The sequence below is a fragment of the Bombina bombina genome, chromosome 7 (genome assembly GCF_027579735.1).
Source record: "Bombina bombina isolate aBomBom1 chromosome 7, aBomBom1.pri, whole genome shotgun sequence".
Taxonomy (NCBI): Eukaryota; Metazoa; Chordata; class Amphibia; order Anura; family Bombinatoridae; genus Bombina; species Bombina bombina.
This window is the reverse complement of record NC_069505.1, coordinates 93,942,287-94,086,465: the sequence shown is the minus strand read 5'-3', so window position 1 is coordinate 94,086,465 and position 144,179 is coordinate 93,942,287. Positions and strand designations below refer to the sequence as shown.

General features: G+C 39.2%; 1 protein-coding gene across 1 annotated transcript; it reads right to left on the bottom strand.

Annotated features, from left to right (window-relative positions):
• Positions 1-49,995: 49,995 nt before the first annotated feature.
• LRRC56 (leucine rich repeat containing 56) lies at positions 49,996-143,766 on the bottom strand. The gene is made up of 12 exons (XM_053689289.1): positions 143,623-143,766; positions 142,872-142,959; positions 124,543-124,603; positions 106,860-106,956; positions 100,599-100,796; positions 78,328-78,505; positions 69,155-69,358; positions 67,050-67,114; positions 66,358-66,488; positions 66,014-66,204; positions 54,929-55,250; positions 49,996-50,809 (listed from the first exon to the last, which is right to left on the bottom strand). The coding sequence occupies exons 1-12, from the start codon at positions 143,764-143,766 to the stop codon at positions 50,623-50,625; spliced, it is 1,866 nt and encodes a 621-aa protein (XP_053545264.1). The 3' UTR covers positions 49,996-50,622.
• Positions 143,767-144,179: the final 413 nt, after the last annotated feature.

Here is a 144,179-nt window from a genome sequence, read left to right as displayed (position 1 = left end):
CAGACATCACTGGCTGTGGCAGTACTAGCTATGCACAGTATATTGTGTAAATAAGACATCACTGGCTGTGGCAGTACTAGCTGTGCACAGTATATTGTGTACATTAGACATCACTGGCTGTGGCAGTACTAGCTGTGCACAGTATATTGTGTACACCAGGCATCACTGGCTGTGACAGTACTAGCTGTGCACAGTATATTGTGTACATCAGACATCACTGGCTGTGGCAGTACTAGCTGTGCACAGTATATTGTGTACACCAGACATCACTGGCTGTGGCAGTACTAGCTGTGCACAATATATTGTGTACATCAGACATCACTGGCTGTGACATTACTAGCTGTGCACAGTATATTGTGTACATCAGACATCACTGGCTGTGACAGTACTAGCTGTGCACAGAATATTGTGTACACCAGACATCACTGACTGTGACAGTACTAGCTGTGCACAGTATATTGTGTACACCAGACATCACTGGCTGTGACAGTACTAGCTGTGCACAGTATATTGTGTACATCAGACATCACTGGCTATGGCAGTACTAGCTGTGCACAATATATTGTGTACATCAGACATCACTGGCTGTGGCAGTACTAGCTGTGCACAGTATATTGTGTACATCAGACATCACTGGCTGTGGCAGTACTAGCTGTGCACAGTATATTGTGTACATCAGACATCACTGGCTGTGGCAGTACTAGCTGTGCACAGTATATTGTGTACATCAGACATCACTGGCTATGGCAGTACTAGCTGTGCACAGTATATTGTATACATCAGACATCACTGGCTGTGGCAGTACTAGCTGTGCACAGTATATTGCGTACATCAGACATCACTGGCTGTGGCAGTACTAGCTATGCACAGTATATTGTGTACACCAGACATCACTGGCTGTAGCAGTACTAGCTGTATACAGTATACTGTGTACATCAGACATCACTAGCTGTGGCAGTACTAGCTGTGCACAGTATATTGTGTACATCAGACATCACTGGCTGTAGCATTACTAGCTGTATACAGTATACTGTGTACATCAGACATCACTAGCTGTGGCAGTACTAGCTGTGCACAGTATATTGTGTACACCAGACATCACTGGCTGTGACAGTACTAGCTGTGCACAGTATATTGTGTAAATAAGACATCACTGGCTGTGGCAGTACTAGCTGTGCACAGTATATTGTGTACATCAGACATCATTGGCTGTAGCAGTACTAGCTGTGCACAGTATATTGTGTACACCAGACATCACTGTATGTGACAGTACTAGTTGTGCACAGTATATTGTGTACATCAGACATCACTGGCTGTGACTTTACTAGCTGTGCACAGTATATTGTGTACATCAGACATCACTTGCTGTGACAGTACTAGCTGTGCACAGTATATTGTGTACATCAGACATCACTGGCTGTAGCAGTACTAGCTGTGCACAGTATATTGTGTACATCAGACATCACTTGCTGTGACAGTACTAGCTGTGCACAGTATATTGTATACATCAGACATCACTGGATGTGACATTACTAGCTGTGCACAGTATATTGTGTACATCAGACATCACTGGCTGTAGCATTACTAGCTGTGCACAGTATATTGTGTACATCAGACATCACTTGCTGTGACAGTACTTGCTGTGCACAGTATATTGTGTACATCAGACATCACTTGCTGTGACAGTACTTGCTGTGCACAGTATATTGTGTACATCAGACATCACTGGCTGTGGCAGTACTAGCTGTGCACAGTATATTGTATACATCAGACATCACTGGCTGGGGCAGTACTAGCTGTGCACAGTATATTGTGTACATCAGACATCACTGGCTGTAGCATTACTAGCTGTGCACAGTATATTATGTACATCAGACATCACTGGCTGTGGCAGTACTAGCTGTGCACAGTATATTATGTACATCAGACATCACTGGCTGTGGCAGTACTAGCTGTGCACAGTATATTGTGTACACCAGACATCACTGGCTGTGGCAGTACTAGCTGTGCACAGTATATTGTGTACATCAGACATCACTGGCTGTGGCAGTACTAGCTGTGCACAGTATATTGTGTACATCAGATATCACTGGCTGTGGCAGTACTAGCTGTGCACAGTATATTGTGTACATCAGACATCACTGGCTGTAGCAATACTATCTCTGCACAGTATATTGTGTACATCAGACATCACTGGCTGTGACAGTACTAGCTGTGCACTGTACTTTGTGTACATCAGACATCACTGGCTGTGGCAGTACTAGCTGTGCACAGTATATTGTGTATATCAGACATCACTGGCTGTGACAGTACTAGCTGTGCACAGTATATTGTGTACATCAGACATCACTGGCTGTGACAGTACTAGCTGTGCACAGTATATTGTGTACATCAGACATCACTGGCTGTGGCAGTACTAGCTGTGCACTGTATATTATGTACATCAGACATCACTGGCTGTGGCAGTACTAGCTGTGCACAGTATATTGTGTACATCAGACATCACTGGCTGTGGCAGTACTAGCTGTGCACAGTATATTGTGTACATCAGACATCACTGGCTGTGGCAGTACTAGCTGTGCACTGTATATTATGTACATCAGACATCACTGGCTGTGGCAGTACTAGCTGTGCACAGTATATTGTGTATTGTACAATATAGAAAGCAGCAGTTTTCTGTCTTGCTTTAGCAGAAATAAGGCAATCTGTCAGTTAGTTTAGGCAGCTTAGATAACTTGTCAGTCAGCAGTGTAAATAATGTAAGATTCATCTGCCCTCCCCTGCAGACTAGATTGTTGCCAAGGTAACCCAGGCTGTGCAGGAAGTGTAATCAACTACAGAGTACATCTATCAGGGCAGGGAGGAAGCGTCTTCATTTTTTGTGCCCTTACACTTTATTTCTGCTAATTTAAACAGAAGAAAAGTGTAGGACCTATTTAGGGACGAAACAAATTAAGGGGGAATTTATGCTGAAGGAAGGAAAGAGTGGAAAGGGTTAAATGGGAAGTGTAGTTTGCTGACAGTGAGGGAATAAGGGGAGGAGATTCAGAAGTGATAAAAGGAAAGTAAAACAGAAAGTAAATCACTAACCTGTTTTTTGTCTTGCAGGTGACACCAGGGAGAGATCCAAAAGGTCTGCTAAGGCTCCAAGGAGGTTTGATGAAGAGGAGGATTCATCTGGAAAGAAGAAGAGGACAGCAGTTACATCAGCTGGTGATGCTGTGGTCGTCTGTGACCCCCCCTATTGTTTCTATGCTGTCTTCTGTACCTATTTCTATTTCTTCCCCTGCAGTATTTTCTGCTGCTGGGGCCTTTCCTGTTACTACAGCTTTTCTCCCTATCTATTATATCCCTGTTTCTAGTCCTTCTTCTGGGACTAATTTTCCTGCCCCTGTCTCCCTTCCTAGCCTTGTTTCCTCCTCTGCTATCTCTTTACCTACTCATACCCTAACCCTGGGGCCTCTGGACTTTCCCACTCATTGTGCTGTCCCTGACTTGGCCGGCCTGTCCCTCTCTGCCCCTAGTATTCCCCCTCCTCGGTCACTAGTGGCATCATTTGCCTCTGACCTGGAGAGGGGGGCAGCAGATGAGCTGCTGCTACATTCACTGGAGCTCCGCTTTTCTCAGCGGAGCCCAGTGTGATCCCCCTTGCCGGCATTTGTTTCCGGACTGCAGGGCATGGAGGGTAGGCAGGGTGCTCTGTTTTTGGAGCCACATGGCCGGTCGGGTCTCTCTGATCCTTCCTCCGGTCCCGCGCGCGCGCCTGACTTGTCTCCACCCTCCTTTGTCCCGGCCGCCATCTTGGATCCTGGGACATCGTGTTTGCGGCTAGGAGTGGTGGCGGCTATGTCGGGCGTGTGCGCTGTTCCGGTGGCAGAAGGATCTGGTCCGGTGGAGGTAAGGGGTGCTCCTCGGGCAGGCAGGGGGTCCCGCGGGTCTCTTACCCGCACAGTTAGAGGAGGTGTTGTTGGTACTGGGGGGGGCGGGGGCGGAGCATTAGGAGGGGGACCGGGAGGGGTGTCGCAGGACAAAAAGCTGCTACTTCAGGCGTTGATAAGCCTGGTGCCCCTATGCAACAAGCATTTCATGGGACCGGGTTGGTGACAAGTGGCGTACATGCTGGTGCAGGCGTAGATAAGCCTGTTTTCCCTAGGCAACGAGCAGCTCAAGGGAAAGAAAGAACAGATTTGGGTGATGTGAAGGGGTTAGGGTGTAAAGCGGTAGGTAATATGAGAGCTGTGGCAGGTGTAGATAAGCCTGTTTCCACTAGATAAAAAACAGTGAAAGGACCAGTAGGGAATTTTGTAACGCCTAGGAGAAGTTTGGCAAGTATGAGAGTGGGGCACATGGATTTAATGTCTAGCCTTCAAAAAAGGCTGCTAGCCAAGAATAGGGTTAGGAGATGTAATGTGGGGACTGGTTTTCTGAGGAGGTGGCTGGGGGGTCCGCTGGGCTGTCTGCTTCTGCCTGTGGTGCTCCCTCTGTTTCTTCTGTTTCGCAGGTGGGAAACAATAGCAAGCCCATGGAGGATGTGAATAGTGGCGTGCAGGAGAGGGCTATGTCAGCGCACGGTGAGGCAGCTTCTGGAAGCAGGGCGCCAGTGACAACAGAAGGAGCGACAGCTGCAGCAGCGGTGTCAGGAACTGGTTGAAAATAATAGGAGTGCAATGGGGGCGTCGGAAGGCAGTCCAGCAGCCGGTGAGCTGGTTATGGTGGGTGCATTTGAATCCTCGCAGACCGGGATGGCGGCAGCCGGAGTGGTATCGGGAGCTGGAAACGGTGAGCTTGCACTTTCACAGCACACTAGCAGGGTTTTGCGGAAAAGGGCTCACACACCAATGAAACTTGGGGCAATTTTCGGAGCGCTTAGGGATTACCCGGATAGGGAGATGGCGGAATTTTTACAGGCAGGTTTAGCTTATGGTTTTAGAATACCAGTTAGGAAATTAGTTTGCCCCCCATTTGCGGTTCGCAATTTAAAATCAGCGTACCAGTTTCCGGAAGTCTTGCAAGAAAAGATAGATAAGGAGGTTAAATTAGGTAGAATGGCGGGACCTTTTTTGCCCCTCCGCTGTAAAATTTGGTGGTGTCCCCATTGGGCATTTGCCCAAGAAGGAACCGGGGAAGTTTAGACTAATTCAGCATCTGTCACATCCGAAAGGGAATTCGGTGAATGATGCGCTGGATGAGGCTGACACGTCAGTGGCCTATCAATCCTTTGAATCGGCATTAGCTATTGTAAGGAGTTTAGGGGGGGAGGCAGAGATGGCTAAAGTGGACATCGAATCTGCATTTCGGTTTTTACCGATACATCCAGATAGTTTTCATTTGATGGGTTGCAGGGCGGGGGGACGGTACTATGTGGACCGCTGCCTGCCGATGGGATGTGCCATCTCTTGTGCATATTTTGAACGCTTTAGTTCATTTCTTCATTGGGCAGTAGTACGCAGGTCTGGCCTAGGTCAGGTGGCTCATTACCTGGACGACTTTCTGTTCTCAGGGTCTGCCGGGTCTGGCGAATGCGCTTACATCTTAGGGACAATGCAATCTCGGATGGCAGAGTTTGGGGTTCCTTTAGCTAGTGAAAAAACGGAGGGTCCATCTACATGCCTGGTTTTCCTGGGCATTGAGGTGGATACTGTGGCTAAGGAGTGTAGACTTCCGCTGGAGAAGATCCGGACTGCCAATGCGTGCATTTCGGTTTTCCTGGAGACAGGTCATGCTACCTTAAGAGAGTTTCAATCATTGTTGGGTACGCTAAATTTTGCTACTAGAGTCATGCCTATGGGTAAGGTATTTAACCGTAGGATGGAGGCTGCTACAAGGGGTTTAACCAACCCGAGGGCACGTATCAGGTTATCTAAGGCAATCATGGCTGATTTGCGTGTATGGTTGTGCTTTTTGAAAGACTTTAATGGGGTTAGGATCTGGAGGGCTCCTCCGGTTTCCAGTAGAGGGTTACATCTGTACACGGACGCTGCGGGTAGTGCAGGTTTTGGGGCATATTTTGATGGCATGTGGTGTTCTTCACCTTGGCCGCAGGATTGGCGCAGCGCAGGTTTAGTTAGGAATTTGACCCTCTTGGAGTTATTCCCTATCTTAGTTGCTGTTGAGTTAGGGTGGGAAAAGTTACAGAATAGAGCGGTAGTTTTTTGGTGCGACAATCAAAGCGTGGTTTATGCTATTAATGGGCTTTCCGCTAGTTCTCCACCCGTGGTGAATGTTCTAAGGCAGTTAGTGCTTAGATGTTTGAGGCATAACATTGTGTTTAGCGCTAGGCATGTCCCAGGGGTTCAGAATGAGATTGCTGATGCTCTTTCTCGGTTTAAGTGGGAGAAGTTTTGGGAACTAGCACCAGAGGCAGAGGTCAGGGGTAATGAGTGTCCAACATATCTCTGGCAGGTGGTGAGTGCGGGGGAGCTGTGCTAAGGCTGTTGAAGGGTGTGCTAGTACCTAGGTCTGGGTGGACATACAGTGTAGCTTGGCGTGAGTGGGGTACCTTTTAAAAGCTCTTTGAAGTGATTGGGTAGGGTAATACTAAACTTCTCTGGGAACAGGTTTAGTGAGGGGACACGTTAGATTAGTTGAACAGGCAGTTCCAGTGTTTGTGGATAGATCTAAAACAGAGCAGGTGAGGAGGGTAGATGGTCCAATTTGCAATCGCAGGCGGGGCCATCAATATGCGCAGTTTTGTTTAAAGAAAAAAAAAAAAAAAAGAGAGGCATTCAGGCAGGGGGTAGATGGGTGGTTCTAGTGCAAGGGGATGGGTTCCTTTTATCATCAGTTTCAGGTTAAAAAACGGAGGGGGAGATCAAGGCTATGGGGCGTTGGTCTGAGGGGCAGTTGAAGAAATATATCAGGCCTTTGAAGCAGTGGTAATTTGGAGGGAGCGCTAGTGGTTTATCAAAGGTTAGCGGTGTGATGCTTTAGAATTTGGGGTAGCCTGGACCCTATTGGTGGTTGGTGGTTTTGCAGGTCAGAAGATGGGATGCAGAAGAATTTGGATGGTGGGCCACTCATATAAGTTGGGAGGCCATTCGGGCAGCATTCCTGACAGTGGTCAGCAGTTGGGTTTATTGGCTGAAGAAGTGTCAATTAGGTGGTTGGTTTGGAGGGGCGTGTTGTAGTAACATCTGCCCGAGTTGGTTTCTGAAGCCAGAAGGTGATGGGGCAGGCATCATGTTAGGCTCCTAAAGGGTTTCCGATTGAGGAGGAAACTACATGGGGTGGTCAGTAAGAAGGTGCTGACCTCAAGGGGGAAGGTGGTTATGCATGACAATAGTCGTATTGATCATGGTGGATTGTTAGAGGAATTAATTGGTTCCTGGAAAATATTGGGCAGATCCTGGCTTCAGGTGAGGATTGGTGGGGCAAGAGTACCGTGTCCTCTTTTGGGGTGGCGGAAAGGGGTGTGGCAACAAGGATATTTCTTAGGACAATGATAGAGGGAAGGGACAGTGAGCGTTGAGGACCCTAGTCGCTGAGGGGCTAGGGATTGGTCGGCTCGCTGGGCGATCTTCCTTGAGCGAACAAGTAGGCGGAATGAGGGCGTCCTCATTCCCAGGGCGGCCACACCCCTTAGTGGGTTGTTAGGACAGGGTATCTTGCCAGCTAGTAGCAGTTGTTATTTATTCAATTAGTTATTCTGTTAATAAAGCAACCCCTCCCCCCGTTGGGGGAGGTTGGGTTTTTCTTCCCAACCCTGAGTGTTGTGTCTTTATTTAGGGGTATGGGTTATTAAGTTGTTGGCTTGTATATTATTCTTGTATGGATTCAGGTAAGAAATTTATCCCCTTAGAAAAGTGTAGGACCTATTTAGGGACGAAACAAATTAAGGGGGAATTTATGCTGAAGGAAGGAAAGAGTGGAAAGGGTTAAATGGGAAGTGTAGTTTGCTGACAGTGAGGGAATAAGGGGAGGAGATTCAGAAGTGATAAAAGGAAAGTAAAACAGAAAGTAAATCACTAACCTGTTTTTTGTCTTCCCTCCCAGCCCTCCCTGTGGTTTATGTCATTCCTTTTTACAGGCGGTGAAGCTGATGGATGGCGGTTCGTGATTTAAGCTGGCTTAGTTTCCCTTGGCAGGGGGCTGCATAGTCATGTGGACCTTGGTAAGCCCAAGGGCAGTAATAGTAGTATGGGGTCTCCCGTCGGGACTAACAGTCTTTTGGCTGGGGGACCGATGTCTATCCAGTTTGGAGACTCCGCAACCCGGTAGGTAGTTGGGAGTTGGCATGGCGTCATGCTTTCTCAGGGCGGAAAGGGGTGTGGCAACAAGGATATTTCTTAGGACAATGATAGAGGGAAGGGACAGTGAGCGTTGAGGACCCTAGTCGCTGAGGGGCTAGGGATTGGTCGGCTCGCTGGGCGATCTTCCTTGAGCGAACAAGTAGGCGGAATGAGGGCGTCCTCATTCCCAGGGCGGCCACACCCCTTAGTGGGTTGTTAGGACAGGGTATCTTGCCAGCTAGTAGCAGTTGTTATTTATTCAATTAGTTATTCTGTTAATAAAGCAACCCCTCCCCCCGTTGGGGGAGGTTGGGTTTTTCTTCCCAACCCTGAGTGTTGTGTCTTTATTTAGGGGTATGGGTTATTAAGTTGTTGGCTTGTATATTATTCTTGTATGGATTCAGGTAAGAAATTTATCCCCTTAAACTGTTTCCTTCTTTGCTGTGTGCTGTAAACTCTGCACAGCTAGTACTATTACAGCCAGTGGTTGCTCTATACATGTTACAGCTGACAGGGAGCGTAGGAAATATCTGTATGAGGAAGGAACAATACTATATTATCATGCAGCTCATAACAGGAAATGATAACACAGACAAGTCCACTCTTAATTTCAACAATTTTATATGCAACATTTTTAATACATATGTATTGCAAAAAATGCTAATAAAGTATTTTTTTTCCAATATTGTACTTTGTTTTTTTGACTACAATGTCCCTTTAAGAACACAGTAGCCTATATACAATAAAAACCTGTTCGTAAAACGAATATCTAGCGGAAAAAATGATGCAAAATCTTACAACTCAAAAATTGCGGAATTAAAGATTTGTACATGCCCCTTGTCGAATCCGTTAGTTGTGAGTCACACTCTATAAATAATGCAGCCGCGTCTATTCTGTGAGCATAGGAAGAGTTTCACTGAGAAGGATACCAGCATCACAAAACCTTACAGAACAAACATTGAAACAATTCCCTGTATAAAACAGTCCACGCTAAAATATACACACAAAAAAAACCTTAAAAATGGTTTGGGAAGTAAAATAAAAATGAGACAACCTTGTCAGCTTTGAAATAATTAGACAATTTCGCTATGTGAGACCCTTCACAAGGGCAACAGAGTCTTTATGAATTCTGCATAGGGTTCCAGTATTTAAACCGGACAGTCCAGTATTTTAGCTGACTGTCCAGTATAATCTACACAAAAATACTGGACACTTAAATGTCCAGTATTTTTTTTTCAATCCCCTAAATATCAGGTAAATGTAAAGAGCCTCCTATGCCTCTATACATTACAAATATGGAACAAAAAAAAGGAACAATTTATATTTTCTATTATATGTATTACAGGCATTTTTTTATTATTTTGATTTATTATTGGGGGTGTTAAATCATTGCTGTGTGTGTGTGCACCTGACAGTAAAGGGGTTAAATTACTACTACATACATATGTTACTGGCAACCAAAGGGATAAAATGACTGCTGTATGGTGGGATCAAGGGAAGGGCTTAAGGTTGAGCTTTTGGGGTTCCATTGTATGACCCCTCACCTATCAACCGTGCTCAGTCACCTATAGTTCATCTAGTATTTTTATGAAGCACAGCTGTCAACCCTAATTCCGCATGCTAGGCCTAATTGTAGGTGTAAATTCCCAACCATGTTCAAGGACGCCTAGGAACGAACATGACCATCCCCTGAAGACACCTTTCATTCTATCCACCAAGACTACTTTACCATAGCAAAAATAGACGTTCAAATATTTTACGACAAACAAGTGTTGCATTTATTGTTTTTCTAAATTGGTGACAGTTCCTGTTTGATGTAAAAGATCATACATTGGGCACCTTACGCAACCATAGATGTAGATGGCAGAAACGTCTACTGAAGAAATGCTAGAAATTTTGAGGCCATTGTCCTTATATATATAGGCATACCAGAGGTCCCGGTTTGACCAGGATTGTCCCTGTTTGGAGGCGCTGTCCCGGAGTCCCACCCTATTGTTCATTCTGTCCCGGTGCTCCTCTTAGCGCTAGTAACAACTGCTTGCTCCCAGCGTTCATATTCAGATCTTCCTCCCTCCGCGGCTTCGCTGGGTGGAACTAACCTTAAAGGGACATGAAACCCAAAACTTTTCTTTCAAGATTCCGATAGAGAATACAATTTTAAACAACTTTCTAATTTACTTCTATTATCTAATCTGTTTCATTCTCTTGGTATCATTTGTTGAAAGAGCAGCAATGCACTAATGGGTTCTAACTGAACACATCGGTGAGCCAATCATAATCAATATATATATGCAGCCACCAATCAACAGCTAGAACCTATGGTACCAGCACCATATTTTAAGACAGCCTGTGGCATGCAGAAAAATGTTAAAGGGACACTGAACCCAATCTTTTTCTTTTGGGATTCAGATAGAGCATGCAATTTTAAGCAACTTTCTAATTTACTCCTATTATCAAATTGTCTTCATTCTCTTTGTATCTTTATTTGAAATGCAAGAATGTAAGTTTAGATGCCGGCCCATTTTTGGTGAACAACCAGGGTTGTTCTTGCTGATTGGTGGATAAATGCATCCACCAATAAACAAGTGTTTTCCATGGTTCTGAACCAAAAAAATAGCTTAGATGCCTTCTTTTTCAAATAAAAAAGCAAGAGAACGAAGAAAAATTGATAATAGGAGTAAATTAGAAAGTTGCTTAAAATTGCATGCTCTATCTGAATCATGAAAGAAAAAATTTGGCTTCAGTGTCCCTTTAACACACAGATTTTATCTTTTTACAACCTAAACAAGTTAGTAGATGACTTATATTAAATATATTGTTGGATGGATACTCTGACGTCTTAATAAAACTTAGATTAAAAAAAAACCTGTAGAATGGTGTGAACTGACTCATGATGAACAGATTTGCACTACTATGGTATCTGGCCTGGGAAAAGTAACTCTTCAAAATCAAAGTGGCTTCCATTTTGATGAAACTTTCTCTCTCCTCTTACTTTACTCAGGAAATGGTGTGTGTGTGTGTATATATATATATATATATATATATATATATATATATATATATATATATATATATATATATATATATATATACAGGGAGTGCAGAATTATTAGGCAAGTTGTATTTTTGAGGATTAATTTTATTATTGAACAACAACCATGTTCTCAATGAACCCAAAAAACTCATTAATATCAAAGCTGAATATTTTTGGAAGTAGTTTTTAGTTTGTTTTTAGTTTTAGCTATTTTAGGGGGATATCTGTGTGTGCAGGTGACTATTACTGTGCATAATTATTAGGCAACTTAACAAAAAACAAATATATACCCATTTCAATTATTTATTTTTACCAGTGAAACCAATATAACATCTCAACATTCACAAATATACATTTCTGACATTCAAAAACAAAACAAAAACAAATTAGTGACCAATATAGCCACCTTTCTTTGCAAGGACACTCAAAAGCCTGCCATCCATGGATTCTGTCAGTGTTTTGATCTGTTCACCATCAACATTGCGTGCAGCAGCAACCACAGCCTCCCAGACACTGTTCAGAGAGGTGTACTGTTTTCCCTCCTTGTAAATCTCACATTTGATGATGGACCACAGGTTCTCAATGGGGTTCAGATCAGGTGAACAAGGAGGCCATGTCATTAGATTTTCTTCTTTTATACCCTTTCTTGCCAGCCACGCTGTGGAGTACTTGGACGCGTGTGATGGAGCATTGTCCTGCATGAAAATCATGTTTTTCTTGAATGATGCAGACTTCTTCCTGTACCACTGCTTGAAGAAGGTGTCTTCCAGAAACTGGCAGTAGGACTGGGAGTTGAGCTTGACTCCATCCTCAACCCGAAAAGGCCCCACAAGCTCATCTTTGATGATACCAGCCCAAACCAGTACTCCACCTCCAACTTGCTGGTGTCTGAGTCGGACTGGAGCTCTCTGCCCTTTACCAATCCAGCCACGGGCCCATCCAGACTCACTCTCATTTCATCAGTCCATAAAACCTTAGAAAAATCAGTCTTGAGATATTTCTTGGCCCAGTCTTGACGTTTCAGCTTGTGTGTCTTGTTCAGTGGTGGTCGTCTTTCAGCCTTTCTTACCTTGGCCATGTCTCTGAGTATTGCACACCTTGTGCTTTTGGGCACTCCAGTGAAGTTGCAGCTCTGAAATATGGCCAAACTGGTGGCAAGTGGCATCTTGGCAGCTGCACGCTTGACTTTTCTCAGTTCATGGGCAGTTATTTTGCGCCTTGGTTTTTCCACACGCTTCTTGCGACCCTGTTGACTATTTTGAATGAAACGCTTGATTGTTCGATGATCACGCTTCAGAAGCTTTGCAATTTTAAGAGTGCTGCATCCCTCTGCAAGATATCTCACTATTTTTGACTTTTCTGAGCCTGTCAAGTCCTTCTTTTGACCCATTTTGCCAAAGGAAAGGAAGTTGCCTAATAATTATGCACACCTGATATAGGGTGTTGATGTCATTAGACCACACCCCTTCTCATTACAGAGATGCACATCACCTAATATGCTTAATTGGTAGTAGGCTTTCGAGCCTATACAGCTTGGAGTAAGACAACATGCATAAAGAGGATGATGTGGTCAAAATACTCATTTGCCTAATAATTCTGCACTCCCTGTATATATATATATATATATATATTTATTTATGTTTAAAAGATTCCTTTAAATCATTCATATTTGCATTTTCAAAATTAGAGGTCTTGATTGGAGTGCACCATATAAGTTTTTTTGTTTTTGTTTTTCAGACTGGGAACATACAAACCCACCTGCTATTGTTGTGACCTCTTTCCCAGTAAGTGATAACAATTCCTACTCGAGTCTTTATAACAAATACAACTAAGTGGCATCAACAAATACATTCTCCCTCACTATATATAAGTACGCAACCTCAGTTTTCTAATTCAACCATCTGAAGACCACACTCTACTACTCTCTGCATGAAGATGGAATAGAGCAACTATTCACAGGTTTGAAAAGTTGGTAGCAAACATACCAAGGTTATTTTACCTTGCCAGGACTGAGGAGAGGTGGAGATGAAAGGAATAGTCTAGTCAAAATTAAACTTTCATGATTCTCTAAATGTAGCCACCAATCAGCAAGCGCTACCCATGTTCTCAACCAAAAATGGTCCGGCTCCTAAGCTTACATTCAAATAAAGATAACAAAAGAATGAAGAAAAATTGATAATAGGAGTAAATTAGAAAGTTGTTTAAAATTGCATGCTCTATCTGAATCATGGAAGCTTAATTTTGACTAGACTATCCCTTTAACCCCTTAAGGACCACAGCACTTTTCCATTTTCTGACCATTTGGGACCAGGGCTATTTTTACATTTTTGCAGGTGTTTGTGTTTAGCTGTAATTTTCCTCTTACTCATTTACTGTACCCACACATATTATATACCGTTTTTCTCGTCATTAAATGGACTTTCTAAAGATACCATTATTTTCATCATATCTTATCATTTGCTATAAAAAAAAATATATAAAATATGATGAAAAAATGGAAAAAACACGCTTTTTCTAACTTTAACCCCCAAAATCTGTTACACATCTACAACCACCAAAAACAACCAAAATAAATAGTTTCTAACTTTTGTCCTGAGTTTAGAAATACCCAATGTTAACATGTTCTTTGCTTTTTTTGCAAGTTATAGGGCAATAAATACAAGTAGCACTGCTATTTCCAAACCTTTTTTTTTTTTTCAAAATTAGCGATAGTTACATTGAAACACTGATATCTGTCAGGGATCCTTGAATATCCCTTGATATGTATATATATATATATTTTTTATTAGACAACCCAAAGTATTAATTTTGGTATATAAACCAAAAATTTGGTATATACCATGATTAAAAAAATTGTTCACTTTTTCACAAACTTTAGGTTTCTCACTGAAATTATTTACAAACAGCTTGTGTAATTATGTCACACAAGGTTGTAAATGCTTCTCTGGGATCCCCTCTGTTCAGAAGTAGCAGAGTTATATGCCTTTGGCGTTGCTTTTTGGTAATTAGAAGTCAGCTAAATGCTGCTGCGTACCACAACACGTGTATTATGCCAAGCAGTGAAGGGGTTAATTAGGGAACTTGTAGGGAGCTTGTAGGGTTAATTTTAGCTTTGGTGTAGTGTAGTAGACAACCCAAAGTATTTATCTAGGCCCATTTTGGTATATTTCATGCCACCATTTCCCCGCCAAATGCGATCAAATAAAAAAAATCGTAACATTTTTCACAATTTTAGGTTTCTCACTGAAATTATTTACAAACAGCTTGTGCAATTATGGCACACATGGTTGTAAAAGCTTCTTTGTGATCCCCTTTGTTCAGAAATAGCAGACATATATGGCTTTGGCGTTGCTTTTTGGTAGTTAGAAGGCCGCTAATTGCCACTGTGCACCACACTTATATTATGCCCAGCATTGAAGGGGTTAATTAGGTAGCTTGCAGGGTTAATTTTAGCTTTAGTGTAGAGATCAGCCTCCCACCTGACACATCCCACCCCCTGAACCCTCCCTGACCCCCCTTAAACAGCTCTCTTTCCTCCCCAACCTCACAATTGTCACCACCATCTTAAGTACTGGCAGAAAGTCTGCCAGTACTAAAAAAAAAACATTTTTAATTATTTCTTCTTTCTTTTTTTTTCTTTCCCCAATTGAGTCTGCAGTGTTGGATCCCCTCTTAGCCCCCAACCTCCCTGATCCCCCCCATACAGCTCTCTAACCCTCCCCCCTCTACCTATTTGCCACTATCTTGGGTACTGGCAGCTGTCTGCCGTTACCCAGTCTGCCCAAAAAAATGTGTAATTTTTTTTTTTATTCCAAAAACATTTTCTGTAGTGTAGCTGCCCTCCCCTCAATATCCTCTCCCCCTCCCAGATCCCTTGCCCTATGTCCATGATATCCCCACCATCATTGTCAGCACAAATGTTTTATGCAAAAAAAATCGAGATTTGGCGCATTTGCGCATGCAGGCGCTCGCACCCGCCCCCGCCTGTCCCCCCCGGCCACTTCCGCCGACTGTGGCGCAACTGTGGAGTACCGGATCGTGAAAGATTTATATCGATGGGCCACCCATCCGCCTCCCAGCTGCTGCTCCCACCCACCAATGATCGGCACCATCAATGCCCGATGCAGAGAGAGCCACATAGTGTCTCTCTCTGCATGAGTGTATAAAAAAAGGTATTACAGGGATGCCTCAATACCGAGGCATCACTGTAACACCTTAAAAGCGGTTGGAAGCAATCACAATTGAAACCCCTGAGGACATACAGGGTACGCCCTTGGTCACTAACTGACATTTTTTGTACCCTATACGTCCTTGGTCCTTAAGGGGTTAAGCAATACATATCCTTTTATTCTGGCTGGATGGTGGAAATTCTGAGAACAGGTCTGATCACCTTTGGATTAGACTTCTTTCACTTTCAGGCCTTTGTTCTGCTACACAACTCCAAATATGTTATCTCCCCACAGCTCCTCACGTCTAAATTAAGAAGTGATCCTCTGCCTTAAAGGGACATTATACACTAGCTGTTTCTTTACATAAATGTTTTGTAGATGATCCAATTATATAGCCCATAAAGCTTTTTTTTTTAAGTATAGTTTTGCTTATTTTTAAATAACATTGCACTGATTTTCAGACTCCTAACCCGGGCCGTCTTTAATATTGACTGGACCCTGGGGAAACATTTTCTTGGGCCCCCCACGCCATGCAATTATGCTCTTCACCCCAACATCCCAAAAAACAACTTAATCAATTTATTTTATCATTTTTTTTTTTAAATGATTAGCCCAGCAGTGGATGATCCACTGCTGGGCTAATCATTTAAAAAAGAAAATGAAATAAATTGCAATATGTGAAACTGGACCTAATCAGTACTAATAAGTAAATAAATATATAAATCCCTCCACTGTGGATTAATTTAATATATTTACTAATTAATTAAATGTTGGTTTTTAATTTATTTATATATTTTTTTTAAGTACATAAATATTTAATGCAATGCACGGCATCGCATAGTAAAAATCAGTTGCGGACCTTATGTCTACAGGGCCCAGGTTCAAGAATTTATTTTGGGCCCCCCTAAAAGCATCTCACCAGTTTTGGGATATTCACTACGTATTTATTGTTTAGACAGCCACTGTACAGCAAAATTACCACTTTTATGAATATCAAGGGAATGCCTAACATAACAAACTCCCCTAACCGATATACACACACATTCTCCAGAGCATACACATATGCACACAAACACACACTCTCCAGAGCATACACATACACAAGCACACACAAATACACACTCTCCAAAGCATACACATATGCACACAAACACACACTCTCCAGAGCATACACATATACATGTACACACAAACACACACTCTCCAAAGCATACACATATACAACTACACACACTCTCCAAAGAATACACATACACAAGTACACACAAACACACACTCTCCAAAGAATACACATACACAAGTACACTCAAACACACACTCTCCAGAGCATACACATACACAAGTTCACACTTTCCAGAGCATACACATGTACGCACAAACACACAGTTTCCAAAGCATACACATGTACACACACACTACAGAGCACACACAAATGTATGTACACACTCTATATAATCCTATACATGTGTATATATATAAATACTACATACACACACATTCCCTCTTACACACACATACCATAATTGCCAACAGTCCCTGATTTCCAGGATTTTTTTTGTCCCTGGAAATGTCCCTGAAAATCTCTTTTGCACAACATTTGTTGTTTATATATATATATATATATATATATATATATATATATATATATATATATATATATATATATATATATGATAAATAGATATAGTGTATTATTTAAATATAATTCATTCCTAATGGAATATTGTTATTATTATCGAATGGGTTCACATATTATTTGTCTTTCTAATTTTGATGCTGTGTTGTAAAAATAACCATATGCCCAGAATGTGTTCCAGAGACTGGGTAGGTGTAAGAGCCTGGTGCTGTAATCTGTATAATAAACTATGGATAAATCTAAATTATACTATTACTTTCAAATGGCTGTGTTTTGATTGCAGAACTGAGTGGGCGGAGCAGTTGAACAGTAGGTCGTCAATACTCCAGTAACCCGCTTGCTTGCTCTGCTGCAAAGTGTCCCTGGAAATTTTTTTGAAATGTTGGCAACTATGACATACTTTACAGCATTCATAATAATATAACCACACTTGGCATAATAAACAGCACACGTTAAATAAACGACAACTAAATGGCATCTCACAGAATTCATTTAGATGGGGTGTTTTTTATTTCCAACTAGTCCTAAAGCCCGTTCACACGGGCCGTGTTGTGTTATTCTCTCTCTCTCTCTCTCTCTCTCTCTCTCTCTCTCTCTCTCTCTCTCTCTCTCTCTCTCTCTCTCTCTCTCTCTCTCTCTCGTGCGCCTTCACTTGCCGGTCCTCGCGCTGCTTTTGTCTCCCCTGCGCGTGCGATCAGCTGCAAGAGTTTGTCTGAACTGCGCATGACGGCTTCAGACAAACTCTTGTCTTTTATAATATAGGATAAAAGTGGAAAAGGCTCTAGTAATCTGTACTGGGACCAATATTAAAAATACAAAGTATGTGTGCACTGTACAGTATACTGAGGTGTGTCTGACCTGTAAGGGGGAATCCTGACATTTGGGGAGAACAAGATCAGCTATGGATCATCTAATCAATCAAGCTGATGCTTTTGAATGTGATTCTGGTGTGAGGTTAGCTGGTTAAATTGATTTAGGGCTGGTAAAAGAGATTTAGGGCAGCCAACAGGAGCAAAGCAAGGTAAAGACTGAGGAGGAAGCATGGAGGTGCAGACCAGTGACGTGCAGTGACATCAGAGGCTGGTGAGGCAGTGGCTAGGATACGCCTTCATTCTTTAGATATCCTTTGTTGAAGAAATAGCAATGCACATGGGTGAGCCAATCACATGAGGTATCTATGTGCAGCCACCAATTAGCAGCTACTGAGCATATTTAGATATGATTTTCAACAAAGGATATGAAAAGAATGAAGACAATTAGATATTAGATGTAAATTGGAAAGTTATTTAAAATTGCATGCTCTTTCTAAATCATGAAAGAAAACATATGGGTTTCATGTCCCTTTAAATGGTTTCTTGGAAAACTGGTCAACTTAGTAAACATCTGATTTTAGTCTAAAGGATTGTTACCTTTCCAACAATGGGTCTTGGGGGTCTGTAGCTGCTTAGATGCCTGACATACAGGCTTCTAAGCAGCATGCCCCCTCCTCCTATACTTAACATTGTTAAGTATAAATAAAGTTGCGCGGTGACGTCATCACATAATTGTGCGTGATGTCACCGCGCATCACATGAAGCCCCGTCGATGCCTGTCACTCTACAGGCACGATCGCTGGGGTAGGATCAGTAAGGAGCCCCCAGATCTCCCTCAAGGTGGGAGAGTGCTCATGACGGCTCTGAGCCATCATTAGCACCAGAGTGAGAAACTCTGTGACGGCTCAGAGCCGTCATTAGCACTCAAAGGGTTAAAATATGTTTAAAACATACTTTTTACTTTAATGCTGCAAATTATGCTTATAGATTCTTTCGTTATTCAGTAAATATAAAAATGTCTTGATCCAGTGGCGGCTGGTGAAATTTAAAGATGGTGGGGCGCTTGACCCCACCCCTTTAAATAAAGCCACACTATCAGATGGCACTACCAATTCATTAATTAAATAAATAAAAGGTAGAAAGAAACACAGAAAAGCACTCGGGGGAGAGGGAGAGAGAGATGGGGGGAGAGACACACAGAGGGTGTGAGAGAAAGAGAGAGAGACACAATCACACACAGAGGGTGTGAGAGAGAGACACAATCGCACACAGAGAGTTAGAGAGAGAGAAAGAGAGAGAGACACAGACAATCAAACACAGAGGGTTAGAGAGACACATAAGGGAATAGAGAGTCAGAGGGGGAGGAAGAGAGACAGAGAGAGAAAGAGACCATGGGGGAGAAAAACACATAAGAGAGATGGATAGATAGATAGATAGATAGATAGAGAGACACACAGACACACACACACAAGGGTGGGGGGGGGAGAGGGACCATTGCATTTTTAAGTAATAAAACAGCAGAGCTACAGAGTTCAGAAAGTAAGACTATAAATTAGTACAGAGGCAAGCTGCTAAGTTAGTGGGTGTAAAGTTTGAGGAAACAAAATACAAAAACGATCCTTTAACTGTTGTAAAACAGTAAAAAAAAAAAAAAAAACCACTAAACCACATTCATTAAATTATAATTTTCACTAACAGAATCCCTTTCAGTAAAATCTAAGGTTGCAGAACTTACTAAGATGTGGCTAAAACACTGCTCATTGACTGCATCTCTCTTCCTGATCTGCCTCTGTTAAGGAAGTGACAGTGGAACATTCCACTGCACTTAGAGGGGAAATACAGAACTCTCTTTTTCACTTTAGCAAAAGCTGGCAGCTTCACAGGACAGCAACAAAATAAATGAAAGTTGTTTTTTTCCATTTTTGTTTTGTTTTATATGATTTAACATCCAGCCCCAACCTAAGTTCCACTTACTAATGCCTCTCACTGAATTGGGTCAGCCCAAATAGGACTGCCTCAAATAAGCAGTTAATGGGCCATGCAATGATCTTAACCACTTTCATCCAGTAGGTGGCGCAGCATGTTGTGTAATGGTGGGCAGACCTGCTTGTGCCTCTCCATTGCACAACATCTAGCTGTGAAAAAAAAATGCTGGGGGAAAAAAATTGCAATTTTTATTTTTTTTATTTTTTAAAGCCAATAAAAAAATATATATTTCTCTTGTTAAGTGTATCCAGTCCACGGATCATCCATTACTTATGGGATATATTCTCCTTCCCAACAGGAAGCTGCAAGAGTCCACCCACAGCAAAGCTGCTATATAGCTCCTCCCCTAACTGCCATTACCAGTCATTCTCTTGCAAGTCTCAACATAGATAGGAGGTCGTGAGAGTCTGTGGTTTTTTATACTTAGTTTATTTCTTCAATCAAAAGTTTGTTATTTTTAAATGGCACCGGAGTGTGCTGTTTATCTCAGGCAGTATTTGGAAGAAGAATCTGCCTGCGTTTTTTCTATGATCTTAGCAGACGTAACTAAGATCCAGTTGCTGTTCTCACACATTCTGAGGAGTAAGGTACTTCAGAGGGGGAATGGCGTGCAGGTTTTCCTGCAAATAAGGTATGTGCAGTAAAATATTTTTCTAAGGAATGGAATTGACTAAGAAAATACTGCTGATACCGAAGTAATGTAAGTACAGCCTTTAAATGCAGTGAAAGCGACTGGTACCAGGCTGATTGATAGAGATATATGCTAAGGTATGTGCAGTAATATATTTTTCTAAGGAATGGAATTGACTAAGAAAATACTGCTGATACCGAAGTAATGTAAGTAAAGCCTTAAATGCAGTGATAGCGACTGGATCAGGCTTATTATTAGACATACATACTCTTATAAGAATGTGTTTTAAAACGTTTGCTGGCATGTTTAATCGTTTTTTAACATATGTTTGGTGATAAAACTTATTGGGGCCTAATTTTTCCACATGGCTGGCTTAAATTTTGCATAGAAACAGTTATAGGGAAGGTAATCCACAGCTCAGCTGTGGCAGTTTTGTTGTGTCTGTTTAAAAAAATTTCGTTTTTTTTTTTTTTTAAAATCTGTTTTTTGCATTAAGGGGTTAATCATCCATTTGCAAGTGGGTGCAATGCTCTGTTAACTTATTACATGTACTGTAAAAATTTCGTTTGATTTACTGCCTTTTTTCACTGTTTTTCAAATTTTGACAAAATTTGTTTCTCTTAAAGGCACAGTAACGTTTGTTATATTTGCTTGTTAACTTGATTTAAAGTGTTTTCCAAGCTTACTAGTCTCTTTATTAGTTCTAACATGTCTAACATAGAGGAGGCTCTGTGTTTATTATGTTTAAAGCCATGGTAGAACCCCATTTTAGAATGTGTACCAGATGTACTGATTTCATGTTAAACAATAAAGATCATTTTTTGTATTTAAAAACATTATCACCAGAGGATTCTGTCGAGGGGGAAGTTATGCCGACTAACTCTCCCCACGTGTCAGACCCTTTGACTCCCGCTTTAGGGACTCACGCTCAAATGGCGCCAAGTACATCAAGGGCACCCATAGCGTTTATTTTACCAGAGGATTCTGTCGAGGGGGAAGTTATGCCGACTAACTCTCCCCACGTGTCAGACCCTTTGACTCCCGCTCCAGGGACTCACGCTCAAATGGCGCCAAGTATATCAATGGCGCCCATAGCGTTTATTTTACAAGACATGGCAAAGGTTGTGTATAATACACTGGCAGCAGTATTAGTCAGACTACCTGAAATTAAAGGAAAGCAAAACAGCTCTGGGGGTAGATACAGAGCATACAGACGCTTTAAGAACCATGTCTGATACTACCTCACAATATGCTTAGTCTGTGGGTGATATTTGTGACTCAGGGAAGATGATTTAACCTGATTCTGATATTTCTACATTTAAAATTTATGCTTGAGAACCTCCACTTGTTGCTCAGGGAGGCTTTAGCTGCTCTGAATGAATGTGTACAATCGCAGTGCCAGAGAAATTGTGTAGACTGGATAAATAATATGCAGTGCCGGTGTGTACTTATGTTTTTCCAATACCTAAAGAGGTTTACTAAAATTTTTCATAAGGAATGGGATAGACCAGGTGTGCCGTTCTCTTCCCCTCCTATTTTTTAGAAGAATGTTTTCTAATAGTTGCCACCACACGGGACTTATGGCAGACAGTTCCTAAGGTGGAGAGAAGAGTTTCTACTCTAGCTAAGCGTACCACTACCTCTGGCGAGGACTGTTGTGCTTTTTTAGATCCAATGGATAAAAAATGTTTATTCAACAAGGTTTTATCCTGCAGCCCCTTGCACGCATTGCTCCTGTCACTGCTGCTGCGGCGTTCTGGTTTGAGTCTCTTGATGAGGCTTTACAGGCTCCATTGGATGAATATATTTGACAAGCTTAGAGCACTTAAGCTAGCCAATTCCTTTGTTTTCTGATGCCTTTGTTCCTTTGACTAGACTAACGGCTAAGAATTCTGTTTTTTACTATACTGGCGCGCAGAGCGCTATGGCTTATATCATGGTCAGCTGTAGTGACTTTAATAAATAAGCTACTTAACTTCCCTTCAAGGGGCAGACCCTATTCAGGCCTAGTTTGAAGGAGATTATTACTTATATCACTGCAGGAAAAGATCATGCCCTTCCTCAGGACAGGTCCAAATCAAGGGACAAAAAAGGCCTAATTTTCATGCCTTTCGAAAATTCAAGGCAGGTGTGGCATCAACTTCCTCTAAGGCAAAATAAGAGGGAACTTTTGCTCAGTCCAAGGCGGTCTGGAGACAACCGGACCTGGAACAAAGATAAGCAGGTCAAGGAGCCTGCTGCTGCCTCTAAAACAGCATGAGGAACGGACCCCTATCTGGTAACGGATCCTATAGGGGGCAGACTTCATTCTTCGCCCAGGCGTGGGCAAGAGATGCCCAGGATCCCTGGGCATTGGAAATTATACCCCAGAGATATCTTCTGGATTTCAAAGCTTTCCCCCCCAAAAAAGGGGAGTTTTTGCCTTTCACATTTATCTGCAAACCAGATAAAGAAAGAGACATTCTTGCATTGTGTACGTGACCCATTCAGTTCCAATAGAGGAACAAGGACACAGTTTTTCTTCAAATCGGTTTGTGGTTCCCAAGGAAAGGAAACCTTCAGACCTATTTTGGATCTAAAAGATCTTAAACAAATTCTTTAGAATTCTATCATTTAAGATGGAAACTATTCGTACCATCTTAACTATGATCCAGGAGAGTCAATAGAGGACTACAATGGATTTGAAGGATGCTTATCCTCACATTACGATGCATAAAGATCACCATCGGTTTTTCAGGTTTGCCTTTCTAGACAGGCATTACCAGTTTGTAGCTCTTTCCTTTGGGTTAACTACAGCCCCTAGAATCTTTATGGAGGTTCTGGGGTCACTTTGGCGGTCCTTAGGCCGCGGGGCATAGAAGTGGCCCCTTATTTAGACGACATCCTGATACAGGCGTCAAACATCCAAGTTGCCAAGTCTCATACGGACGTAGTACTGGCATTTCTGAGATCGCATGGGTGGAAAGTGAACAAGGAAAGAGTTCTCTATCCCCAATATCAAGGGTTTCCCTCCTAGGGATTCTGATAGATTTTGTAGAAATTAAAATTTACCTGACGGAGTCCAGGTTGTCAAAGTTTCTAAATTTCTGCCGTGTTCTTCATTCCATCCGCGCCCTTTGGTGGCTCAGTACATGAATGTAATCGGCTTAATGGTAGCGGCAAGGGACATAGTACCGTTTGCACGCCTACATTTCAGACCACTGCAACTATGCATGCTCAGCCAGAGGAACGGGGATTACACAGATTTGTTCTCCTGTTAAATCCGGACCAAGAAACCAGAGATTCTCTTCTCTGGTGACTATCTCGGGTCCATCTGTCCAAGGGTATGACCTTCCGCAGGTCAGATGGGACAATTGTTACAACAGATGCCAGCCTTTTAGGTTGGGATACAGTCTGGAACTCCCTGAAGGCTCAGGGATAGTGGACTCAGGAGGAGACCCTCCTTCTAATGAATATTCTGGAACTGGGAGCGATATTCCATGCTCTTCAGACTTGGCCTCAGTTAGCAACTCTGAGGTACATCATATTTCAGTCGGACAATATCACGACTGTGGCTTACATCAACCATCAAGGGGGAACAGAAGTTCCCTAGCAATGTTAGAAGTCTTAAAATAATTCACTGGACAGAGACTCACTCTTGTCTAAAAGCTATCCCTATCCCAGGTGTTGAGAACTGGGAGGCAGATTTTCTAAGTCGTCAGACTTTTCATCCGGGGGAGTGGGAATTCCCTCCGGAGGGGTTTGCACAAGATCAAGCAGGAGAGTGCTTTGGTGCTTTTGACAGATCTGGTGGACATGTCATCCTTTCCACCACGGTCTCTGCTTCTGAGACAGGACCCTCTACCTCAGGGTCTTTTCAACCATCTAAATATAACTAATCTGAGATGGACTGCCTGGAGACAGAACGCTTGATGTTATCAAAGCATGGCTTCTCCGAGTCAGTAATTGATACCTTAATACAGGCATAAAAGCCTGTCTCTAGGAAAATTTAACATAAGATATGGTGTAAATATCTTATTGTTATGAATCCAAGGGTTACTCATGGAGTAAAGTCTGGATTCCCAGGATATTATCTTTTCTCCAAGATGATTTTGAGAAAAGGGTTGTCAGCTAGTTCTTTAAAAGGACAGATTTCTACTCTGTCTATTCTTTTGCACAAGCGTCTGGCAGGTATTCTAGACGTTCAGGCATTTGGTCAGGCTTTGGTTAGAACCAAGCCTGTGGTTAAAAATGTTGCTCCGCCATGGAGCTTAAAGCTGGTTCTTAAGGTTCTTCAAGGAGTTCCATTTGAACCTTTTCATTCCATAGATATCAAACTTCTATCTTGGAAAGTTCCTTTTTGGTAGCTATTTCCTCGGCTCATAGAGTCTCCGAGTTATCTGCGTTGCAATGTGATTCTCCTTATCTGGTTCTCCGTACGGATAAGGTAGTCCTGTGTACCAACCTGGGTTTTTACCTAAGGTGGTATCTAACAAGAATATCACTCAAGAGATTGTTGTTCCATTCTTGTATCCTAATCCTTCTTCAAAGAAGGAACGTCTATTACACAATTTGGACGTGGTTCGTGTTTTAAAGTTTTACTTACAAGCTACTACAGATTTTCATCAAACATTCACCTTGTTTGTTGTCTATTCTGGACAGAGGAGAGGTCAAAGGACTTCAGCAACCTCTCTGTCTTTTTGGTTAAAAAGCATAATTCATTTAGCTTATGAGACTGCTGGACAGCAGCCTCCTGAAGGGATTACAGCTCATTCTACTAGAGCTGTGGTTTTCACTTGGGCCTTTTTTAAATGTGGCTTCTGTTGAACAGATTACAAGACGGAGTCTTGGTCTGCGTTTCATACTTTTTCAAATTTAACAAATTTGATACCTTGCTTCTTCGGAGGCTATTTTTGGGAGAAAGGGTTTTTTACAGGCAGTGGTAACTTCCGTTTAAGTACCTGCCTTGTCCCTCCCATCATCCGTGTACTTTAGCTTTGGTATTGGTATCCCATAAGTAATGGATGATCCGTGGACTGGATACACTTAACAAGAGAAAACATAATTTATGCTTACCTGATAAATTTATTTCTCTTGTAGTGTATCCAGTCCACGGCCCGCCCTGTCACTTTAAGGCAGGTAATTTTTCCATTAAACTACAGTCACCACTGCACCCTATGGTTTTCCTTTCTCTGCATGTTTTCGGTCGAATGACTGGTAATGGCAGTTAGGGGAGGAGCTATATAGCAGCTTTGCTGTGGGTGGACTCTTGCAGCTTCCTGTTGGGAAGGAGAATATATCCCATAAGTAATGGATGATCCGTGGACTGGATACACTACAAGAGAAATACATTTATCAGGTAAGCATAAATTATGTTTTTTGCCCATATGAGAGGTGAAGCACTGCCTCACCTGCCTCTAGTGACTACACATCACTGGTGCAGACAAATATAAGTTTACTGACTGGAACAGCAGATCTACTGCGGGAAGCTGTAAAATCTGAGACAGAGAGATAAAATCTATAAAAATAAACCTTAGCTTAATATGTATCAGCATGACACTATGGCCTCTGCAGACTCGCGGCCAATCGGCCGCCAGCAGGGGGTGTCAGTCAACCCGATCATACTCGATCGGGTTGATTTCCGGTGATGTCTGTCCGCCTGCTCAGAGCAGGCAGACAGGTTATGGAGCAGCGGTCTTTGTGACCGCTGCTTCATAACTGCTGTTTCTGGCGAGTCTGAAGACTCGCCAGAAACAGGGGCCATCAAGCTCCTTATGGAGCTTGATAACTAGAGGCCTATACATCAGCCACAGCAGCACATGTCACTTCTCTGCTAGGTACAATGCTGCATGGGGAAGGGACGTGTGTGCACTCACTTATTCTTCCCACTGACACCTTTCTACAAAGCACTGTTCCCCTAACAAACTTCAGTTAGTTGATTTGAGAGCCACAGCAGAAAAAGCAGGGCTAAGGGGACTGGCAGACTGGATGCTGTCTGTCCAAGGCTGCAGGGATACAGTGTGAGACGAGTCACACAGCCTCAAGATTGAAGAGAGCAGTGTCTGCAGCTGGAGATGTTCAACTCCTCACGTGCCTGATGCTCCAGCTTTCTGCTGCATGCGCCTACAGTCAACCCTACACTGTACAATCCCCACCACCAGAGCAGTTACCTGGTAACAGTGGCAACCCCAGCAGGACCTTTTCTGATGCAGTGGGATTGGCTGGATGCCGAGTTAGGGCTTAGCATTCAGTGCTGCACAGGGCACATCTAAAACAGCACATGGCACTAGCTTGGCATGTCACATGATACCGGCACGGTCTGGCACAGTTTCTCACAAATAAATATAAGCAGAGAACTTTTGACTGTGACAATATTAGGACTGACTGTGTCTGGCATGAACCAAAAAAAAAAAAAAAAAAAATTAGGACTCTTGGGCCCCACAACAAAGACTGGTCCCTGTGCAGCTGCCCCTTTTGCCCTGTGTTAAAGACGGCCCTGCTAACCAAGCCCCAAAGTTTTAGGAGAATACTGATGTATACCTACTCCACCTTGCTCCTGTTTGTGTAAAGAGTCTTTCCATATCCAGGGGAAGGGGGAGAGGGGAGTGTCATTTTTTTTTTTGCAATAGAACCACTTGTAATGGGTGTTCCAGTAACCTTTTCAAAAGAGCTAAACTGTGAGCTTCTAAGTAAGTTTTAAAACTGTTTTATACTGGATTTTTATATCAGTATCTGCATATTATTCTTTATAGTACTGTCTATTACATGCACTTAAATGAAAATTGTTGTATACTGTCCCTTTAAATGTGTTTATATTATTGGTAATATTCAGTGAGGTAAATACTGTGATCTGTTCATTTAAGACTGTGTTTGGATATGCATGTGCAATGATCTTTCCCTTTAATTTAAATGTGTCCCTTTAAGGCTGTGTGCACTGTGTGTATTGATACATGTATTTAAGAGTGTGTATGAGTGTGCTTTAAGGCTGTGTGTGTTGAGAGAATGAGGCATATTTAAGAAAGGTCTCGTGGACCTGATCTGACAGTGCGGATCAGGTCCGCAAGACCTCGCTAAATGCGGAGAGCAATACGCTCTCCGCATTTAACATTGCACCAGCAGCTCACAAGAGCAGCTGGTGCAACGCCACCCCCTGCTGACTTGCGGCCAGGGAGGTGTCAATCAAACCGATCGTACTCAATCGGGTTGAATTGTTGCGATTCCTGTCCGCCTGCTCAGAGCAGGGCGGACAGGGTTATGGAGCAGCCGTCTTTGTGACCGCTGCTTCATAACTGCTGTTTCTGGCGAGTCTGAAGACTCACCAGAAACCCTGGCCGCCAAGCTCCTTTAGGAGCTTGATAGATAGGCCCCAATGAGTGTACACAGGGTGTTAACCATCCTTTAAGACTGTGTGCACTGTGTGTGAGAGATTGATAGATAGATCAGAGATAGAGTATGTGTGTTTCTATGTATTATGTCATATAGTCCAAATAATGCTTCCTAATGACTCTGTTTTTGCAATAAAGGTTTGTCTTGATTAACACTTTTAGAACACCACAAAAATATTCTCCAGCGCACAACCTGACATAATGTTTTGTCTTCTTTTTTCTAGTCGAGGCTGAATAAGAACAGTCCTCATGTGAGACTCCTGACTCAGAAATCAGCTCGCTCCAAGCATGGATTTAAGTTCCTCAGTTACATTCCCTTTACCTGTGATCTTCTGCGGCGATAGACACACCTTGGCATCCGTCAGCATTCTGTTTGCCCCGTCCTCTGTATATTCAGCTCACGGGACCAGTATATTCAAAATTAAACTTTCATGATTCACATAGGGTATACAATTTTAAACAACTTTCCAATTTACTTTTATCATCAAATTTGCTTTGTTCTCGTAGTATTCTTTGATGAAAGCTAAACCTAGGTAGGCTCATATGCTAATTTATAAGCCCTTGAAGACTGCCTCTTATCTCAGTGCGTTTAAACAGTTTTTTTTAGACATCACTAGTTCATTTGTGCCATATAGAAAACATTGTGCTCACTTCTGTGAAGTTACCTAGGACTCAGCACTGATTGGCTAAAATGCATGTCTGTCAAAAGAACTGAAATAAAGGTTCATTCTGCATAGGCTTTGATACAAGGTAATTACAGAGGTAAAAAGTATATTAATATAACTGTGCTTTTTATGTAAAACTGGGGAATAGGTAATAAAAGGATTATCTTTTTAAATAATAAAAATTCTGGAGTAGACTGTCCCTTTAATCTCTCTTATATCTATAAACACAGCCAGAACATATATTCCTATTGTCACAAGCTGATCTGTCACATACTAATTTAGCCACAGGCTGACATCACTCACTCTCTCATTCATGGACCTCTCCCATAAAGCTGTAAGCACAGCACAAGCCCTCCCACTGCCCTGTAGATACAGTTTGCCCTTTCTCATACTTTTGTACACACATTCTGACCTTTCATACTCTTGCCCCCTGACTTCCTCTCATGCCCCTGTAGGTGCACCCTGACCTTTCTCATACTTATCTAAACAGATCCTGAAGAGACAATAAACACTGTGAGATGGTAATATAAAATGCTAAATTGCATATACCGGTATATAACGAAAACTTTGCAAAATACCTTAATTATTTATTTTGTCTCCTTTTCCCACAATTTCTGACAATTGTCACATTTTCCGTTTCTGTCAGAAGTGGACATGCAGAACATTGTTATATTCCACACAGCCATTGGCTGCACACTCTAGTGACCTATTTATAACTGTCCTTAATTGGCCACAGCAGAGAAGGTAACCTAAGTTACAATATGGCAGCTCCACTTATTTTGTCAATATTTAAACAGATAATAAAACATACATCTAGATGTTATTGTCAGACTAATCTTTTCTTTGAATGCACTATTCTATCTAGCATTTATTTATTGTTGAATGTCCCTTTAAGGTGGCTTAAACGGATAGTATACTATAAAATAGTTTTTCCCTTAATGTGTTTCCAATTACTTTTTTTACCAGCTACAGAGTATAAAATGTATGAGATTTGCTTTTTTTTTAAAGTTTATTTGTGTATATGAATTAGCTGATTTTGTGTTTTGAAGCCACAACCTAATAAAATGGGTTGAGCTTGTAGGTATAATCAGATCTCACTACTTTATCACATTGTGTACATATACATGCTTCTTTATCTTATTCCTGTCCATAAACCAATCACCAATACTTGAAGAGAACAATGGAAAATTAAAATTTTATTACCTTATCTATTCTATAACCCACTGGGAGTGTAATTTCTTCTACTGGCTATGTTAACACAGCTTGGCCTTGAGGCCAAAAACTTTCAAGATGGGTGGGGATACCACAGGCTACATAAACTATTTCAAATGCCAAAATAAGGTTAATGTAAACAATTTAATACACGCCAGCAGGTAAAGTGGATCATTGGGAAGAAATTAAAGGGGAGAAAATGTTTGAGTAAACTGTCCCTTTAAGGCACATCTGGACTTCTCTCACTCATCATTATGTGCACTTTATTTTGTTGTTGCATTTGTGTCTTTTTAAAATAACTAATTAATAATAACTAATAATAACTAAATAATAATGTTCAAACTGTATAATATATAAATCCTTCTTACAATTCACAACATATTCATTAGAATATTGCAATATGTGTGCAATAAAAGAGATATTACAATAAAACATGGGAGCAGCAAAAGGTTGAAAATATTTTTTTGTATTAAAAAATGTTCAAGGATCATTATAGTAAAAAAAGTCATGTGATTTTATCTCTATTGACCCTTCAAAACTATGTGTTTAAAGGGACACTCTACCCAAACATTTTCTTTCGTGATTCAGATTGAGCATGAAATTTTAAGCAACTTTCTAATTTACTCCTATTATCAAATTTTCTTCATTCTCTTGGTATCTTTATTTGAAATGCAAGAATGTAAGTTTAGATGCCGGGCCATTTTTGGTGAACAACCTGGGTTGTCCTTGCTGATTGGTGGATAAATTCATCCACCAATAAAAAAGTGCTGTCCAGAGTACTGAAACAAAAAAAACTTAGATGCCTTCTTTTTCAAATAATAACAGCAAGGGAATAAAGAAAAATTGATAATAGGAGTAAATTATAAAGTTGCTTAAAATTGCATGCTCTTTCTGAATTACAAAAGAAAAAATTTGGGTTCAGTGTCCCTTTAACTCTTGCAATCGGGTTAACACATAGGTAAAGTACTATTCAGGAGCCACAGAGAACTGCTGGTCCAGAGCAGAAACTGCAGCTCATCCAATAAGCAGTGCTAGTCCCACGACTCAGCTGAAGTTATCTGCAGCTTCCGAGTGGTATTTTATATATCTGTTTAATCCACTTGTGGGGTTTAAACACATATATTTCTTGACCCGCTGCAATCTGGATTTCGTCCCTATCACTCCACAGAGACAGCTATTGTTAAGGTCACCAACGACCTACTTACAGCTAAATCAAAAGGCCACTTCTCTCTGCTTATCCTCCTTGATCTGTCCGCAGCCTTTGACACTGTCGACCACCCTCTTTTGCTCCAAACCCTCCAATCCTTCGGCATCTGTGACACAGCCCTTTCGTGGCTCTCTTCCTACCTGTCAAACCGTACCTTCAGTGTAGCCTTCTCTGGGGCCTCCTCTGCCCCGTCACCACTTTCTGTCGGAGTACCGCAAGGCTCTGTCCTCGGTCTTCTCTTCTCAATTTATACGTCATCTCTAGGTTCCCTAATTAAGTCCCACGGTTTCCAATATCATTTGTATGCCGATGACACCCAAATCTACTTCTCTGCACCAGAACTATCTCCTTCCTTGCTAACCCGTGTCACTAACTGTCTTTCTCACATCTCTTCCTGGATGTCCTCTCACTACCTCAAGCTAAATCTCTCCAAAACTGAGCTCCTCATTTTCCCCCCTTCTTCCAAAATCTCCACCCCCAATATCTCTATAACTGTCGACAACTCCATCATTACCCCTACCCCGCATGCCCGATGTCTCGGGGTCACATTTGACTCAGATCTTTCCTTCACTCCTCACATTCAGTCCTTGGCTACAGCCTGCCGCTTCCACCTTAAAAACATCTCTAAAATTAGACACTTCCTTACACAAGACACAACTAAGATTTTAATCCACTCTCTCATTCTTTCCCGCCTTGATTACTGCAACTCTGTCCTCTCTGGTCTCCCCACCTGCCGCCTAGCTCCTTTACAATCCATAATGAATGCCTCTGCCAGACTCATCTTCCTTACACGTCGCTCTTCATCTGCTGCGCCTCTCTGCCAATCCCTTCACTGGCTTCCTCTTGCCTCTAGGATCAAACACAAAACTCTCACTCTTACATACAAAGCCCTCAACTGCACTGCTCCCCCCCTACATCTCAGACCTTGTCTCCAGATACTCTCCCTCCCGTCCCCTTCTCTCTGCTCATGACCTCCTACTCTCCTCCTCTCTTGTCACCTCATCACACTCCCGTTTACAGGACTTCTCCAGACTGGCTCCCATCTTGTGGAACTCTCTGCCTCGCTCCACAAGACTCTCTTCTAGTTTTAAAAGCTTCAAGTGCTCCCTAAAGACTCTACTGTTCAGGGACGCATACAACCTACGCTAACCTTTCCTAATACCAGTTCCTCTCCTCCACTGCAATCCCCTGAACCCTCTTAGCATGTAAGCCTAAAAGTCCAGCTGTTTGTAGATTACCTTCTTAAGAGCTGACTACAACAGTGCAACTCTTGGCAGGGCCCTCTACCCTATAATTGTTTTGTTGTACTCCCCCTTTGTTTATAGCGCTGCAGAATCTGTTGGCGCTCTACAAATAACCGATAATAATAATAATATATTTGCGGGGTTGGTAGTTGTGAACTAATGAGAGTATGACACTTTTTTCACTATAAAAGCTCTTTCACTAAAAGTTGTTTGTCCTAAAACAAATACTTTATTATCTTATTACGTATGCTCGTTGGTACTCTATTGGTTAAGAGGGATTTGTCTCTGCAAACCTGACAAGAAAAAGGATTAATTTAAGAGAGGGACATTTGAAATGATGTCCTCTTAATGAGGGAACTGTACTCCCAGCTGGTGTGACAGGTGATTGGATTAGGCCTATGACTAAGCGCTAGTGCAGCAAGAAACGTGTCAGGGAAGTTTGTCCTTGATGTCCTGCATGACTGACATGTTTTTAAGCCTTTTCTAATAAAGATTAAAGAAAATTTACCTGGCTTTTGAAATGACCTCTTATACATGAAAAGTTAATAAAGTTAAAAAGAAACACAATAAGATTGTAATATAAATTTGAATTATACATAATAAACTTTTGCAGTATACTTTCCTTATTTATTATATGTAAGTCAAATGTAAACTTTCATAATTAAAGGGACAGTACACTGTAAAATTGTTTTTATATAAATGTATTTTCAATGACAGAGTATATGGCAGAGTATAAAATTTATGAGAAATTGCATTTTCCATCTAAAGGGGAGGAGAGTCCACAACTTCATTAATTTTGTGGGAATTAAGAACCTGGCCACCAGGAGGAGGCAAAGACACCCCAGCCAAAGGCTTAAATACCTCCCCCACTTCCCTCATCCCCCAGTCATTCTTTGCCTTTCGTCACAGGAGGATGGCAGAGGAGTGCCAGAGTTTTGGAGTAGTCTCTTATGGAGGGTAGTACTCTTTGCAGTGGGACTGGAGTTTTAAGTAGTCCTGTCAGCCTCTCAGTGAGAGCCTGGGCAAAGTTAGAGTCCGGAGATGCAGGGAGAGTCTTCCTGCAAAACCATCCATATTAACAGCTCCATAAGCAATCAGCGCTGACGAGTTTCGTTGCTTGCTTTCTTCACTCAAGTCCATGTCAGGAGCGAGGCTACTAACCTGTCACACTTGAAGGACTGTGTTCCTGTTCCATGGCTTAGATTCTGGTAAGATCGTTTCATTTTTTATTAATAATGATAACATAGAAGACAGGGTCACAGTGTGGCCCTTTTTAGCGTTACAGAATCAAGGGTTAATATTCCTGGAAGGGGGATTATTGAACATGGGGGTTTATACATGATATTGTTTATTGTGTCATTGCTGCGTTATGTGCGAGATGAGGCTCTGGCAATGTGTGGAACTTTCAGGTTACTTGCGGGAACTTTGCACAGCCATTTTTTGTCGCGTTTTTCGTTAGTGCAGGGGCAGGCCTGCCAGGCATTCCATGTGCCTAGGTGTGGCTATCTATCCTACCTTTTGATCTGTGGCGCAGGAGACGTAGCGGTTTCTGTAGTCCGGGTCCTAGGAGGTGGTGAGTGCCCCGGCCATTGGTGGTATAAAGGTGACTTTTTAATAAATAAAGTTAGTCTAACCAAACGTGCAAGTGATGGAGGACTCTAACGCGTTGGAGCCTAGGGCTCTCCTTCCTTAATAAAGTCTCATTCCTGTGTTTACTGTGAGGAGGTTCTGGTAGATCAGCCTGCTCAACTATGTTTCACATGCCTCGATAAAGTTACAACATCTAAATGTAAAAGGATGTCTAGTACTACTGAGCCGTCCACCTCTGAGGGTTCTTTGTCCCGGGAGGTGCATTCCCTACATTCATCTCCCATTGCACATGCAGTGCCCCGGGGTCTGACCGTTACTCCTTCGGGAAAGATTAGTTGGCCGTCAGACTTTGTGGACCAACTGGAATCCGCGGTTTCGAAAGTGATCCATTGCTTACCACATTCGGCTAAGCGCAAGCGTAGCATTTATCATAGAGGCCCAGGGTTTATCCTCGCCGATGGAAGATCCAGAGACTCTATACGATGACAAGGCCCACTCCGACTCTTCAGAGGAGGCCTCTTCTGGGTTGGAGTCCGTGTCATCTAAAACCTCCGGCGGCGGAGGAGCCTGGTTATAGGTTTAGGATGAAAAATGTGCGCTGCTACGGCAGGTGCTTGCTACTCTTGAGGTTCCGGAACCTAAGATACCGGATGAACCTACGATTGCTAAGCTTGACACGGTATATGAGGACAGGGTAGTACCTCAGTCTTTCCCGGTTACCATTAAGATGGCTAATATTATTAAGAACGAACGAGAGCAATTAGGTTCTTCCTTTTCCCCTTTTTCTTCTTTTAAAAAACTGTTCCCCATTCCAGACTCTCAGCTTGAGCTGTGGGGGACCATCCCTAAGGTGGATGGGGCTATCTCTGCACTCGCGAAGTGGACAACTATTTCCCTCAAGGATAGTTTGTCATTTAAAGAGCCCATGGATAAAAAGCTGGAAAACATGTTGAGAAAGATGTTTCAGCACACAGGGTTTGTTTTTCAGCCAGCGGTCGCTGGAGCTGCAACATATCGGTGTGAATCCCTGTGTGAAATGGTTGAGGGGGAGACATCCATCGATGAGATACAGGAGAAGAATAAGGCGCTGAAGATCGCCAATTCTTTCATCTGTGATGCCAATATGCAAATTATGCCTGAATGAGAAGGTGTCAGGGATTTCTGATTTAGCTCACAGGGCTCTGTGGCTAAAATCTTGGTCTGTGGACATGACCTCTAAGGCGAGGCTGTTGTTCCTGCCTTTTCAAGGAAAGAGAGGCTTTTCAGAAAGTGTGATTGATACTCTAATTCAGGCAAGGAAGCCAGTCACTCGTCGCATCTACCATAAGGTGTGGAGGACTTACTTGTCCTGGTGTGAGGAACATGGATATCCTTGGAACAAGGTGAAGGTATCCAGGATTCTGTCCTTTCTCCAAGATGGTTTGGCGAAGGGTCTTGCCGCTAGTTCCTTAAAGGGACAGATTTCGGCGTTATCAGTTTTGTTGCATAGGAGACTCGCTGAGCTCCCTGATATTCAATCTTTTGTTCAAGCTCTGTCTAGAATCAGGTCTGTCTTTAGACAGTCGGCTCCCCCTTGAAACTTAAACTTAGTCCTTAAGTTTTTGCAGAGGGTTTCGTTTGAACCTATGCATTCCATAAACATTAAGATTCTGTCCTGGAAGGTTCTCTTCCTGTTGGCTATTGCATCGGCACAGAGTATCTGAACTAGCTGCCTTGCAATGTGATCCTCCTTATCTGGTGTTTCATGCGGATAAAGCTGTACTTCGCACTGGGTTGGGGTTTCTCCCCAAGGTGGTGTCCAACCATAACATCAATTGGGAAATAGTTGTTCCTTCTTTGTGTCCTAACCCTTCTTCTTCAATGGAGAGGTTACTTCATAACCTGGATGTAGTTCGGGCCTTGAAGTTCTATCTTCAGGCTACAAAGTATTTCAGGCAATCTACATCTCTTTTTGTGGTGTATTCTGAGAAGCACAAAAGGCAGAAAGCCTCTGCTACTTCTTTGTCTTTTTGGTTGAGGAGCTTGATTTGCTTGGCTTATGAGACAGCGGGACATAAGCCTCCTCAGAGGATTATGGCTCATTCAACTAGAGCTGTGGCTTCGTCTTGGGCCTTCAAGAATGAGGCCTCTATGGAGCAAATTTGTAAGGCGGCTACCTGGTCCTCCTTACACACTTTTACAAAGTTTTACAAATTTGACGTTTTTGTTTCTGTGGAAGCTGTTTTTGGGAGAAAGGTTTTACAGGCTGTGGTGCCCTCAGAATAGGGTCCGCCTTTTGCCCTCCCGGTTTCATTCAGTGTCCTCTAGAGCTTGGGTATATGTTCACACAAGTAATGAATGAACCCGTGGACTCTCCTCCCCTTTAGATGGAAAATATAAATTATGCTTACCTGATAATTTAATTTCCATCGAGGGGAGGAGAGTCCACAACTCCCGCCCGTATCACCGTTGTGCAGCCCTAAATGTATTCATCTTCTGGCACCTTTTTTACCCTATTTTTCCTACTGTTCCTGGTTCCCTCGGCAGAATGACTGGGGGATGAGGGAAGTGGGGGAGGTATTTAAGCCTTTAGCTGGGGTTTCTTTGCCTCCTCCTGGTGGCCAGCTTCTTAATTCCCACAAGTAATGAATGAAGTCGTGGACTCTCCTCCCCTCGATGGAAATGAAATTATCAGGTAAGCATAATTTATATTTTTCGGTTTATTTGTGTATATGAATTAGCTGGTTTTGTGCTTTTAAACCACAGCCTATTACAATGGGTTGAGCTTCAGGTAATATCAGATCTCATTATGTTATCACTTTTATGTACACAGACTTGCTTCCTTATCTTATATTTGTCTAGAAAACCAAAGCTCAATACTTAGAGAGAACAATGCAAAATGATCATTTTATTACTTAACTATCATGCCCCCCACTGGGAGTGTAATCTCTTCTGCTGACTGTGTTTACTTATGCTATTCAATAGAATATACTCTAGTATAGAAACTTTTAGTATAGGTTGGGATACCACAGGCTAAATCAGCTATTTCAAATGCCAAAATAGGGGTAAAGGAGCTACTTGTAAACAATTTAAAACACTCCAGCAGGTAAAATGAATCATTGGGAACAATTTAAAGGGGAGAACATTTTTGAGTGAACTGACCCTTTAAGATAGGGCATGCAATTTTAAACAACTTTCCAATTTACTTTTATCATCAAAATTGCTTTGTTCTCTTGGTATTCTTTGTGGAAAGCTAAACCTAGGTAGGCTCATATGCTAATTTCTAAGCCGTTGAACTGCCTCTTATCTCAGTGAATTTTGACAGGTTTATTTTTACAGCTAGACAGCGCTAGTTCATATGTGCCATATAAATAACATTGTGCTCACCCCATGGTGTTATTTAAGAGTCAGCATTGATTGGCTAAAATGCATGTCTGTCAAAAGAACTGAGATTGAGGAGCAGTCTGCAGAGGCTTATTTACAAGGTAATCACAGTGGTAAAAAGTGTTCCTATATAACAGTGTTGGTTATGCAGAACTGGTGAATGAGTAATAAAGGGATTAGCTATCTTTTTAAACAATAAAAATTCTGGAGTAGACTGTCCCTTTAATTCTGAAAATTGTGGGTTTCCATTCCCACAACAATGGGATGTTTATATTCCAGACTTCACAAGCCTAACCCAGTTACATTGTACAAATAAGTTGTTCATTTACATCTATCCCTGATGGGCTACAACAGCACAAATTCTGCTAAAAAATGTATTTTAAAGATACATAAAACAAGTTGGGATAGAGACAAAATATAATAATATGTACATTAAAGTGAAGGTCAATTTTCACGTGAAAGTGCCCGGTTTTTACATTTTTTTATTAAAAACAGGGGCACTTTCATTCATGAAAATTGACATAGCACCGTATTTTAAGAATGCTTACCTTGTTCTTCTGAAATGCCGGATCGCCGTTCTGAAACGATGCCCCGCCTGCTTCTTCTACCCAGCAGTGACGAAACCGGCTTCCTCCAATTACGGCGTTGCCTCAGGAAATGATTACCCCGGGGGGAAGCCGTGATTGGAGGATGCCGGAATCGTCATTGCTGGCGTATGAAGAGGCTTGCGACGGGCTGGTGAAGCACTGGAGCGGCTTCATGAAGAAAAGTTAAGTATATTTTAAGAAAACGGCTGAAATGTTAATTTTCATGAATGAAAGTGCCCTTGTTTTTAATAGTTTTTTTTTAAAAACCGGGCACTTTCACATGAAAATTGACCTTCACTTTAATTACTTTACCTGCAAATTTATACTGCAGTGCCACACCATTAACCCCTTCTTTTAAGTTTCTGAATTGTAGACCTCTAACTCCCCCCCCCCACAATTCCTTATATGGCTGTATCTATCTCCACCTTTTCTTTAGTACAATGCAGACTTTAACATTCATTATCTGCTGGAGCATGCATAAAAGCAAATAAGCTGCTGTGAACTCAGTTGAAATACAATGCCTGTGTTTCTGATGCTAAATACTGATAAGGGGGGTGGATCAGACTTCTCCAGACAGCTTAGCTATGTAACTCTTTTTGCTTATTTTTGAAAATTATTGTAAAATTCTTGCCAGCAATTTTCAAACAATTCTTTTATGCAAACTATTTTTACTTAATTAACCCTTTTAGGATATGCACAGATCTCAACATGCTTTATGGCACTTTAAAGTGACATTAAACACTTTGAGATGGTAATATTAGATATTTATATAAATATGTATTTATGAAAAAATAAAACATTGTGCTATGTGAAGAACATTGCTATGTTAAATATTTATATTTTCATGTCGGGTTAGCGCACTTGTTTTTTTCCTACTTTTTTGCTCCATTGACCTTTATGGGAGGAATAGGTTATTGCGCACACAATATTCTAAGTTGGGCTTTTTACGTGTGTTGGGTTTGCGTGCGAGCAAAAACATTATACTTTAAAGGTAAAATACGAGCGCAATCCGGTGTGCGCAAAAAGCTTACTTTTAGCGTTAAACAGAGCTCCACTTGTAATCTGACCCTCAATCAGCAGAGCTAGTTACAGGAATCAGCTGTATGACTAGCACTACTGACTGAACCAGCGGTGGTATTTCTACTCTGAGTTTAACCCAGCAGTACAGGTAAATAGTAGTACAGGTTCACTAATCCTAAAATGACATGCTTGAATGAGTTAGAACATATCATTTTCCTACTATTATGGCCCTTTAAACTCTCACAATTCTTCTAGAGCTTGTAATTTTGAACAGCATTCTAATTTATTTCTATAATCAAATTTACTTTGTTTTCTTAGTATCCTTAATTGAAGAGCATACCTAGATAGGCTTGGTAACAGCAGTGCAGTAGTGGGAGCTAGATAATGATTGGTGTCTGCACACATCTATTTGCTGATCTGGAGGTGATATGAACTACTATATTTTTTGCTCTCTTATGTCCTGTTAACGAGCTTTCTGCAATATACAGTAATAATGATTCTATATTCTTTGATCTCCTGCTAATGAACACACTGTACTGGATAAGTGTTTCTGGATATATGTTGGAAAAAAAAACCCCACACAATCCAAAGTATGAAAAATATTTTTTATTTGTACTGTAAAATAATATGTATAAATAAAATGAATTCAATCAAAATAAGATTTTTTTTCCCCCAGAGATAATAAATTACAAAATATTAACTGTTTCAAACAAATTCATTTTTTAAAGTAAAAACATTATGATTGTCATATAGAAAAATCTGCGTTTGAAACAATTCTATTCTGCCAAAAAGAAAGGTTAATACAAAATATATACATTATTTACATGGTTATTTCAATTAAGGAGAAAACCGAGCAAAAATATTCATCTGCATTTAAAAAAATTACTAAAATAAAACTATTTCAAATACGGATATATGCAAATATGAAACATTTTATGCTGCAATTTTAATAAAAGTGTCTAAAACAGGAACCAAATCACCAAATCTTAATTTTTTTAATGGTTTTAGAGTCAATCCCACAATTAGTTAATAGACGAGCATTTGTTTTAGATAAGTGAAAAAAAAGGGTTTTACACTATTCAATAGTGATCCAGCAATGTCTTTGTCAGTTTTCTTCTTAACAATCCTGAGCCCACTAAAAATATAAAAATATATCCTAAAAAAACAAACAAAAAAACCCAATCTTTTTTTGGTGCTGCTGCTAGCTCGTAGAAGTATTATTAGCTTAGCTACTATTTTGACTTTATATACATTTAAAGGGTCATTGTACTGTAAATTTCCCCCTCCAATTAATGTGTTCACAAAAAATAATTTTACCTAAATCGTATGTATTAAATTGTTTACAAATAACTATTTTACCTTTATATTATTATCTGAAATAACTGCTTTTGCTGATTAAAACCGCCACATATACTGAAAATATGAATAGGTTTCTATGCTCTGTAGAAAATCTATGGCCTAGATTTGGAGTTTGGCGGTAGCCGTGAAAACCAGCGTTAGAGGCTCCTAACGCTGGTTTTAGGCTACCTCCGGTATTTGGAGTCACTCAAAAAAGGGTCTAATGCTCACTTTTCAGCCGCGACTTTTCCATACCGCAGATCCCCTTACGTCAATTGCGTATCCTATCTTTTCAATGGGATTTTTCTAACTCCGGTATTTAGAGTCGTGTCTGAAGTGAGCGTTAGAAATCTAACGACAAAACTCCAGCCGCAGAAAAAAATCAGTAGTTAAGAGCTTTCTGGGCTAACGCTGATCATAAAGCTCTTAACTACTGTACTCTAAAGTACACTAACGCCCATAAACTACCTATGTACCGCTAAACTGAGGTCCCCCCACATCGCCGCCACTCGATTAAATTTTTTTAACCCCTAATCTGCCGACCGCCACCTACGTTATACTTATGTACCCCTAATCTGCTGCCCCTAACACCGCCGACCCCTATATTATATTTATTAACCCCTAACCTGCCCCCCACAACGTCGCCGCCAGCTACCTACAATAATTAACCCCTAATCTGCCGACTGCAAAGAGCCGCCACCTACATTATAGCTATGTACCCCTAATCTGCTGCCCCAAACACCGCCGACCCCTATATTATATTTATTAACCCCTAATCTGCCCCCCACAATGTCGCCTCCACCTGCCTACACTTATTAACCCCTAATCTGCCGAGCGGACCGCACCGCTATCATAATAAAGTTATTAACCCCTAATCCGCCTCACTAACCCTATAATAAATAGTATTAACCCCTAATCTGCCCTCCCTAACATCGCCGACACCAAACTTCAAACATTAACCCCTAATCTGCCGACTGGAGCTCACCGCTATTCTAATAAATGTATTAACCCCTAAAGCTAAGTCTAACCCTAACACCCACCTAACTTAAATATAATTTAAATCTAACGAAATAAATTAACTCTTATTAAATAAATTATTCCTATTTAAAGCTAAATACTTACCTGTAAAATAAATCCTAATATAGCTACAATATAAATTATAATTATATTATAGCTATTTTAGGATTAATATTTATTTTACAGGTAACTTTGTATTTATTTTAACCAGGTACAATAGCTATTAAATAGTTAAGAACTATTTAATAGCTAAAATAGTTAAAATAATTACAAAATTACCTGTAAAATAAATCCTAACCTAAGTTACAATTAAACCTAACACTATACTATCATTAAATTAATTAAATAAAATACCTACAATTACCTACAATTAAACCTAACACTACACTATCAATACATTAATTAAATACAATACCTAAAAATAACTACAATGAAATAAACTAACTAAAGTACAAAAAATAAAAAAGAACTGTTAAAAAAAATAAAAAAATATTTACAAACATAAGAAAAATCTTACAACAATTTTAAACTAATTACACCTACTCTAAGCCCCCTAATAAAATAACAAAGCCCCCCAAAATAAAAAATGCCCTACCCTATTCTAAATTACTAAAGTTCAAAGCTCTTTTACCTTACCAGCCCTGAACAGGGCCCTTTGCGGGGCATGCCCCAAAGAATTCAGCTCTTTTGCCTGTAAAAAAAAACATACAATACCCCCCCCCAACATTACAACGCACCACCCACATACCCCTAATCTAACCCAAACCCCCCTTAAATAAACCTAACACTAAGCCCCTGAAGATCTTCCTACCTTGTCTTCACCTCACCGGGTATCACACCGATCCGTCCTGGCTCCGATATCTTCATCCAACCCAAGAGGGGGCTAGACATCCATCATCCGATGGCTGAAGAAGTCCAGAAGAGGGTCCAAAGTCTTCATCCTATCCGGGAAGAAGAGTAGATCCGGACCGGCAACCATCTTCTTCCAAGCGGCATCTTCTATCTTCATCCGATGAGGACCGGCTCCATCCTGAAGACCTCCACCGCGGACCCATCTTCATCCGGCGACGTCCAACTGAAGAATGACGGTTCCTTTAAGGGACGTCATCCAAGATGGCGTCCCTCGAATTCCGATTGGCTGATAGGATTCTATCAGCCAATCGGAATTAAGGTAGGAATATTCTGATTGGCTGATGGAATCAGCCAATCAGAATCAAGATCAATCCGATTGGCTGATCCAATCAGCCAATCAGATTGAGCTTGCATTCTATTGGCTGATCGGAACAGCCAATAGAATGCGAGCTCAATCTGATTGGCTGATTGGATCAGCCAATCGGATTGAACTTGATTCTGATTGGCTGATTCCATCAGCCAATCAGAATATTCCTACCTTAATTCCGATTGGCTGATAGAATCCTATCAGCCAATCGGAACTCGAGGGACGCCATCTTGGATGACGTCCCTTAAAGGAACCGTCATTCTTCAGTTGGACGTCGCCGGATGAAGATGGGTCCGCGGTGGAGGTCTTCAGGATGGAGCCGGTCCTCATCGGATGAAGATAGAAGATGCCGCTTGGAAGAAGATGGTTGCCGGTCCGGATCTACTGTTCTTCCCGGATAGGATGAAGACTTTGGACCCTCTTCTGGACTTCTTCAGCCATCGGATGATGGATGTCTAGCCCCCTCTTGGGTTGGATGAAGATATCGGAGCCAGGACGGATCGGTGTGATACCCGGTGAGGTGAAGACAAGGTAGGAAGATCTTCAGGGGCTTAGTGTTAGGTTTATTTAAGGGGGGTTTGGGTTAGATTAGGGGTATGTGGGTGGTGGGTTGTAATGTTGGGGGGGGGGTATTGTATGTTTTTTTTTTACAGGCAAAAGAGCTGAATTCTTTGGGGCATGCCCCGCAAAGGGCCCTGTTCAGGGCTGGTAAGGTAAAAGAGCTTTGAACTTTAGTAATTTAGAATAGGGTAGGGCATTTTTTATTTTGGGGGGCTTTGTTATTTTATTAGGGGGCTTAGAGTAGGTGTAATTAGTTTAAAATTGTTGTAAGATTTTCCTTATGTTTGTAAATATTTTTTTATTTTTTGTAACTTAGTTCTTTTTTATTTTTTGTACTTTAGTTAGTTTATTTCATTGTAGTTATTTTATTTAATTAATGTATTGATAGTGTAGTGTTAGGTTTAATTGTAGGTAATTGTAGATATTTTATTTAATTAATTTAATGATAGTGTAGTGTTAGGTTTAATTGTAACTTAGGTTAGGATTTATTTTACAGGTAATTTTGTTATTATTTTAACTAGGTAACTATTAAATAGTTATTAACTATTTAATAGCTATTGTACCTGGTTAAAATAATTACAAAGTTACCTGTAAAATAAATATTAATCCTAAAATAGCTATAATATAATTATAATTTATATTGTAGCTATATTAGGATTTATTTTACAGGTAAGTATTTAGCTTTAAATAGGAATAATTTATTTAATAAGAGATAATTAATTTCGTTAGATTAAAATTATATTTAACTTAGGGGGGTGTTAGTGTTAGGGTTAGACTTAGCTTTAGGGGTTAATACATTTATTAGAATAGCGGTGAGCTCCAGTCGGCAGATTAGGGGTTAATAATTGAAGTTAGGTGTTGGCGATGTTAGGGAGGGCAGATTAGGGGTTAATACTATTTATTATAGGGTTAGTGAGGCGGATTAGGGGTTAATAACTTTATTATAGTAGCTCTCAGGTCCGGTCGGCAGATTAGGGGTTAATAAGTGTAGGCAGGTGGAGGCGACGTTGAGGGGGGCAGATTAGGGGTTAATAAATATAATATAGGGGTCGGCGGTGTTAGGGGCAGCAGATTAGGGGTACATAGGGATAATGTAAGTAGTGGCGGTTTACGGAGCGGCAGATTAGGGGTTAATAATAATATGCAGGGGTCAGCAATAGCGGGGGCGGCAGAATAGGGGTTAATAAGTGTAAGGTTAGGGGTGTTTAGACTCGGGGTACATGTTAGAGTGTTAGGTGCAGACGTAGGAAGTGTTTCCCCATAGGAAACAATGGTGCTGCGTTAGGAGCTGAACGCGGCTTTTTTGCAGGTGTTAGGTTTTTTTTCAGCTCAAACAGCCCCATTGTTTCCTATGGGGGAATCGTGCACGAGCACGTTTTTGAGGCTGGCCGCGTCCGTAAGCAACTCTGGTATCGAGAGTTGAAGTTGCGTTAAATATGCTCTACGTTCCTTTTTTGGAGCCTAACGCAGCCTTTATGTGGACTCTCAATACCAGAGTTATTTTTATGGTGCGGCCAGAAAAAAGCCAGCGTTAGCTACGCGGGTCCTTACCGACAAAACTCTAAATCTATCCGTATGTAAACAGGAGAAAACAGGGTAAATTAACCTCGCAGTAGGGAGTGGTAAATATAGAGATATTTTTGTATATGAAGTAGCTGATTTTAGTGATTGAATTCCCCCAGCCTTAATTATCATTTCAATACCCAACTTACTGTACATGAGGTCTGCTCTTTCTGCAGGGTCTGCCCATTTTAATAGGCATTTCACTGAGGCAGCTATTTCAAATACAAAAATAAATATGAAGGAAAATGCCCCATACATTTAATACTCTGCAGTAGGTATAACAAATCATTTGAAACACATTATGGGGAAACACATTACACAGTACAGCATCCATTTAAGCTGATGTCCAGCTGTTACTCTGCTGACTTGAAGAAAGGAAATAAGGGGTTAAAAAATTTAATTTACAAAAGAATAATGTTGTCAATAGTTGGCTCAACTGAAATTTTGTCTGTGCCTGACTAACATATTCATTAAAGCCTTTGTAAAGTGAAAAATACAAAATATATACAGTAAATGATACAAAGCTGTGTAAAAACATTTGCAGAAACATAAACAGCTCTTTAGTTCAAATATATTTACAACCCTGCACTTTAAAAAAGCAGCAATCAAATATTTGCAAAAAGGATTTTTTTGCATCAAAAATTTTAAGCAAAAACAGTTTGATAGAAACTATCAGTATATGCATCCATTTGCATACATGGGATATTTGTTTGTGTTAAATGGCTGCTATGGAGAATTCTCACTGCTGGATTGGTAGAGAGGGACAAGCCTTCACAATATTGATAAGAATAAATAATTTCCAACACAGGAACTTTTTTTTTTTTAAATAAAATAAAATGAAGTACTGTATTTAATACATTATGAATAAATATTATTGTTGCTAAGTAGCAATGTTTAAAGGGGCATGAAACTTAATTGTTTTCTTTCATTATTCAGCTAGAGAATACAATTTAAAACAAAGTGTCCAGTTCTCTTCTAGTATCAAACTGACTGTTCTCTTGGTATCCTTTGTTGAAAAACAGGTAGGTAGGCTCAGGAGCGTGCACATGTCTGGCGAACTATATGGCAGCAGTTTTGCAAGAATAATTTAACAATTTCATACATTTGCAAGAGCACTAGAAGACATCAGTGTTTGTTGCCATGCAGACACGTGCACGTCAACTACTCAGGTGTGCTCTTCAACAAAGAATACTATGAGAATTAAGTACATTTGATAACTGAAGTTAATTTGAAACTTTTTTCAAAATTGTGTGTGTATCTGAATCATGAAAGAAAAATGTGGGGTTTCATGCCTCTTTAAATACGGCTCAGGTTGGCTTAGATTCACTAATCTTCGGTGAGACGAGCCACGTACTTTAGTTACCTCAAGCAAGATTTATCCAAGATAATCCTGGAGTATCCTGTAAGAGAAGCTAATTTAGAACTGTTTTGTGTATCATAGCTCCCAGCATTTCCAAGAGGGTTCCTGAGAAAGGGAGGTGGATAGTGGCCCACCTGTGATTTGTGGATGGAGCTGTAGCGGGAGGGGCGGGGTTGTAGACGCAATTTGTGGGCGTGTTGTGTACTGGAAGGAGTGGGAGGAGTCAGGGAGTGCCAAGGTGGTGCTGGGGGAGTAGCTGGAAACTGTGGCATTTGCCTTTACTGGGGAAGGCGTTATAAGGACAGCAGGGAGACCTCCCAACCCATGAGAATCCTGCAAAATCCGCGATATTATTCACATTGTGTATGCTTTAGCATGCCCTCTCAAATCACTACACCAGCTGCTGCCTAGTAAATTCTTCACAAATATACTGGACACTTAAATGTCCATTTTTTTTAAAATCATTGAATGTTTGCTACTAATATTAGGCCTTCCTATGCCTAAATGCTAGACATGTGCATTTGTCTCATAATGAATCCACATTCATTAATGAAATACGGATATTTGAAAGAATCCAGCACAACATTTAAAGCGAACAAAGGAATAAAGGCAGGGCCTGACTGGGAATAAAAAAAACAGCCCTGGAAAATTTAGAGACCAGCTCTATTTTTCTTTGAGTCAGAAGAATTTTACTCAAAGGGGATTACTGGGGTACTCCTCCCCCCAATTTGTTTTCAGATTTTAAATATATTAGTTTATATTAAACAAAAGTTCTGAATTATTGTAATATAGTCACTCTACAAACCAATTGCATCTATTTATCACCCCTTTAAATTGTAGCTTTCTAACCCCAGCTGCTGCAGCCCACCGGGAAATCTCCTGATATTCTGGTAGGCCAATCCGGCCTTGACTAAGGGAGAAGGTCCTTTAGTGCAGGCCCTGGGAGCCGCCACACTAAGATCCTGTTAGCGTGACTGGGGCTCTGTGAAGAAGAGGAGCAGGTTAGCGAGGCTCTCCAGCACGCTTAGGTAAGTATTTTAGTTGCTTCAGGTGAACTTGGGTTAATGAAAATGTAAATGTTCCACGAATGGCCGGCATTCGTTTAATTTAAAAACGAGACGAATACTGAAGAGCACATGCGCCAAATATTCGAAATACAAAGTATTTTGAATATTTAGAACGAAAGAGTTGGCTGACCCGTGCTCATGTCTACTAAATGCTTTATATATATGGAGCAGAAAGAAGTGAGGGACAGTCAAGGGGTTAAAGGTGCACGTAACCCAAATTCTTTCTCTCATGATACAGATAGAGAATACAATTTTAAACAACATTCCAAGTTACTTATATTATCTAATTTACTTCATTCTTTAGATATCCTTTATTGAAGAAATAGCAATGCATATGGGTCAGCCAATTACACGAGGCATCTATGTGCAACCACTAATCAGCTGCTACTGGGCCTATTTAGAAATGCTTTTCAACAAATGATATTAAGAGAATGTAGCAAATTAGATAATAGAAATAAATTGGAAAGTTGTGTAAAATTGCATGCTCTTTCTAAATCATGAAAGAAAAATTTAGGTTTCATGTCCCTTTAAATAATTTCTACATATGTTACTGGCAGCCAAAGAGGTGAAATTATTGATTAGTATGTTATTGTCAGCCAAGGACAGGAGTAAAATCACTGCATCATGGGATCAAGAGTGGGGGTTAAGGAAGAGCTTTTAGGGGGCACTGTGTGACCCAAACCTATCATTGTGCCCAGTCATCAACAGTATTTTTGTGGAGCACAGTTGACAACCCTAAACCCACAAGATAATTAAAGACATACAAAAAAAGTCATTGTTTTCTTTGATGCATTTATAGAAGGTTATTTTAAAATGTGTTGCAATTATTTCTTAAATAGATACTTTTTTACTAAGAAAATAAACGGTTTTATTTTTGTAAAGGCTTGTCACTGTTTAATTTATTGACCAATGAGTAATCAGTCCTTAAGTTCCAGTTATACACAAATATGCACTTCCTGTTAGCTTCATAATTAACTCTTAATTGTAAATCTTTCACTTGCATGACATTTTTTTTTTTAGAATTAACTGTGCATTTATGTATTGCCAATCCATAATCAGATTAAAGGGACATTCCAATCAAAATTTAAATGCACATAGATTAATTTCATCTTTGAATAGAAACATATTTGCAATATACATGAATTGGCAGAAATGCTTCTAGTAAAAGTTATCACTGTTTTACTGTTAATGTTTTTCTCTGCACGTGCATGTGAGGCATAGCTAGTTATTCTCAGTGCACCAGCATTTTAATATTGCAGCTGTTCAGAGAGCCAGTGGGGCTTGTATCATGTCAGCAATTAACAAATTGAGTTATTACCAGATGGTACAAGAACCTTAGGCTGTCTGAGCAAGTGCTGGTTTTAAAATGCTGGTGCACGGTGCATACTTAAATACAATTTTGAAACAGCTATAGCTTTTATTAGAAGCATTTTTGCTAATACAGGTACATTTATACTACAAAAATGCTTCTATTCAAAACTAAAATGCATCCATGTGGTTTCCAATTTTGGCTGGAATGTCCCTTTAATTAAAAATGTATTTAAAAACAGACACACAACGGGGTAGGATTAGGTGTAAAATTGAAAGATTTATACAACACCTTCATTTTACACTTAAAGGGTCATGAAACCCCAACATTTTCTTTCATGATTCAGATAGAGAATACAACAACTTTCTAATTTACTTCTATTATCTAATTTGTTTCATTCTCTTGGTTTCATTTGTTGAAAGAGCAGCAATGCACTACTGGTTTCTAACTGAACACATGGGTGAGCCAATGACAATCGGTATATATATGCAGCTACCAATCAGCAGCTAGAACCTAGGTTCTTTGCTGCTCCTGAGCTTGCCAAGATAAACGTTTCAGCAAAGGATAACAAGAGAAGGAAGCAAATTAAATAATAGAAGTAAATTTTAAAAATAATGAAACATTTTTTCTCTCTTAAAAATGTTTTTCTGTAGGTAATTGTTAGTTAACTAAGGACTTTATGGAATCTCCCATAATAAACAAGTAATGGTCATTAGATCACTTTGATCATATTTAGAAGTGACCCTTTAACCTATTTAATGATGTCATTAAGTCATGCAGTGGTTGACAAATGACACCACGTGCTCTCCCCAGCAAATTTATCTAAATGCGTGTGTCTGGGCAAGAAAAAAATAGCACTATGCTCTGGTTCTACAGACTGAACTAGCCAATTCTATATATTCATTAAAGGGACATGAAACCCAAAATGTTTCTTTAATGATTTAGGTAGAACATACAATTTTAAACCACTTTCCAGTTTACTTCTATTAGCAAATTTACTTAATTCTCTTGGCATCATTTGTTGAAGGAGCATCCATGCACTACTGGTTTCTAACTGAACACGTGGGTGAGCCAATGGCAATCAGTATATACAGTATATGCAGCCACTAATCAGCAGCTAGAACCTAGGTTATTTGCTTCTCCTGAGCTTACCTATACATCTTTCAGCAAAGGATAACAAGAGAAGGAAGCAAATTAAATAATAAAAGTAAAATGGAAATTTGTTTAAAATTGTTTGTTCTGTTTAGATCATGAATGTCTAATTATGACTTTACTGCCCCTTTAATGATTGTGCTCAGATGGTGCAGTTTTTATATTGTTGAGACCAGGCCTCTGTATGTATTTGTATGTATGTTCAACATAATTATCCTTATGAGAATGCAATATAAAATGTTTAACTATGTGTAGTAAAACAGCATTACAGTATACTTAAAAGGACAGTATACTGTAGAATTGTTTTCCCTTAATGTATTTCCAATGACTTGTTATACCAGCTGCAGAGTATAGAATGTATGAGAAATTGCATTTTTAGGTTTATTTGTGTGTATAAAATAGCTAGGTTTGTACTTTGAAATCACATGCTTTTGAAAATGGGTTGAGCTTGTAGGTAAAGCAAGATCTTGTTATGTTATCACTTTGTGTACACACACTTGCTTCCTTATCTTATATCTGTCTGTAAACCAAAGCCCAATACTTGGAGAAAACAATTGGAAATTAACATTTTATAACCTATCTCTTCTATACGCCACTGGGACTGTAATTTCTTCAGCTGGCTGTGTTTATACAGCTTGTCTATAGCCTAGAAACTTGCAGTATAGGTAGGAATACCACAAGCTAAATCAGCTATGTCAAATGCTGAAACAAGGGTAAAGGAGCTACTTGTAAGTAATTTAATACACTCCAGCAGGTAAAATGGATCATTGGGAACAAATTAAAGGGGAGAATTTTTTTGGTAAACCGTCCCTTTAAATTATGATTGATTATTCCCCTTCTCTTGTAATTTATGTCTGAAAATTAAGTTTTCTGATTCTGACATCGAGAAGGATACAATGCTAACCCTATTACATATCTGTCCCATATTGGCCTGATCAGGGATTATCAAATAAGGAACTGCAAAACAATGAATGTTTTGCTAACATGAGTGACCATGGCTATTCTTGTCTACTCCAGTACCAAGTCTTGACTGCTTCCTCCAGATAAGGTAACTGGGGGTGGAGTTTGGCTACTGAAAAAAACAAATTGCCACAAAGAAGGTGTTAATGTATTGAAAACATTTTTAAACTTACCCACTATGTTAATTTATTGCAAGATTGCAGAGAATTATTGTATTTACAAGGTGTTTACTGTCCCATTAATTCTATTAATGTGCAAAGTCAGCAACAACAATCCACTGCTCTAACAAGGGCAGGACACCATGTTGCCTATATCAGTAGGTCATTAGCTAAGTGTTGGGTATCTTGGAGCCTGCCAGGAGGGTAGGCCGGTTCGGAAGCCTCTGTAGAATTCCTCTAGCTGTGATGGGCCGTAAAATGTGTGCTGGAGCTGGCCTCTCTGGAGTTTTTGTACAGGTCCGAATAACAGGCTGGTGAGAAGGAATTACTTTTGGGGAGTTTTTGTCCACTGGAGACCTGAGTAAAGGAAAAAGAAAGTGTTTAAAAGATTGACCTAAAATATTCTATAACATTAAAGTGAAGGTCAATTTTGATGAATTAGTGCCCAGTTTTTAATAAGCCTATTAAAAACAAGAGCACTTTAATTCATCAAAATTTACATTTTCTTCAAAAACGTACCTTTTAATCCTGACACCCGCTGCAGCACTTCCTCCGCCCGTCGCAAGCCCTCTTCGCGGGTCCAAAATGATGAATCTGGCTTCCTCCAATCACGGCGTTGCATCAGGCCATGATCCCCCCGGGGGGGAAAGCCGTGATTGGAGGAAGCCGGATTCGTCATTTCTGACATAAGAAGAGGCTTCTGACAGCCGGGGGAATCGGTGGAGCGGATTTCAGGATTAAAAAGTAAGTTTTTGAAGAAAAGGAGTGAAATGTCAATTTTGATTAATTAAAGTGCCCTTGTTTTTAATAGGTTTATTAAAAACCAGGCACTAATTCATCCAAATTGACATTTACTTTAAGATATTATAATTATGGGTAAATATTTGCATATGGTTATTTTCCCAATTCCACAGTTTAGTATTAAATAGACTTTAATTCCTCATTCAGTCATAGAGTCTGATATTACCAGGCAACATCTATAGATATGTAATGTCTTGTCTAGTAACTTTTGATGAAAAGCAGGGATGTATGCTTAGGAGCTGGTCCATTTCTGGAGCACTATTTGGCAGCGGTTTTGCAAGAATGTTATCCATTTTCTAGAACACTAGATGGCAGCACTATTTCCTGCTATGTAGTGCCTACCTAGGTATCTCTTCAACAAAGAATATCTTGGGAACAAAGCAAATTTGATAATAGAAGCAAATTGGAAGCATTTTAAAAACGGTCTGCTCTGTCTGAATCACAAAAGAAAATATTTGGGTTTTATATCCCTTTAAGGTCTGTTCAAACACATTTCTCACTGTCAAATGTAACAAGTAAAGAGAATGAAAATAGTTCTGTGCTTGAAAAAAACTCTTGAAATGTATATTTAATACCTTTTAAAGAATTGCATTGTGATTTAAGTCCCCAGGAGCTTTGTTCCCTCTCAGGTGTATATAAACACAGCTTTTTACCATGCACAAGTAAACTAAACTGTGCATTCACAGGATGCTCACATTTAAAAAACAAACAAGATCCTTGCGCATCGAAGGGGGCAAATAGTGCAGCAATGACAGCAAATGTTAAATATATATGTCTATGCTTATATATATATATTCAGTCATGGCCAAAAATATTTGCACCCCTACATTTCTGTCAGATAATGCACCACTTCGGCCAGAAAATTGTTGCAATTACAAATGTTTAGGCATTCTCATCTTTATTTCTTTTGTTTGTATTGCCAAGAAGTTTACAGTCCATGGCACTGTAGCTAATCTCCCTGGGCATGGACGAAAGAGAAAAATTGATCAAAGATTGCAATAAAGGATTGTTTGAATGGTGAATAAACGTCCAGACAAATTCAAGCTGAGCTTCAGGCACAGGGTACAAATGTGTCAGCTTGCACTATACGTCGCCATCTGAATGAAAAGGGACGCTATGGTAGGAGACCCAGGAGGACCCCACTGCGGACACAGAAACATAAAAAAGCCAGATTGGAGTTTGCCAAAACTTACCTGAGGAAGCTAAAATCCTTTTGGGAGAATGTGCTGTGGACAGATAAAACAAAATTACAGCCATTTTCGTAAAGCCATCATTCTACTGTTTTTAGAAAAAGAAATTAGGCTTTTAAAGAAACGAATACAGTCCATACAGTCAAACATGATGGAGGTTCACTGATGTTTTGGGGTTGCTTTGCTGCTTCAAGCACTGAATGTCTTGCTTGTGTGCATGGCATTATGAAATCTAAAGACTACCAAAGAATTCTGTGGTGTAATGTAGGGCCCAGTATCAGAAAGTTGGGTTTCCGTCAGAGGTTATGGGTCTTACAGCAGGACAATGACCCAAAGTACAGGTCAAAAAGCACCCAGAAATGGTTTAAGACAAAGCGCTGGAGAGTACTGAAATGGCGATGCAATGAGTCCAAATCTCACTCCCATAGAGCACCTGTGGAGAGATCTCAAAACAGTTAGGAAAAGGAACCCTTCTAATCTGAGAGACCTGGAGCAGTTGGCGAAAGAAGAGTGGTCCAAAATTCCAGTAGTGAGGTGTAAAAAAAACTCATTGATGGTTACAGGAAGCAATTGATTTCAGTTATTTTTTTCCAAGGGGTGTGCTACCAAATATTAAATTGAGGGTGCATTTTTGCAATTTTGTCCAGTTCATTTTTGGAGTTTTGAGTGGAATGTGTCAGGTTTGGCTTTTTTCTCTCCACTTTTTTGTGTCATACCAATACAAACAAAAGAAATAAACATGAGAAGGCACTTGTAATTGCAACAATTTTCTGGGTGAAGTGGTGCATTATCTGTCAGAAATGCAGGGATGCCAATATTTTTGGCCATGACTGTATATATGTATGTGTTAATATGTGTATATACAGTTTCCATAGACCGCAATGTAAAGGCACCCCACACCCAGCCGCTTTTAACCCCTTAAAACTGCCTAGTGCAGCTGTTTTTTTATTGAAAAAAATGCTACACTTTCAGAAATTTTAACCAGTGATCCGATTTCTGCTTATTTTTCTGAGCACTAACTGCTACCGTGAGCTCACGATAGCAATAACGAGCCACTTGTAAAGGCTGGTTATTTAGCACGCGCCCGCAACAGGAAAATTTGCCCGTTTGCGGGCGGGCGATAAATTAGCGATCAACTTGTAAACTAGCACTTTATTTGCTTGTTTTTATTCACTAATTTGGCAGCGGCTGCACATGCCAAATAGGGCACAGTTTGTCATAACATTGCAAAGGCAATTATTTTTGCATCAATAAAGAGGTGTCTGTCAAAGTTGATTTTTTATGCAATAATAAATACAATTTGCAAGTATGTGCACTTAGATATACTTAGTTGCAAATTACAACTTCAATTAAGTTACACACAAATTAAATCATTATTGATAGTAGCATAAAGAAATATTAAAATATAACTTTTTATCAATTATTAATAAAATAATACATTCACACATGCATCCACACTCAGAAGTTAAAAACACACAGAGCTAGCCAAGATCAAATTACTAATGACTTATCCGTTCAATTTTTCACGTACTGTATATATTCTGTTACATTTTTCACATATATATTCGGTATAACGACACTCTTAGTTTATGTCACTGTTACATCAATGGGTTGATAACAAAAATAAATTTATTTGATCACATCTGTGACTCTTCTGTTTTTGCTTCTGTTTTTGAACGCTGTTATAACAGCACATTGATCCCTCCCCTGTCTTTTGATAGGATCAAATAGTCATACATTATGGGCAAGAGGACTGACAATGTATGACCAAGTATATCTTAGTATCTATTAAGTTCAACACACTCCTATAATTTCTCTCCAGACCACAGGCTTATATTTTCTTGCCTTCCTTACTTATCTAATTAAAAGTATGTGCACTTGGTCATACTCCTATGTATGACAAGTAAAAGCTCCCATGCATGACTATACAAAAATTAACACTTGAGCGACAATAATTTATTTCTGCATTGCTGACATATGCAAAGACACTGTAAAGGTAACATCAATAAATACCATGTAACAGACATCATTCAGTAGTACTATGAATTATAGTCAATAACTGTTATTAACGTTACAGGCCTGCAAGTGATCATAATTAAACTAAAAACTGTAATATCCAAAGCTTTTCACCTGAAAATGCCAACCTACTATAATTTTCCTGGATTGCACTAATGGTACATTAATCTGCCATTCAAAAAGTTGCAGAACACCTACACACTAGTTAGGTTTCTGGTGTTTAGCTGAAAAGGTGGATCAAACTCACTGATGTCTCCTCTGGACCCCCAGAGATTTCTGGTATTAATATAAAGAGACAGAAGTTAAATGAACAACCCATAACAATACTATATCCTTAACTATATTAACCCTCAACAGCCAATCACCAAATCTAATTTGTTGAGCTTAACATATTGAAAGGATTTGAATATTTTAAAGAAATTGTATATGTCCAGCATTATTGACTATTCTTCTAATTCTAAATACATACCTGGGAATATAAGGCCTTATCCGCACAGGTTCAGAAAGTGGTCTTTCAATGAAATCTTCTGTTCTTGCTTCATTCATTTTGAGGGTTTCTGACATCTTGGGGTGGACTCCATCTATATCTGACAAGGAAAAGGCCTCATCCCCAATGTTAAAGCCTCTGTTCATTTGCCTGGGCGCCATGGTCTCTCTCTGGATGGGACCTTTCAGAAGACGTCTCATCCGTATGTCTGCACCTTTGTTGAGGTTTGAATTCCTACTTCCGGGATGTGGAGGGCATGGAGTAAGAGGGGGTGATGGCACCCAAGTAACATCCTGCAAGTCTTCTACAAGATTCAGGGTACAAATATAAATAAAATACATTTTAATGTAAACTATATTTTCTTTACAAAGAAACTTGCTACAAAAAAATGCATTCTATACAGTTGCATAGCAACAGTGACTGGTGCATCACGACAATTTCAGTTTTAAACCCTTTTCATTAGACAAGTTCAGATCAGGACAAATACATACAGATTGGCTGAGATCACAAATCTATATTGTAAAATCAAATACTAAACTAGCTATTTGTTATCTAAAGGTGAAAGCTTGGAGATGGGGAACAGAGGGTATTAACATAACAGATATAGATGTTTTGTTGCAAGAATTTAACATTATTACACAAGTTCAAATAATTAGTGTCAAAGAAAATATGTGTGGATAATAACACAGCATTATATATAGATAATAAAACACTACAGGCCAGAGTGAATCGCAAAATATCGCTTTTGCTAAAGAGAAATTTGTGCTTCACTTGGTAATACCAGCACACGCCGCTGACTTTAGCTGCCAAAAACTGCTAAGTGCAGGAGTTTTTTTTTTATTAAATGCTACTTTTAAAAAAAACAACAAAAAAACAAAATATGAGGGCATATGGGGGACACAAAATATTAACCAGAGATCTGATCTCTGGTTAATTTTATAAGTGCTAATTGCTGGTTATTTATCGTGTGCCCGCAAGCTGGCAAATCCACTCCGCTATATGCACAATATTTATGCTTGTTTTTCTGAAATCAGATGCACCAAACAATGGTCGTATACCCCACAATATTATCATTGCTTTAGTTCTAAGCTGTAGCGGTTTGAGGGTAAAGGGAGAAGGCAGACACACTGAGATCTTAGTTGGGTTAAACCTTCTGCAATTAGTGTTACATAGGTGGGAATGTTATATCCATATAGATCATTCTTTCAGATCGGGTATACATTATAGTGATAGTTAACTAGCTTAAAATATTAAAGGGACAGTCTAGGCCAAAATAAACTTTCATGATTCAGATAGAGCATGTCATTTTAAACAATTTTCCAATTTACTTTTATCACAAATTTAGCTTTTTTCTCTTGGTATTCTTAGTTGAAAGCTTAACCTAGGAGGTTCATATGCTAATTTCTTAGACCTTAAAGCCCACCTCTTTCAGATTGCATTTTAACAGTTTTTCACCACTAGAGGGTGTTAGTTCACGTATTTCATATAGATAACACTGTGCTCGTGCACGAGAGGTTATCTGGTAGCAGGCACTGATTGGCTAGACTGCAAGTCTGTCAAAAGAACTGAAAAAAGGGGCAGTTTGCAGAGGCTTAGATACAAGATAATTACAGAGGTTAAAATTATATTATTATAAATGTGTTAGTTATGCAAAACTGGGGAATGGGTAATAAAGGGATTATCTATCTTTTAAAACAATAAAAATTCTGGTGTAGACTGTCCCTTTAAGACAGATACTCAGATTAAGGGATTGATTTTCAGTGCATAATTAATAACCAAGAGCTAGACAAATGTGCTATATAATATGAAAAAAAGGATCCTCTGACAATTTCTGAACTCACCACTTGCCACAGAGCTTCAGCCCCTAAAATACCTAAAATTGATACAACACAGATGTCTTAAAGGGACACTGTACTAAAAGCAGCATTTAAACATTTTGTCTCCAAAATATTTAAGGGAGAGTGTAGTCAAAATTAAACTTTCATGATTTAGATAGGGCATGCCATTTTTTTTTTTATTTCTTTTTTAATATTTTATTTAATTCCTTTCCAGAATACAATTTCGATGAACAAAATTTTTTTCAAATATGTACAAATATTATGAGGGATTTAGATATACATAAAAAGCTGTACAATCTTTACATATTTAATTCTTAACATATAACAGAAAAAATAAAACAGCAATAAATTATACTTTACGTATTCTGAATTAAGTTTTTTCTTGTTTTTTCTTTCCTTTTCCCCTAGTTTCCCTCCTTCTTCCTCCATTCCCCCCCTCTGTTCCTACACTCAGACCCTCTATTATCTTGGAGAAAAAAAAAAAAAAGGAATTTTTTTTTCTTGTTGTTCTTTTTCTTTCTTTCTTTCTTTTTCTTCTTCCCTCCCCCTCTCTCTTCCCTTTTACTTAATTATTACTACCACGTGCCAAGAATGACCATTTCTGAATTCCTGAAGGGATATATCAAAAAGTCAACTTCACTAGGTGGCAAATCTTTAATAAATGGTGACCATTTTAAGAATAATTTTCTAATATCTCGGTCATTATTTGGGTCTGTGTCTATTTGTTCCAAAATGTATTGCTTTTTTAAATAGTTCTTAGTTTCTGTTATGCTAGGAATTGTTGTCTGTTTCCATTTACTAAAAATGAAATATCTTGCTGCCAAAATAGTCATGTTGATAATTCTCTTTATATTTTCCTCATTTAAATGAAACAGAAAAACTATTATTTCTAAAGATAATATTATACGGGAAGGAGCAATTATCTTGTTTAACCAGAATTGAATCTTTAACCAGAAATTCCTGATTTTTGGGCAGGCCCATAACATGTGCTGAAGGTCTGCCTTCAGGAGTGAGCATTTTGGACATGACCTAAAGCTACTACTTCCATATCTATATCCTTTTTCAGGAGTAAAATAGGTCATGTATAACAATTTCAGATGAGATTCCCTCCAGGAAGCGGAGAGAGTGGCACGAGCAGTTTCTAGTATTGATTGGTGGAACAGTGAAGGATCTAAAGGTTGTTTGATCAATGCACTCCACTTATTCTGGGTTGTCTCAATATTTTTTGCTCCCTTTACTGATACCAGCAATTGGTACCCAAATACAATTGACATGCGTCTCAGTTTGGAAACAGCAAGCCAATTTCCAACACTATCCAGAGACCAATTCCATCCGTATTTATAGATGAGATTTAGGGCATAGTGTCTTGTCTGGAGGTAAGCAAACATTTTTTTGTTTGGTATATTAAATTCTAATCTCAAAGTTTCAAATGATTTAACACATCTTCTCTCAAAATCTAGAATCTGATATATGTTGCTAAGGCCTAGTATTTTCCATTTCCTAAATACTCCTTCCTGTATACCATCTCCAAACTGTGGGTTACCCAGAAACGGAATATATAGGGAAACATGATACTCTACCTCTAGTGTAGTACAGATCTTTTTCCATGCCAAAATAGGGTTATAGATAGATTTTAACTTCTTGATTTGATTCGAAATCTGATTGGGGTCATTATGCATCAGTGCTGTTAATTTTAAAGGATAAGTTATGTTTTTTTCCAGATCATTATCTGTTACATAATTCTTTAAGTGTACCCAGTCTATTACCGTACGAGCTACAAAAGCTTGATTATATGCTCGTATATCTGGGAGCGCAAGCCCCCCATACTTCAGTGGGAAAGATAATTTTTGAAGAGAGATTCTGGGCTTTCTACTCTGCCATATAAATGATCTAAGGGTAGAATTAAGAAGATCTATATCTTTCCGTTTGATAAAAAGAGGAATATTCTGTATCATGTATAGAAGTTTAGGTAAGAGCATTATTTTATAGGCAGCTATTCGTCCTGATAAGGATAAGGGGAAATTTTGCCAATTTTTAAGGGATTCTTTAATTTTATTTATTATTGGAGTGAAATTAAGCGAGTACCAAGTGTCTAGGTCGTAAGAGATGTTAATTCCCAGATATCGGAAAGAATTGTGAGCTATGTGGAAAGGAATTTCTACTAGTGAGTGTTTTGTCTGGGTGATCCAGAATAGTTCAGATTTTGTGTTATTAACCTGATAGCCTGAGAAGGACCCAAATTGTTGTACTATATTTAAAAGTTTAGGTATATTTAATCTTGTATTGGTCATATAAATAAGAACATCATCTGCATATAAAGCAATTTTAGACTCTTTCCTGCCCACCCTAATCCCATCAATTTGATGTCTTATATAAATGGCAAGGGGCTCTATAGCAAGATCAAAGAGGAGGGGGGACAGAGGGCACCCCTGTCTAGTACCATGTTGTAATTCTATGTCCTGTGATATGTTTCCATTGACCATTAATTTTGTAGTAGCATTTTGGTAAAGATTGCTAACAAACTTAGTAAAGTTTTCTTTCAGTCCAAAATTATTTAAAGTAAAAATGAGATGATCGTGGTGGACTGAGTCAAAAGCTTTTTGGGCATCTATTGATATTATTGCCTTATCAGGGGTGGCCTCTCCCTCCCCCCCTCTCGAGGATCCAACTCTCTAAAATAGTCAATAAGAAGGAAGAGTTCACGTATTTTTGAGGCAGAGTTTCTGCTCTGTATGAACCCAACTTGATCTGTATGGATAATAGGAGGTAATATGATTTGGAGTCTGTGAGCTAATATTGAGGTTAAGATTTTATAGTCGGTGTTAAGTAATGCGATAGGTCTGTATGATTCCTCTTTTGTTGGGTCCTTCCCAGGCTTCGGTATCAAGGTAGTGTAAGATGCAGAAAAACCATGTGTTGGATCCTTTCCTTCTATATATAAAGAATTAAATAAAGTGGTTAAATATGGTGTAATGATATTATTTAAAGCTTGGTAAAATTCGTTCGGTAATGCATCTGGGCCTGGGGCTTTATTGTGTGGCAATTTTAAAATTGCTTTAGATACTTCTATTTCAGTAATTGGGGCATATAGATCCTGTAGGTTCTCATAGTGTAATGTGGGGAAAGTAATTTCGTTCCAGAATTGATCACGTGCCTGTGTATTAGAGTTTCTAAAAGAATATAAATCAGAATAATATTTAAAGAATAATTGTATGAGTTCTTCAGTCGTATTGACTGTCTGTGCTCCCGTATTTATATAATCTATCAATTGGGATCCCCTTTCAATTTTAAGGAGTTTAGCTAGTAATTTACCAGTTTTATTGCCAAATCGATATAACTTTGACTGGATCCTGGCATCTTTCTGTGTTGTTTTGTAAAGCAAGAAGGAGTCTCTATTTTGTAGAGCTGAGGTGTATTTAGCCCAGCTCTGAGAGGAATTTAGAATTAAATGAAGATTATATGCATTAGAAACTGCTCGTGCCAACTCCCCCTCTCTTTGCTTAAGTTTTTTAGTTCTATTTACATTATATGCTATAATTTCCCCTCTTAAAACTGCTTTAGCCGTCTCCCAGAATAGTAGAGGGTGGGAAATGTAGTCACGGTTCAAGAAAGCATAGTCTTTAAATTTAGCTTCTAACCAGTTTTTAAATTTAAGATCTGTGGCAAGGAATGTTGGAAAAAAAAATCGTCTATTTGTTTGCCCATTATTATATGGTTGAAGATCTAAACAAATTGGGGCGTGATCAGAAATAGCTATTGGAAGTATTTGAGCCCTCACCTGTGACTTGCATAGCCTCTCATCCAGTAAGAGGAGATCTATCCTTGAGAGAGACTTATGTGCCTTTGAGAGGCATGTGTACTCTCGAGAGTCAGGATTTTGGAGTCTCCAAATATCACGAACTTTTAGGTTTAGCATTATTCTAGAGAAAAGTTTTGATTCTAATTTATCTCTTTTGGTTCTTTTTAGCGTGCGATCCTGTCTTAACCTGTCCAACGGGCATTTGGGAGTCATGTTGAAGTCTCCGCCCAATATCATATATCCCTCAGCACATGTCATGAGCCTGTTTTGTAGTACTTCCCAAAAGGGAACATTAAAAACATTTGGGGCATAAATGTTACAAAGTGTATATAACGTGTTATCAATTTTAATTTTTAAAATTATGTATCTCCCTTCGGTATCATTTTCTGTTTGTATTACCTGGTACTTAACATTTTTGCTTACTAGGATAGCGACCCCCCCTTTCCTCCTGGTACTTGGAGAGAAGAAAACCTCTTGGACCCATGTAGATTTAAGCTTGAGGACCTCTTCAGTTTTCAAATGTGTTTCTTGCAGAAATGCAATAGAGGTATTAATTCTCTTCAAGTAGGTTAATATGGTTTTTCTTTTAATGGGGGACGTGAGGCCACCTATATTCCATGAAGTGACCTTAATTCTACTTGGCGTATTCATTATTTGTTAAAAAACAGAACAACAACAACAAAAGAAAAGGAGAAAAAAAAAAAAAGGGGAAAAAAGGAGGGGTTGGAGGGAGGGAGGGACCGTGTTTGAGAGACCTGAACCTTTCAATTCTCTCATTACCCTTCTTGGAAGAGTCCATATTTATATTCAGCAAAAAATTAAATTCACTGTAGTATCCCAATAGGTTATGATCTATTAATCTGTGGCAAATTTTTGAGCATAAAATTTTCCAGCTTCCGCTGGAGTGTCAAAAACAATTGGTTGATTTTCTACGTATACCTTAAGTTTAGCAGGGTACAAGATGTTAGCCCTTATTCCCTGCTGAATGAACTTTGTGCACATTGGAGTAATTTCTCGTCTTTTATTAACTGTCTCCATTGAATAATCTTGAAAGAGTAATATTTTCGCTTCCGCTAGGAATATGGGCTGACATTTATGGTAAGATTGCAAAAATGTAAGCTTGTCTTGATAATTTAGAAATTTGACAATAATTGGTCTAGGTCTAGCATTTTTAGAAGAATAAGGAGGACCAATTCTATGTACTCTTTCAATAGATGTTTTAGGGAAATTATCTGTAATCTTTAAGAGCTGTGGGAGTGTTACCGTAAGAAATTTGAATAGATCTTCATATTGTCTGTCCTCGGGGACCCCTATTATTCTGAGATTGTTTCTACGTGCCCGGTTCTCTAGGTCTTCTATTTTAGTTTGTAATTTTAAGAGGGTGTTACTTGAGGTTTCGATTTCGGCATTATGCTCTATCATATTATCCTCTAGGTCAGATATCCTCTGTTCTGCCTCCGTAAGCCTACTTGCAAATTGTCTGACTTCTGATGTTAGATGGGTTATGTCTGATTTAATCTCGTTTCTTAAGATTTCAAATTTAGGTGAGAGAGCTTCTGATATTCTTTGAACTAAAGAGTGGATATCTATAGGTTCAGATAATGTTTGAATGTTACTTATGTGTGATAGTGATTCAGCGGTAGGGTCTACGGAAGCCTTGTTCCGTTTATCTCTTGGTTTAGCCGCCATTGGGGGAGGTGTGTTTTTAGAGTGAGGGTGTATAAATTTATCCATGTTATTATGTTCTTAAAATAGTGCAAAGTATATCAGTGGGTGAGAGAGAAAAAATAAATAAAAAAAATAATTGGGGGGGGGGGGGGAGAAAACAAAAAAAAAGAATTTAGTCCCCTTTCTACCCCTTTTTTTTTCTCTGTGATTCTATTCCTCTTCCCTTTTTATGAGGGATAGAGGGGGAAGGTGTAGGGTGTGAAAGTGTGTGGGATGTGATACATCTACAATCATGTGAGAGTGGATTAGTGTACGGGCGGGAAGAATAGAATGGAACAATATGGAATAGATATCAATATCTGCAGTTACCGCTATTGTATATTCTTTATCTTTAATTTGAGACTTTTACCTCTTTAGCTAAATTAAATCTTAATGACCCTTTCAAAAATGAGGGATAACCATAGGCTACTGTCTATAAGAGTTAAGTATATTCAAATTATGTTACTTTCCAGTAATGTTTATATAAACAAGGCCATTATTTCAGCAATTTGTGATCATTTTACAGTATTGATAGTTTCAGAAACAAAAGCGAAACCATCTTCTTGGAGACCTTTTTCTTTATCCCAGAGAGGTACAGGATACAATCCTGATGTTTATAATAGTATCGGGGTTTACCCTGATATAAAATTTAAAAAAAAAAGAAAAAGGAATCGAAAAGAAGAAAGAAGAGAAAATAATATTCAAATGCTTTTTGATAGCAGGGCTACAACCATCTTATTTTGAGAAACTTGCCCTTACAAGAAGTACCAAATACAGTCCTAGCAATTATTATTCTAGCAATATCAAAAATTATATTGATGTGAGGCCTTGGTTCTTAAAAAAATTTTTATCATGTGATTTTTATCTCTTACTTCACCTCCTAGTAACTTACAATTTATGCATACAGGCAAAACACAGCTCCTTGCCCTTTTACACTAGATCCATGGTGTGCTAAAGGAAAAAGCAGAGTTTATACATCTAGAGATATCTAGCCTTCATAGTTAACCTTAATTGTATTGGAGGCCTTTTATGTTAACCATACTATATAATTTAAGACATGAATAAAATGCAATAGTAATATAACCAGTATTGTACACTTCAAATTTTTGTCCATACACAAAAAGTCCAATGAATTTTGGGGAAAAAAAAATAATGAAAATAGCAGCAGGTTAATTAGCTACTTTACCAGTTCCAACTCTGAGCTGCAGATAGTTCGTATTAGGATCAGGATCTACTTAACAATCAATCCCCCCTGCGCATCACCGGTGGAGGGGGGAACGTCCCTCGGGCTGTGTGACGATAATAGCCTCCTTAGTGTTATGTTTGAGGCTCTCTGCGGTCTGTATTGTGGGGAGCGTCGGTCGGCAAAGCGGGACCCAGACAGGCAACAACAGTCCTTACCCCTCTCGCAGCATCGGTGGGAGGGGTCACACAGAAGGACAGCAAGCACAGCCTGTCAGGTACTGGAGATCGCTAGGCTCTCCCCCTTCCATACGGGTAGGCTACCGGAGCCTAGATGGAAACAAAGCCCTTCCAGGGATACACAGCCCGGGGTCCGTCTGCGGCAGGTGAGAAAGAAGAAGCCGGTACACGCCAGGATTGTGTCACAGTGGCTATCAGGTAAGAGCACCCAGTCCGGCCGTGTCTCAGGAGCTCCCTCCTGCCTCAGTACAGGGCACTTAGATCCACCTGTGGGATTCCCAGGGAACGGGTCAGTCTGTGCAGGAGGGCAGAGCCCGATAGGCAGGAACAAGGTGTCTCTCAGCGGGTGAAAAGCAAGCAGGTAACGAGGCAGCTTTTTGTAGTGGGTTTTAAGCGTGCACAGAGACTTTCAATTGTTTGTTTATCTCGCTGATCAATTACTTTAGGAGAAGTGTTTAATGCTGAAAAAAAGGAGCTTCCAGTTGCTGCAGCATGCAGTTATAGTGCAATGTCTTGGCACTAGGAGAGTTCCAGCAGCGGTGTGTATGTCACGCTGGACAAGCCATCCAGGGTTAGTGGTTTGGGCGGGAGTAGCTCGCCAAGAGCTTGTAGGGTGGATAGATCAGCACAGGTGCAGCGTGTGTCCTCACACCTGGACTCCTCCCCCGGAACTCAGAGCATGCCATTTTTCAGGGCATGCCATTTTAAACAACTTTACTATTTACTTTTATCAGAACATTTGCTTTGTTCTCTAGGTATTCTTTGTTGAAAGCTAAACCTGGGAAGGCTCATATGCTAATTTCTAAGCCCTTGAAGGCCGCCTCTTAGCCCAGTACTTTTTAATAATTTTTCACAGCTAGACAGCGCTAGTTCATGTGTACCATATAGATAATATTGTGCTCACTCTTGTAGAGTTATTTATGACTCAGCACTGATTGGCTAAAAAGTCTGTTAAAAACACTGAAACAAGGGGGCAGTCTTCAGAGGCATAGCTACAAGGTAATCCCAGGAGTAAAAAGTATATTATTATAACCCCGTTGGTTATGCAAAACTGGGGAGTAGGTAATAAAGGGATTAGCTATCTTTTTAAACAATAAAAATTCTGGAGCAGACTCCCCCTTTAAGTAAAAACTGTCTAAATTTAAACTCATACCATTATCAGTTGTGAACTTCCTACTAATGCTCATTGAAATACATGCCAACCAATGAGCATAAACAGGAAGTATGTTCCAGCCAATTAACATTAGTAGGAACTAGGAAGTACCTCTTAGCCAGTGACCATTAGAAGGAAGTACAAAAATAATACAGTGTTATTCATTTACATTTTAAAAGTTTTTAGTTTAGATTTTGTTAATGCCAAAAAAATCATACGTTTAAAATGTTGCTTTTTTTCGTATGGATGACACAACATTGTAAAGTACAGTGTCTCTTTAATTAGTTTGATTTTATTACCTAGATTTTAGGGGGTAGCAAAAAATGCTATTATAAAAGATTAAATTTTAAGGACAGGTAATTCAAAGAAGTGTCCCTTCCAGTTAATGATAAGGTGACTATTTTATATAATATGAGGACTAATTATACAGCTAACTTAGACCCCATTTACATTGTTGCCGATAATGAAGTATCGTCTGGCTTAAAGCGTACATTTTTCCCATTTAATGCTTAACATCCCTCTACTGTTTATATTTACCCGATTTTCTTGCTTTGCGCTTCCACACTTTACCATTTGCATCTTTCATTGAAATTACTGAACTGTGTTAACACTATACAAAATATCGTTTTGCACCAGATGAACATTGACCAAGGCTTATGAAAGGAAACATTAAAGCACAAAGAGCAGGCAAAATAGTGTGAAAGTATTAGCAAAACCAAATCCCTTTGTACAGTATCTAAGGTAAACATCTTTGCTTTTTTTAAATGAAACTTATGCAATCCGAATCCATCCAGAGAAGTGTTAAAAAAATCTAAAGGCAAATTATATATAGGCATAATGGGAATACTGGGCATGTTTGGCCAATGATTAAATTTGCTAAGTTTTTATATTTTAAAATGTTTATATTTCAATTTTTTTCCATAATTGTTTGAAAAGTTTATTTTTCCACATCTTCTTAAATGGGATTTTCACAGTTCTCAAACTGTAAATCATGAAACGGCTAAGTGGTGAGGCTAAGTTGCAGAACCCACTGTAGAGACTATGATTTACAAACCTCACTGTACAGAATGTGCACTATCATAAATATTGTGTACTTGAACCTCAGCACTATGTTTGGAGTTATATAAATTCAACTAGATTAATCTCACCTCCAGAAGATTGATCAATGGGTAAGGGGCTAAGATTCTCAGGAGACACTCTAATAAGGCAACTTGAGTCCCAGGGATCTTGTGCTTCCTCATCCCCACTACTATCATATAAGCTAGATCCCTCCTCTTCTTCACTGTGTTGGATTGTTAGAACCTGAGGAGCACGATCACTCTGAATTTTTTGCAAGAGCCTAATGTAAAAAAAAGGAAGAGAGGGTTATATCATGATGAGACATATTCATTATGTGTTCCTGCTATGTAGGCTAGTAAAGACAAGAAGTCAAATGTACTAATGTATTATGTATTCATTAGCAACCATGATTGTGGGTTGCGTGCTGCCTTACTCATGATGGTTCGTTCTCCAGGCTCTCAACTCTGCAAACACATCATCACGATTCTTCTCTGAGGAAAACTCTGGGTCAAATGTACATTCTGGTCTGTGCCCCATTGACTGGTGAGTGATCAGTGAAGCTGGCTAACAAGACAAATTAGGTTATTAGGCCATGGGGGGAAGAAGGCATGGAGTATGATGGCAAATAAAAACGCTCTGTTCAACATAATGTTAAGACAGTCCTCTCTATTAATTTTCTTGCAAGCAAACTTTACATAGACCTTTGATTGGTTATAAAATCATTCTACTCTTTAATAGCCTCTTAGCATAGTCTCCAAAGAATAAAAAGTTACCAAATACAGTCAAACAAAAAATATGGAGACATCATCAACCTCTTTGAGATATGCTTTAATTAGTTTGCCTTTCAAATTAGAATATGACAGGGCATGGACATAAGGCACAAGAGGTTTTCTCTTTTCAACACAAATAAATATGATTGAGCCACTTAACCCGTACCATCACTGTAAAGATGATAATACCTGTAGTGGGTTAAAACATGTGATACCAAAACATATAAAGCAGAAGGAAATAACAATATAGTCTGGAGACAATTCTTATGTATACAGATAATGAAAGTGATTAGTGTACAGGCGTCAGGCGATATAAACATGGAGAAGAGGTCAATGATAGGACTCGAGGTCTTACCACTAGTCTCTCTTTCCGAGCACGAAGAGCCTTAAAGGGATTCCCACAGATGACTCTACCAACACCTATAGGAACAAAGACACAAATGACAAATATAAATGTCAATATATAACACTGAGATCCTAAATACAGGAATATAACACAGTGAAGGAATGTGAAGTTTGGAAAAAGACTGAGGGCCCAAATATCTAAAGACCTCGGGATTAGCAGATTCTCACCACTACTTTGAAGTTGTGTTAGAAGTATACAAAGGTAGTTTTTATTTTAAAACAATGTATATGCAAAGGGGTGTTCCTTGCATTTCAGTAGCTACATTCATTACACTAGTAATTTAAAAAAAAAACCACAATTTATAAATCGTATAAAATGTATAAATTATGTATTGAAATCAAAGCACACGTAAAAAAAATTGTGTTGTTAAATAACATTTAAATAACATTTAAATTTGTAACAAAGTAGTTCTGCAGACTTCGTATTTTATGAAAAATTATAATTGTGTATTGAAATTATTCAGGAAAAAAATCTATTTAAGGCAAATACTAGAAATTGTAGTAAAACTACACTGCACATGCAAAAATATTATGACATTTGTTCGTATAATACAACATTTAAAGAGTATTGTTTTCCTTATTGTAAAATGGGTTTCTTTGCCTCTGCCTCATAGATGCTTGTTCTCTGTGAGATCTGATGTTTACTCTAAACATTTCCTCCTGCAGATCTTGCAGTTTTATCACGCAACCTAAACGGTTGCTGAAGGACTAGAACTATGCCGTATGCTAGTACCGCTGAACAGTACCATCTTGTTGTATTATCAGGACCGTTAGGGTTATCAGTGGATCCTGCACCAAAGACTTTCTACAGATTAGCGCTTGTTATGTGGAAGCCTTTTTGTATGGCAGTTAGTTGGGAACCATGGGCATTACATCGATTTCTGTGTTTACAAAGGCAGGTTATTATACCGTTAGTGTCCCAGTCTATACTGACATGTATTTATTGCAACTATCTGCTTCAATACATATTTAGCTGGATATAGTATCCAGAGCACATAATAGTTACACTATATTGCGGACAATTCCTGTTTTTTCAAACTTACCGGTAAGGATTACAATAGGTTGGCACAACAGACCTATGATTGGTCGAAATGGGTCACGTGACTGAGAACCGTGATGAAGATTGTCAGAAGGTTTGGATACCAACAACTATGAGTTACGAAATTACTATTGGTTACTAGTAACTGTGTGTTACAAGACTTACACCAGATATTAACAACTGTGGGTAGTAAGAATTAAGGACCACTACACTAATCAGTACAAACGGATACAAAGTTGAATGAAATATTTTTTTTATCTCCTTATTGTACATATTAATGTATTGATGTGTGTTTTATTATATATTAAATGAATATGGATGCATCCAATTTTAATTGTATGATATTTAAATTAAATTGTATCTCCTTGGATCACAAATCCCTTTTTTAGCGCTATCTTTTATTTGTAGACATTTGTAAAAGGTTGTGTGCAGAAATACACAAATCATTTTAAAAAAACTACTATATGCTGAATCTGATTTGTATTGGGTCAGTATTTCACTTTTAAAGTGCGCCCCCTGCTCCCTGCTAATTTTGCTCTCTTCCCAGAAAAGTTTCTCTTTCCAGGGAGGACAATTACTTTCTATAGGAGACATCTTGCAACTGAGAGGAACAGACAATTTTTAAAAGCAAATTCCCTGAAGGCAGCCCCATGCTAGTGTCATTGTGGTTTTTCATGTTTGGGGAATGTTATATAATCGGGTCCCGAGTGACTGAGTGAGTGAAGGACAGACAGACGTATTTGCAAACAAGTTTGTTAGAGAGAAACAAACTAAAATGGAGGCATTGAATGAGAAAGAGACTGACAGAAAAAGATGGAGGAAATAAATAAGAGAAACCAAATGACTGAAAGAGGCACAAAAAAGAGACAGAAGAAAATATTTTAAAGAAAGAATAAAATTAAACTTTTAACATTGAATTAATGGAAAATAATTTTTTGTTGTATAAAATTATCCAACAAATATAAAACATTATAAAATGATCCATTGACTGATATAAAGCATGATACGGAACTTACCATGAGTTAAGTCACTGGCCTCATCCTCTGCTGTCCCCTCATCAGAGTTGATGGGATCAATTTGTGGACTTCCTAATGGTCCTTGGTGACTGGTGGCTGGTCTTCCTGCGCTTGCAGGCCTAACAGCAGAATAAGGTCTGCCTGAGAAGGATGATTGTGCTGTGCTGGGCCTTAGGCTTGTTCTCCTCTGTATATTCCCAGAACCTGTTAACACAAATAATTGGGTTTTGCCAATCTAGGAAACTAGGGCTTGTATTCTATTCATTGGGTGTGATAAATACATTTGTTTCCATGCCTGTCCTTACAACACATTAAAAAGGTCACATTTTTTTTAGGATTTTCCTTCTAGAAGGTGGCTTAATCAAACTTTAAATCAATACTTAATCATCCGTGATTAAGCAGGAAACTCTTCAGACTCTGGGCTCTAAATGCTAGAACACTGCTTGTGCTGTGGATTAAAGATACACAAGTGTGAGAAATAGTTTATTATTATGAAATGTAGTAACATAAGGTTTTGAGAGTGTATATATTTAATTTATTTATCGGCCTTCATAGGTCAGTAAGAAGGTCAAACAACGGCTACTGGTTTACCTTAGAGATGTAAATGGACAGAGATGGTCTCAAATACCTAGGAGAATTTAACTACTGAACCATATGGACAGCAGGGTGCCAGGACATATTTGACTTTGTAACCCCAAATACACATCTTGGCTTAATTGGATGAGGGATTTACCAAACCATTTTTAATATATACAGTTAAAGGGACAGTCTAATCAAAATTAAACTTTCATGATTAAGATAGGGCATGTAATTTTAAACAACTTTCCAAATTACTTTTATCATCAATTTTGTTTTGTTCTCTTTGTTTTCTTAGTTGAAAACTACACCTAGGTAAGCTCATATGCTAATTTCTTTGCCTTTGAAGGCCGCCACTTATCTGAATGCATTTTGACCGGTTTTCACCACTAGAGGGTGTTAGTTCATGTGTGCCATATAGATAACGTACTCACATCCATGGAGTTACCTATGAGTCAGCACTGATTGGCTAAAATGCAAGTCTGACAAAAGAACTGAGATAAGGGGCAGCCTGCAGACGCTTAGATACAAGGTAATATAACAGTCTTGGTTATGCAAATTTGGGGATTGGATAATAAAGGGATTATCTATATTTTTAATAATACAAATTCTGGTGTAGACTGTCCCTTTAAAGTACCGGGAAGCCCCAGAGAATGTCCTGCCAAATAGTGAATCTAATTGATTTAGCAACAAAGCAAGCAATGCCTTCTCTGTTGCTCTCTTTGAAAGTGAAGGCAATTGAACAAGTTAATTGGGCTTGTCTACTTCTTAGGGGGATGGGCATTGTGGTCTTAATTAGAATTTCGGGTTCCTGCTCTAAAAATATAATCATCAAAGGTCTAGATTACAAATGGAGATCAAAAATATTAGCACTATTGAGCGCCAACAGTGCTCAAGTTAAATCAATTGTGCTCCTATTTTTGAGCTTGTATTACAAGTTGAAATGAAAAAGTTTGCACTCGAGCAAAAGGTGCACTAACATATGGAGGTCGGGTCTCCCTTTTCCCATACATTTCTTTGGAGTGCACTACAAAAGCCTCTTCTGGCTTTTGTTTGCATGCTAAACAGAAACTGCGCTAGGACAACTTCAGTTTAATGTTGCTCCCATTTATTTATTCAACCATACATACATACATTCTCAAAGTTGTAAGGTTATAAAATTAACAAGGACAAATGTGAAGGGGTGGGAGTCATGTTACCTAACCACACAATATATCTTAGTATAAATATTTCCACTAATATTAGAGAGTTATTTAATCTTAACTATAAACCTCTGTTCTCTCAAGTGAGAAGATTGATAAAACAAATTGCTGTATATGTGTCGCGATCGCTGCTGCTGATCGCTTCCTCTGGCTCAGCGCGGTAGCGCTTTCATTGGTTGCTTAGCAACCCTGTTCCTGTCGGCCTTCCGATGACGTCAGGAGGCCTTCTTATTCCGGGGTCTCCTCTCATCGGTGCCTGTTTGTTTTACTCGTGGGCTCTGTGAGTACAAATTTATCTTTGGATTTTCTGAATCTGTGCCTGCTTATCCTGAACCCTTATCCCTACCTGCCTGATATCGTTGCTGGACTCTGCTTACCTGACTACTCTATTGGTTAACCCCTACCTGCCTGATAAAACGTTGCTGGACACTTTTTACGTGACTACTCTATTGGTTAACCCCTACCTGCCTGATAACACGTTGCTGGACACTGCTTACCTGACTACTCTATTGGTTAACCCCTACCTGCCTGATAACACGTTGCTGGACATTGCTTACCTGACTACTCTATTGGTTAACCCATACCTGCCTGATAATACGTTGCTGGACATTGCTTACCTGACTACTCTATTGGTTAACCCCTATCTGCCTGATTACACGTTGCTGGACATTGCTTGCCTGATTATTCTATTGGTTAACCCTTACCTGCCTGATTACACGTTGCTGGACATTGCTTGCCTGATTACTCTATTGGTTAACCCCTTCTACACAAAGTTTCTTCTCCTGACCCTGCTGTGTCACCTTCCAGTCTATTACTGTGAGTATATCAAACTACAGCTGTCGCAGGGTCAGGTCCTGGTATATACTCACTGTGCTAGGGTGTTATTTACCTCATTCTAGCATTTGGGTCTAACTCTGGACTTTATCTATCCTGACATTACAAACAGGCCATATAATGGACCCTGGTGAGTTATCCAGAGCTGTGGCTCTACAGGGACAGCTTCTTGGAACCCACTCTGCACACCTGCAATCCCTGGATTCTAAATTGGATCAAATAACTGCTCTTTTGCATAACCTTTCTCCTCCTTCTCAAGTCTCGGCAACACCTGTTGTTCCTGCGGCCAGCTCTAACCCTGCGTTTAATCCGCCACAACCTGCAGAACAATTTATTCCTAGAATTCCACTACCGGATAAATATGACGGCAATCCTGAAGACTGTCTTAATCAGTGCCGCCTTCACTTCAGAAATAATCCTCAGATGTTTGTTTCTTCTTCCTCCAAGATCACCTTTTTAATTTCTCTTATGAAGGGTAAAGCCCTGGCTTGGGTTTCTCCACTTTTGGAAAAAGATGATCCTTTGCTCCAGGATATTGATACTTTTGTATCTATATTTTCTTCTGTGTTTGATAAACCTGGTAGATCAGCGGCGGCTGAAGCAGGACTTTTAGATTTAAGACAAGGATCTCTTTCCGTAGCACAATACGCTATAGAATTCCGGACTTCAGCTGCTGAAACTATGTGGAATCATGGGGCACTACGTGCAGCATTTCGTAAAGGTCTTTGTGGTCGTTTGAAAGATGAACTGGTTTATAGGGATCTTCCCGATTCTCTTGAAGATCTTATCAACCTATGTATTAAGCTTGATGCCCGCTACTCTGAGCGTCTCCATGAACGTGACCGTAACAGAAGATCCTTTATCAGACCTTCCTATCGTCCTATGCCTCATTCTCCAAAACTTCCTACTCCAAATGCTTCTATCTCTGAGTCAAGTGAACCCATGGAGGTTGGTGCTATTAAATTATCCGAAGCTGAACGTCTCAGGAGGCGTAATCTGGGACTATGTCTTTACTGCGGTATTAAGGGGCATATGTTAAAAGATTGTCCAACTCGTCCAGTAAAAGCCAGGGCTTAACTCCAGGAAGAGGGGCTGAGTTAAGCCAAAGTTCTTTTTCTTCCCTCAATCCCAAGCTGTTTGTTCCGGTTACTATCTGCTTTGGCAACACCATATTTCAGGCTCAAGCACTCATCGACTCTGGAGCTGCAGGAATATTTATGGATTCAGAGTTTGTCAATGCTTTTCGTATTCCTTTGCTTTCCAAGAGCCAATTAATTAAAGTCACTACTGTCAGTGGTCAACCCTTAGGTTCTGGTTTCATTCGATATTCTACCATCCCTCTACGCATGTCTGTAGGAGTACTTCATTCCGAAACCATTTGTTTTGACATCATCTCTTCCCCAAAGTTTCCTCTCATTTTGGGACTTCCATGGCTTCAACTACATGATCCAGTTTTTTCCTGGTCTAAAGGAGAGCTTGTTGCTTGGGGATCTTCTTGTTTCACACAGTGTCTACGGAATGCTCCCAAGACTTCTAGTACTGTTGTGGCAGTTTTGGACATTCCTGATTCTTTGCCTGAACAATATCACTCTTTTTGTGATGTCTTTTCCAAAAAAGATCCTGAAGTATTACCTCCTCACCGCACCTTTGATTGTCCCATTGACTTATTACCAGGAGCACCTCTACCGAAGGGTAAAACTTACCCACTTTCTCGTCAAGAAAATGTTTCACTTGAGGAATATATCAAGGATAATTTGGCTCGAGGTTTTATCCGCCCTTCTTCTTCTCCAGTAGGGGCAGGTTTCTTCTTTGTGGAAAAGAAAGATGGAAGTCTTCGTCCTTGCATTGATTATCGGGCTCTTAATCAAATTACAATCAAGAATTCTTATCCACTTCCTCTCATTCCCGAATTATTTGATCGTCTCCAGGGTGCTTCCATCTTTACCAAATTGGATCTTCGTGGGGCATATAATCTGGTCAGAATCCGTAAAGGGTCAGGATTGCAAGCATTGGTCTGATCTAGCTTTACAGGCATTCAAATCTCTAAAGTCTGCATTTACTTCGGCTCCCATTCTTTGCCATCCTGATCCTACTCTTCAATTCATTCTTGAAGTGGATGCTTCTCTGATTGCTGCTGGGGCAGTACTATCTCAACGAAATCCTATTTCTAGCAAGATTCTTCCTGTGGGATTTTTCTCCAAGAAGTTCAATACTTCCGAACTGAATTATGACGTTGGAAACAAAGAACTGTTAGCTATTAAAATGGCTTTGGAAGAATGGAGACATCTGCTTGAAGGCACTGTTCAACCATTTCTTATACTCACAGACCATAAAAATCTTCTGTATCTTCATACTGCCAAACGCCTCAACTCACGTCAAGCCAGATGGGCTCTGTTCTTCTCCAGATTTAATTTTGTCCTCTCTTATATTCCTGGCTCTAAGAATACGAAAGCAGACGCTTTATCGAGACAATTTCTGGCTTCTGATTCTACATTTCTGGATTCTGAACCCATTCTTCGCCCTGCTAAAGTTCTGGCTCAGTTATCTTCGTTTCCTTTACCAGCGTTACAATCTGCTCAAACTTCTGTTCCTTCTTCTTATAACATACCTCCTGGGATCTTATTTGTACCTACTGAATTCCGCCTAAAACTCCTTTGTTGGGCTCATGATAATGTTCTGTCTGGACATCCAGGAGTACTTAATACTATGTGGAGACTTAAACAACATGTCTGGTGGCCTTCCATGGGCAAAGATGTCAAGGATTATGTTGCAGCTTGTAATTCCTGTACCTCCAACAAACAATCTTCATCATTACCTCTTGGGCTTTTACAACCTCTGCCTGTTCCGTACTATCCCTGGTCTCATGTTTCCATGGACTTTATTACAGATCTTCCTAATTCTGCCGGAAACAAGACCATATGGGTTGTGGTAGACAGGTTTTCCAAAGCAGCTCACTTTGTTCCTTTAACTGGATTACCATCGGCCCAGAAACTCGCTGATTTGTTTATTCTCCATATCACCAGATTACATGGTTTTCCTTTGGACATCGTTTCTGATCGAGGAGTTCAATTTGTCTCAAGATTTTGGAAATCTCTGTGCAAACAGTTTGGAGTTACCATATCTCTTTCTACTGCATATCATCCTCAGTCCAACGGTCAAACTGAGCGGGTAAATCAATCTCTTGAGTCCTATCTCAGGCACTATGTTAATCATCAGCACTCCAATTGGTCTCAACTTCTTCCTTTAGCAGAACTTGCTTACAATTCCCGCTTCAACTCTTCTTTACAGACTTCTCCTTTCAAGGCAGCCTATGGATTCGAACCTAGAACTTTTCCTATGTCTTCGGGAGGTTCTGGAGTTCCTGGAGCAGATCGTACAGTGAGAAGTTCTACTGCCTACAGGGTGGCTTTACCAGACAACTTGAAGATTCACCCTGTCTTTCACGTATCTCTCCTTAAACCAGCAGTCTCTAACCGGTTTTCCACCAAAAGTAGAGTTCCCTCTCCGTTCCTTGTGGATGGTACTTCAGAATTTGAGATCAGTCAAATTCTTGATTCCAGATTAAGGGGTAACCGTCTGTACTATTTGGTCCATTGGAAGGGATATACCATCACTGAACGATCTTGGGAACCTGCTTCTCATGTCCGTACCTCTGCTTTGATCAAACAATTCCACGCCCAGAATCCTTCAAAGCCTGTTCGTGTTTCCCGGAGGGGTCCTTGAGTTGGGGTCACTGTCGCGATCGCTGCTGCTGATCGCTTCCTCTGGCTCAGCGCAGTAGCGCTTTCATTGGTTGCTTAGCAACCCTGTTCCTGTCGGCCTTCCGATGACGTCAGGAGGCCTTCTTATTCTGGCATCTCCTCTCATCGGTGCCTGTTTGTTTTACTCGTGGGCTCTGTGAGTACAAATTTATCTTTGGATTTTCTGAATCTGTGCCTGCTTATCCTGAACAATTATCCCTACCTGCCTGATATCGTTGCTGGACTCTGCTTACCTGACTACTCTATTGGTTAACCCCTACCTGCCTGATAAAACATTGCTGGACACTGTTTACCTGACTACTCTATTGGTTAACCCCTACCTGCCTGATAACACGTTGCTGGACACTGCTTACCTGACTACTCTATTGGTTAACCCCTACCTGCCTGATAACACGTTGCTGGACATTGCTTACCTGACTACTCTATTGGTTAACTCATACCTGCCTGATAATACGTTGCTGGACATTGCTTACCTGACTACTCTATTGATTAACCCCTATCTGCCTGATTACACGTTGCTGGACATTGCTTGCCTGATTATTCTATTGGTTAACCCTTACCTGCCTGATTACACGTTGCTGGACATTGCTTGCCTGATTACTCTATTGGTTAACCCCTTCTACACGAAGTTTCTTCTCCTGACCCTGCTGTGTCATCTTCCAGTCTATTACTGTGAGTATATCAAACTACAGCTGTCGCAGGGTCAGGTCCTGGTATATACTCACTGTGCTAGGGTGTTATTTACCTCATTCTAGCATTTGGGTCTAACTCTGGACTTTACCTATCCTGACAATATGTTTTGGTCACTACCATTAAATCTTGTTGGAGAGTTGCAGGTAATTCAGCAAGATGTTCTGTCCCTTGTTTGGGATCAAGAGAGTTCATGGATAAATAGGATAATGATGCTACGGCACAGACTAGGCGGTGGAGTGTGGTTCCCAGATTTGGTGTCCTACTGTTATGCAGCTAGACAAGCACAGACTGCTTTATGGCATAACACCAAATATAAAACCTTATGGATTCAATTGGAATTGAATATATTAGCACTAACACATCTAAATTATTATGGTATCCTTGGAAACATCTCCCCTCTTCTGGACCTGGAGGGAGTTTACTGTGTAGCTGTCACGCTGCACCGCTCTAGCCATTGCTAGGGGCGCAGCATCTCCTTCCCTGCTCATTGCCAGGGGCAGTGTCGGCTCAGGATGCGTGCAGTGCTGACGTCATTGCCGCACGCTCCTGATGCCCATCGGAGCTCAGTGGCGCGAATCCTGCACCTATTTAAATGTTACACTGACGATCTGTCACTGCCCAAGTATAGGTGTTACTTTGTGTGCTCCTGGGTGTGACAGATCGTTCTTTCTAACTGCCTATTATTGATTACTGTTGCTGAACCTGCCTGTCTGACTACTCTACCCGCCTTAACCCTTAATCTGCTGGATTGATAACTGTTGCTGAACCTGCCTATCTGACTTCTTTACCTGCCTTAACCCTTAGTCTGCTGGACTGCTTTGCTGTTGCCAAACCCTGTCTGCCTGACCATTCTAGTGGTTTATCCTTGGACTGCTCTGCCGCTTTCCTCATCTCACTAACTTTCTCTGCTCTGGGACAAGACTACTGGCCGAGTTTGGTCTGATAGAGGCATATCCCACGAGCGTTACAGTAGCACATTAGGTATCTTTGTGGGATTTATTAACTGTGAAACCTGTCTCAATGTCTGCTATATTTCCTCTTGTTTCATCATTTCATCATGAGGGCACATTTTAAGGTTCAGATTGCTTAAAGGGTTTTAGAGAGAATGGCACATACTCAGATGTAGTGGACATGGTATGCCACCAAATTATGGAATAAGACCTTTACTTTTGTTAGTCAGATATTCACTAACCATTGCATCATTTCCCTTTCAAGGCTCTTCTTAACCTCACAATAAAGAGTTTGTCTAAACACAGCACAGCAGTTAGACTTTGTATCGCAAAATTTAGGAAACTAGAAGTTCCTATTTTTGGCATTATAAAAAGTAACCTTACTTACATTAGATGTATAGCCTTTCAGTTGATATTCTACTCAAAAAAAAGACAATTTCTTTAAATTTGGGAACCTTCGATTCTATAACAGGATTCCACACTCAAAAATCTAGTTTAAGTTTTGGATCATTCCAATAGGAAACATGGAGGGGGTTTTAGAAATGAAGGCTAGGCCTCACCTGAAGATTTAGCGTAGATCAACAATCTGATGTGGTAGATCATATAAGCTTAAAAAGATGGCAGGTATAGAAGACAGATAGGTGTGGCTGACATAGTGTATATATATATATATATAGTCAACAGCATGACCAGCAAAACACAATACACGGGTGATGGGCAGCAGGATACAGTATTCGGGTGATTATCAGCAGGATACTTTTAAGAGCAAATGGCAAGAAGGGTATACATAGGCATCCATTCCAATTCATTGGAACTCCAGGGCAAACTTCTTTGCATGGCTTTTCCAAGAGGTGTTGTCTTCAGTCATTTTTGTAAGATTTATTCTTCTACTTCGCATACTTAAAATATATAATAAATTACTGTAAACCTATGCATGGCACATTTCATAAAGATTGGTGAAGCAAAGCATTTTTTATGTAAAGAAATATGGTAAGAAAAAACATTTTTAATATTTAACTAAAAAAAACATCCTTATAATTACTGGCATGTCTTACTTTAATTTGTTTCTGTGATATACTCTAGTACTTTTCACATGAATTACCTTTTAACAAATTACATTCAAACAATAAGGATGGATTCTCACATATTTTACTCACCCAATCCTATCCCCAGCTGGTCCACAGACGTGTCTTTGATGTAGTCTTTTACTATCAGCCAGTCATGGGTGGGAGTGTGTGGACAATCTGTGTGTAATTTTTCAGCAGGAACATCATCCAAAAATTTGAGATGAGGGATTATTTTGTGAACTTCAAATCTGTAGTTATAATCTGGGGACTAGAGAAGAAGCTCCCATAAGACCCAGAAGCAGGTAAATAGCTACAACAATGCTATACACCATCATTATTTTGCATATCTGATGGGTTATAGGAAAATAGTTGTTCTATATTTATTTTGTAGATATAGATCACGTTCAGAGAGCCCTATTCATATCCTGAAAGTCAGCCAAAGCCCTTTAGGGACTATAAACTTGGAAAACAATATATTTGGATTGGTTCTGATTCTATCACATAATTTTGGAAACATAAGCTTGGCATTGGAATTGTTTTTCAACTAGGGCATTGGAACACCAGTGGAAGGTTGTGGTGAATCATTCTGTGCCCAGATTGGTGATAATCTTATAAAAAAAATATTTGCAAACAGTATAGTGGTTAGTTCAGGGAACTGGCAACAAATGTTATGATATTCCTCAGTGGGCCAGCAAGCAAAGGTTTATTCCACCTGTCCTGGAGTGTCACAGCTATCAGGTAAGGGTGTTACGTAAAATTCATACTCTTATTAAAAATTAAATTACCATTTAATTTTGGTATATTAATTTAAGCATTATTATTAATATGTCATTGGCATACATCATGATAAATATTTTTATACTTCTTAGGTTACAATATTTTAATTCCTATACTATTATAATTACATAAATGGAATTCTTGGGTGTCACAGAAATGTGAAAGATAATTTATGTTGCCTGATAATTAAAGATTTTCTTAAATGTATGCTGATTGTAAGCCATCTTTATGTATTCTGTATGCTCCACCCCCTTTACTCTCTTTTGTCAGATTTAGGAGGGCCACAGTATCTGTTTTAATGTTATGACATCATCATATAGTGTGTGATGACATCACAAGCAATGAAAATGTACCAACGGGCCGAGGCATTTCCTCATTGCTCTTGATGTCAGGGGCTGTTATTGAGCCCATTCCTTGGCTTTTGATAAATCCTTTTTTTATGAAGGATTCTGTCTCTTTAAAATGCAACGGATCAACTGCAAAACAAGGGGAATGGCAAGGGATACAAATTAGTCTAACAGTGCACATATCTAAAATGATGTCTGATGTCCTGACCTTTGTATTCTCCTTTCCTTATTATTTTGTCCACTTCTCTGTAATCTAGTTCTATTGCTATTTCATAATCCCAGAGATGATAAAGTGGATCCTAAAATGTGCTGTGCTTGCAGGGAGAGCTTCTTATTGCTCTATAGAAAAACAAAAGTTTCCTTATCTTATCTCTGTCTGAGATAACAACTAAAAATGAATTTTAGTACCTCTCTTTCCTCCACCCACTGGGAGGATGATTTCTTTTACTGGATTTTGTTTACATAGCTTTTCTGTAGCCATTACTGCAGTATTGAATTTTTTAATATAGGTGTTGGTTTCAGCTATTTCAAATGAGAAAATAAATCTAAACAATCTATTTGTAAACCATTTTAAGCACTCCAGCAGGTAAAATATCTATCTATCTATCTACTCTCCTTTTCTTTCTCAGTTGGTATACAGCAGCTATAAACTATCCAGGATTTATCATGGGGGAGGGGACACAGTGTGTATAACTGAGATCACCAAGAGAGATGATCTCAGATGAGGTGAAATCAGATCAGCCTGCTGCAGACATAAAGATGGGTAACCTTATTAGATGCTCTGTCTGGGGGAGAACCGGAGCCGAGCACAGCTAGGACAGACGCTATGATCAGTCAGACCTTCATAAAAAACCCTGTAGTCATCAGAATGCATATGAACTCATACAGCAATGTGACAAAAATAAATCCTGATGTATAATCTATAGCAAAAACGCACTGTGTAAAAACAGCTGAATTGGTGAACTTACAGTAGTATCTTTATAAATGTAATTAGCTAATGCTTTCAGCTAGTATCTCATTCTCTCTCCCAGACATTTACAATTAAGTGTCAGAATTGAACAAATTACTAAAAAAGAAGTTTAATTTGTGCGACTCATTACAGGTACACACATTGGGGCCGATTTAACAATGTGAGAACGGACATGATCCGCTGTAGCTGTAGCGGATCATGTCTGCTGCACATCGATAAATGCCGACAGTATACGCTGTTGGCATTTATCATTGCACAAGCATTTCTAGTGAAATGCTTGTGCAATGCTGCCCCCTGGCCGCTAGCAGGGGGTGTCAATCAACCCGATCGGATCCGATCAGGCTGATTGTTGTCTGTCGCCTCAGAGCTGACGGACGAGTTAAGGAGCAGGGGTCTTAAAACCGCTGCTTCTAAACTCCTGTTTCCGCCGAGCCTAAAGGCTCGCGCAGAAACAGATGCATAAGGGGCATGATAAATCGGCCCTATTGAATGGCATGCTGGGTAATTACAGCATACCATTGCAAGGCATTTTACAAGGCAAAGGCTGCATTTACATGGTTGCCAACATTTGTCAGTTGCAAAACAGTAAAAATATTGCTTTACAAAATGCTGCATAAGCTTTCATTTAACACACAGTTTACATATGTTTGCATTATATGTTACCAGCTTGTGAAAAGTTTGGTAGGTGATAAGTGTAAAACTCGCCTTTTAAACATGAATTCATATATTGTATTATCAATATTGTATAGTCTGTTGGTATTGACCAGGACAATGCATATATATTTAAAGGGACATAAAACCAAATGTTTTCCTTTCATGATTCAGATAGATCGTACAATTTGAAACAACTGTCCATTGTACTTGTATGCTCAAAATGTCTTTGTTTTCTTGTTATCCTTTGTTGAAAAGCAGGAAGTTAAGTTCAGGAGTGTGCATGTGTCTGCAGTAGTTTTGCACAATGTTATATATTACTAGATGACAGTACTATTTACTGCCATTTAGTGCTCCAGACCTGTGGGCGGTACCTATCTAGATATCTCTTCTGAATTCCATGCGAACAAAGCAAATTTGATAATAGAAGTAAATTGGAAACTTTTTTTTTTAATTATATTCTTTATCTGAACCATTAAAGAAATATTTTTGGTTTCATATCCCTTTAATAAATGATACCTCACACAGCTAACGAGATCTGCAGGAAACGCAAGTAAACTGAAATCACAACTGCAACATTTAGAAATAGCGTTTAGCAATCGCATTATTAAAATTATTCTTTTTATCTCATACTTATATTTTTTGTGATTATAATTTACAGTAATTTTTTCTTATTAAAACAAGTTTTCTATCAGTAATCACATTTCAATTTATAGAATTAAATTGAACGGTAATAGAAATATTGTGAAGTCCTTAAAGGGACACTGAACCCAATTTTTTTTCTTTCGTGATTCAGATAGAGCATGCAATTTTAAGCAACTTTCTAATTTACTCCTATTATCAATTTTTCTTCCTTCTCTTGCTATCTTTATTTGAAAAAGAAGGCATCTAAGCTTTTTTTTTATTCAGAACTCTGGACAGCACCTTTTTATTGGTGGATGAATTTATCCACCAATCAGTAAGAACAACCCAGGTTGTTCACCAAAAATGGGCCGGCATCTAAACTTACATTCTTGCATTTCAAATAAAGATACCAAGAGAATGAAGAAAATTTGATAATAGGAGTAAATTAGAAAGTTGCTTAAAATTTCATGCTCTATCTGAATCATGAAAGAAAAAATTTGGGTTCAGTGTCCCTTTAACATGCTTTTAATTTGATAAGAAAAAAAAAACATATTAAACCCGTTAAAGATAAAGGATATTGAATATAAATATTTTTTATTTTATTTGTCCTTAATTGGAATATGTAAATAATCACATCATGACAACATCAGGAAAAAAGGTAAATGACAAACCCCAAAAAAGTAACATTATGTTATTAACTAACATTATACAACTACAGTACATTAATTTGTATCCAATTATTATTTGTGCTCTCAAAATGTATCTACCTGGAGCTGAATATATGCATTGGTCTCAATTGTAAATTTTATACATATAAATTATTATTTTCCTTATACACAACACAAAGGGTTCAATCCAAACACCACAATGTTTGTAATATTCTTCCACACCATTTTGCCCCATCTTTGTGCATTACCAACTCCATTTGTGAGACATAATTTCTAGGCAAAGTTTGGCAGTGGTAAATGATAATTTGTGTAGTGCAGATTATCATTGTGTATCCCATTGATTTAAAATGCCGTTGATAATAGCAACCCGCAGCAAATACTTAGTAAGCTCTAAGTGAAACTCTAGCCATTAACAAAAGAAAAATTACTGGTCAAGGCTGCTGATAAATCATTAAAGGGGCAATTTACTTGAAAATGTTTATTATTTAAAAATATAGATAATCCCTTTAATACACATTCCCCAGATTTGCGTAGCTAACACTGTGATATTAATACACTTATTACCTCTGTGATACCTTGTATCTAAGCCTCTGCAGACTGCCCCCTTATTTCAGTGCTTTTGACAGACATGCATTTTAGTCAATCAGTGCTGACTCCTAAATAAGTCCACGGGAGTGCGCACAATGTTATCTCTATGACACACATGAACTATTACTGTTAAACTGTGAAAAACTGTCAAAATGCACTGAGATAAGTGGGACTGATACGCTACGGAAAAAGCGGTAGTGAGTGGGAAGGAAGGAGGGAGAAGGAGGAGGAAGGAGGGAGAGGGAGGGGGGGGAGGGAGAGGGGGATCCAAGGTGGGAAAGGGATCTTGGAGGGGGTAGGGTAATGGGAGGGAGCTGCTATACTACAGAATTTTTTTTTTTATTATTTTTTTTAAAAAGAGTTTAAAAATTGCAGCAAACTGGGTACTGGCAAGTACCTAACATGGTGGCTAAAAGGTAGAGGGGGGTTAGAGAGCTGTTTGGTAGGGGGATCAGGGAGGTTGGGGGTAAGGGGGATCCTACACTGTAGAAAATATATTTAAAAAATGATTAAAAAAATATATATATATTTTCATACTGGCTGGTACTTAAGATAGGGGTGGCCATTGGGGGAGGGACGTGAGCTGTTTGAGAGTGATCAGGGGGTGGGATGTGTCAGGTGGGAGGGTAATCTATACACTAAAGCTAAAATTAAACCTACAAGCTACCTAATTAACCCCTTCACTGCTGGGTATAATACAAGTGTGGTACACAGCTGCATTTAGCAGCCTAATTTATTCATTTTCAAATTTTTGTAAAGCTCTATGTCTCATTTTATTTTAGTCTTTAAGATCAGCTGTATCAGGCTTGATCTTAGTCGGCAAAACAGAATATTGAAAAACAGATATAACTTTTTTGAGCCAGGAAAGTACTTTGTATAGACGTTTATAGACTGATCAAAAAGGTAAGAATCAGAAATAAAATTGTAAGCGCTTTGGCCACTTCAGACCTCCCAACCATCCTGCAGAATTATCACAGGTTAGCAGCCTCTCTGGCCAGGGCAAATATTTTGTTTTTTTTAGGGGCTGCTCCAGAAATGCCAGGACACACCCAAATTCTGCCTGGCCGCCCCATGAAATGCCAATCCCACACACGACACAACCATGGCCCTGCAACCAAAGCCTCACCTACAAAACACTGGCCACAAGTCACTTCACCTCCATGTCCCAGAAAGCTTCTGGGAATTTTTTTTTGAGGTATGATGCTTGGCTCTCAAGAAGGTCATCAAAGTTTAAATCATTTAAAGTAGGTCCAGACATAAAAGGACACAGTCAATGACGACCATTCAGATAACTCAGGTTGTCATGGTTTCTAGTTGGCTTTTCCCTATGTAAACTCCACATTAGCAAGAGAATTTGATATTGGTATTTAGGTCCATCAAAAATGATTTGATTCTCAAAATTTTAGACTGTTCTGTGACGGATTCCCCGGCTACCCCAACTGGGTAGCTCCACCAAACGGGTCCTGCTTCCTCCCTGCCGACTGCAGCTATGTAGCTGGCAAGTGACCACAGCCTGTAGCCACCCTTGATGCCTGACAGCACCAGTACTCAGGGTCCCAACCTGTGGCAGACTCCAGCTACCCCGACTGAGTAGCTCTGCCAGAGGGTCCTTCCTTTGCCTGGAACAGGCTGCTATGTAGCCCAGGAAAGTGATTTCTATGTAGCCCAGGAAAGTAATTTTAGCTGGAGCTCACCCAAATAACTAGACAGACTAGCCTTCAGGTGAACAAGAACTGATTTTATTGAGAACACACACTCCTTTTATACACACATCTCATCTTGATAACACAAAGGACAATCCCACTATTTTCCCACCATTCCCGCCCCTCCAGACAGCCCGGCACCTCCATAGGAGCCACAGTCTCACATAATCCCAATACTTAGGGGTGGCAGTTTTGGGTGATCCCGGTGGAGCGGCGGTACTTCCAGGGTGTCATTTTAAAGCTCTTGGTCCCCAGATGCACACAGTCCAAACATCAGCATGATTTGTTACTGGGGACCAGAGTTACAGTCCATTGAATTATGGGGTTAGGGGTTTCCAAAACCTCCAGTTCCCAAAGGAGCTCCCCTCCGGTAATTCTCCCACCTCTTGTCCTCCCTAGGGGCTACTAATCCCCAAAAGAGCGGAGCTCTGGGGAACATGGTTACTGGAGCGACGAGGGGTAAAGTTAGCGAGTGTCCTGCTGTCCTATGGCCGACCAGGAGTTCCAGGAGCCTGGCCAGCCTGAGAGGGGTTAGGCGGGTGTCAGTTGTGAGGTGGCCGACTGGGAGTTCCAGGAGCCCGGACAGCCTAGGGGGGTTTTCTTGGTCATAAACCAACTCTTCTCGGAAGACAAAAACAAGCCAACACAAAGCAAACAAACAGTCTCCAGAGATGGTGGTTGCTCTGAGGAGCCCAAAACCACTGAGAAACAACAGGGGTGAGGTCGTAGGGGGGTGGGGGTAGCCTTAGCCGTCTGATATCCGTGACATCTCCCCCCCTCCAGTTCGCAGGACCCGGCTAGACCCTTAACTGTCCGACGGTGGCCCTCCACTTCTCGGTTGCTGAGAGAGGTTATTCCATCTCTCCTGAGCTTGGGGCACCCTGGGGGGTTCCTGCTGGCGTTTATACCCTGCGCCCTGGGCGCAGGGATAGTCACATAATGAAAAGTCCCAAACAAGTTTGCTATGGCCGGCTCCCAAACAATTGCTGTTCCACAAGTTCCAGTGTCCTTAAGTTCCATGGCCAAACTGTCTCCCTTTGTGACACTCTGTTGAGTACTGGCTGACCCACCCACAAACAAAGCCAGTACCGGTTTCCCGGCTGTATACCCACCCCAGACTATAGGTTGAGGTTGCTCCTTGGTGGGGCAGGCAAGACTCGGGTGCCCAAACTGGTGGCACCAAATGCAGGGGCGGGTATCCAACAAAGCCATTTCCGGTCTCCCGCCTGTTGGTGGAAGTTGCTCCTTGGTGGGGCAGGCAAAACTTGGATGCCCAAACCTGTGGCACCAACTGCATGAGCGGGTACCCCCCTGGCCTACCCCCTGTGAGATATACTCCAGGACAAGAAAAGGGTATAGACCCTGCCAAGCTACTGAGGGGAGAGACCGTCTGTCTCTTCTCCTGAGAAGGAGATCTACTGCTGGGGAGAGAGGTCTGCTACCTCCGCTCCATGGGAAACTGTACTGCCGCTGGGGAGAGAGACCGACCGACTGTATCCTCTCCCAGGAAGGGGTTCTGTTTACGGGGAGGGTGGACGACTACCTCCGCTCCCAGGGGATGACTCTGCCGCTGGGGAGAGAGACCGACTGTCTCCTCTCCCGGCTCCTGGCTCTGCCGCTGGGGAGAGAGACCGACTGTCTCCTCTCCCAGGAAGGGGTTCTGTTTACGGGGAGGGAGGACGACTACCTCCGCTCCCAGGGGATGGCTCTGCCGCTGGGGAGAGAGACCGACCGTCTCCTCTCCTGGGAAGGGGTTCTGTTTACAGGGAGGGTGGTCAACTACCTCCGCTCCCAGGGAATGGCTCTGCCACTGGGGAGGGAGACCGACTGTCTCCTCTCCCGGGAAGGGGTTCTGCTGCTGGGGAGAGTTATTGACATCCATCTCTCCCTGCAAGGGATTCTCTGTAAGGGGAGGGAGGACAACTTCCTCCTCTCCCTGGTTTCCTGGGGCTGTTACAGGTGCTGGGCAGAGGCCGGTGGCTCTCTGCCCTGTGGCCAGAGCTTCTGCTGGGGTGGCTCCCTTGTCCAAGTCTATAAGCTCGGGGCCAGGCTGATGATCTGTATCTAGCAGCTCGTTGTCTCTTATGCTCTGTTGCCACTCATCTGAGGCCAACCTCCTTGATTCCCAGAGTGCTGCACCACAGCTCCATGCAGACTCCATGGCATGCTGCAGAACTCGGTCTAGCAGCCTCTTGTATGCCCTTTCCAGTTCCCATTCTTGGACAATAAGCGATACCATATCGGATACCAGCCAGGGTACCCCCGAGAGATCCAACATCTGCTCTCGAGAGAGGTAAATGTTCGTTGCTCTCAGTTTCACCCCGTTCCCAAATTCTGGGTCTTCTGTCAACTTTTCCAATAGTAACCTAGGGCCGCCAAAGCCAAAGCCCTCTGTGGGGGAGAAATCCTCCAGCCATGGCCATGCTTGCAAAGCGAGCCATCGGAGGTCCCGGTAGCCATCCTCCACCCACATCTCTGCCCGGACCAGTCAATCTAGATCCGATAGCCATTCCTCCATGGGCTGCTCTCCCAGGAAAAGCACTCGCAAGTCCCACCAGACCCAGTACCTCTCATCATCTGTGGGGAGGAACTTTCCATCACAATCCTTTTCTTGTTGAAGCCTCTCCCTCCATAGTTGCCGGCGGATAATGTTCCTGCAGCTCAGCTGGTCCAGTGCAGAGCCAGGATCATCCAGCTGGGTCAGTGCCTCCTGTACTCTCCTTAGGTACTCAGCTTCCATAGTTACCAGCTACTGTGGCCCTTCTCTGTCAGCAGGAATCATGTGGAAGAAGCAGATCCCACCGCTGCCAGCCAATGTGACGGATTCCCCGGCTACCCCAACTGGGTAGCTCCACCAAACGGGTCCTGCTTCCTCCCTGCCGACTGCAGCTATGTAGCTGGCAAGTGACCACAGCCTGTAGTCACCCCTGATGCCCGACAGCACCAGTACTCAGGGCCCCACCCTGTGCCAGACTCCAGCTACCCCGACTGAGTAGCTCTGCCAGAGGATCCTTCCTTTGCCTGGAACAGGCTGCTATGTAGCCCAGGAAAGTGATTTCTATGTAGCCCAGGAAAGTGATTTTAGCTGAAGCTCACCCAAATAACTAGACAGACTAGCCTTCAGGTCATAAACCAACTCTTCTCTGAACACAAAAACAAGCCAACACAAAGCAAACAAACAGTCTCCAGAGATGGTGGTTGCTCTGAGGAGCCCAAAACCACTGAGAAACAACAGGGTTGAGGTTGTAGGGGGGTGGGGGTAGCCTTAGCCATCTGATATCCGTGACATGTTCTATTTCAACAGCCAATATTTGAGACGTTTTATGTCAAATCTTGGATATTTGCATTTCTTAAATGTTAATCATTTATATTTGTAACTTTAAAGGGACAGTCTAGTAAATAATAAACCTTCATGATTCAGATAGGGCATGTAATTTTAAACAACTTTCCAATTTAACATTTATCATCAATTTTGCTTTGTTCTATTGGTATTCTTAGTTGAAAGCAAAACCTAGGTAGGCTCATATGCTAATTGCTTAGCCCTTGAAGGCCGCCTCTTACCTGAATGCATTTTAACATTTATTTCACAACTAGAGGGTGTTAGTTCATGTGTGCCATATAGATACCATTGTGCGCACACCAGTGGAGTTACCTAGGAGTCAGTACTGATTGGCTAAAATGCAAGTCTGTCAGAAGAACTGAAATAAGGGGTCAGTCTGCAGAGGCTTAGATACAATGTAAAGGTAAAAAGTGTATTAATATAACCGTGTTGGTTATGCATTGTATTCTTTTGCATTGATCATATATATTGCTGTGTGCAGATGTGCAGTAACCCCCCCCCCCCCAACTAAATAAATAAATAAATACAAAAAGTCTGAGGAAAGACTATTATGTTTAGCATTTTAAGAGTTTACTGAATCTGCAAGCAAACTCAAACTGATTTTCCTGGTAAACTGTAATTGTAATCAGGTAGCATAATTCATTCAAATATTGGCACTTATAAGGTTTAAACTTAATTAGTTCTCAGGATAGCCTTATGCTTATCCCAAGCATTCTTGAATTCCCCCATAGTGTTTGTCTTTACCATCTCTAATGAAAGTTTTATACATGAATCATCCGCCCTTGCTGTGAGGAAGCACTTATGCTAATTACACCTGCTACCCTTTAACTTGAGATCATGACCCCTTGTTCTTTTGGTGGTGTTTTTTAGACATGTGCACGGCTAAAAAATTCGGTTCGTTTTCGGTTCGGATCGATTCGGACTTTTCGAATTTCGTTTCGGATCGAATCGGATTCGGCAAAATTTGAATAAATTCGTTTCGGATTTATTCGGATCCGAATAAATTAGTTTCGGATTTATTCGGATTCGGCTGAATTCGGTTCTATTCCGTTCCGAAATTCGGTATGTTTTTAGTACACTAACACCCATTTAGTACACTAAGTCACTAACACCCATAAACTACCTATGAACCACTAAACCGAGGCCCCCCCACATCGCAAACCCTATAATAACATTATTTAACCCCTAATCTGCCGATCGGATATCGCCGCAACCTACATTATAGCTATTAACCCCTAATCTGCTGTCCCTAACACCGCCGACCCCTACATTATAGTTATTAACCCCTAATCTGCCTCCCCCAACGTCGCCGCAATCTAACTACAAGTATTAACCCCTAATCTGCCGACCCGATATCGCCGCCGCCTACATTATAGCTATTAACCCCTAATCTGGTGTCCCTAACACCGCCGACCCCTACATTATAGTTATTAACCCCTAATCTGCCCCCCCCCCAACGTCGCCGCTACTATAATAAGGTTATTAACCCCTAAACCTAAGTCTAACCCTAACACTTACACCCCCTAACTTAAATATAATTTAAATAAAACGAAATAAGTTTACTATAGTTAAATAAATGAATCCTATTTAAAACTAAAGACTTACCTGTAAAATAAACCCTAAGATAGCTGCAATATAACTAATAGTTACATTGTAGCTATTTTAGGATTTATTTTTATTTTACAGGCAACTTTGTATTTATTTTAACTAGGTACAATAGTTATTAAATAGTTAATAACTATGTAATAACTACCTAGCTAAAATAAATACAAATTTACCTGTAAAATAAATCCTAACCTAAGTTACAATTACACCTAACACTACACTATCATTAAATAAATGAATCATATTTAAAACAAAATACTTACCTGTAAAATAAACCCTAAGATAGCTGCAATATAACTAATAGTTACATTGTAGCTATTTTAGCATTTATATTTATTTTACAGGCAACTTTGTATTTATTTTAACTAGGTACAAAAGCTATTAAATAGTTATTGACTAATTAATAGCTACCTAGTTAAAATAATTACAAAATTACCTGTAAAATAAATCCTAACCTAAGTTACAATTAAACCTAACACTACACTGTCATTAAATAAATTAACTACAAGTACCTACAATTATCTACAATTAAATAAACTAAAGTACAAAAAACCCCCACTAAATTACAAAAAAAAACAAACACTAAATTACAAAAAATAAAAAAATATTACAAGAATTTAACTAATTACACCTAATCTAAGCCCCCTAATAAAATAACAAAGCCCCCCAAAATAAAAAAAATGCCCTACCCTATACTAAATTACAAAAGTTAACAGCTCTATTACCTTACCAGCCCTGAACAGGGCCCTTTGCGGGGCATGCCCCAAAGAAAACAGCTCTTTTGCCTGTAAAAAAAAAACACAATCCCCCCCCCACATTACAACCCACCACCCACATACCCCTACTCTAACCCAAACCCCCCTTAAATAAACCTAACACTACCCCCCTGAAGATCTCCCTACCTTGAGTCGTGTTCACCCAGCCGGGCCGAAGTCTTCATCCGATGGGGCAGAAGAGGACATCCAGACCGGCAGAAGTCTTCATCCAAGCGGGGCAAGAAGAGGTCTTCCATCCATCATACAAGTACCAAAATACAAACAAACACTAAATTACCAAAAATAATAAAATATTACAATAATTTTAAACTAATTACACCTAATCTAAGCACCCTACTAGCTATTAATATAGCTACAATATAACTAATAGTTACATTGTAGCTATTTTAGGATTTATATTTATTTTACAGGCAACTTTGTATTTATTTTAACTAGGTACAATAGCTATTAAATAGTTATTAACTATTTAATAACTACCTAGCTAAAATAAATACAAATTTACCTGTAAAATAAACCCTAACCTAAGTTACAATTACACCTAACACTACACTGTCATTAAATTAACTAAATAAATTAATCCTATATAAAACTAAATACTTACCTGTAAAATAAACCCTAATATAGCTACAATATAACTAATAGTTACATTGTAGCTATTTTAGCATTTATATTTATTTTACAGGCAACTTTGTATTTATTTTAACTAGGTACAATAGCTATTAAATAGATATTTACTGTTTAATAGCTACCTAGTTAAAATAATTACAAAATTACCTGTAAAATAAATCCTAACCTAAGTTACTATTAAACCTAACACTACACTATCATTAAATAAATTAACTACAAGTACCTACAATTAAATACAATGAAATAAACTAAACTAAAGTACAAAAAAAACAAACACTAAATTACAAAAAATTAAAAAAATTACAAGAATTTTAAACTAATTACACCTAATCTAAGCCCCCTAATAAAATAACAAAGCCCCCCAAAATAAAAAAATGCCCTACCCTATACTAAATTACAAAAGTAATCAGCTCTATTACCTTACCAGCCCTGAACAGGGCCTTTTGCGGGGCATGCCCCAAAGAAAACAGCTCTTTTGCCTGTAAAAAAACACACAATACCCCCCCACATTACAACCCACCACCCACATACCCCTACTCTAACCCAAACCCCCCTTAAATAAACCTAACACTACCCCCCTGAAGATCTCTCTACCGTGTCTTCACCCAGCGGGCCGAAATCTTCATCCGATCGGGCAGAAGAGGACATCCAGACCGGCAGAAGTCTTCATCCAAGCGGGGCAAGAAGAGGTCTTCCATCCATCAGAAGTCTTGATCCAGGCGGCATCTTCTCTGTTCATCCATCCGGAGCGAGCGGCAGCATCCTGAAGACATCCCACGCAGAGCATCCTCTTCTTTCTTGATCCGACGACTAGGTGACTGTACCTTTAAGTGACGTCATCCAAGATGGCGTCCCTTGAATTCCGATTGGCTGATAGGATTCTATCAGCCAATCGGAATTAAGGTAGGAAAAATCTGATTGGCTGATTCAATCAGCCAATCAGATTCAAGTTCAATCCGATTGGCTGATCCAATCAGCCAATCAGATTGAGCTCGCATTCTATTGGCTGATCGGAACAGCCAATAGAATGCGAGGTCAATCTGATTGGCTGATTCCATCAGCCAATCGGATTGAACTTGAATCTGATTGGCTGATTGAATCAGCCAATCAGATTTTTCCTACCTTAATTCCGATGCCTTAATTCCTATCAGCCAATCGGAATTCAAGGGACGCCATCTTGGATGACGTCACTTAAAGGTACAGTCACCTAGTCGTCGGATCAAGAAAGAAGAGGATGCTCTGCGTGGGATGTCTTCAGGATGCTGCCGCTCCGCTCCGGATGGATGAACAGAGAAGATGCCGCCTGGATCAAGACTTCTGATGGATGGAAGACCTCTTCTTGCCCCGCTTGGATGAAGACTTCTGCCGGTCTGGATGTCCTCTTCTGCCCGATCGGATGAAGACTTCGGCCCGCTGGGTGAAGACACGGTAGAGAGATCTTCAGGGGGGTAGTGTTAGGTTTATTTAAGGGGGGTTTGGGTTAGAGTAGGGGTATGTGGGTGGTGGGTTGTAATGTGGGGGGGGTATTGTGTTTTTTTTTACAGGCAAAAGAGCTGTTTTCTTTGGGGCATGCCCCGCAAAAGGCCCTTTTAAGGGCTGGTAAGGTAATAGAGCTGATTACTTTTGTAATTTAGTATAGGGTAGGGCATTTTTTTATTTTGGGGGGCTTTGTTATTTTATTAGGGGGCTTAGATTAGGTGTAATTAGTTTAAAATTCTTGTAATTTTTTTAATTTTTTGTAATTTAGTGTTTGTTTTTTTTGTACTTTAGTTTAGTTTATTTCATTGTATTTAATTGTAGGTACTTGTAGTTAATTTATTTAATGATAGTGTAGTGTTAGGTTTAATAGTAACTTAGGTTAGGATTTATTTTACAGGTAATTTTGTAATTATTTTAACTAGGTAGCTATTAAACAGTAAATATCTATTTAATAGCTATTGTACCTAGTTAAAATAAATACAAAGTTGCCTGTAAAATAAATATAAATGCTAAAATAGCTACAATGTAACTATGAGTTATATTGTAGCTATATTAGGGTTTATTTTACAGGTAAGTATTTAGTTTTATATAGGATTAATTTATTTAGTTAATTTAATGACAGTGTAGTGTTAGGTGTAATTGTAACTTAGGTTAGGGTTTATTTTACAGGTAAATTTGTATTTATTTTAGCTAGGTAGTTATTAAATAGTTATTAACTATTTAATAGCTATTGTACCTAGTTAAAATAAATACAAAGTTGCCTGTAAAATAAATATAAATCCTAAAATAGCTACAATGTAACTATTAGTTATATTGTAGCTATATTAATAGCTAGTAGGGGGCTTAGATTAGGTGTAATTAGTTTAAAATTATTGTAATATTTTATTATTTTTGCTAATTTAGTGTTTGTTTGTTTTTTTGTACTTTTCTGATGGATGGAAGACCTCTTCTTGCCCCGCTTGGATGAAGACTTCTGCCGGTCTGGATGTCCTCTTCTGCCCCATCGGATGAAGACTTCGGCCCGGCTGGGTGAACACGACTCAAGGTAGGGAGATCTTCAGGGGGGTAGTGTTAGGTTTATTTAAGGGGGGTTTGGGTTAGAGTAGGGGTATGTGGGTGGTGGGTTGTAATGTGGGGGGGGGGATTGTGTGTTTTTTTTACAGGCAAAAGAGCTGTTTTCTTTGGGGCATGCCCCGCAAAGGGCCCTGTTCAGGGCTGGTAAGGTAATAGAGCTGTTAACTTTTGTAATTTAGTATAGGTTAGGGCATTTTTATTTATTTTGGGGGGCTTTGTTATTTTATTAGGGGGCTTAGATTAGGTGTAATTAGTATAAAATTCTTGTAATATTTTTTTATTTTTTGTAATTTAGTGGGGGGGGGGGTTTGTACTTTAGTTTAGTTTTTTTAATTGTATTTAATTGTAGGTACTTGTAGTTAATTTATTTAATGATAGTGTAGTGTTAGGTTTAATTGTAACTTAGGTTAGGATTTATTTTACAGGTAATTTTGTAATTATTTTAACTAGGTAGCTATTAAATAGTCAATATCTATTTAATAGCTATTGAACCTAGTTAAAATGAATACAAAGTTGCCTGTACAATAAATATAAATGCTAAAATAGCTACAATGTAACTATTAGTTATATTGCAGCTATATTAGGGTTTATTTTACAGGTAAGTCTTTAGTTTTATATAGGATTCATTTATTTAGTTAATTTAATGATAGTGTAGTGTTAGGTGTAATTGTAACTTAGGTTATGATTTATTTTACAGGTAAATTTGTATTTATTTTAGCTAGGTAGTTATTAAAAAGTTATTAACTATTTAATAACTATTGTACCTAGTTAAAATAAATACAAAGTTGCCTGTAAAATACATATAAATCCTAAAATAGCTACAATGTAACTATTAGTTATATTGAAGCTATATTAATAGCTAGTAGGGGGCTTAGATTAGGTGTAATTAGTTTAAAATTATTGTAATATTTTATTATTTTTGGTAATTTAGTGTTTGTTTGTATTTTGGTACTTGTATGATGGATGGAAGACCTCTTCTTGCCCCGCTTGGATGAAGACTTCTGCCGGTCTGGATGTCCTCTTCTGCCCCATCGGATGAAGACTTCGGCCCGGCTGGGTGAACACGACTCAAGGTAGGGAGATCTTCAGGGGGGTAGTGTTAGGTTTATTTAAGGGGGGTTTGGGTTAGAGTAGGGGTATGTGGGTGGTGGGTTGTAATGTGGGGGGGGGGGATTGTGTTTTTTTTTTACAGGCAAAAGAGCTGTTTTCTTTGGGGCATGCCCCGCAAAGGGCCCTGTTCAGGGCTGGTAAGGTAATAGAGCTGTTAACTTTTGTAATTTAGTATAGGGTAGGACATTTTTTTTTATTTTGGGGGGCTTTGTTATTTTATTAGGGGGCTTAGATTAGGTGTAATTAGTTTAAAATTCTTGTAATATTTTTTTATTTTTTGTAATTTAGTGGTTTTTTATTTTTTGTAATTTAATGGGGGGGTTTTGTACTTTATTTAATTGTAGATAATTGTAGGTACTTGTAGTTAATTTATTTAATGACAGTGTAGTGTTAGGTTTTATTGTAACTTAGGTTAGGATTTATTTTACAGGTAATTTTGTAATTATTTTAACTAGGTAGCTATTAATTAGTCAATAACTATTTAATAGCTATTGTACCTAGTTAAAATAAATACAAAGTTGCCTGTAAAATAAATATAAATGCTAAAATAGCTACAATGTAACTATTAGTTATATTGCAGCTATATTAGGGTTTATTTTACAGGTAAGTATTTAGTTTTAAATATGAGTCATTTATTTAATTAATTAAATGATAGTGTAGTGTTAGGTGTTATTGTAACTTAGGTTAGGATTTATTTTACAGGTAAATTTGTATTTATTTTAGCTAGGTAGTTATTAAATAGTTATTAACTATTTAATAACTATTGTACCTAGTTAAAATAAATACAAAGTTGCCTGTAAAATAAAAATAAATCCTAAAATAGCTACAATGTAACTATTAGTTATATTGCAGCTATCTTAGGGTTTATTTTACAGGTAAGTCTTTAGTTTTAAATAGGATTCATTTATTTAACTATAGTAAATTTATTTCGTTTTATTTAAATTATATTTAAGTTAGGGGGTGTTAGTGTTAGGGTTAGACTTAGGTTTAGGGGTTAATAACCTTATTATAGTAGCAGCGACGTTGGGGGCGGGAGATTAGGGGTTAATAATTGTAGGTAGGTGGCGGCGGCGATGTTAGGGAGGGCAGATTAGGGGTTAATAAAATGTATTATAGTGTTTGCGAGGCGGGAGTGCGGCGGTTTAGGGGTTAATACATTTATTATAGTTGCGGCGATTTGCGGTCGGCAGATTAGGGGTTAATACTTGTAGTTAGATTGTGGCGACGTTGAGGGGGGCAGATTAGGGGTTAATAACTATAATGTAGGGGTCGGCGGTGTTAGGGACAGCAGATTAGGGGTTAATAGCTATAATGTAGGCGGCAGCGATATCGGGTCGGCAGATTAGGGGTTAATACTTGTAGTTAGATTGCGGCGACGTTGGGGGGGGGCAGATTAGGGGTTAATAACTATAATGTAGGGGTCGGCGGTGTTAGGGACAGCAGATTAGGGGTTAATAGCTATAATGTAGGCGGCGGCGATATTCGGTCGGCAGATTAGGGGTTAATACTTGTAGTTAGATTGCGGCGACGTTGGGGGAGGCAGATTAGGGGTTAATAACTATAATGTAGGGGTCGGCGGTGTTAGGGACAGCAGATTAGGGGTTAATAGTTATAATGTAGGTGGCGGCGATATCGGGTCGGCAGATTAGGGGTTAATACTTGTAGTTAGATTGCGGCGACGTTGGGGGGGGCAGATTATTGGTTAATAACTATAATGTAGGGGTCGGCGGTGTTAGGGACAGCAGATTAGGGGTTAATAGTTATAATGTAGGTGGCGGCGATATTCGGTCGGCAGATTAGGGGTTAATAAAATAATGCAGGTGTCAGCGATAGCGGAGGCAGCAGATTAGGGGTTAATAAGTGTCAGATTAGGGGTGTTTAGAGACTCGGGGTACATGTTAGGGTGTTAGGTGCAGACTTAGTGTTTCCCCATAGGAAACAATGGGGCTGCGGTGTTAGTTTTTTTTCAGCCGAAACTCCCATTGTTTCCTATGGGGAAATGCCGAATTTAACGAGCTAATTCGGATTTATTCGGAGATACAGCAGCTATTTCGGATTCATTCGGTAGATTCGGAAGTATTTTAATTCGGAAATCCGAATCGATCCGAATCTCCGAATTTACCGAATTTCCGAATTAATCCGAAACGAACCGCACATGTCTAGTGTTTTTGTGAAAATGCTTACAGCATCATCTTTTTAAACCTCTAGATATATTTGTTATATCTATCTATCTATCTATCTATCTATCTATCTATCTATCTATTTCTTTCATATCACCTATTTCCCTTCTCTCCTCTAAGCTTTAAGTCATTGAGCCATTTTTTGTATGTTTTATTCTTAGACCATGTAGTATTTTAGTAGCTCTCCTTGACTCCTTTAGACAAGTTCCAGTTTATTAATATTCTGGAGATACAGCCTAGTGATCTGTAAAGTGGCATAAGAACCTTATGATTCCTGCTACAAATAGCTCTAGCTATGTAACCAAGCATTCTAGTGGCCTTACTTTCGGCATTACTTTTGTTTACCACATTTTAAATCATCTGAAATAATAAGTGTTTGTCTTTTGTAATAGTCAGAAAAGGATAATTGAGTCTGTTAATAACTTTTGGATTTTTCTTTTCTAAATACATGAATTTAATATGAGCTTTAGATTCCAGTCATTTGTTCAATCCTCCAGTTTTTTAGATGACTTCTCATTTTCTCATTTGATCCACCCCCCCCCCCCACTCACCAAACATAACCTTTATTACAAAATGTTTGTATTATCTACAAATAGACACACTTCCCCCTGTAGCCCTTTGCTGATAGCACACATAAATACAGTATGTTAAACAAAACAAGCCCCAGAACTGATCCCTGAGGAACACCACTAGTAACAGCTGCCTCTGCCGAAATCTCTCTGCATTTATTAGGACATTCTGTTGTGTATCCTTAAAGGGACATAAAAATGTTGAGATATGTGCATATCATAAAAGGGCTAATTAAGTAAAAATAGCTTGCATAAAAAAAGTGTTTAAAAATTACTGGCAAATATTTTAAAATAATTTTCAAAAATAAGCAAAATTAGTTACATAGCTAAGCTGACTGGAGTAGTCTGACCCACCTCCTTATCAGTGTTTAGCTTAATAAACACAGGCATTGTATTTCACAGCTGCTTATTTGCTTCTAGGCATGCTCCAGCAGATAATCACTGTGTACTTCTGCATTCTACCAAATCAAAGATAGATATAGATGCTGCCATAGAAGGAATTGTGTGTGTGCGGGGGGGGGGGGGGGGAGTTAAAGCTGTACAATTCTGAAACTTAAAAGAAAGGGTTAATGGCGAGGCACTGCAGTATGAATTTGCAGGTAAAGTAATTAAAGTACTCTCTGTCCCAACTTGTTTTATGTCCCTTTAAGCCAGCATTCTACCCAGTTCACAATGTTCAGTTTATGAATTAGTTTGTTGTATGAGACAGTGTCAAATGTTTTGCTGAAATTAGTCTACATAAGGCACCAAAAGCACCATGGTTTTACTTCATGTCAAAGTCATAATTCTGAAGTTAATCTGACAGGCCTGAATATGGTGCGAGTAAAAGTTATATTCCCTTTAAAAGGTCTTTCCAAGAATCCTGCTTGCCTTAAAGGGACAGTACACTGTAAAATTATTATTCCCTTAATGTATTTCCAATTACTTGTTTTACCAGCTGCAGAATATAAAATGTATGAGAAATTGTATTTTCATGTTTATTTGTGGATATGAATTATCTGGTTTTGTGCTTTTAAACCACAACCTATTACAATGGGTTGAGCTTCAGGTAATATCAGGTCTCATTATGTTATCACTTTGTGTACACACACTTGCTTCCTTATCTTATATTTGTCAGGAAAACCAAAGGTCAATACTTAGAGAGAACAATGGAAAATTAACGTTACATTACTTAACTATCCTGCACCCCACCGGGAGTGTAATTTCTTCTGCTAGCTGGGTTTACAAAGGCTTTTCAAAATTCTGGACATAAAACCAAAAAACATAATTTATGTAAGAACTTACCTGATAAATTAATTTCTTTCATATTGGCAAAAGTCAATGAGCTAGTGACGTATGGGATATACTATCCTACCAGGAGAGGCAAAGTTTCCCAAACCTCAAAATGCCTATAAATACACCCCTCACCACACCCACAATTCAGTTTAACGAATAGCCAAGTAGTTCGGTTTAAAAGAAAGGAGTAAAAAGCATCAACAAAGGAATCTGGAAATAATTGTGCTTTATACAAAAAAATCATAACCACCATAAAAAAAAGGGTGGGCCTCATGGACTCTTGCCAATATGAAAGAAATTAATTCATCAGGTAAGTTCTTACATAAATTATGTTTTCTTTCATGTAATTGGCTAGAGTCCATGAGCTAGTGACGTATGGGAGATCAAATACCCAAGATGTGGAACTCCATGCAAGAGTCACTAGAGAGAGAGGGATATAAATAAACAACAGCCATATGCTGAAAAATTAATCCACAACCCAAAATATAGAAAAGAAAAACTTAAAACATCAGCAAAAGAATCAAACTGAAACAGCTGCCTGAAGAACTTTTCTACCAAAAACTGCTTCTGAAGAAGGAAATACATCAAAAGGGTAAAATTTAGTAAATGTATGCAAAGAGGACCAAGTTGCTGCTTTGCAAATCTGATCAACCGAAGCTTCATTCTTAAAAGCCCACAAAGTGGAGACTGATCTAGTAGAATGAGCTGTATTTCTCTGAGGCGGGGCCTGACCCGACTCTAAATAAGCTTGAAGAATCAAAAGCTTTAACCAAGAAGCCAAGGTAATAGCAGAAGCCTTCTGACCTTTCCTAGAACCATAGAATATAACAAATAGACTAGAAGTCTTTCTGAAATCTTTAGTAGCTTCAAAATAATATTTCAAAGCTCTCACCACATCCAAAGAATGTAAGGATTTTTCCAAAGAATTCTTAGGATTAGGACACAAGGAAGGGACAACAATTTCTCTACTAATGTTGTTAGAATTCTCAACCTTAGGTAAGAACTTAAATGAAGTCAGCAAAACCGCCTTATCCTGATGAAAAATCAGAAAAGGAGATTCACAAGAGAGAGCAGAAAGCTCAGAAACTCTTCTAGCAGAAGAGATGGCCAAAAGGAACAACACTTTCCAAGAAAGTAGTTAAATGTCCAAAGAATGCATAGGCTCAAATGGAGGAGCCTGTAGCGCCCTCAAAACCAAATTAAGACTCCAAGGAGGAGAAATTGATTTAATGACAGGCTTAATACGAACTAAAGCCTGTACAAAATAGTGAATATCAGGAAGAGTAGCAATCTTTCTGTGAAATAAAACAGAAAGAGCAGATATTTGTCCCTTCAAAATACTTGCAGACAAACCCTTATCCAAGCCATCCTGCAAAAACTGTAAAATTCTAGGAATTCTAAAAGAATGTCAAGAGAATTTATGAGAAGAACACCATGAAATGTAAGTCTTCCAAACTCGATAATAAATCTTCCTAGAGACAGATTTACGAGCTTGTAACATAGTATTAATTACTGAGTCAGAGAAACCTCTATGACTTAGCACTAAGCGTTCAATTTCCATACCTTCAAATTTAATGATTTGAGATCCTGATGGAAAAACGGACCTTGAGACAGTAGGTCCGGCCTTAAACTGAATTGTGGGTGTGGTGAGGGGTGTATTTATAGGCATTTTGAGGTTTGGGAAACTTTGCCCCTCCTGGTAGGATTGTATATCCCATACGTCACTAGCTCATGGACTCTTGCCAATTACATGAAAGAAACTTTCATTATAGGTGGGGATACCACAGGCTAAATTGGCTATTTCAAATGGCAAAATAATAGTAAAGGAGCTACTTGTAAACAATTTAATACACTACAGCAGGTAAAATTGATAATTGGGAACAATTTAAAGGCAAAATTTGTTTGGGGGTAAACTGTCCCTTTAAGCAATTATAAATATCCAATATTACAGAAGTAATACTTAATCACCATGATATATTGCTACCATTAAATAATCACCTCAGTTGCCTCAGGACTGGGTTTTGTACAAATTGAGTTGCCCTCCAGGCTAAGCACGGTCAGGTTGCTGCACAGGGCTAGGTACTGAAGTTCGGTGATGTTGTCCAAATTATTTCCTTCTAAGTCCAGGATCTCTAGATGTTCCAGCATACTCACCTGGCTGAGATCACTAAGGTTGTTGTAGGCCAGGTACAATTCCTGCAACGATGGAGAAAACATGTCAGGATCTGCTAAATCATACAAAGCATGTTAAAGGGACCGTGTCAAATTGGTTTACAATAAATGTGTTTGCAATGATTTGTTATACCAGCTACAAAGTTTAAAATACATGGGAAATGGCTGTATATGAAATAGATGGTTTTATTAATTAAAAACCACAACCCAATCAAATAAGATGAACTTTCAGGGAGAGCAGACCTGGTCATATCTTTAAATACACAAAGACTAATATTTAGAGAGAGAAATTTAAAAGAACATTTTAGTACCCTGCTCTCCTACCCCAACACTGTGTGTGTGATTTCCTCTGAACCTTCTCATTTATAAAGATTTGCAATAACAAATACTTCTGTGTCGAAAATTTCAGTATAGGTGGGAGTTTCAGTTGGCAAAAACAGCTATTTCAAATGGCAAAATAAAAATAAATGAGATATTTGTAAACAAAATTTACTTCAGCAGATAAAATGATTACTTTGGAACACAATGTAGCGAACAAATAGATCACATTACACTGTCCTTTTAAAGTTATATTCTGAAAAATTAGAAAACCCTGGGTCCACTATTGGGCAGATGGAAGGATAATTCTACTGAGATGTGCAATATTTATTTTGCCTCCTATGGAAAGCACTACAGTTTAGGTGCTACATAAAAAAAGAACTAACAATCGGCTAGATTACGAGTTTTGCGTTATGAGTAAAAAAGCAGCGTTAAGGCTCATAACGCTGCTTTTTCACTGCCGCTGCTATTACGAGTCTTGTAGGTACAGCTGTCCCGCACACTTTTTTGGCCGTACCGCAAATTAACTTACGCAATTTGCGTAAAGTCTTTTTTCAATTGGACTTCCATAGCGCCGATATTACAAGCTTTTTTTTTGGAGGCCAAAAAGTGAGCGGTATAGCCTATCCTGCAAGATTCGTAACGCATTTGTGAACAGCCAATAGAATGCAAGCTCAATCCTATTGGCTGATTGGATCAGCCAATAGGAATGAAGTTCAATCCTATTGGCTGATTGCATCAGCCAATAAGATTTTTTTCAACCTTAATTCCAATTGGCTGATAGAATTCTATCAGCCAATTGGAATCTAAGGGACACCATCTTGGATGACGTCACTTAAAGGAACCTTCATTCGTCGGGAGTCGTCGTAAGAAAAGGATGCTCCGCGCCAGATGTCTTGAAGATGGACCCACTCCTCGCCGGATGGATGAAGATAGAAGATGCTGTCTGGATGAAGACTTCTGCCCGTCTGGAGGACCACTTCTCCTGGCTTGGATGAATACTTCTCCCAGCTTTGTTGAGGATTTCTTGCCACTTCGTTGAGGACTTCTCCCGGCTTCGTTGACAATGGATGTCGGGTCTTCAAAACTGTAAGTGGATCTTCAGGGGTTAGTGTTAGGTTTTTTTAAGGGTTTATTGGGTGGGTTTTAGTTTTAGATTAGGGTTTGGGCAGCAATAGAGCTAAATGCCCTTTTAAGGGCAATGCCCATCCAAATGCCCTTTTCAGGGCAATGGGGAGCTTAGGTTTTTTAGTTAGGGTTTTATTTGGGGGGTTGGTTGTGTGGGTGGTGGGTTTTACTGTTGGGGGGTTATTTGTATTATTTTTTTTTACAGGTAAAAGAGCTGATTTCTTTGGGGCAATGCTCTGCAAAATGCCCTTTTAAGGGCTATTGGTAGTTTAGCTTAGGCTAGTGTTTTTTGTTTTATTTTGGGGGGGCTTTTTTATTTTGATAGGGCTATTAGATTAGGTGTAATTAGTTTAAATATCTTGTAATTTGTTTTTTATTTTGTGTAATTTAGTGTTTGTTTGTTTTTGTAATTTAGGTATTTGTATTTAATTCAGTTAATTGTATTTAATTTAGGTAATTTATTTAATTGTAGTGTAAGGTTAGGTGTTAGTGTAAGACAGGTTAGGTTTTATTTTACAGGTAAATTTGTATTTATTTTAGCTAAGTAGTTAGTAAATAGTTAATAACTATTAGTTAACTATTCTACCTAGTTAAAATAAATACAAACTTACCTGTAAAATAAAAATAAAACCTAAGCTAGATACAATGTAACTATTAGTTATATTGTAGCTAGCTTAGGGTTTATTTTACAGGTAAGTATTTAGTTTTAAATAGGAATTATTCAGTTGTTAATAGTAGGTTTTATTTAGATTTATTTTAATTCTATTTAAGTTAGTGGGTGTTAGGGTTAGACTTAGGTTTAGGGGTTAATAACTTTAGTATAGTGGCGACGACATTGGGGGCGGCAGATTAGGGGTTAATAAATGTAGGTAGGTGGCGGCGATGTTAGGGGCGGAAGATTAGGGGTTTATAAGTGTAAGATTAGGGGTGTTTAGACTTGGGGTTCATGTTAGGGTGTTAGGTGTAAACATATAATGTGTTTCGGAGCTTTACACTGGTTTATTGCAGGTGTTAGGCTTTTTTTCAGCCTGCTCTCCCCATTGATGTCTATGGGAAAATCGTGCACGAGCACGTACAACCAGCTCACCGCCAGGTTAAGCAGCGCTGGTATTGGAGTGCGGTATAGAGCACAATTTTTCTCTACGCTCACTTCTTGCCTGATAACGCCGGGTTTAGGAAAACCTTTAATACCAGCGCTGTAGGTAAGTGAGCGGTGACAATAACGTGCAAGTTAGTACCGCACCCCTCTTACCATAAAACTCGTAATCTAGCCGAATGTTTGCTTTGGGGTGACCACAACTCAAAAATGCGCATAGGACACACACACACACCAGAAAGAAGGTACCCTGCACCTTTACCATATTTATTTGTTCAATACTGATACTTCCCTTAAAGGGACATGAATCACATTTTTTTTCATGATTCAGATAAAGAAGACAATTTTAATTAGTGCAAATAGAAACATTCTATATGATTTTGACTAGTTAAAGGGACATTAAACACTAAATAAGTGCTAGATAGAATGATGCATTCAAATAAAAGATTAGTCTGAGAATAACATGTAGATGTCTTTTTTTTAAGTTTCATTAGGTGACAAAATAGGTGCCATGTTGTAACTTAGGTTACCTTCTCTGATGTGGCCAATTAGGGACAGTTATAAATAGGTCACTAGAGTGTGCAGCCAATGGCTGTGTGGAATATATCAGTGTTCTGCACTTTCATTTCTAACAGGAACTGAAATACTCAGAATTTCAGAGTGGAATTACAGGAAAAGGGGACAAAATAAATAATTACATTTTATTGTAGAGTTTTTTTATATAAACGATTTATCATTTTATATTTTTTTTTCTCAAAGTGTTTAATGTGATGGTAAACTATCGCAAACTCCAACATGCGATCGTATAGCTAACCAAAATTTAAATGCACTTTCATTCATCAAATCTCCAAAAACCATCACAATTTGTAAATATACTAAAACACACTATTTGTAAAACTCACTAACACACCCCTTGTTAGCTACACGCATGCGCTACATGTTAGATCTCAGACTGATCATCTGAAAATATGTATTAAGAATGTAAGGCATGCGCAAAGCGAATTGTGAAGAACGATATGTCCATATAATGACGTAGAGAGTGAGTGGTTCCGCTCTCTACTACGGCTCATTCACAGATCAGGAAGCAATCCCGGGGATGGATCAAGGAGCGATAACGCTCAGTAAGTAAAAAAAATTTTTTTTAAACTTTGAGTTTAAAATAAATAAAAAACTAGCGATTTAGATGATAGAGACTTGAGTAATTAGATTTTACCTTCAAATTGCACTCAATTTACCATCACTTTAATGTCCCTTAAAAGCAAAATATAATTGTTTGAATAACCAGTTTTATATGTTTCTACAAATAAGGCATTATTGCCAGCTCTTGAGTGAAACTATATTTGAAGGGAGAAAATTGGATAATTTATTACCATTTATTTATTTTTATGGGTATGGCATTACATGCAGCGCCCTGTTATATAAATGTATTAATCATCAGAAATGCTTACCACATTTAAAGAACACAGCTATTAAATGATAAACAATCTTATTAGATTATAACTTCTGAATCAATTCTCTATAACAGAGTGCAAAAAGGGCAGAAAAAGCTACATTGCTGTCAAGCTGGTGTTAACCACATTTATAATTACTCTATTGTATTTAACTCCATTAGTGATGTATAAGTGGAAAAATTCAAAGGTAGATTTTTGTAAAAAATGTATATTTCAAAAAAAGCGGATATAATAATTGGTTTTATTAAAAGTCCAAATAATTTAAAAATGTTGGTTTAAGATTCATTATTGGTTGAAGAAGAACTGTAAGATTAATCTATCATTTTCTGTTCTGGACATATCATTATTAGTAAAAGGGGAGGATCAAGGTAACTTAAAGGGATATGAAACCATTTTTTTTATGATTCATATAGAGAATACAATTTTCCAATTTATTTTTATCTAATTTGTTTCATACTCTTTGTATTCTTTGTTGAAAAGAATACCTAGGTAGGCTCAGAAATTGCCGATTGGTGGCTGCACATATATGCCTTTTGTCATTGACTTTTAGCCAGCTGCCAGTAGTGCATTACTGCTGCTTCAACAAAGGATAACAAGAGAATGAAGCAAATTAAACAATAGAAGTACACACAAGTCAAAATGTAACTTTCATGATTCAGATAGAGTATACAATTTTAAACAACTTTCAAATTTACTTCCATTAACAAAATGTGCAAAGTCTTTCCATATTTACACTTTTTGAGTGACCAGCTCCTACGGAGCATGTTATTATTATTATTATTATTATTATTATTATCGGTTATTTGTAGAGCGCCAACTGATTCCACAGCGCTATAAACAAAGGGGGAGTACAACAAAACAATTATAGGGATCAAATGGGTAGAGGGTAGAGCATGTGCAAGAATATACGTATATGCATTTGTGATTGGCTGATAGCTGTCACATGACACAGGGGGAGTGGAAATAGACATCATTTTGCTGTTTGTCAGGAAAAAATCTACTTCTTATTTGAAGTTCAGACTAAATGCAATTGCATTGTCTTGTTATCATGCATTTGATGATTATTTACTTTAATGGAAAATATAATTCCAATATAAATAGGAAGGAAGGGAAGTTTGGATTTATTGCTTGCTTTTAAAGAAGAGTAAAGAGTAATAATTATGAGATAAATGGTTGTTTTTTAATGTATAAAGAAAGTAGGATATGGAAATGTATAATGAACTATAGAGTATATCAAAAGAAGATAGAAATGTATGAAATAGCCTACTCTGTAATTATATGTATTAACTAATTGGAATGGAATAAATAAATAAAATATTATATGTATTAATTAACTAGAATGGAATAAATACATAAAATATTATATGTATTAATTAATTGGAATGGAATAAATAAATAAAATATTATATGTATTAATTGGAATGGAATAAATAAATAAAATATTATATGCATTAATTGGAATGGAATAAATAAATAAAATATTATATGTATTAATTAATTGGAATGGAATAAATAAATAAAATATTATATGTATTAATTAATTGGAATGGAATAAATACATAAAATATTATATGTATTAATTAATTGGAATGGAATAAATAAATAAAATATTATATGTATTAATTAATTGGAATGGAATAAATAAATAAAATTGTTTCAGTAAACTATTAGCGGTTTGCCATCACAATCAGGGCTGGACTGGGAAATCTTCGAAGATCGGCCCCAGCCACCACCATCCGCCCTGCCCTCACCCCCAACCTTTCTTAGGGCCATTTTTCCTCCGGAACAGGCCCCCACACCATCATTAAAGGACCAGTCAACACAGTAGATTTGCATAATCAACAAATGCAAGATAACAAGACAATGCAATAGCACTTAGTCTGAACTTCAAATGAGTAGTAGATTTTATGTCTGACAATTTTAAAAGTTATGTCTTTTTCCACTCCCCCTGTACCATGTGACAGCCATCAGCTATTCACAAATGCATACACACTTATTCTTGCACATGCTCAGTAGGAGCTGGTAACTAAAAAAGTTTAAATACTTATTCAGATTAAAAATAATACAATCAAATTAAATATTTCGATCATTTACCTTTAGGGAGCATAGAGAAGATATACCATCAAGATCTGAAAGGCCGCATCGAGCCAACCATAGCACCTGCAGCTGTGACAGCGATGTACCAAGATCTCTGGAATCAGCAAATAAAAATAAAGCATTTGGGAATCTTTCATAAGACCAATTTCTACTTCAACCTTAAATTTACCTTTATTTTGTCATTTGAAACAGCTGTTTTTGCCTGTTGTATCCCCACTTATACTGCATATTTCAGCGTTAAGTACTGGCTATGTAAACATGAAGCTGCCAAATAAATTACCCTCCCAGGGGTTGGTTAGAGAGATTTTTAAAAGTGAATTTTCAATTACTCTCTTAAAGGGCTGGTGATCACAAACTCGCCACCACGAAGAGAAATCAAACAAAATCTTTGGGATTTTGTTTTAGACCTAATCTTGTAATATAGGAATCTCTCCTTCACATACAGAACCCTACATAGTGAGATAAATATATCCCAAGGTAAAATTTGTTTTTCTAAAGTTTTTTGAGTGACCTCTCCGTACTGACGAGACGTCTTAGAGCATCTCTCTATCAGGCCCTAGGTACTGACTACTGTGTACCTACCCACATCACGTAGTTGGGCAATACTCCAGATGGCGCAGAAACATGTGTATGCTTGCTCATGTGAGCATCATTTAGTATTTTTTAGTAAAAGTTTGAATTGAAGCCTACATTTAAATGACTGAATGCTGTTGTGTGTTGTTGGAGCATGCATTGAGATGCACATTAAACTTTTGGTGCCTTTTTTGAGTTTTGCATTTTATTGTCTTGACCTTTTGTCCGCATTGTCTTTGAACCTGTGCTGCCTGCCCTGTTGCCTGTCTGCCTTGCAATATGAGGGTTTGGACCTTGCAAAAGGCTTCCAATTTACCAGAATATTACAAAAAAACTGAGACAGAATAGAAGCCAAAGTTCTTCAGAGCTATCCAAGCAGATGTCACTCTTAGGTAAGCTGGTTAAAAATAGAGACAATGCTCTCAGGACTGGCTTCTGAGAGCATTGACTCTCTATTTTTAACGAGCTTACGCTAACTGCATGAGTGCGATTTATGTATGTGGTTTAATTAATCTGATAGTGATTGCAACAATCAGGAGACTTTTGACTTTCTGCTTAAAGGGACAGTCTAGTCCAAAACAAACTTTCATTATTCAGATAGGGCATGTCATTTTAAACAATTTTCAAATTTACTTCTATCACCAATTTTGCTTTGTTCTCTTGGTATTCTTAGTTGAAAGCTAAATCTAGGATGTTCATATGCTAATTTCTAAGTCCTTGAAGGCCGCCTCCTAGCTCAGGGCATTTTGACAGTTTTTCACCACTAGTGGGAGTTAGTTCATGTGTTTCATATAGATAACACTGTGCTCACGCACGTGGAGTTCCTAGGAGCCTGCACTGATTGGCTACAATGCAAGTCTGTCAAAAGAACTGAAATAAGGGGGGCAGTTTTCAGAGGCTTAGGTACAAGATAATCAAAGCGGTAAAAAGTGTATTAATATAACTATGTTGGTTATGCAAAACTAGGGGATGGGTTATAAAGGGATTATCTATCTTTTAAAACAATAAATATTCTGGTGTAGACTGTCCCTTTAAGACATATGATATTTTCTCTAGTTAAGGGCAAGATAAATCTTAATTCAACTCCTGCTATAGAAGGAGTATAGTTGAGGATACACCGTAGGGATGATTGGGTGACTGTGTACCTTTAGGTTTGATCTATACGCTCTAATTTTTGGAGTAATGTGAAATGTATCTATGTAACTATTCCGTTGTAGTGTTATCTTCCTAGCCTTCTTAGATTCCCTAAATACGTTGTAAATGATATAACTGGAATCTAGGCACGCCTTCATCATTATACACTCAATGAACACATTCAGTAAACCTATGCTATATGACACTAATATAAGCATGAGGCCATTATTTTGAATCTAACATATGGTATATGGCTGGGGTTTATGCTTATGACAATTGATACTTATCCCAGTATCTGACTCTGACTACAGTCATAATTTATCTTTAACCCTATATATGCTGTATTAAGCTAGTGTGTTTTTTATTACAATCTACCTTACTTAATCAGATATTATCACACATCACCTCATTTATTGTGTGGTTGAGTTCAAGTGCTTTCAATATTTATGTGTCTTAATTCTGTTTAATAAAGTGAGATGATAAATTATTACATTCAATTCACCTTGTTTTAATACACTCTCATGTTCATATATCTGAGCTATAATTCAAATTAAGGGTCTAGCACTCTTTTTCTTGTTGCTTGCTCTTGCAACTCATATTGTAGTGTAAATTGGTTCTTCCTTGTTTCTATAGTTCTGATTTTATAAAGAAATCATCAATTACAACACTTTTTAAATGGACATTTCTCAGTCATATTGCAGGTTAATTTAAGATTTCATCAAGATACTTTTTCTTTTCACTAATCTGAAGCATCAGTTGGACTGAAGAAACACAACCAGCCTTTAAACCCCCAATTTTCCTTTTATGATTCAGATGCACCATCCATTTTTTTTTTTAAATGTTCCATTTTACTTCTATTATCTAATTTGCTTAATTTTCCTGGTATCCTTTGTTGAACAGCATACAGAGGTAGGCTCAGGAGCAGCAATGCACCACAGGGAGCTAGCTGCTGATTGGCTGCTGCACATATATGCCTCTTGTCACTGGCTCACCTGAAGTAACCAGCTAGCTCCCAGTAGTGCATTGCTGCTCCTTCAACAAAGGATTCCAAGAGAAATGGAAAGTTGTTTAAAAACATCATTTATGTAATAACTTACCTGATAAATTAATTTCTTTCATATTACAAGTAGCTCCTTTACTATTATTTTGCCATTTGAAATAGCCAATTTAGCCTGTGGTATCCCCACCTATAATGAAAGTTTCTTTCATGTAATTGGCAAGAGTCCATGAGCTTGTGACATATGGGATATACATTCCTACTAGGAGGGGAAAAGTTTCCCAAACCTCAAAATGCCTATAAATACACCCCTCACCACACCCACAACTCAGTTTAATGAATAGTCAAGTAGTGAGGAGATAAAATAAGGAGTAAAAAAGCATACAAAAAGAGGAACTGGAAATATAATTGTGCTTTTATACAAAAATCATAACCACCATAAAAAGGGTGGGCCTCATGGACTCTTGCCAATATGAAAGAAATGAATTTATCAGGTAAGTTCCTACATAAATTATGTTTTCTTTCATGTAAATGGCAAGAGCCCATGAGCTAGTGACGTATGGGATAGAAATACCCAAGATGTGGAAGACCACAGCCTCTTTTAGGCTTGCTGTATTGATTCTCTGTTAAAGTAACATTGTCTAAGTATAATAGCTAACCAAGCTATTTTCTAAATTATTTGCTTTGCAAGGGTTGCATTTTTATTTTAAAAAAAGGAAATAACTAAATAACTTTATTTCTAGCATTCCATTTTTTTTTATTTTTTTTTCTGTCTGTGTGGGTAATTAGGGGTGGGATTATTTTCACCTGTTTGGGCCTTGGAAGCCTATAAATTTAGCACATTTACTCTGTGAGCTTGCTCTTTTAGGCTTGCTGTATTGATTCTCTGTTAAAGTAACATTGTCTAAGTATTATAGCTAACCAAGCTATTTTCTAAATTATTTGCTTTGCAAGGGTTGCATTTTTATTTTAAAAAAAGGAAATAACTAAACTTTATTTCTAGCATTCCATTTTTTATTTTTTTTGTTTTTCTGTCTGTGTGGGTAATTAGGGGTGGGATTATTTTCACCTGTTTGGGCCTTGGAAGCCTATAAATTTAGCACATTTACTCTGTGAGCTTGCTCTTTTAGGCTTGCTGTATTGATTCTCTGTTAAAGTAACATTGTCTAAGTATAATAGCTAACCAAGCTATTTTCTAAATTATTTGCTTTGCAAGGGTTGCATTTTTATTTTAAAAAAAGGAAATAACTAAATAACTTTATTTCTAGCATTCCATTTTTTTTTATTTTTTTTTCTGTCTGTGTGGGTAATTAGGGGTGGGATTATTTTCACCTGTTTGGGCCTTGGAAGCCTATAAATTTAGCACATTTACTCTGTGAGCTTGCTCTTTTAGGCTTGCTGTATTGATTCTCTGTTAAAGTAACATTGTCTAAGTATTATAGCTAACCAAGCTATTTTCTAAATTATTTGCTTTGCAAGGGTTGCATTTTTATTTTAAAAAAAGGAAATAACTAAATAACTTTATTTCTAGCATTCCATTTTTTATTTTTTTTGTTTTTCTGTCTGTGTGGGTAATTAGGGGTGGGATTATTTTCACCTGTTTGGGCCTTGGAAGCCTATAAATTTAGCACATTTACTCTGTGAGCTTGCTCTTTTAGGCTTGCTGTATTGATTCTCTGTTAAAGTAACATTGTCTGTTTAAGTATAATAGTTAGCTAACCAAGGTAGTTAGGCAATCAAGGTTTTGGGGTAACCAAGGGGAAATATATTTATTTTATACTTTTAAGTTAAACCTTTTATTAAGAATGTGTGAGAATCTCATTCAGTGTACAGCTTGCCACATGTTTGCATCACTGGAGCAGCCGCTTCTGGGATTATATGTTTGTGGCAAGTGCGAGCATATTGTCTCTTTAGAAACTCGTATTGGGGATCTGGAGGAACGAATTGCAACACTACATGAAATTCAGACACTTGAAAGGGAAATGGATAGGACTGAGCTGGTTGTTAATGGTTCCAGCAGTGGGAATGGGGAGGATTCAGATGAGGAGACTCCAGGATGTAGCTGGGTCACAGTTAGAGGGCGAAGTAAGCGGAAGAGACAGGCCAGTTCTGGGCTGGTACACCCCAATAGATTTGCAAGATTAAGTGAAGATGTTGGGGATATCAGTTCAGGGGTGGCAGTGTCAGAGAGGGCCGTGTTGCCTAGTATAGTGAACAGTCCTTTAGCTGTGGAAGAGGAGCATACTATGGTGGGCAGTCCTTCAGTCATGGAAGAGGGGCATACAAGTCAGGGCCAGAGGCAGATGTTGGTGGTAGGAGACTCTATTATAAGGAAGGTTGATAGGGTAATTTGTCATCCAGACCCTTTACATAGAACAGTTTGCTGTCTTCCAGGGGCTCGTGTTAGGCATATTGTGGAGCGTATTGATAGATTGTTAGAGGGATGCGGGTCTGATCCTGCAGTCATGGTGCATATTGGTACTAATGAAGAAATCAGTGGGAGATGGAGAGTCCTAAAAAATGACTTCAGGGAGTTAGGTAGCAAGCTTAAAGCAAGGACATCCAAAGTAATATTTTCTGAGATATTACCAGTGCCGTGTGTTAACTCAGTAAGGCAGAAGGAGCTAAGGTCTGTTAATTCATGGCTAAAAACATGGTGTAAAAATGAGGGGTTTGACTTTTTAGAACACTGGGCTGATTTTTCACTAGGGTACAAATTGTACAGTAAGGATGGATTGCACCTGAATGACATGGGTGCAGGTGTGTTGGGGGAAAGGATGGTAGCACGTTTAGAGAACTTTTTAAACTAGGCAAAGGGGGGGAGGGTCAATTTGAACAAAATAGAACAGAGAGATCAGTGTCTGAATATGTCACTCCATTAATATCTCAAGGAAGGGATGACTTAAGAAATGTCACATTAGAAAGTATAGAGGAAAGTACACCAAGTAGCAGCAGAAAGCACATGAAAATTAAATGTATGACAACAAATGCAAGAAGCATGACAGGTAAAATGGGGGAGCTGACGCTCTTAGTTGCAGAAGAGGACTATGATGTTATCAGTATAACTGAAACTTGGTGGGATGATTCACATGACTGGGCAGTTAACTTAGAGGGGTATACATTATTTAGGAGGGACAGGAATAATAAAAGGGGTGGAGGAATCTGCATGTATATTAAACCTGACCTTAAACCTACAATAAGGGAAGATATTTATGATACAAGTGACAATGTAGAGACCCTGTGGGTTGAAATAAAGAGTGGGGGGAAAAATCCTAAAAAAATATTACTAGGAACATGCTACAAGCCTCCCAACATTAGTGACCCAGAGGAAACTCAACTACTTATCCAAATATGTAAGGCTGCTAATAACAGTGCTGTAATTATGGGAGATTTTAACTACCCTGATATAAACTGGGCCAATGAAACTAGTAATTCAGCTAAGGGGGATAGATTTTTAAATGTTCTCAGGGATAACTTCTTGTCACAATTAATAGAGGAGCCAACTAGGAGTAAAGCTATATTGGATTTAGTGCTATCAAACAATACAGATAGAATATCAAACATAGAAGTTAAAGAACATTTGGGTAACAGTGATCATAACATGGTCACATTTGAAATCTCTTTTCATATGCAGTGTTTTAAAGGCTTAACTAAGACTTTTAATTTCAAGAAAGCAAAATTCAACGATTTAAGGGAATCATTAAATAATATAAATTGGGACAATGTATTTTCTAATAAAAATACAGAGGATAAATGGATAATATTTAAAAATTTGTTAAATAAATATACATATCAATACATACCATATGGTTATAAAAATAAAAATAAAAAAAATAAGCCGTTATGGCTAAATAAAAATGTGTTAAAAGAAATTAGGAAAAAACGTAGGGCATTTAAATTATTAAAAGAAAATAGCACAGACTCAGCATACAATATTTATAAGGAATGTAACAAAGCATGCAAAAAAGCAATCAAATTAGCCAAAATTGAAAATGAAAAATTAATTGCCAAGGATTCTAAGTCTAACCCTAAAAGGTTCTTTAAGTACATAAATAGCAAAAAATCTAAGACGGATAATATAGGTACATTAAAATGTGTGGGGGGTAGCATGATAAATAATGACAGGGAAAAGGCTGAGGTACTAAACCAGTTTTTTTCTTCAGTATACACAAGAGAGGAACCATTGAATGATACTTTGGAACAGAATAGAACATGCCAGTCCATACCACTAACTGGGTTTTGTTTAGAGGATATCAGGAAAAAACTAAAAAATATTAAGGTAAATAAAACTCCAGGCCCAGATGGAATACACCCAAGGGTGTTAAGTGAACTTAGCACTGTTATAGACAAACCTTTACTCTTAATTTTTCAAGACTCATTATCCTCAGGCATGGTACCCCAGGATTGGCGTAAAGCTGATGTGGTGCCACTCTTCAAAAAGGGAAGCAGGGATGATCCAGGAAGCTATAGACCAGTTAGTCTGACATCAATAGTGGGGAAGATATTTGAAGGGATTATAAGGGATTATATTGATGAGCATATTCGTGTAAACAAGATTATGAGTTCTAATCAGCATGGCTTTAGGAGAAATAGATCATGTCAAACTAATCTAATTAGATTCTACGAGGAAGTAAGTAAAAATATAGATAAAGGGGAATCAGTTGATGTGATATACTTAGATTTTGCAAAGGCATTCGATACAGTGCCACATGAGAGATTAATGCACAAAATTAAGGGACTGGGAATAGCTGAAAATGTTAGCTCATGGATAAATAACTGGATAAAAGATAGGGAGCAACGAGTAGCAGTAAATGGATCATACTCAGATTGGACAAAGGTAATCAGTGGCGTCCCCCAGGGATCAGTACTGGGCCCTGTTCTTTTTAATATTTTTATAAATGACTTGGAGCAAGGATTAAATAGCGACATCTCTATTTTTGCAGATGATACTAAGTTAAGTAAGGTCATTAGGTCAGAGCAGGATGAACTCTCTTTGCAAAGGGATTTGCGAAAATTAGAACTATGGGCAAGTGAATGGAAAATGAGATTTAATACGGAAAAATGTAAGGTTCTACATTTTGGAAGTAAAAATAAGCAGGCTATGTATTTTTTAAATGGGACAAGACTTAGCCAAACACAGGAGGAAAGGGATTTGGGAGTAGTAATAGATAACAAGCTAAAAATGAGTGCACAATGCAGGGCAGCGGCTTCAAAGGCTAATAAGATACTAGCGTGTATTAAAAGAGGCATTGATTCAAGGGAGGAAACCATAATTCTGTCATTATATAAAGCCCTGGTAAGACCTCACCTTGAGTTTGGAGTGCAGTTCTGGGGACCGATTGCTAAAAAAGATATTGCAGAACTAGAAAAAGTTCAGAGAAGGGCCACAAAGCTAATAAGGGGATTGGAGAAATTAACCTATGAGGAGAGGCTAGCCAAACTGGGTCTGTTCTCTTTAGAAAAAAGGCGCTTGAGAGGTGACATGATTACTTTATATAAATATATTCAAGGCCCATATACAGAGATGGCAGAAGCTCTTTTTATTCCAAGAAAATTGGTTCTGACAAGAGGTCATAATTTAAGGTTGGAGGAAAGGAGATTTAATCTCCTGCAACGGAAACGTTTTTTCACTGTAAGAGCAATAAAATTGTGGAACTCATTACCAAAGGAGGTAGTGAATGCCAATACCATAGATACATTTAAAAATAGTCTGGATAAATTTCTGTATATAAACAAAATTCATGGATATGATTGCTAGTATTAAATGGGTCACATTTTAATGGGGTTATTTAAGCTTAACTGGAGCTTTTTGTAAGTATTTTAGATTTGTATAGGTTGAACTCGATGGACTTCAGTCTTTTTTCAACCTTATCTACTATGTTACTATGTTACTATGTTACCACAGAAGAGTCACTAGAGAGGGAGGGATAAAATAAAAACAGCTATTTCCGCTGAAAAAAATTAAATCCACACAAAAAAATAAGTCTTTCTCATAAATTTCAAGAAAAAAACTTAAATCATAAACAGAAGAATCAAATTGAGACAGCTGCCTGAAGAACTTTTCTACCAAAGACTGCTTCAGAAGAAGCAAATACATCAAAATGGTAAAATTTAGTAAATATATGCAAAGAAGACCAAGTTGCTGCTTTGCAAATCTGATCAACCGAAGCTTCATTCTTAAAAGCCCAAGAAGTGGTGACTGATCTAGTAGAATGAGCTGTAATTCTCTGAGACAGAGACTGCCCCGCTTCCAAATAAGCCTTCTGAATCAAAAGCTTTAACCAAGATGTCAAAGAATTGGCAGAGGCTTTCTGACCTTTCCTAGGACCAGAAAAAACAACAAATAGACTAGAAGTCTTCCGGAAATCTTTAGTAGCTTCAACATAATATTTCAAGGCTCTTGCAACATCCAAAGAATGTTAAGATCTTTCAAGTGTATTCTTAGGATTAGGACACAAGAAAGGAACAACAATTTCCCTACTAATGTTGTTAGAATTGAATTCTGCCCAAGAAAGTATTCAAGATACTTCTTTCATCACTAAAGGACTGCAAGTCCCACCCTGATGATTGACATATGCCACAGTTGTGATAATGTTTGTCTGAAAACAAATGAATGATTCTCTCTTTAGTAGTGGCCAAGCCTGAAGAGCCCTGAAAATAGCACAGAGATCTAAAATATTTATTGGTAACCTTGCCTCTTGAGGATTCCAAACCCCTTGTGCTGTCAGAGACCCCCAGACAGCTTCACAACCTGTGAGACTTGCATCTGTTGAATTTACAGTCCAGGAAGGATGAACGAAGGAGGCCCCTTGAACAATAAGATGATGGTTTAACCACCAAGTCAGAGAGAGTTGAGTGTTGGGATTTAAGAATATTAATTGTGATATCTGAGTATCATCCCTGCACCATTGATTCAGCATGTAAAGCTGCAGAGGTCTCATATGAAAACGAGCAAAGGGGATCACGTCCGATGCTGCAGTCATGAGACCTAAAACTTCCATGCACATAGCCACTGAAGGAAATGATTGAAACTGAAGGTTTCAACAAGCTGAAACCAATTTCATTTGTCTCTTGTCTGTTAAGGACAGAGTCATGGACACTGAATCTATCTGGAAACCAAAAAAGGTTACCCTTGTCTGAGGAATCAAGAAACTCTTTGGTTAATTGATCCTCCAACCATGTCTTTGAAGAAACAACACAAGTCGATTCGTGTGAGATTCTGCTAAATTAAAAGATTGAGCCAGTACCAAGATATCGTCCAAATAAGGAAACCCCACAATATCCTGCTCTCTGATTACAGATAGAAGGGCACCTAGAACCTTGGAAAAGATTCTTGGAGCTGTCGTTAGGCGAAATGGAAGAGCGACAAATTGGTAATGCTTGTCTAGAAAAGAGAATCTCAGAAACCAATAGTGGTCTGGATGAATCGGAATGTGAAGAGATGCATCCTTTAAGTCTATTGTGGACATATAATAACCTCGCTGAACAAAAGGCAGAATAGTCCTTATAGTCACCATCTTGAAAGTTGGGACCCTTAAAAAGTGATAAAAAAAATTCAGATCCAGAACTGGTCTGAATACATTTTCCTTCTTCGGGACAATGAATAGATTTGAATAAAAACCCAAACCCTGTTCTAGAAGTGGAACTGGTACAATTACCCCTGAAAGCTACAGATCTGAAACACATTTCAGAAAGGCCTGAGATTTCACAGAATTTGTTGGAATGTGAGAGAGAAAAAACCTTCTCACAGTGGGTCTTATTCTGAAACCTATTTGATACCCTTGAGAGACAATATTCTGAATCCAATGATTCTGAATGAAACCTGCCCAAACGTCTTGAAATAATTTCAATCTGCCCCCCACCAGTAGAACTGGATTAAGGGCTGCACCTTCATGCAGTTTTGGGGGCTGACTTTGGTTTCTTAAAAGGCTTGGATTTATTCCAACTCAAAGATGGCTTCCAATTGGAGCCAGAGTCCTTAGGGGAAGGAGTGGTTTTCTGTTCTCTATTCTGACGAAAGGAACGAAACCGATTAGAAGCTCTAGTTTTACCCTTAGATTTTTTATCCTGGGGCAAAAAAACTCCCTTCCCCCCAGTAATAGTGGAAATAATAGAATCCAACTGAGAACCAAACAAATTATTACCCTGGAATGATAGAGATAGTAACCTAGATTTAGATACCATGTCAGCATTCCATAACTTGAGCCATAAAGCTCTTCTAGCTAAAATAGCGAAAGACATATTTTTAACATCAATCTTAATGATATAAAAAATAGCATCACAGAGAAAATGATTAGCATATTGAAGCAAAGGAAAAATGCTAGACAAATCAGAATATTTTTCCCGTTGTGCTAAGCTATCCAACCAAAAGTTTGATGCAGCCGTAATATCAGCCATAGAAATGGCAGGCCTGAGAATATAGCCAGAATGTAAATAAGCTTTCCTAAGATAAGATTCAATTTTCCTATCTAAAGGATCCTTAAAAGAAGTACTATCTTCCATAGGAATAGCATGAGAAAGGGGCAGACAGCCCCGAAACGTTGCTCTAATAAAGGTGTTTTCCTTACACTGAGAGTGCTACCTTCTTCACCTTTTGTATTGTTCCATAGGAATAGAAGTATGCTTGGCAAGAGTAGAAATAGCCCTATCAACCTTAGGGACTTTTCCCCAAAACTCTAAATTAGCCACTGGCAAAGGGTTCAACCTTTTAAACCTAGAAGAAGGAACAAAAGAAGTACCAGGCTTAGACCATTCCTTAGCAATCACATCAGAAATAGCATCAGGAACAGGAAAACCTCAGGAGTAATCACACAAGGTTTATAAACAGAATTTAAACGTTTACTGGATTTGTTATCAAGAGGACCAGATTCCTCAATTTCCAAAGTAATCAATACTTCTTTCAACAAAGAACGAATATACTCAAATCTTAAAAAGATAAGTTGATTTATCAATGTCAATGTCTGAAGCAGGATCTTCTGAGTCAGAGAGATCCTCATCAGAAGTGGATATATCAGTATGTTGTTGGTCATTACAAAATTCATCAGTAGTATGAGAAGTTTTCAAAGACCTTTTACGTTTATTAGAAGGTGGAATAGCAGACATAGCCTTCTGTATCGTATCAGCAATATAATTTTTCATATCAACAGGGATATCATGTACATTAGATGTTGAAGGAACAATAGATACTGTACTAGTACTAATAGAAACATTTTCTGCATGCAAAAGCTTATCATGACAACTGTTACACACTATAGCCGAAGATATAATCTCAGCTATTTTACAACTAGACATGTGCAATTCGTTTCGGATCGATTCGGAAATTCGGAAAATTTGGCAGATTCGGAGATTCGGATCGATCCGAATTTCCGAATTAAAAAACTGCCGAATTTACCGAATAAATCCGAATTAGTTCGGATTTATTCGGTAAATTCGGATGGCCATGGATTACACTAGTATTGTACAGTATATTAGGTTATATCACTCTGCTATGGGTTACACCTAATATACAGTACATAATACTAGTCTAATACACAGCACACATACCGAAATTCTGAATTTCCGAACCGAATCGAATCCAGCCGAATTTTTTCGAATCCGAAACGAATTCATTCAAAGTTTTCCGAATTCGAATCGATCCGAAACGAAATTCGAAAAACTCTGAATCGATCTGAAACGAATTTTTCGATCATGCACATATCTACGTACAACAGATACACTGTGTTCAGAAAGCAGGGTTCCTACAGCAGCTTCTGAGACAGAATCAGATTGAGACATCTTGTAAAATGTAAAAGAAAAAATAACATTTAAACAAAAAAAACATCTTATTTCCTCATATAGCAGTTTCAGGACTGGGGGAAAAAGCAAATGCTAAAATAGGCAAAAAAGCAAATAGCATAGCCCTCTGAGCATAAAGAAGGCAAGGAGCATATAGGAAGTGGGGTAAAATAAAACCAAAAATTTTTGGTGCAAAGTATGACGCACAATGCAAAAGGAAGTATAATTTTTTTTTGGCGTCAACAAACATCCGGAAATGACACAACTTGCGTCATAACAGACACAACTTTGCACCAAACTACATGGCGTCACCTAAGACGCAGGAAATGACAAACTTGCGTCATCATAGACGCACATTCGCGCCAAAAATGATGCAATAAATAACAGCATTTTGCCCCCTCGCGAGCCTAAATTTGCCTGTGAATTTTAAAGAAACAAGTCAAATTGGAAAAAAGACTAAACCCCAAGTAAGAAAATATTAAAAAAATAACTTCCTAAAACATGATTCCCATACTGAAGCTGCTAGACTGCAAAGGGAAATATAGATAGACCTGACTCATGGCAAATATAAGTAAACACATATAGTTAGAACTTTATATAAATACATAAAGCGCCAACCATAGCTGAGAGTGTCTTAAATTATGATACATACTTACCGAAAGACACCCATCCACATATAGCAGATAGCCAAACCGGTACTGAAAACTATCAGCAGAGGTAATGGTATAAGAGTATATCGTCGATCTGAAAAGGGAGGTAGGAGATGAATCCCTACGACCGATAACAGAGAACCCTTGAAAAGATTTCCCGTGAGAGAAACCATAAAAACAACAGGTGATACTCTCTTCTCATCCCTCTGACAAACACTGTACTCTGAGAGGAATTGGGCTTCAGAATGCTTAGAGGCGCTTATCATAGAAGCAGTGGTGGTTCTAGACAAATTTTACTGGGGGGGCCAAGGTGGGGCCAGTGTTTAATCAGAGGGGCACATTAAAAAAACGAAACAAATTATATCTAAACATTAAATACTTTAATTATGCTTTACATTAAAATCATACAAATGTCTATTTTGTACAGAAACACACACACCTTATACACAGTGTACATGCAGCCTGTGGTTCTGCATAGTCTTTCAGGCTGGGGAGGGCATACAGTACTGTACTACACTCACAGAGCTTGCAGCAGACAAACAAAACCAGCACACTATATTATTTATCTGCCTGATGCTTATGTTTTTTATGGTCATTGTGTAACATAACAATTACTTTCATGCAGATAGATATGATGACTTTAGTTTATAGGCACATACCTATTTCTATAGAGAGTTTTGCAGACATTTATTGTGCCCTGTAATATATAAGGCAACATAATTCTAGGCAACTTATTTTGATGCATTAAATATAAAACTATATCACTATGCATGGGAACTACTGCATGAGTGCTGCAACATTACTATATATAACATTGCTCAGTAGCTCAGTAATATTAATAAAATGATCATCAACCTTATCTCTCTCACATCTAATATAGTAGCCAAATAAGCAAGCCTGCCACTAAACTTATAGAGCCCCATGAAGACAAGCAGAAGTTAAGATGTTAAGGCAGTGTATATGTTATCATCAGAGCAGTATATATGTTTACATAAGGTTAGACTGTAGCACAGCAAATATTTAAACAGTTTGAATAGGACTGTCCATCTATGGCATATTTCATATCCTAATAGGATTCTTGACTGTAATTGTCTCACAAGGCCCCCCTGTAGAACCGCCACTGCTCACAAATCACTCAGACACACACAAAGGAAGGACTCATCATAGGGCAGAAATTGAACAATATGTAGCCTGACACAGGAAACGGTCGTTATGTGGGACTCAGGGGGAGTAAAACTTAACCGACACCAGAGCTAATTAATTAGATGTCTGCCCTCTCCTGCCTGTCTGTTCTAGCTGTTAAGTGTTAACATAACGTCTATCTAACGATCTATGTTTTTGTTTTCCTGCTTACTATACTTTCTTGTTTGAGACAGTCAGTCCACTCCTACCTGAGTTAGGCTCCCCAGTCCCACCGCAGACCGCACCGATCAGTGAGTCCGAGTCTCCAAGCCCAGCTGTCGCACTTATCACCTAACCGTCTGCCACTGGGAGATCACGTGCGTGACTCCCTCAAGCCATGTGCAATAACACAGACAGAAAAGCCGGTCACGTGACTGCTCGGTGGTAAGCCGCCTGTGACCTGTCAAAATATATATATATATTTTTTAAAGCTACATATTTGGGCAGCGGCGGACCCTGGGGCCTGTATGTATATTATTATATGTAATAAATATGTGTACAGTATATTATTATTTCAGCTCAGGGGGGGCCACAGGGGGGGGGCAGGGACATTTTTACAGGGGCACCGGCCCCTGTAGGCGCCCCTGTAGAACCGCCCCTGCATAGAAGAAAAACAAAAAGTCAAGCACAAACTTACTTCACCACCTCCATAGGAGGCAACGTTTGTGAAACTGAGTTGTGTGTGCATCGGCCATCGATGGCAGCAATCGTTGGTGGGTGTGAACCGACGTGGGAGGCGGGTGGGCGGCCATTAATGCCTTCTGTGAAGCAGATGGGGCGGGATCATGGGCGGGGTAGTCGGGGGCGCTCATGCACGGGGGGCAGGGGCGGGCGCGTGAATGGGGAGGAAGCAGGTAGGAACGGTTACACTACAGAAAAACGTTAAAGGAAAAGTGGGACAGAGGGGGATATAAATTTAAAATAAAAATGATCTAAGGGATCTGGGAGGGGGTTAGAGGTTGGTGTTTGGAGGGGGAAAGCTACACTACAGTAAAAAAAATAATACAAAAAAATATATTTTATTGTAAACTGGGTACTGGCAGACAGCTGCCAGTACAGAAGATGGCTCCCAATAAGTTAGAGGGGGAGGGTTAGAGAGCTGTTTGGAGGGGATCAGGAAGGTTGGGGGCTAAAGGGGGATCCTACACAGAAGCATATGTAAATATGCTTAAAAAAATAAAAAATAAAAAAATATCGCTTTTATTTTAGTACTGGCAGACTTTCTGCCAGTACTTAAGATGGCAGGGACAATTGTGGGGTGGGGGAGGGAAGAGAGCTGTTTGGGAGGGATCAGGGGGTGTAATGTGTCAGGTGGGAGGCTGATCTCTACACTAAAGCTAAAATCAACCCTGCAAGCTCCCTACAAGCTACCTAATTAACCTCTTCACTGCTAGCCATAATACACGTGTGATGCGCAGCGGCATTTAGCGGACTTTTAATTACCAAAAAGCAACGCCAAAGCCATATATGCCTGCTATTTCTAAACTAAGGGGATCCCAGAGAAGCATTTACAACCATTTGTGCCATAATTGCACAAGCTCTTTGTAATCAATTTCAGTGAGAAACCTAAAATTTTGAAAAATTTAACATTTTATTTAATTTGATCACATTTGGCGGTGAAATGGTGGCATGAAATATACCAAAATGGGCCTAGATCAATACTTGGGGTTGTCTACTACACTACACTAAAGCTAAAATTAACCCTACAAGCTCCCGACATGCTCCCTAATTAACCCCTTCACTGCTAGGCATAATACACATGTGGCATTTAGCGGCCTTCTAATTGCCATAAAGCAATGCCAAAGCCATATAAGTCTGCTATTTCTGAACAAAGGGGATCCCAGAGACGCATTTACAACCATTTTTGCCATAATTGCACAAGTTGTTTGTAAATAATTTCAGTGAGAAACTTAAAGTTTGTGAAAAAATTTGTGAAAAAGTGAACAATTTTTTATTTGATCGCATTTGGCGGTGAACTGGTGGCATGAAATATATCAAAATGGGCCTAGATCAATACTTTGGGATGTCTTCTAAAAATATATATATACATGTCAAGGGATATTCAGGGATTCCTGAAAGATATCAGTGTCCCAATGTAACTAGCGCTAATTCTGAAAAAAAGTGGTTTGGAAATAGCAAACTGCTACTTGTATTTATGGCCCTATAACTTGGAAAAAAAGCAAAGAACATGTAAACATTGGGTATTTCTAAACTCAGGACAAAATTTAGAAACTATTTAGCATGGGTGTTTTTGGTGGTTGTAAATGTGTAAGATTTTGGGGGTCAAAGTTAGAAAAAGTGTGGTTTTTCCATTTTTTCCTCATATTTTATATTTTTTTTTATAGTAAATGATAAGATATGATGAAAATAATGGTATTTTTAGAAAGTCCATTTAATGGCGAGAAAAATGCTATATAATATGTGTGGGTACAGTAAATGAGTAAGAGGAAAATTACAGCTAAACACAAACACCGCAAAAATGTAAATATAGCCCTGGTCCTTAAGGGAAAGAAAATGGAAAAGTGCTGTTGTGGTCATTAAGGGGTTAAAGAAAATGGATTATGTTTGTCAAACAAATATATTTATATATAAAATGTAACATTCAAGATTTCTAATATATACATTTACTTCCACTGTTGATTTTTCAAGATTTTAAATCAGGGGTCTTCAAAGTCTTAGTTGGTGGGCTTTACCTCTGAAGAAATTTACAGCGACCCCCCCCCCCCCCATAATTGATGTTACTTAATTTTTTTCTCTGTAAAGGAAATTGTAATATTTATTTTTAGTTTTAATTTGGGGAGCTGATTCCGCTAAAACCAAAAGAGCCTCACTCGCATTTCAATTTGCACTTTGTTATTCCAGTGCAACGCAGAGTCTGAGCGATTTCGACCTCAGAGCTTTTCTTCCACCTACATCCCGTCCTTTGCCTTATTACATCACAACATGGCAAGTGTCTTTGTCGGCTCTTAAAAAATGTTTTGTATTTTGCCAAAGTCAACTGCTGCTTGTGGTTTCCATAGGATAATAAAAAGTGGCACTGATCCTGCGTATATCCTTATATGCTCTAGCGCCCCCTAGTGCTCACACTTTGAAAAACACTGCTTTAAATCAATGTGTAAAAAAAATTCAGCTTAGATTTAATGTTGAAATGTTAACATTTGATCTAATTTATATAATGAAAAGAGAAAATTTGCTCTACAATTTGAATGTCAAAAACAGACAGGTATCAGCTTCTCCTCATTCATAAATTGGTTGAAAATCATGGCACCCAAATCCTTTTGTTTTGTAATTTCACAAAACTGAAGGTTTTATCTCCTTTTTAATAATAAATCTATTAATACATTGGCCATTGACATGGGTGTTCTCTTACCTTATTGACATTATTATACTGTTGTTGAGTTTCAGCTGTCTTAGGTTGGGCATGTACGTACCTAGGATATACAAAGAAAAACAATATTAACGTATTTAAAGTTTGTATACTGAAAACTATCTCAGCACTCTAGGTTACTTTATTTTATAAATGTAATTTACATATAGACAAATGGAACGTGATCGGATTGTAGTAACATTGCTTTATATTTAAAAAACATTTGGCTGGATTACGAGTTTTGCGTTAGCAGGCATTAAGTGAGGTTTTCAGAAACCCGGCGTTAGCAGGCATTAAGTGAGCGTAGAGCAAAATTGAGCTCCATACCGCACTCCAATACCAGCGCTGCGGTGAGCTTGTGCATGATTTCCCCATAGACATCAATGGGGAGAGACGGCTGAAAAAAAGTCTAACACCTGCAATAAAGCAGCGTAAAGCTACGTAACGCAGCCCTATTGATTCCTATGGGGAAACTAAATTTATGTTTACACCTAACACCCTAACATAAACCCCGAGTCTAAACACACCTAATCTGCTGCCCCCGACATCGCTGACACCTACATTATACTTATTAACCCCTAATCTGCCACCCCCGACATCGCCACCACCTACATTACACTTATTAACCCCTAATTTGCCGCCCCCAACGTTGCCGCCACTATACTAAAGGTATTAACCCCTAAACCTAACCCTAACACCCACTAATTTTAATGTAATTAAAATAAATCTAAATAAAACCTACTATTAATAACTAAATAATTCCTATTTAAAACTAAATACTTACCTGTAAAATAAACCCTAAGCTAGCTACAATATAACTAATAGTTACATTGTAGCTATGTTAGGTTTTATCTTTATTTCACAGGCAAGTTTGTATTTATTTTAACTAGGTTGACTAGTTAGTAGATAGTTATTAACTATTTACTAACTACCTAGTTAAAATAAATACATATTTACCTGTAAAATAAAACCTAACCTGTCTTACACCAACACCTAACCTTACACTAAAATTAAATAAATTACATTAATTAAATACAATTAACTAAATTACAAAAAAAACAAAACACTAAATTACATAAAATAAAAAATAAATTATCAGATATTTAAACTAATTACACCCTAATCTAATAGCCCTATCAAAATAAACAAAGCCCCCCAAAATAAGAAAAAAACCCTAGCCTAAACTAAACTACCAATAGCCCTTAAAGGGGCCTTTTGCGGGGCTTTTACCTGTAAAAAAAAAAATACAAACAACCCCCCCAACAGTAAAACCCACAACCCACACAACCAACCCCCCAAATAGAATCCTAACTAAAAAACCTAAGCTCCCCATTGTCCTGAAAAGGGCATTTGTATGGGCATTGCCCTTAAAAGGGCATTTAGATATTTTTCTGCCCAAACCCTAATCTAGAAATAAAACCCACCAAATAAACCCTTAAAAAAAACCTAACACTAACCCCCGAAGATCCACTTACAGTTTTTGAAGATCGGACATCCATCCTCAACAAAGCCGGGAGAAGTCCTCATCGAAGCCGGGAGAAGTCTTCATCCAAGCAGCAAGAAGTGGTCCTCCATATGGGCAGAAGTCTTCATCCAGACGGCATCTTCTATCTTCATCCATCCGGCGCAGAGCGACTCCATCTTCAAGACATCTGGCGCGGAGCATCCTCTTCAATCGACGTCTTCTTGAAGAATAAAGGTTCCTTTAAATGACGTCATCCAAGATGGCGTCCCTTGAATTTCGATGAGCTGATTGGAACAGATGCCGTCTGGATGAAGAATTCTGCCCATCTAGGGGACCACTTCTTGCTGCTTGGATGAAGACTTCTCCCGGCATCGATGAGGACTTCTCCCGGCTTCGTTGAGGATGGATGTCCGGTCTTCAAAAATTGTAAATGGATCTTTGGGGGTTAGTGTTAGGTTTTTTAAGGATTTATTGGGTGCGTTTTATTTTTAGATTAGGGTTTGGGCAGAAAAAGAGCTAAATGCCCTTTTAAGGGCAATGACCATACAAATGTCCATTTCAGGGCAATGGGGAGCTTAGGTTTTTTAGTTAGGATTTTATTTGGGGGGTTGGTTGTGTGGGTGGTGGGTTTTACTGTTGGGGGTGTTGTTTGTATTTTTTTTTACAGGTAAAAGAGCTTATTTCTTTGGGGCAATGCCCCGCAAAAGGCCCTTTTAAGGGCTATTGGTAGTTTAGTTTAGGCTAGGGTTTTTTTTTATTTTGATAGGGCTATTAGATTAGGTGTAATTAGTTTAATTATATGATAATTTATTTTTTATTTTGTGTAATTTAGTGGGGTTTTTTGTAATTTAGTTAATTGTATTTAATTAATGTAATATATGTAATTGTAGTGTAAGGTTAGGTGTTAGTGTAAGACAGGTTAGGTTTTATTTTACAGGTAAATTTGTATTTATTTTAGCTAGGTAGTTATTAAATAGTTAATAACTATTTACTAACTAGTCTACCTAGTTAAAATAAATACAAACTTACCTGTGAAATAAAAATAAAACCTAAGATAGCTACAATGTAGCTATTAGTTATATTGTAGCTAGCGTAGGGTTTATTTTATAGGTAAGTATTTAGTTTTAAATAGGAATTATTTAGTTAATGATAGGAATTTTTAATTTGTGTTATTTTAATTATATTAAATTAGGGGGTGTTAGGGTTAGATTTAGGGTTAGGTTTAGGGGTTCATAACTTTAGTATAGTGGCGGCAACGTTGGGGCGGCAGATTAGGGGTTAATAACAGTAATGCAGGTTGCGGCGATGTTAGGGACAGCAGATTAGGGGTTAATAATATTTAACTAGTGTTTGTGATGCCTGAGTGCGGCGGTTGAGGGGTTAATATGTTTATTATAGTGGCGGCGATGTCCGGAGCGGCAGATTAGGGGTTAATATTTTTATTATAATGTTTGCGATGGACATTAAACTCAAATTTCGCCATAAAGTGCTAGATTAAGTGGTACGCCATTGTTAGTGCGGGACATGATAAGCAAAATTGCAAACTTACTAACTTGCGTGTATATTAAAAGTTGAAAGTTAAGGGATACGCTTGAGCACAAACAAAATTTGCACACAATGGATTCATGCAACTGAAGACCTTGCGTAAAGTGTAAGGGACAGTCTAGTCATAAATACATTAAAATAAACTTTGACACTCAAATATACTCTTTTTGATAAAAAAATTTCATAGAAATATAAAAAAAAGTTTGATATGGGTTAAAAGGTATATGATATATGACAAGGTATTTGACTGGAAAGGGCTATGTGTTTATAGATAGATAGATGATAGATAGAAAGATCTAAATATGTATATGGATGTATATGCATTTATACACATAAATACACATGTATACAGATATACAGTATATATGTATATATATATATTTAGTATATATATATACACTAACTTTTTTGGCCAGACTCGGAAATACCGCAAATCCACTTACGTCAATTGCGTATCCTATATTTTCAATGGGACTTGAATAGCGCCGGTATTACGAGTCTTCCAAAAAGTGAGTGGTAGACCCTCCCCTGTCAAGCCTGGTACCGCATTTTAAAGTCAGTAGTTATGAGTTTTACACTACAACGCCGTAGCATAAAACTCTTAACTAAAGTGCTAAAAAGTACACTAACACCCATAATTTACCTATTAACCCCTAAACCGAGGCCCCCCCCACATTGCAAACACTAAAATAAATATTGTAACCCCTTATCTGCCGAACCGGACATCGCCGCCACTATAATAAATATATTTACCCCTAAACCGGCACACTCCTGCATTGCAAACATTAGTTAAATATTATTAACTCCTAATCTGCCGTCCCTATCATCACCGACACCTACCTACATTTATTTACCCCCTTATCTGCCGCCCCCAACGTCGCCATCACTATATTAAAGTTATTAACCCCTAAATCTAAGTCTAACCCTAACACCCCCTGCCTTAAATATAATTTAAATAAATCTAAATAAAATTACTATCATTAACTAAATTATTCCTATTTAAAACAAAATACTTACCTGTAAAATAAACCCTAAGCTAGCTACAATATAACTAATAGTTACATTGTAGCTAGCTTAGGGTTTATTTTTATTTTACAGGCAACTTTGTATTTATTTTACAATACAATTGAGCTGGCATTCTATTGGCTGTTCCAATCAGCCAATAGAATGCCAGTTCAATCCTATTGGCTGATTGTATCAGCCAATAGGATTTTTTCTACCTTAATTCCGATTGGCTGATAGAATTCTATCAGCCAATCGGAATTGAAGGGACGCCATCTTGGATGACGTCATTTAAAGGAGCCTTCATTCTGTGTTTAGCCGTCGTTTGAAGAGGAAGCTCCGTGTCGGATGTCTTGAAGATGGACCCGCTCCGCGCCAGATGGATGAAGATAGAAGATGCCGTCTGGATGAAGACATCTGCCCGTCTGGAGGACCACTTCGCTCCTCTTGGATGAAGACTTCTCCCGGCTTCGTTGAGGACTTTGGCCCGGTTGGGTGAAGATGTCTCCTGGTAAGGTGATCTTCAGGGGGTTAGTGTTAGGTTATTTTAAGGGGTGATTGGGTGGGTTTTAAAGTAGGGTTGGTTGTGTGGGTGGTGGTTTTTAATGTTGGGGGGGCTTGTCATTTTTTTTCAGGTAAAAGAGCTGATTACTTTGGGGCAATGCCCCGCAAAAGGCCCTTTTAAGGGCTATTTGTAATTTAGTGTAGAGTAGGGCTTTTTTTTATTTTGGGGGGGCTTTTTTTATTTTGTTAGGGGGATTAGATTAGGTGTAATCAGTTTAAAAATCTTGTAATTTCTTTATTATTTTCTGTAATTTAGTGTTTTGCTTTTTTGTACTTTAGATAATTTTATTTAATTGTAATTAATTGTATTTAATTTAGGTAATTAATTTAATTGTAGTATAGTGTTAGGTGTAATTGTAACTTAGGTTAGGTTTTATTTTACAGGTAAATTTGTCTTTATTTTAACTAGGTAGTTCTTAAATAGTTAATAACTATTTAATAACTATTGTACCTAGTTAAAATAAATACTAAGTTGCCTGTAAAATAAAAATAAACCCTAAGCTAGCTACAATGTAACTATTAGTTATATTGTAGCAAGCTTAGGGTTTATTTTATAGGTAAGTATTTAGGTTAAATAGGAATTATTTAGTTAATTGTAGTAATTTTATTTAGATTTATTTAAATTATATTTAAGTTAAGGGGGGGGGTTAGGGTTAGACTTAGGTTTAGGGGTTAATATGTTTATTATAGTGGTGGCGATGTTGGGGGCGGCAGATTAGGGGTTAATAAATGTAGTTAGGTTGCAGCGACATTGGGGGCGGCATATTAGGGGTTAATAAATATAATGTAGGTGTTGGCGATGTTGGGGGCAGCAGATTAGGGGTTCATAAGTATAATGTAGGTGGCGGCGGTGTCCGGAGCGGCAGATTAGGGGTTAATAATATAATGCAGGTGTCTGCGATGTCGGGGGTGGCAGATTAGGGGTTAATACATGTAATATTAGGGGTGTTTAGACTCGGGGTACATGTTAGGGTGTTAGGTGTAGACATAAATGTATTTTCCCCATAGGAATCAATGGGGCTGCGTTAGGAGCTTTACGCTGCTTTTTTGCAGGTGTTAAGTTTTTTTTTCACCCGGCTCTCCCCCATTGATTCCTATGGGGAAATAGTGCACGAGCACGTTTAGCCGGCTCACCGCTAACGTAAGCAGCGCTGGTATTGAGGTGAGATGTGGACCTAAATTTTGCTCTACGCTCACTTTTTTGCGGTTAACACCGGGTTTGTAAAAACCTGTAATACCAGCGCTGTCTGTAAGTGAGCGGTGAGCATAAACTGCTCGTTAGCACCGCACCCCTGTTAACGCAAAACTTGTAATCTAGGCGAATGTAAGTGCCTAAATTGCTATAGACAAGAAGATATTAATGGTTTGTTAAATAATGTAGATGCTCCTAATAAAATCACAGTATACTATTTAAAAACATTTTCATTTGAATGTAGATATTTTGCAATGCAGTGACTGACTGGTAATATACACCATGCATATATACAAATGACTTTAATATCCCTTTAAAGGGAAATTGTTCGCTATCAAGTACCACTCCCACAGAAAATGTTGGTTTATTCACATTTGAAATACAACTTTTCAAAATAAATAGAAAAAAGTAATATCATAAACTTTTGAATTCCCTCTTTTTAAACAGAAGAAAGAAAATAAATAGCTACGTTAGCAATTTAAATATATTTCCATTTTAATCTTATGTCACACCAACTGCTGGGAATGATGGGATTGCTGAATCACTGTCAATCATTCCTGCAACACCTCCAAGGACCCAATAATCCTAAATATTAAAGACAGACACTTTTAACATGTTTGGAGCTCTAACCTGGGATAAGAGGGAATAGATTTAAATTAGAAATGTAGGAACAGGTGATAATATCACTACCCACTACACTTAAGATTAAGAATCAGCGGTTATTAGATTGCAGCTTCTTTCAGTCTCCTCCACTGCACAGTTGGTGGAGAGAAATCACCTCGAACATGCTCACTTGGGCTATTGACAGGCCATTCTCTTGTGCGATTGGTTGACAGAGGGAGGGGGGAAGCTTTACACACTCGCGAAGCCGTGCGGACAGGTTCTCAAGTTGAGAACTGTGTCCAGATGCCTTTTACTACATGGGGCCCAATATGGTTGTAGCTTTCTGTTCTATATCCAAAAACACATACTATATAAAGTAACACAAATCCAGTGTTTTAATAAATTCATTTGTTTAAAATTAGTTACAATTTTTTTTTATATTTCTCCTTTTTAATCTGATACCATTCTATATATTTTTATAAAACATTATTTATTTTTTTCTAAATAAAATGTTATAGTTTTATTGTTGTTGTAAAATTTGTCCCATATACTTTTGAAGGTATTTAAAGCCCTTCGACGGGGATGCACGATATGATAGAAATACACACAGGGGTTGGTATGAAGAAGATAACTACACGTATAAAGAGAGAAATGATAGAGATGAATATAGAAGAAACACATGGAAAAATGCACAAAGAGGTGAAAATAACACGTATCACAACAGAAATAACACTAATCACTGGGAAACAGATAGAGAAAGATTCAGGGATCATCACCCTAGTAAAAATAAAAAATTCAATGGTGAAACATATAAGAAAGGCACATATAAAAGAATACAAGTCAAGATTGAAAAATAGAAACTAAGAATAGATATGAAGGGCTAGATATTGACACCCAACCATCAACAAGCAGTGATAATTTTTTAGGGGGGAGCCTACAGAAATTAGAAATACCAAAAACGCAACAAACACTACATGTTCCTCAACTAAGAAAGAGAAACAGAGAGGAACAATAGGAGGGAGAACAAACACAAATAAAAAACACAAAGAGAACAAAATAGATACATCTATAGGTATATTTAATCTAAGTGAGAAAGCACTCTCAAAAGAAGAGGAAAAGGTACTGAAATTAGGGCTAAGTTTCGCCCCCACAACAAGACTCAATAAATTCAATACGCATATACACATAGGACAATATATCAGAAAGTTGACTTTGAAACGATTTTTCCTCAAGAATCCAATAGAAAGGAACTTTATCCAACAAACAGGTGCCACCAATCAGAACACCACGACCCCAAAGATAAAACACACAGATTTCAAATTAAAATCCAAATTCTATCCTTCCAATGAAAAGGGAAGGAATCTGGAACTTTTTGAAAAATTAGTCCAGAAGGATATATCAAAAACAAAACAAAATAAGTACACACCAAGAAATTTAACTAAAAAAGAAAATGATACCATTAAAAATCTACAAAATAATAAGGATATAACTATAAAAGCGGCAGATAAGGGCGGGGGAGTAGTGATTCTCGACACAGCGAAATACATAACAGAAGTGAATAGATTACTACAAGATAAAGACACATATGAAGAAATAAGATTAGACCCAACAAAGAAATTTTTATTAAGACTGACAAATTTGTTGGATATTGCAGCCACACAAGAAGTATTAAACAAGAAAGAATATGATTTTCTTTGCCCTAAATTTCTGAAGATCCCAATCTTCTATTACCTGCCTAAAATTCACAAAGACCTAATCAATCCCCCAGGCAGGCCTATAATATCAGGTTTAGGATCAATTACAAGTAATCTTTCACAATACATAGATAATTTTCTGCAACATTATGTAAAAACATTACCTTCCTATTTAAAAGACACAACAGATATATTACAATGCCTGAATTCTCTGAACTGGGAAGAGAACTACATAATGGGAACTTGTGATGTATCATCTTTATACACTAGTATACAACACTCACTAGGATTAGAAGCAGCAAATCACTACATGACAAAAGAGAATACATTAGATCCAAAACAAAAGGAATTTATTTTGAATGGAATTGATTTCATATTAAATCAAAATTACTTTTCTTTCAATGGAAAATTCTTCCTACAAACAAGAGGTACCGCAATGGGCACGAGATTCGCGCCAAGCTATGCCAACCTATTTTTAGGTAAATGGGAGGAAGAATTTCTACCCACGCATAGACGGCGCGAATCTCGTGCTATACAAAAGATATATAGACGACATCATTCTAATATGGAAAGGTACAGATTTAGAACTCAAAGAATTCATCTCAGACATGAATAACAATAATATACGTATCAGTTTCACTCATACAATAAGTAAAACTCAACTCACTTTTCTAGACCTCGATATAGAAATAGTAGAGCAGGATATAACAACTAGAACGCATTTCAAAAAAGTTGATGCGAACAACTTAATACACTACAAGAGTTGCCATTGGAAGAAATGGAAATATAATATCCCAAAGGACAATGCTTAAGGATAAAGCGCAATTGTTAAAAAATGTCCGATTATATGAAACAGATAGAAATTCTAGAAAACAAATTTGCAGAGAGAGGTTACAATCCAGAGGCCTTCAAAAAAGCAAAATTACAGGTAGATACCAAGGAGAGAAAGGATATATTAAAAATATAACACAAAAAAGATAGACAAAAACAAAATGGAAGACAAAATCAATGTTGCATTGATTACAGACTACAACTGTGATCACCTTTTACTACACAAAATACTCAGAAAACACTGGCATATATTACAAACAGACCCAATAATAGGTGAACAATTGCCAGATAACCCTAGAATTATATATAAAAAAGCGAAAAATTAAAAAAGCATACTAGCCCCCAGCGAACTTCAAGCTCAAAATAAACAAATATTAGAAAAAGACCTGATGAGAAAAATACCTACAGGTTTCTTCCCTTGCTTTGGTTGCAGGTCCTGTAGATATAGTAGTGTTACGGTTACCCTTAGTCTCGCTGAGAGATGGACCGCTTAGTAGCCTGGATCCCTATTGCTAAAGAGGGGAGAAGCTGCTTTCCATAGTATTCTATATGAGTCTCGCAAATATAGAATAATCTCCCTTAGCTGCAGTACAGCTAGGATACCCTTCTGCCCACAAAAACGAGTCAACGCTGCGATTGAGGGTCAAACAAGAACTCAGGACTGGGATGCCCAGCCTGCTTTTTATTAAGGTTACATGCACACAGGGCACTCCCAGGGGGAGAGGGGGGGGAAGCACAAAATCCCCCATCACACATTTAGATAGAGAGCACTGTCCTTTGACAGGCCACAATAGGATTACAGTACTTAAGATAACAAGTTTACAAGTTCATCTTATCAATTAGCAGTCTGGCTCCAGAGGTGATTAGACAATAGTTTCTAAAAGCTGAAAAAAAAAGAGTTAACTCTTTATGAAATGATACTTGTTACGGTTTTCTTGGAGCCCTTCTTAGGCGCTGGCTAGCTGGTTCAGGCATTGCTGCTGGGAAATAAGCTCTTCACAACAAAATAACTAATGCTTCTGTAACAGTGCTCCCTTTCTGTGGAACACTCTGGCAGACACGGTCTGACCCCTTTTCGGGGCAGACTAAGGCTGTCCAGACCACTGGTTATGCGGGGCTGAGGTCGGTTTGTCTGGACAACCCATCGGCGTTGCCATTCTGTTTCCCAGGTCTGTAAGTAATGGTGAAATTGAAGGGTTGCAACGATAAGCTCCAACGTAATAGCCTGCCGTTATCTCCAGAGACCCGGTTCAGCCACACCAACGGGTTATGGTCGGTGACCAGAGTGAACTCCTGACCATATAAATAGGGAGTCAATTTCTTTAATGCCCACACCAAAGCCAAACACTCCTTTTCGACCGCTGCATAGCTGACTTCGCGGGGCAGGAGCTTCCGGCTGATGTAGGCAACTGGATGCTCCCCTCCATCTTCGCCTACTTGGCTGAGGACGGCTCCCAGCCCGAACATGGAAGCATCTGTATGGACGATAAAACGTTTGTTAAGGGCTGGGGCCGCCAAGACAGGAGCATTAATTAGAGCATTTTTGAGAGCCTGGAAAGCCGTTTCACAGTGGGGAGACCACAGGACCTGTCGAGGTAAGTTCTTTTTGGTCAAGTCAGTCAGGGGTTTGGCAAGTGTGCTGTAGTCTGGTACAAACCGTCTATAGTACCCTGCCGTGCCCAGGAAGGCTAGGACCTGAGTCTTAGTGATGGGGGTGGGCCAATTGGTGACAGCTTCTATTTTGGCCGGCTCTGGTCGCTGCTTTCCACACCCCACCCGGTGACCCAGGTACTGTACCTCGGCCATCCCAAAGTGGCATTTTTCTGGCTTCAGAGTCAGGCCAGCAGCCCGGATCTGATCCAGAACCATTCCCACATGAGCTAAGTGGTCCTCCCAGGACTCACTGTGGATCGCTATGTCGTCCAGGTAGGCGCAAGCAAAACTCTGGAAGCCATCCAGGAGCCTATCCACCAAGCGCTGGGATGTAGCTGGGGCATTCTTCATCCCAAACGGCATTACCCTAAACTGATATAAGCCGAATGGAGTGACGAATGCCGACTTGGGGATAGCCTCCGGGGCCAGGGGAATCTGCCAGTAACCTTTGCAGAGGTCAATAGTGGTCAGGTAATTTCCCCTGGCTATACGATCGAGTAGCTCGTCTACCCTGGGCATAGGGTAAGCGTCCGTCACGGTCTTTTCATTGAGCCTCCGATAGTCTACGCAGAACCGGGTGGTCCCATCTTTCTTGGGCACCAAGACAACTGGGGAGGCCCAGGGACTATCGGAGGGCTCAATTACCCTGAGCTGGAGCATCTCATCGATCTCCTTCTTCATTCCTGTCCTAACTGCTTCGGGGATTCGGTACGGAGCCTGGCGCAAGGGAGCTTGTCCCGGAGTATCTACCTGGTGGGTGGTTAAAGTAGTGTACCCTGGCTTCGGGGAGAAGGTGAGGTGTTTGGACTGGAGGAGTTGGTTGAGCTGCTCCCTTTCAGTGGGGCTAAGTCGGTCCCCTATCTGAACCTGCGCCACTATACCTGTGGGGAGGCTCTTTTCTAATAGGTCTGGAATGGGTAAACTGTCGGGGTCTTCCTGAGGGGAACAACATACGGCCGTCACGTTCTCTGGTCGCTCAAAATATTCCTTGAGCATGTTTACATGGAATGTCTTTCTAAGATTGTTGTCGTGGCAGCTAGCTATCACATAAGTGGTGTCTCCCCTTTTCTCTACGATCTGGTAGGGACCCTGCCAGGACGCCTGCAATTTGTCTGTCTTCACCGGCTTAAGTACTAACACCTTTTGTCCTATGGTGAAGATTCTCTTTCGGGCCCCCCGATCGTACCATACTTTCTGTCTTCTCTGGGCCAACTGGAGATTAGCCCGCACGGATTTGGCTAATTGCTCCATTCGGTCCCTGAGTTCCAGCACGTATGGCACAATTGGGACACCGTCAGCCTCCATCTCTCCCTCCCAGTGCTCCCGGATCAGGTTTAGGGGTCCCCGTACCTTTCTTCCGTAGAGCAACTCGAAGGGAGAGAACCCTGTCGTTTCCTGGGGCACCTCCCGATAAGCAAATAGGAGGTGCGGCAGGAAGCGTTCCCAGTCTCGGTATTCCTGAGTGAACGTCTTGAGCATTTGCTTGAGGGTCCCATTGAACCTCTCACACAGCCCGTTCGTCTGGGGGTGGTATGGGGAGCTCAGGAGGGACTTAATTTTGCAAACCTGCCAGAGTTGTTGGGTCAATTCAGCCGTAAATTGGGTGCCTCGGTCGGATAGGATTTCTTTTGGAAATCCTACCCGGGAGAACACCTGTACTAGTGCATTCGCTACCGTATCCGCTTGTATGTTGGATAGGGCGACAGCCTCTGGGTACCTGGTAGCGTAGTCCACTACGGTAAGAATGTATCGCTTACCGGAGGGACTAGGGGTAGCCAGTGGTCCCACTAGGTCAATAGCAACCCGGCTGAAGGGTTCCTCTACAATGGGCATATTTACTAGCTGGGCTTTAGGGTGATCGCCTCGCCTTCCTACTCGTTGACACACATCGCAGGTGTTACAGTAAGTTCTAACGTCAGCGTGCACCCCTGGCCAAAAGAACGTGTGAGTAATGCGGTGTAGGGTACGGGTAACGGCTAGGTGGCCTGCTAAGGGGATGTCGTGGCCTATTTTGAGGATTTCTTGACGGTATTTGTGGGGCACTACCAGCTGTCGCCTACGCTGTCCCCTTTTCTCTGTCCAGCGGTATAGTTTCCCTTTTTCCCATAAGAATGTTTCGTTATCTGCACCGCCCCCTCCGGTCTCTGCTCGTTCCCGGTACTTTTGTAAGGTCGGGTCAGTCTTAGACTCTGCCTCGAAAGCATCTGGGGTGTCCCAGGGTATGGGGCCTAACCTGTCAGGCAAGGTCGGGGTAGGTCTTACCTGTGTCTCCCGCACTGGTGAGAGCTCTCGCTCCGTCCGGGCTTGGGCCCGTGTAGTCACTGGGTCCGCCTCGTTGTTGCATACTGGAGCATAGGCAGAAGTCATGGGGCCCAAATCGTTGCCCAGCAGTACTTCGGCAGGTAAATTATCCATTAGGCCCACGTTCACAGCCCCCTTTCCCGCTCCCCAATCAAGATGCACTTTAGCTGTTGGAATTTTGTACACATCCCCCCCCGCCACTCTAACGGCCACAGTCTGTCCGGATCGCTTGTGCTCTGGCACCAAATGACTCTGTACCAGCGTGATAGTAGCCCCTGTGTCTCGCAATCCCTCGGTAGATCGCCCCTCGAGCCATACCCTCTGCCGATGGTGCTGGCGGTTATCTGAGGCAGCATATACAGGGTCTGCCTCGTGAAGCGGCCCCACATATCCCTCCATAGGGGCCTCTTGGTTAACACAGAGGGCCCGGGCCGGACGATAGGACCCAGAGGGGTAATTGTAATTCCTGGGTGTCTGGTGCGTATTAAGGGGGCAGCTAGCCATGAAATGCCCTGGTTGCTTGCATCGGTGGCAAGTCGGTCTGGGACGCTCAGAGCTGTTATTGGGTGGTCCTGAGTGTCGGACGGGCCCTGTGGGCACCGGGGCTCGGAATTCAGCACGAGGGGGTGCACGGTAAACCTCTCTGGGTTCGACCCGTGCTGGAGCTCGGTAGTTCATGGGTTCGTGAAGACGGGAGTCATAATGTTCATCGGCCAATTTGGCTGCTTCTTCTAAGGTAGAAGGCCGCCTGTCTCGCAGCCATTCCTTCCCTTGCTGTTCCATGCCATTATAAAAATGTTCTAAGAGAAACAATTGTAAAATTTCCTCCCCAGTCACCGCTTTACTTCCGCTCAGCCAGTGATTTGCCGCTCTCCGCATTCGGTGCGCCCATTCCATATGGGTATCGTTAGGCTTCTTTTCCGTGCCCCGAAACTGTCGGCGATACGTGTCCGGAGTTACAGCGTACCGTCGCAACAGTGTCTCCTTAACTAGCTCATACTGTGTCACTTCCTCAGCACCCAGAGTACGAAAGGCTTCCAGGGCTCGCCCGGATAGTTTCCCAGACAATATCGTGGGCCACTCTCTGTTGGGAATCTGGTGCAGGGCACATTGCCTTTCGAAGTCCGCCAAATATTCATCAATCCCTGTCTCGCTCTCTAGGAAGGGTCGAAATGCCGCATAGGGTATCTTGGGCCTCCCAGCATTTTCGACAGGGATGATTACCTGCGGGGCTTCAGCATTGCGGTGTGCGTTCGCTAGGTTGAGTTCGTGGGCTCGAGTCTCTCGTATATCCTCGTCCGCCTCCGCCATCAACTGCTGTACCAATTCCATGGAGGGGTTCGGCCCGTATAATGAGAGCCTTTCCCGAACAATCCTGGTTTTTTCGTCACTAATCGTGGTCGGTGTTTCCGCCATTGTGAAGCTCTGATCCAGTTCGGTCAATTCTGCGATCAGCTCTCTCCTCGGCCGGTTGCTGGCGTACCCCCCTCTGCTTTCAAGTAAATCTTTTAGGGTTGTACGCTTCAATTTTTCGTAAGCGCTCTCCATCCGTTCTGTACCTCTCCTAGGAAATCCAGGAAAATCCCGCCGCTGCCGCCAAATGTTACGGTTACCCTTAGTCTCGCTGAGAGATGGACCGCTTAGTAGCCTGGATCCCTATTGCTAAAGAGGGGAGAAGCTGCTTTCCATAGTATTCTATATGAGTCTCGCAAATATAGAATAATCTCCCTTAGCTGCAGTACAGCTAGGATACCCTTCTGCCCACAAAAACGAGTCAACGCTGCGATTGAGGGTCAAACAAGAACTCAGGACTGGGATGCCCAGCCTGCTTTTTATTAAGGTTACATGCACACAGGGCACTCCCAGGGGGAGAGGGGGGGAAGCACAAAATCCCCCATCACACATTTAGATAGAGAGCACTGTCCTTTGACAGGCCACAATAGGATTACAGTACTTAAGATAACAAGTTTACAAGTTCATCTTATCAATTAGCAGTCTGGCTCCAGAGGTGATTAGACAATAGTTTCTAAAAGCTGAAAAAAAAAGAGTTAACTCTTTATGAAATGATACTTGTTACGGTTTTCTTGGAGCCCTTCTTAGGCGCTGGCTAGCTGGTTCAGGCATTGCTGCTGGGAAATAAGCTCTTCACAACAAAATAACTAATGCTTCTGTAACAAGTAGTAATCTCAAAAAAAATGAGTCCAGCCAAAATGGATACATATATCAAATTAAAGAAACAATCAGATGCCAAGATAAAGGTGTCATTTACATTATACAATGCTCCTGTAACAAGCAATATATATGAGAGACCACGAGAACGATAAGAGAACGCATACGGGAACATCTGTCATGTAATGATAGAGGCAATCTCAAAACACACTTATATACATACTTCAGGGAAAAACATAATAACAATCTGAAAGACTTCTCATTTTGGGGCATAAAAAAAGGTTAAACCAGATTGGAGAGGGGGAAATTTTGAATCAAAACTTTTAAAAAAAGAAGCTGAATTAATCTATAACATGCAAACCTTGTTTCCTTCTGGTCTAAACTCAGAATTGGATATATCCCCCTTCCTTACGTCATGATTTCATAGTTCTATAATCCACTTAATTTCTTTGAGAGTCACGATTAGGGCATACCTCTAAATAATGTCAGTCTGTCAACTATTTACATTAACGAATAAGAAACTATAAACAATTCATAATTTATATATCTAAAATGTTTTCAGCATCCCATTATTATATGGAATAATTAGGTCTATATTTTGAGCGATCAAATTAAGATGAGATATCAACTAACCATCTATCCTTTATAAAAATGGGATATATGAATAAATATAACACATGGAATATATATATTATTCTGAGATTAGAATATTAAATAAGGTTATGTCAAGATTTGACATTAATATATTAGTAATTAACTATGGTCTAGACTTAGAGTTGGGCGGTAGCCGTCAAAACCAGCGTTAGAGGTTCCTAACGCTGTTTTTTACCGCCCGCTGGTATTTGGAGTCAGTCAGGAAAGGGTCTAACGCTCACTTTGCAGCCGCGACTTTTCCATACCGCAGATCCCCCTACGCCATTTGCGTATCCTATCTTTTCAATGGGATCTTTCTAACGCCGGTATTTAGAGTCTTGGCTGAAGTGAGCGTTAGAAATCTAACGACAAAACTCCAGCCACAGAAAAAAGTCAGTAGTTAAGAGCTTTATGGGCTAACGCCGGTTTATAAAGCTCTTAACTACTGTGCTCTAAAGTACACTAACACCCATAAACTACCTATGTACCCCTAAACTGAGGTCCCCCCACATCGCTGCCACTCTATTAAAATGTTTTAACCCCTAATCTGCCGCTCCGTACACCGCCGCCAGCTACGTTATCCCTATGTACCCCTAATCTGCTGCCCCTAACATCGCCGACCCCTATATTATATTTATTAACCCCTAATCTGCCGCCCCCGCTATCGCTGACACCTGCATATTTTTTTAACCCCTAATCTGCCGCTCCGTACACCGCCGCAACCTATATTATCCCTATGTACCCCTAATCTGCTGCCCCTAACACAGTCAACCCCTATGTTATATTTATTAACCCCTAATCTGCCGCCCCCAACGTCGCCTCCACCTACCTACAATAATTAACCCCTAATCTGCCGACCGGACCACACCGCTACTATAATAAATGTATTAACCCCTAAAGCTAAGTCTAACTCTAACCCTAACACCCCCCTAACTTAAATATAATTTAAATCTAACGAAATAAATTAACTATTATTAAATAAATTATTCCTATTTAAAATGAAATACTTACCTGTAAAATAAACCCTAATATAGCTACAATATAAATTATAATTATATTGTAGCTATTTTAGGATTAATATTTATTTTACAGGCAACTTTGTAATTATATTAACCAGGTACAATAGCTATTAAATAGTTAATAACTATTTAATAGTTACCTAGTTAAAATAATTACAAAATTACCTGTAAAATAAATCCTAACCTAAATTACAATTAAACCTAACACTACACTATCAATAAATTAATTAAATACAATACCTACAATTATCTAGAATTAAACCTAACACTACACTATCAATAAATTAATTAAATACAATACCTACAAATAAATACAATTAAATAAAATAACTAAAGTACAAAAAATAAAAAAATATTTAAAAACATTAGAAAAATATTACAACAATTTTAAACTAATTACACCTACTCTAAGCCCCCTAATAAAATAACAAAGACCCCCAAAATAAAAAAATGCCCTACCCTATTCTAAATTAAAAAAGTTCAAAGCTCTTTTACCTTACCAGCCCTGAAAAGGGCCCTTTGCGGGCATGCCCCAAAGAATTCAGCTCTTTTGCCTGTAAAAAAAACATACAATACCCCCCCCAACATTACAACCCACCACCCACATACCCCTAATCTAACCCAAACCCCCCTTAAATAAACCTAACACTAAGCCCCTGAAGATCTTCCTACCTTATCTTCACCATGCCAGGTTCACCGATCCGTCCACCGAAGTCTTGATCCAAGCCTCCGAAATCTTGATCCAAGCCCAAGCGGGGGCTGAAGAGTGACGTCCATCCTCCGGCTGAAGTCTTGATCCAAGCGGGCAGAAGAGGACATCCGGACCGGTAAACATCTTCATCCAAGCCGCAACTTCTATGTTCTTCAATCCGATGACGACCGGCTGATCTTCAAGACCTCCAGTGCGGATCCATCCATCTTCACCGACGACTTCCCGACGAATGACGGTTCCTTTAAGGGACGTCATCCAAGATGGCGTCCCTCGAATTGCGATTGGCTGATAGGATTCTATTAGCCAATCGGAATTAAGGTAGGAAAATTCTGATTGGCTGATGGAATCAGCCAATCAGATTCAAGTTCAATCCGATTGGCTGATCCAATCAGCCAATCAGATTGAGATCGCATTCTATTGGCTGTTCCGATCAGCCAATAGAATGCGAGCTCAATCTGAATACATCCAATCTCAATACAATCACCTGAATACATCCAGATTGTGGATACTACTCAAAGAACTGAATTGTCCGTGGGACACATATCAATTATCATTGAGACATTGTGTCAGGCGACATAGGTGTGAGTGCTGTAATCTATTTTTTTGCAAGGTGGTTTTGTGCTAGAGTTAAATATACAGGGGCTAAATCTGAGATTTTTTACTCAACGTATTTTTTTTACAAACTTAGCTAAGAACTTATGAAGGTTTTGAATATATGAAGGTTTTAATGTTCCTTTTAACAGGGAGACGTCCCTATATTTATATGTATCCTGTTCTCTATTAGAGATTAAACACATATTTTATTCATTTTTATGTTTTATTAAAATTCTTTGTTTTAGAAAATAAATGTCTGCAAATGTTATCTATTCCATTAACTTTTGGGCTTTTAGCGCTCCCTAACTTACCTATCTGTATCTGTAAAGCCCTTCATTAACAAAGTGCTGCTCACCAAAATTTCCCAGACTGTTCTCTCTGGTATCCACACACATTTGAAGAGCTTTAACGTCACTAAGGTCCTCCACTCCAGTGAGTATTTGCTACAGGAAGGAAGACATTAAAAAACAATGAGCAATGGTTCAATATAGAAAAATACTTCATTTGACCCATTAAGGGGACAATATACTGCAAAATAGGTTTTTCTTTAATGTGTTTCTAATTACTTTTTTTTGGTATGACAATATGCTTTTTAAGGTTTATTTGTGTATATGAAATAGCTGATTTTGTGTTTTATAGCCACAACCTAATAAAATGGGTTGAGCGTGTAGGTATAATCAGATCTCAATACTTTAGCACATTGTGTGCACACATATGCTTCTTTATCTTATATCTGTCAATAAACCAAAGTCCAATACTTGGAGAGAATTCATATTTTATTACCTATCTCTTCTATACCCCACTGAGAGTGTAATTTCTTCTGCTGGCTGTGTTTACACATAACTTGGACCTAAGGCCAGAAACTTTTAAAATATGTGGTGATACCACAGGCTAAATTAACTATTTCAAATGCCAATATAAGGGCAAAGGAAATACTTGTAAACAATTTATTATACTCCAGCAGGTAAACAGGATAATTGTGAACAAATTAAAGAGGAGAAAAATGTTGAGTAACCTGTCACATTTTTATGCATATTTTTTATGATATGTGTTTTATGCAATAGAGGACCAGTTTTATTCTGGACGTTAGTTTTACTAGATCTTACCAGTTTAGCTGGAGAGAGATATTCATCCACAAGACATTCATCTTCTTCCTTGTTGATTGGATTAGGATTTAGCAACCCTTGCCAACCAAAATCTGTTACCCGGACACTGGCTGTGCCAGGTCGAGCATCTACCATTTGTGCCATGTGGGACAATTCTGAAAATAAATTAGAAAACTACAGGTTTTGATCTCTCATCAGCAAGAACAGATTTTCACATCACAAGTAAACAGATAAAATGTATTTTATGTCTATTTTATGCCACATAATCATCCTGTTACCACTAAAATTATTATTGTTTACACTAAAATTGTTATTGTTTAAAAAGATGGATAATGCCTTTACTAGCCATTCCCCCAGCTTTGCACAACCAACATTGTTATATTAATATACTTTATAACCTTTAAACCTCTAAATTTCTGCCTGTTTCTAAGCCACTATAGACAGCCTCTTATCACATGCTTTTTTATTTGCTTTTCACAACGGGAGACTGCTAGTTCATCTGGGCCATATAGATAACATTGTGTTCATGCTCGATGAGTTATTTAAGAGTTAGCACA

Coding starts and splice junctions, on each gene's coding strand:
- LRRC56 (XM_053689289.1), bottom strand. CDS start 143,766: ATGGCACAAATGGTAGATGCTCGACCTGGCACAGCCAGTGTCCGGGTA. Junction 67,115..69,154: donor GGCCAGTGACTTAACTCATG/GTAAGTTCCGTA, acceptor TTGTTCCTATAG/GTGTTGGTAGAGTCATCTGT. Junction 55,251..66,013: donor CATTGATCAATCTTCTGGAG/GTGAGATTAATC, acceptor TGAATCTTGTAG/AAGACTTGCAGGATGTTACT.